Source organism: Pleurodeles waltl, chromosome 2_2, assembly GCF_031143425.1.
Source record: "Pleurodeles waltl isolate 20211129_DDA chromosome 2_2, aPleWal1.hap1.20221129, whole genome shotgun sequence".
Classification (NCBI taxonomy): domain Eukaryota; kingdom Metazoa; phylum Chordata; class Amphibia; order Caudata; family Salamandridae; genus Pleurodeles; species Pleurodeles waltl.
The window spans coordinates 1,115,582,445-1,115,704,445 of NC_090439.1; the positions used below are offsets into that span (position 1 = coordinate 1,115,582,445).

At 46.1% G+C, this 122,001-nt stretch overlaps 1 protein-coding gene across 1 annotated transcript; it reads right to left on the minus strand.

Annotated features, from left to right (window-relative positions):
- Positions 1 to 42,712: 42,712 nt before the first annotated feature.
- On the minus strand, positions 42,713 to 113,348 carry LOC138282899 (GDP-L-fucose synthase-like). The gene is made up of 11 exons (XM_069220910.1): positions 113,259 to 113,348; positions 104,098 to 104,251; positions 92,244 to 92,358; positions 81,051 to 81,179; positions 79,436 to 79,509; positions 77,250 to 77,383; positions 76,555 to 76,619; positions 67,461 to 67,527; positions 57,937 to 58,016; positions 56,714 to 56,813; positions 42,713 to 44,593 (listed from the first exon to the last, which is right to left on the minus strand). The coding sequence occupies exons 2-11, from the start codon at positions 104,247 to 104,249 to the stop codon at positions 44,538 to 44,540; spliced, it is 972 nt and encodes a 323-aa protein (XP_069077011.1). The 5' UTR covers positions 104,250 to 104,251; positions 113,259 to 113,348; the 3' UTR covers positions 42,713 to 44,537.
- Positions 113,349 to 122,001: the final 8,653 nt, after the last annotated feature.

Below are 122,001 nucleotides of genomic sequence, written 5' to 3' on the forward strand. Positions count from 1 at the left end.
TGCAGTGTGATCGCTGTGAGTGCTGTAAGTACAGTGTGATCACTGTGACTGCAGGGTGAGTGGTGTAAGTACAGTGTGATCGCTGTGAGTGCATGGTGAGTGGTGTCAGTACAGTGTGATCGCTGTGAGTGCATGGTGAGTGGTGTTAGTACAGTGTGGTCGCTGTGAGTGCAGGGTGAGTGGTGTCAGTACAGTGTGATCGCTGTGAGTGCATGGTGAGTGGTGTTAGTACAGTGTGGTCTCTGTGAGTGCAGGGTGAGTGGTGTAAGTACAGTGTGATCGCTGAGAGTGCATGGTGAGAGATGTTAGTACAGTGTGATCGCTGTGAGTGCAGGGTGAGTGGTGTTAGTACAGTGTGGTCGCTGTGAGTGCATGGTGAGTGGTGTCAGTACAGTGTGATCGCTGTGAGTGCATGGTGAGTGGTGTCAGTACAGTGTGATCGCTGTGAGTGCATGGTGAGTGGTGTTAGTACAGTGTGGTCGCTGTGAGTGCAGGGTGAGTGGTGTCAGTACACTGTGATCGCTGTGAGTGCATGGTGAGTGGTGTAGTACAGTGTGATCGCTGTGAGTGCAGGGTGAGTGGTGTAGTACAGTGTGATCGCTGCGAGTGCATGGTGAGTGGTGTAGTACAGTGTGATCACTGAGTGCAGGGTGAGTGGTGTAAGTGCAGTGTGATCGCTGTGAGTGCTGTAAGTACAGTGTGATCGCTGTGACTGCAGGTTGAGTGGTGTAAGTACAGTGTGATCGCTGTGAGTGCATGGTGAGTGGTGTCAGTACAGTGTGATCGCTGTGAGTGCATGGTGAGTGGTGTTAGTACAGTGTGGTCGCTGTGAGTGCAGGGTGAGTGGTGTCAGTACAGTGTGATCGCTGTGAGTGCATGGTGAGTGGTGTTAGTACAGTGTGGTCTCTGTGAGTGCAGGGTGAGTGGTGTAAGTACAGTGTGATCGCTGTGAGTGCATGGTGAGAGATGTTAGTACAGTGTGATCGCTGCGAGTGCATGGTGAGTGGTGTTAGTACAGTGTGATCACAGTGCATGGTGAGTGGTGTTAGTACAGTGTGGTCACTGTGAGTGCATGGTGATGGTGTAGTACAGTGTGGTCGCTGAGAGTGCATGGTGAGTGGTGCAGTACAGTGTGATCGCTGTGAGTGCATGGTGATGGTGTAGTACAGTGTGGTCGCTGTGAGTGCATGGTGAGAGATGTTAGTACAGTGGGATCGCTGTGAGTGCATGCTGAGTGGTGTTAGTACAGTATGATCGCTGTGAGTGCATGTGAGTGGTGTAAGTACAGTGTGATCGCTGTGAGTGCAGGGTGAGTGGTGTTAGTACAGTGTGTTCACTGTGAGTGCAGGGTGAGTGGTGTTAGTAGTGTGATCGCTGTGAGTGCATGGTGAGTGGTGTAGTACAGTGTGATCGCTGTGAGTGCATGGTGAGTGGTGTTAGTAGTGTGATCGCTGTGAGTGCATGGTGATGGTGTAGTACAGTGTGATCGCTGTGAGTGCAAGGTTAGTGGTGTAAGTATAGTGTGATCGCTGTGAGTGCATGGTGAGTGGTGTTAGTAGTGTGATCGCTGTGAGTGCATGGCGATGGTGTAGTACAGTGTGGTCGCTGTGAGTGCATGGTGAGTGATGTAAGTACAGTGTGATCGCTGTGAGTGCAGGGTGAGTGGTGTAAGTACAGTGTGATCGCTGTGAGTGCATGGTGATGGTCTAGTACAGTGTGATTGCTGTGAGTGCAGGGTGAGTGGTGTAGTACAGTGTGATCACTGTGAGTGCAGGGTGAGTGGTGTAAGAACAGTGTGATCGCTGTGAGTGCAGGGTGAGTGGTGTAAGTACAGTGTGGTCGCTGTGAGTGCAGGGTGAGTGGTGTTAGTACAGTGTGGTCGCTGTGAGTGCATGGTGAGTGGTGTAAGTACAGTGTGATCGCTATGAGTGCATGGTGATGGTGTAGTACAGTGTGGTCGCTGTGAGTGCAGGGTGAGTGGTGTTAGTAGTGTGATCACTGTGAGTGCATGGTGATGGTGTAGTACAGTGTGATCGCTGTGAATGCATGGTGATGCTGTAGTACAGTGTGATCGCTGTGAGTGCAGGGTGAGTGGTGTAAGTACAGTGTGATCGCTGTGAGTGCATGGTGATGGTGTAGTACAGTGTGATCGCTGTGAGTGTAGGGTGAGTGGTGTAAGTACAGTGTGATCGCTGTGAGTGCATGGTGAGTGGTGTAAGTACATTGTGATCGCTGTGAGTGCAGGGTGAGTGGTGTAAGTACAGTGTGATCAGTGACTGCATGGTGAGTGGTGTAGTACAGTGTGGTCGCTGTGAGTGCATGGTGAGTGGTGTTAGTACAGTGTGGTCACTGTGAGTGCATGGTGATGGTGTAGTACAGTGTGGTCACTGTGAGTGCATGGTGAGTGGTGTAGTACAGTGTGATCGCTGTGAGTGCATGGTGAGAGATGTTAGTACAGTGTGATCGCTGTGAGTGCAGGGTGAGTGGTGTAAGTACAGTGTGATCGCTGTGAGTGCATGGTGAGTGGTGTAGTACAGTGTGATCGCTGTGAGTGCAGGGTGAGTGGTGTTAGTACAGTGTGATCACTGAGTGCATGGTGAGAGATGTAAGTACAGTGTGATCGCTGTGAGTGCATGGTGAGTGGTGTAGTACAGTGTGATCGCTGTGAGAGTAGGGTGAGTGGTGTAAGTACAGTGTGATCACTGTGAGTGCATGGTGAGAGATGTTAGTACAGTGTGATCGCTGTGAGTGCATGGTGAGTGGTGTAAGTACAGTGTGATCACTGAGTGCATGGTGAGTGGTGTAAGTACAGTGTGATCACTGTGAGTGCATGTGAGTGGTGTAAGTACAGTGTGATCGCTGTGAGTGCATGGTGAGAGATGTTAGTACAGTGTGATCGCTGTGAGTGCATGGTGAGTGGTGTTAGTACAGTGTGATCGCTGTGAGTGCATGGTGAGTGGTGTAGTACAGTGTGATCACTGTGAGTGCATGGTGAGAGATGTTAGTACAGTGTGATCGCTGTGAGTGCATGGTGATGGTGTAGTACAGTGTGATCGCTGTGAGTGGTGTAGTACAGTGATCGCTGTGAGTGGTGTAGTACAGTGTGATCGCTGTGAGTGCATGGTGAGTGGTGTTAGTACAGTGTGGTCGCTGTGAGTGCATGGTGAGTGGTGTAGTACAGTGTGATCGCTGTGAGTGCATGGTGAGTGGTGTAGTACAGTGTGATCGCTGTGAGTGCATGGTGAGTGGTGTCAGTACAGTGTGATCGCTGTGAGTGCATGGTGAGTGGTGTTAGTACAGTGTGGTCGCTGTGAGTGGTGTAAATACAGTGTGATCGCTGTGAGTGCATGGTGAGAGATTAGTACAGTGTGATCGCTGTGAGTGCATGGTGAGTGGTGTTAGTACAGTGTGGTCGCTGTGAGTGCATGGTGAGTGGTGTAGTACAGTGTGATCGCTGTGAGTGCAGGGTGAGTGGTGTAAGAACAGTGTGATCGCTGTGAGTGCAGGGTGAGTGGTGTAAGTACAGTGTGGTCGCTGTGAGTGCAGGGTGAGTGGTGTTAGTACAGTGTGGTCGCTGTGAGTGCATGGTGAGTGGTGTAAGTACAGTGTGATCGCTATGAGTGCATGGTGATGGTGTAGTACAGTGTGGTCGCTGTGAGTGCAGGGTGAGTGGTGTTAGTAGTGTGATCACTGTGAGTGCATGGTGATGGTGTAGTACAGTGTGATCGCTGTGAATGCATGGTGATGGTGTAGTACAGTGTGATCGCTGTGAGTGCAGGGTGAGTGGTGTAAGTACAGTGTGATCGCTGTGAGTGCATGGTGATGGTGTAGTACAGTGTGATCGCTGTGAGTGCAGGGTGAGTGGTGTAAGTACAGTGTGATCGCTGTGAGTGCATGGTGAGTGGTGTAAGTACATTGTGATCGCTGTGAGTGCAGGGTGAGTGGTGTAAGTACAGTGTGATCGCTGTGAGTGCAGGGTGAGTGGTGTTAGTACAGTGTGGTCGCTGTGAGTGCAGGGTGAGTGGTGTAAGTACAGTGAGATCGCTGTGAGTGCATGGTGAGAGATGTTGGTACAGTGTGATCGCTGTGAGTGCAGGGTGAGTGGTGTAAGTACAGTGTGATCGCTGTGAGTGCAGGGTGAGTGGTGTAAGTACAGTGTGATTGCTGTGAGTGCATGGTGAGTGGTGTTAGTACAGTGTGGTCGCTGTGAGTGCATGGTGAGTGGTGTTAGTACAGTGTGATTGCTGTGAGTGGTGTAGTACAGTGTGGTCGCTGTGAGTGCAGGGTGAGTGGTGTAAGTACAGTGTGATCGCTGTGAGTGCATGGTGAATGGTGTTAGTAGTGTGATCGCTGTAAGTGCATGGCGATGGTGTAGTACAGTGTGGTCGTTGTGAGTGCATGGCGATGGTGTAGTACAGTGTGGTCGCTGTGAGTGCAGGGTGAGTGATGTAAGTACAGTGTGATCGCTGTGAGTGCAGGGTGAGTGGTGTAGTACAATGTGATCGCTGTGAGTGCAGGGTGAGTGGTGCAGTACAGTGTGATCGCTATGAGTGCAGGCTGAGTGGTGTAGTACAGTGTGATTGCTGCTGTGAGTGCAGGGTGAGTGGTGTAGTACAGTGTGATCGCTGTGAGTGCAGGGTGAGTGGTGTAAGTACAGTGTGATCGCTGTGAGAGCATGGTGAGTGGTGTAGTACAGTGTGATCGCTGTGAGTGCATGGTGATGGTGTAGTACAGTGTGATCGCTGTGAGTGCATGGTGAGTGGTGTAGTACAGTGTGATCGCTGTGAGTGCATGGTGAGTGGTGTCAGTACAGTGTGATCGCTGTGATTGCATGGTGAGTGGTGTCAGTACAGTGTGATCGCTGTGAGTGCATGGTGAGTGGTGTTAGTACAGTGTGGTCGCTGTGAGTGGTGTAAGTACAGTGTGATCGCTGTGAGTGCATGGTGAGAGATTAGTACAGTGTTGTCGCTGTGAGTGCAAGGTGAGTGGTGTAGTACAGTATGATCGCTGTGAGTGCAGGGTGAGTGGTGTAGTACAGTGTGATCGCTGCGAGTGCATGGTGAGTGGTGTAGTACAATGTGATCACTGAGTGCAGGGTGAGTGGTGTAAGTGCAGTGTGATCGCTGTGAGTGCTGTAAGTACAGTGTGATCGCTGTGACTGCAGGGTGAGTGGTGTAAGTACAGTGTGATCGCTGTGAGTGCATGGTGAGTGGTGTCAGTACAGTGTGATCGCTGTGAGTGCATGGTGAGTGGTGTTAGTACAGTGTGGTCGCTGTGAGTGCAGGGTGAGTGGTGTCAGTACAGTGTGATCGCTGTGAGTGCATGGTGAGTGGTGTTAGTACAGTGTGGTCTCTGTGAGTGCAGGGTGAGTGGTGTAAGTACAGTGTGATCGCTGTGAGTGCATGGTGAGAGATGTTAGTACAGTGTGATCGCTGTGAGTGCAGGGTGAGTGGTGTTAGTACAGTGTGGTCGCTGTGAGTGCATGGTGAGTGGTGTAGTACAGTGTGATCGCTGTGAGTGGTGTAAGTACAGTGTGATCGCTGTGAGTGCAGGGTGAGTGGTGTAAGTACAGTGTGATCGCTGTGAGTGCATGGTGAGTGGTGTAAGTACAGTGATCGCTGTGAGTGCAGGGTGAGTGGTGTAAGTACAGTGATCGCTGTGAGTGCATGGTTAGTGGTGTTAGTACAGTGTGATCGCTGTGAGTGCAGGGTGAGTGGTGTTAGTGGTGTGATCGCTGTGAGTGGATGGTGAGTGGTGTAAGTACGGTGTGATCGCTGTGAGTGCAGGGTGAGTGGTGTAGTACAGTGTGATCACTGCGAGTGCATGGTGAGTGGTGTAGTACAGTGTGATCACTGAGTGCAGGGTGAGTGGTGTAAGTACAGTGTGATCGCTGTGAGTGCTGTAAGTACAGTGTGGTCGCTGTGAGTGCATGGTGAGTGGTGTAAGTACAGTGTGATCGCTGTGAGTGCATGGTGAGTGGTGTCAGTACAGTGTGATCGCTGTGAGTGCATGGTGAGTGGAGTTAGTACAGTGTTGTCGCTGTGAGTGCAGGGTGAGTGGTGTCAGTACAGTGTGATCGCTGTGAGTGCATGGTGAGTGGTGTTAGTACAGTGTGGTCGCTGTGAGTGCATGGTGAGTGGTGTAGTACAGTGTGATCGCTGTGAGTGGTGTAAGTACAGTGTGATCGCTGTGAGTGCAGGGTGAGTGGTGTAAGTACAGTGTGATCGCTGTGAGTGCATGGTGAGTGGTGTAAGTACAGTGATCGCTGTGAGTGCAGGGTGAGTGGTGTAAGTACAGTGATCGCTGTGAGTGCATGGTTAGTGGTGTTAGTACAGTGTGATCGCTGTGAGTGCAGGGTGAGTGGTGTTAGTGGTGTGATCGCTGTGAGTGGATGGTGAGTGGTGTAAGTACAGTGTGATCGCTGTGAGTGCAGGGTGAGTGGTGTAGTACAGTGTGATCGCTGCGAGTGCATGGTGAGTGGTGTAGTACAGTGTGATCACTGAGTGCAGGGTGAGTGGTGTAAGTGCAGTGTGATCGCTGTGAGTGCTGTAAGTACAGTGTGGTCGCTGTGAGTGCATGGTGAGTGGTGTAAGTACAGTGTGATCGCTGTGAGTGCATGGTGAGTGGTGTTAGTACAGTGTGGTCGCTGTGAGTGCAGGGTGAGTGGTGTCAGTACAGTGTGATCGCTGTGAGTGCATGGTGAGTGGTGTAGTACAGTGTGATCGCTGTGAGTGCATGGTGAGTGGTGTCAGTACAGTGTGATCGCTGTGATTGCATGGTGAGTGGTGTCAGTACAGTGTGATCGCTGTGAGTGCATGGTGAGTGGTGTTACTACAGTGTGGTCGCTGTGAGTGGTGTAAGTACAGTGTGATCGCTGTGAGTGCATGGTGAGAGATTAGTAGAGTGTGGTCGCTGTGAGTGCAAGGTGAGTGGTGTAGTACAGTGTGATCGCTGTGAGTGCAGGGTGAGTGGTGTAGTACAGTGTGATCGCTGCGAGTGCATGGTGAGTGGTGTAGTACAATGTGATCACTGAGTGCAGGGTGAGTGGTGTAAGTGCAGTGTGATCGCTGTGAGTGCTGTAAGTACAGTGTGATCGCTGTGACTGCAGGGTGAGTGGTGTAAGTACAGTGTGATCGCTGTGAGTGCATGGTGAGTGGTGTCAGTACAGTGTGATCGCTGTGAGTGCATGGTGAGTGGTGTTAGTACAGTGTGGTCGCTGTGAGTGCAGGGTGAGTGGTGTCAGTACAGTGTGATCGCTGTGAGTGCATGGTGAGTGGTGTTAGTACAGTGTGGTCTCTGTGAGTGCAGGGTGAGTGGTGTAAGTACAGTGTGATCGCTGAGAGTGCATGGTGAGAGATGTTAGTACAGTGTGATCGCTGTGAGTGCAGGGTGAGTGGTGTTAGTACAGTGTGGTCGCTGTGAGTGCATGGTGAGTGGTGTCAGTACAGTGTGATCGCTGTGAGTGCATGGTGAGTGGTGTCAGTACAGTGTGATCGCTGTGAGTGCATGGTGAGTGGTGTTAGTACAGTGTGGTCGCTGTGAGTGCAGGGTGAGTGGTGTCAGTACACTGTGATCGCTGTGAGTGCATGGTGAGTGGTGTAGTACAGTGTGATCGCTGTGAGTGCAGGGTGAGTGGTGTAGTACAGTGTGATCGCTGCGAGTGCATGGTGAGTGGTGTAGTACAGTGTGATCACTGAGTGCAGGGTGAGTGGTGTAAGTGCAGTGTGATCGCTGTGAGTGCTGTAAGTACAGTGTGATCGCTGTGACTGCAGGTTGAGTGGTGTAAGTACAGTGTGATCGCTGTGAGTGCATGGTGAGTGGTGTCAGTACAGTGTGATCGCTGTGAGTGCATGGTGAGTGGTGTTAGTACAGTGTGGTCGCTGTGAGTGCAGGGTGAGTGGTGTCAGTACAGTGTGATCGCTGTGAGTGCATGGTGAGTGGTGTTAGTACAGTGTGGTCTCTGTGAGTGCAGGGTGAGTGGTGTAAGTACAGTGTGATCGCTGTGAGTGCATGGTGAGAGATGTTAGTACAGTGTGATCGCTGCGAGTGCATGGTGAGTGGTGTTAGTACCGTGTGATCACAGTGCATGGTGAGTGGTGTTAGTACAGTGTGGTCACTGTGAGTGCATGGTGATGGTGTAGTACAGTGTGGTCGCTGAGAGTGCATGGTGAGTGGTGCAGTACAGTGTGATCGCTGTGAGTGCATGGTGATGGTGTAGTACAGTGTGGTCGCTGTGAGTGCATGGTGAGAGATGTTAGTACAGTGGGATCGCTGTGAGTGCATGCTGAGTGGTGTTAGTACAGTGTGATCGCTGTGAGTGCATGTGAGTGGTGTAAGTACAGTGTGATCGCTGTGAGTGCAGGGTGAGTGGTGTTAGTACAGTGTGTTCACTGTGAGTGCAGGGTGAGTGGTGTTAGTAGTGTGATCGCTGTGAGTGCATGGTGATGGTGTAGTACAGTGTGATCGCTGTGAGTGCAAGGTTAGTGGTGTAAGTATAGTGTGATCGCTGTGAGTGCATGGTGAGTGGTGTTAGTAGTGTGATCGCTGTGAGTGCATGGCAATGGTGTAGTACAGTGTGGTCGCTGTGAGTGCATGGTGAGTGATGTAAGTACAGTGTGATCGCTGTGAGTGCAGGGTGAGTGGTGTAAGTACAGTGTGATCGCTGTGAGTGCATGGTGATGGTCTAGTACAGTGTGATTGCTGTGAGTGCAGGGTGAGTGGTGTAGTACAGTGTGATCACTGTGAGTGCAGGGTGAGTGGTGTAAGAACAGTGTGATCGCTGTGAGTGCAGGGTGAGTGGTGTAAGTACAGTGTGGTCGCTGTGAGTGCAGGGTGAGTGGTGTTAGTACAGTGTGGTCGCTGTGAGTGCATGGTGAGTGGTGTAAGTACAGTGTGATCGCTATGAGTGCATGGTGATGGTGTAGTACAGTGTGGTCGCTGTGAGTGCAGGGTGAGTGGTGTTAGTAGTGTGATCACTGTGAGTGCATGGTGATGGTGTAGTACAGTGTGATCGCTGTGAATGCATGGTGATGCTGTAGTACAGTGTGATCGCTGTGAGTGCAGGGTGATGGTGTAGTACAGTGTGATCGCTGTGAGTGTAGGGTGAGTGGTGTAAGTACAGTGTGATCGCTGTGAGTGCATGGTGAGTGGTGTAAGTACATTGTGATCGCTGTGAGTGCAGGGTGAGTGGTGTAAGTACAGTGTGATCAGTGACTGCATGGTGAGTGGTGTAGTACAGTGTGGTCGCTGTGAGTGCATGGTGAGTGGTGTTAGTACAGTGTGGTCACTGTGAGTGCATGGTGATGGTGTAGTACAGTGTGGTCACTGTGAGTGCATGGTGAGTGGTGTAGTACAGTGTGATCGCTGTGAGTGCATGGTGAGAGATGTTAGTACAGTGTGATCGCTGTGAGTGCAGGGTGAGTGGTGTAAGTACAGTGTGATCGCTGTGAGTGCATGGTGAGTGGTGTAGTACAGTGTGATCGCTGTGAGTGCAGGGTGAGTGGTGTTAGTACAGTGTGATCACTGAGTGCATGGTGAGAGATGTTAGTACAGTGTGATCGCTGTGAGTGCATGGTGAGTGGTGTAGTACAGTGTGATCGCTGTGAGAGTAGGGTGAGTGGTGTAAGTACAGTGTGATCACTGTGAGTGCATGGTGAGAGATGTTAGTACAGTGTGATCGCTGTGAGTGCATGGTGAGTGGTGTAAGTACAGTGTGATCACTGAGTGCATGGTGAGTGGTGTAAGTACAGTGTGATCACTGTGAGTGCATGTGAGTGGTGTAAGTACAGTGTGATCGCTGTGAGTGCATGGTGAGAGATGTTAGTACAGTGTGATCGCTGTGAGTGCATGGTGAGTGGTGTTAGTACAGTGTGATCGCTGTGAGTGCATGGTGAGTTGTGTAGTACAGTGTGATCACTGTGAGTGCATGGTGAGAGATGTTAGTACAGTGTGATCGCTGTGAGTGCATGGTGATGGTGTAGTACAGTGTGATCGCTGTGAGTGGTGTAGTACAGTGATCGCTGTGAGTGGTGTAGTACAGTGTGATCGCTGTGAGTGCATGGTGAGTGGTGTTAGTACAGTGTGGTCGCTGTGAGTGCATGGTGAGTGGTGTAGTACAGTGTGATAGCTGTGAGTGCATGGTGAGTGGTGTAGTACAGTGTGATTGCTGTGAGTGCATGGTGAGTGGTGTCAGTACAGTGTGATCGCTGTGAGTGCATGGTGAGTGGTGTTAGTACAGTGTGGTCGCTGTGAGTGGTGTAAATACAGTGTGATCGCTGTGAGTGCATGGTGAGAGATTAGTACAGTGTGATCGCTGTGAGTGCATGGTGAGTGGTGTTAGTACAGTGTGGTCGCTGTGAGTGCATGGTGAGTGGTGTAGTACAGTGTGATCGCTGTGAGTGCAGGGTGAGTGGTGTAAGAACAGTGTGATCGCTGTGAGTGCAGGGTGAGTGGTGTAAGTACAGTGTGGTCGCTGTGAGTGCAGGGTGAGTGGTGTTAGTACAGTGTGGTCGCTGTGAGTGCATGGTGAGTGGTGTAAGTACAGTGTGATCGCTATGAGTGCATGGTGATGGTGTAGTACAGTGTGGTCGCTGTGAGTGCAGGGTGAGTGGTGTTAGTAGTGTGATCACTGTGAGTGCATGGTGATGGTGTAGTACAGTGTAATCGCTGTGAATGCATGGTGATGTTGTAGTACAGTGTGATCGCTGTGAGTGCAGGGTGAGTGGTGTAAGTACAGTGTGATCGCTGTGAGTGCATGGTGATGGTGTAGTACAGTGTGATCGCTGTGAGTGCAGGGTGAGTGGTGTAAGTACAGTGTGATCGCTGTGAGTGCATGGTGAGTGGTGTAAGTACATTGTGATCGCTGTGAGTGCAGGGTGAGTGGTGTAAGTACAGTGTGATCGCTGTGAGTGCAGGGTGAGTGGTGTTAGTACAGTGTGGTCGCTGTGAGTGCAGGGTGAGTGGTGTAAGTACAGTGAGATCGCTGTGAGTGCATGGTGAGAGATGTTAGTACAGTGTGATCGCTGTGAGTGCAGGGTGAGTGGTGTAAGTACAGTGTGATCGCTGTGAGTGCAGGGTGAGTGGTGTAAGTACAGTGTGATTGCTGTGAGTGCATGGTGAGTGGTGTTAGTACAGTGTGGTCGCTGTGAGTGCATGGTGAGTGGTGTTAGTACAGTGTGATTGCTGTGAGTGGTGTAGTACAGTGTGGTCGCTGTGAGTGCAGGGTGAGTGGTGTAAGTACAGTGTGATCGCTGTGAGTGCATGGTGAATGGTGTTAGTAGTGTGATCGCTGTAAGTGCATGGCGATGGTGTAGTACAGTGTGGTCGTTGTGAGTGCATGGCGATGGTGTAGTACAGTGTGGTCGCTGTGAGTGCAGGGTGAGTGATGTAAGTACAGTGTGATCGCTGTGAGTGCAGGGTGAGTGGTGTAGTACAATGTGATCGCTGTGAGTGCAGGGTGAGTGGTGCAGTACAGTGTGATCGCTATGAGTGCAGGCTGAGTGGTGTAGTACAGTGTGATTGCTGCTGTGAGTGCAGGGTGAGTGGTGTAGTACAGTGTGATCGCTGTGAGTGCAGGGTGAGTGGTGTAAGTACAGTGTGATCGCTGTGAGAGCATGGTGAGTGGTGTAGTACAGTGTGATCGCTGTGAGTGCATGGTGATGGTGTAGTACAGTGTGATCGCTGTGAGTGCATGGTGAGTGGTGTAGTACAGTGTGATCGCTGTGAGTGCATGGTGAGTGGTGTCAGTACAGTGTGATCGCTGTGATTGCATGGTGAGTGGTGTCAGTACAGTGTGATCGCTGTGAGTGCATGGTGAGTGGTGTTAGTACAGTGTGGTCGCTGTGAGTGGTGTAAGTACAGTGTGATCGCTGTGAGTGCATGGTGAGAGATTAGTACAGTGTTGTCGCTGTGAGTGCAAGGTGAGTGGTGTAGTACAGTATGATCGCTGTGAGTGCAGGGTGAGTGGTGTAGTACAGTGTGATCGCTGCGAGTGCATGGTGAGTGGTGTAGTACAATGTGATCACTGAGTGCAGGGTGAGTGGTGTAAGTGCAGTGTGATCGCTGTGAGTGCTGTAAGTACAGTGTGATCGCTGTGACTGCAGGGTGAGTGGTGTAAGTACAGTGTGATCGCTGTGAGTGCATGGTGAGTGGTGTCAGTACAGTGTGATCGCTGTGAGTGCATGGTGAGTGGTGTTAGTACAGTGTGGTCGCTGTGAGTGCAGGGTGAGTGGTGTCAGTACAGTGTGATCGCTGTGAGTGCATGGTGAGTGGTGTTAGTACAGTGTGGTCTCTGTGAGTGCAGGGTGAGTGGTGTAAGTACAGTGTGATCGCTGTGAGTGCATGGTGAGAGATGTTAGTACAGTGTGATCGCTGTGAGTGCAGGGTGAGTGGTGTTAGTACAGTGTGGTCGCTGTGAGTGCATGGTGAGTGGTGTAGTACAGTGTGATCGCTGTGAGTGGTGTAAGTACAGTGTGATCGCTGTGAGTGCAGGGTGAGTGGTGTAAGTACAGTGTGATCGCTGTGAGTGCATGGTGAGTGGTGTAAGTACAGTGATCGCTGTGAGTGCAGGGTGAGTGGTGTAAGTACAGTGATCGCTGTGAGTGCATGGTTAGTGGTGTTAGTACAGTGTGATCGCTGTGAGTGCAGGGTGAGTGGTGTTAGTGGTGTGATCGCTGTGAGTGGATGGTGAGTGGTGTAAGTACAGTGTGATCGCTGTGAGTGCAGGGTGAGTGGTGTAGTACAGTGTGATCAGTGCGAGTGCATGGTGAGTGGTGTAGTACAGTGTGATCACTGAGTGCAGGGTGAGTGGTGTAAGTACAGTGTGATCGCTGTGAGTGCTGTAAGTACAGTGTGGTCGCTGTGAGTGCATGGTGAGTGGTGTAAGTACAGTGTGATCGCTGTGAGTGCATGGTGAGTGGTGTCAGTACAGTGTGATCGCTGTGAGTGCATGGTGAGTGGTGTTAGTACAGTGTTGTCGCTGTGAGTGCAGGGTGAGTGGTGTCAGTACAGTGTGATCGCTGTGAGTGCATGGTGAGTGGTGTTAGTACAGTGTGGTCGCTGTGAGTGCATGGTGAGTGGTGTAGTACAGTGTGATCGCTGTGAGTGGTGTAAGTACAGTGTGATCGCTGTGAGTGCAGGGTGAGTGGTGTAAGTACAGTGTGATCGCTGTGAGTGCATGGTGAGTGGTGTAAGTACAGTGATCGCTGTGAGTGCAGGGTGAGTGGTGTAAGTACAGTGATCGCTGTGAGTGCATGGTTAGTGGTGTTAGTACAGTGTGATCGCTGTGAGTGCAGGGTGAGTGGTGTTAGTGGTGTGATCGCTGTGAGTGCATGGTGAGTGGTGTAGTACAGTGTGATTGCTGTGAGTGCATGGTGATGGTGTAGTACAGTGTGGTCGCTGTGAGTGCATGGTGAGAGATGTTAGTACAGTGTGATCGCTGTGAGCGCATGCTGAGTGGTGTAAGTACAGTGTGATCGCTGTGAGTGCAGGGTGAGTGGTGTTAGTACAGTGTGTTCACTGTGAGTGCAGGGTGAGTGGTGTAGTACAGTGTTATCGCTGTGAGTGCATGGCGAGTGGTGTTAGTAGTGTGATCGCTGTGAGTGCATGGTGATGGTGTAGTACAGTGTGATCGCTGTGAGTGCAGGGTTAGTGGTGTAAGTACAGTGTGATCGCTGTGAGTGCATGGTGAGTGGTGTTAGTAGTGTGATCGCTGTGAGTGCATGGCGATGGTGTAGTACAGTCTGGTCGCTGTGAGTGCATGGCGATGGTGTAGTACAGTGTGGTCGCTGTGAGTGCAGGGTGAGTGATGTAAGTACAGTGTGATCACTGTGAGTGCATGTGAGTGGTGTAAGTACAGTGTGATCGCTGTGAGTGCATGGTGAGAGATGTTAGTACAGTGTGATCGCTGTGAGTGCATGGTGAGTGGTGTAGTACAGTGTGATCGCTGTGAGTGCATGGTGAGTGGTGTTAGTACAGTGTGGTCGCTGTGAGTGCATGGTGAGTGGTGTTAGTACAGTGTGATTGCTGTGAGTGGTGTAGTACAGTGTGGTCGCTGTGAGTGCAGGGTGAGTGGTGTAAGTACAGTGTGATCGCTGTGAGTGCATGGTGAGTGGTGTTAGTAGTGTGATCACTGTGAGTGCATGGCGATGGTGTAGTACAGTGTGGTCGTTGTGAGTGCATGGCGATGGTGTAGTACAGTGTGGTCGCTGTGAGTGCAGGGTGGGTGATGTAAGTACAGTGTGATCGCTGTGAGTGCAGGGTGAGTGGTGTAAGTACAGTGTGATCGCTGCTGTGAGTGCAGGGTGAGTGGTGTAGTACAGTGTGATCGCTGTGAGTGCAGGGTGAGTGGTGTAAGTACAGTGTGATCGCTGTGAGTGCATGGTGAGTGGTGTAGTACAGTGTGATCGCTGTGAGTGCATGGTGATGGTGTAGTACAGTGTGATCGCTGTGAGTGCATGGTGAGTGGTGTAGTACAGTGTGATCGCTGTGAGTGCATGGTGAGTGGTGTCAGTACAGTGTGATCGCTGTGAGTGCATGGTGAGTGGTGTCAGTACAGTGTGATCGCTGTGAGTGCATGGTGAGTGGTGTTAGTACAGTGTGGTCGCTGTGAGTGCAGGGTGAGTGGTGTCAGTACACTGTGATCGCTGTGAGTGCATGGTGAGAGGTGTTAGTACAGTGTGGTCGCTGTGAGTGCATGGTGAGTGGTGTAGTACAGTGTGATCGCTGTGAGTGCAGGGTGAGTGGTGTAGTACAGTGTGATCGCTGCAAGTGCATGGTGAGTGGTGTAGTACAGTGTGATCACTGAGTGCAGGGTGAGTGGTGTAAGTGCAGTGTGATCGCTGTGAGTGCTGTAAGTACAGTGTGATCGCTGTGACTGCAGGGTGAGTGGTGTAAGTACAGTGTGATCGCTGTGAGTGCATGGTGAGTGGTGTCATTACAGTGTGATCGCTGTGAGTGCATGGTGAGTGGTGTTAGTACAGTGTGGTCGCAGTGAGTGCAGGGTGAGTCGTGTCAGTACAGTGTGATCGCTGTGAGTGCATGGTGAGTGGTGTTAGTACAGTGTGGTCTCTGTGAGTGCAGGGTGAGTGGTGTAAGTACAGTGTGATCGCTGTGAGTGCATGGTGAGAGATGTTAGTACAGTGTGATCGCTGTGAGTGCATGGTGAGTGGTGTTAGTACAGTGTGGTCGCTGTGAGTGCATGGTGAGTGGTGTAGTACAGTGTGATCGCTGTGAGTGGTGTAAGTACAGTGTGATCGCTGTGAGGGCAGGGTGAGTGGTGTAAGTACAGTGTGATCGCTGTGAGTGCATGGTGAATGGTGTAAGTACAGTGATCGCTGTGAGTGCAGGGTGAGTGGTGTAAGTACAGTGATCGCTGTGAGTGCATGGTGAGTGGTGTAAGTACAATGTGATCGCTGCGAGTGCATGGTGAGTGGTGTTAGTACAGTGTGATCACAGTGCATGGTGAGTGGTGTTAGTACAGTGTGGTCACTGTGAGTGCATGGTGATGGTGTAGTACAGTGTGGTCGCTGTGAGTGCATGGTGAGTGGTGTAGTACAGTGTGATCGCTGTGAGTGCATGGTGATGGTGTAGTACAGTGTGGTCGCTGTGAGTGCATGGTGAGAGATGTTAGTACAGTGGGATCGCTGTGAGTGCATGCTGAGTGGTGTTAGTACAGTGTGATCGCTGTGAGTGCATGTGAGTGGTGTAAGTACAGTGTGATCGCTGTGAGTGCAGGGTGAGTGGTGTTAGTACAGTGTGTTCACTGTGAGTGCAGGGTGAGTGGTGTTAGTAGTGTGATCGCTGTGAGTGCATGGTGAGTGGTGTAGTACAGTGTGATCGCTGTGAGTGCATGGCGAGTGGTGTTAGTAGTGTGATCGCTGTGAGTGCATGGCGATGGTGTAGTACAGTGTGGTCGCTGTGAGTGCATGGCGATGGTGTAGTACAGTGTGGTCGCTGTGAGTGCATGGTGAGTGATGTAAGTAGTGTGATCGCTGTGAGTGCAGGGTGAGTGGTGTAAGTACAGTGTGATCGCTGTGAGTGCATGGTGATGGTGTAGTACAGTGTGATCGCTGTGAGTGTAGGGTGAGTGGTGTAGTACAGTGTGATCGCTGTGAGTGCAGGGTGAGTGGTGTAAGAACAGTGTGATCGCTGTGAGTGCAGGGTGAGTGGTGTAAGTACAGTGGTCGCTGTGAGTGCAGGGTGAGTGGTGTTAGTACAGTGTGGTCGCTGTGAGTGCATGGTGAGTGGTGTAAGTACAGTGTGATCGCTATGAGTGCATGGTGATGGTGTAGTACAGTGTGGTCGCTGTGAGTGCAGGGTGAGTGGTGTTAGTAGTGTGATCACTGTGAGTGCATGGTGATGGTGTAGTACAGTGTGATCGCTGTGAATGCATGGTGATGGTGTAGTACAGTGTGATCGCTGTGAGTGCAGGGTGAGTGGTGTAAGTACAGTGTGATCGCTGTGAGTGCATGGTGATGGTGTAGTACAGTGTGATCGCTGTGAGTGTAGGGTGAGTGGTGTAAGTACAGTGTGATCGCTGTGAGTGCATGGTGAGTGGTGTAAGTACATTGTGATCGCTGTGAGTGCAGGGTGAGTGGTGTAAGTACAGTGTGATCAGTGACTGCATGGTGAGTGGTGTAGTACAGTGTGGTCGCTGTGAGTGCATGGTGAGTGGTGTTAGTACAGTGTGGTCACTGTGAGTGCATGGTGATGGTGTAGTATAGTGTGGTCACTGTGAGTGCATGGTGAGTGGTGTAGTACAGTGTGATCGCTGTGAGTGCATGGTGAGAGATGTTAGTACAGTGTGATCGCTGTGAGTGCAGGGTGAGTGGTGTAAGTACAGTGTGATCGCTGTGAGTGCATGGTGAGTGGTGTAGTACAGTGTGATCGCTGTGAGTGCAGGGTGAGTGGTGTTAGTACAGTGTGATCACTGAGTGCATGGTGAGAGATGTTAGTACAGTGTGATCGCTGTGAGTGCATGGTGAGTGGTGTAGTACAGTGTGATCGCTGTGAGTGTAGGGTGAGTGGTGTAAGTACAGTGTGATCGCTGTGAGTGCATGGTGAGAGATGTTAGTACAGTGTGATCGCTGTGAGTGCATGGTGAGTGGTGTAAGTACAGTGTGATCACTGAGTGCATGGTGAGTGGTGTAAGTACAGTGTGATCACTGTGAGTGCATGTGAGTGGTGTAAGTACAGTGTGATCGCTGTGAGTGCATGGTGAGAGATGTTAGTACAGTGTGATCGCTGTGAGTGCATGGTGAGTGGTGTTAGTACAGTGTGATCGCTGTGAGTGCATGGTGAGTGGTGTAGTACAGTGTGATCACTGTGAGTGCATGGTGAGAGATGTTAGTACAGTGTGATCGCTGTGAGTGCATGGTGATGGTGTAGTACAGTGTGATCGCTGTGAGTGGTGTAGTACAGTGATCGCTGTGAGTGGTGTAGTACAGTGTGATCGCTGTGAGTGCATGGTGAGTGGTGTTAGTACAGTGTGGTTGCTGTGAGTGCATGGTGAGTGGTGTAGTACAGTGTGATCGCTGTGAGTGCATGGTGAGTGGTGTAGTACAGTGTGATCGCTGTGAGTGCATGGTGAGTGGTGTCAGTACAGTGTGATCGCTGTGAGTGCATGGTGAGTGGTGTCAGTACAGTGTGATCGCTGTGAGTGCATGGTGAGTGGTGTTAGTACAGTGTGGTCGCTGTGAGTGGTGTAAATACAGTGTGATCGCTGTGAGTGCATGGTGAGAGATTAGTACAGTGTGATCGCTGTGAGTGCATGGTGAGTGGTGTTAGTACAGTGTGGTCGCTGTGAGTGCATGGTGAGTGGTGTAGTACAGTGTGATCGCTGTGAGTGCAGGGTGAGTGGTGTAAGAACAGTGTGATCGCTGTGAGTGCAGGGTGAGTGGTGTAAGTACAGTGTGGTCGCTGTGAGTGCAGGGTGAGTGGTGTTAGTACAGTGTGGTCGCTGTGAGTGCATGGTGAGTGGTGTAAGTACAGTGTGATCGCTATGAGTGCATGGTGATGGTGTAGTACAGTGTGGTCGCTGTGAGTGCAGGGTGAGTGGTGTAAGTACAGTGTGATCGCTGTGAGTGCATGGTGAATGGTGTTAGTAGTGTGATCGCTGTGAGTGCATGGCGATGGTGTAGTACAGTGTGGTCGTTGTGAGTGCATGGCGATGGTGTAGTACAGTGTGGTCGCTGTGAGTGCAGGGTGAGTGATGTAAGTACAGTGTGATCGCTGTGAGTGCAGGGTGAGTGGTGTAAGTACAGTGTGATCGCTGTGAGTGCATGGTGATGGTGTAGTACAGTGTGATCGCTGTGAGTGCAGGGTGAGTGGTGCAGTACAGTGTGATCGCTATGAGTGCAGGGTGAGTGGTGTAGTACAGTGTGATCGCTGCTGTGAGTGCAGGGTGAGTGGTGTAGTACAGTGTGATCGCTGTGAGTGCAGGGTGAGTGGTGTAAGTACAGTGTGATCGCTGTGAGTGCATGGTGAGTGGTGTAGTACAGTGTGATCGCTGTGAGTGCATGGTGATGGTGTAGTACAGTGTGATCGCTGTGAGTGCATGGTGAGTGGTGTAGTACAGTGTGATCGCTGTGAGTGCATGGTGAGTGGTGTCAGTACAGTGTGATCGCTGTGATTGCATGGTGAGTGGTGTCAGTACAGTGTGATCGCTGTGAGTGCATGGTGAGTGGTGTTAGTACAGTGTGGTCGCTGTGAGTGGTGTAAGTACAGTGTGATCGCTGTGAGTGCATGGTGAGAGATTAGTACAGTGTGGTCGCTGTGAGTGCAAGGTGAGTGGTGTAGTACAGTGTGATCGCTGTGAGTGCAGGGTGAGTGGTGTAGTACAGTGTGATCGCTGCGAGTGCATGGTGAGTGGTGTAGTACAATGTGATCACTGAGTGCAGGGTGAGTGGTGTAAGTGCAGTGTGATCGCTGTGAGTGCTGTAAGTACAGTGTGATCGCTGTGACTGCAGGGTGAGTGGTGTAAGTACAGTGTGATCGCTGTGAGTGCATGGTGAGTGGTGTCAGTACAGTGTGATCGCTGTGAGTGCATGGTGAGTGGTGTTAGTACAGTGTGGTCGCTGTGAGTGCAGGGTGAGTGGTGTCAGTACAGTGTGATCGCTGTGAGTGCATGGTGAGTGGTGTTAGTACAGTGTGGTCTCTGTGAGTGCAGGGTGAGTGGTGTAAGTACAGTGTGATCGCTGTGAGTGCACAGTGAGAGATGTTAGTACAGTGTGATCGCTGTGAGTGCAGGGTGAGTGGTGTTAGTACAGTGTGGTCGCTGTGAGTGCATGGTGAGTGGTGTAGTACAGTGTGATCGCTGTGAGTGGTGTAAGTACAGTGTGATCGCTGTGAGTGCAGGGTGAGTGGTGTAAGTACAGTGTGATCGCTGTGAGTGCATGGTGAGTGGTGTAAGTACAGTGATCGCTGTGAGTGCAGGGTGAGTGGTGTAAGTACAGTGATCGCTGTGAGTGCATGGTTAGTGGTGTTAGTACAGTGTGATCGCTGTGAGTGCAGGGTGAGTGGTGTTAGTGGTGTGATCGCTGTGAGTGGATGGTGAGTGGTGTAAGTACAGTGTGATCGCTGTGAGTGCAGGGTGAGTGGAGTAGTACAGTGTGATCGCTGCGAGTGCATGGTGAGTGGTGTAGTACAGTGTGATCACTGAGTGCAGGGTGAGTGGTGTAAGTGCAGTGTGATCGCTGTGAGTGCTGTAAGTACATTGTGGTCGCTGTGAGTGCATGGTGAGTGGTGTAAGTACAGTGTGATCGCTGTGAGTGCATGGTGAGTGGTGTCAGTACAGTGTGATCGCTGTGAGTGCATGGTGAGTGGTGTAGTACAGTGTGATCGCTGTGAGTGGTGTAAGTACAGTGTGATCGCTGTGAGTGCAGGGTGAGTGGTGTTAGTACAGTGTGGTCGCTGTGAGTGCAGGGTGAGTGGTGTCAGTACAGTGTGATCGCTGTGAGTGCATGGTGAGTGGTGTTAGTACAGTGTGGTCGCTGTGAGTGCATGGTGAGTGGTGTAGTACAGTGTGATCGCTGTGAGTGGTGTAAGTACAGTGTGATCGCTGTGAGTGCAGGGTGAGTGGTGTAAGTACAGTGTGATCGCTGTGAGTGCATGGTGAGTGGTGTAAGTACAGTGATCGTTGTGAGTGCAGGGTGAGTGGTGTAAGTACAGTGATCGCTGTGAGTGCATGGTTAGTGGTGTTAGTACAGTGTGATCGCTGTGAGTGCAGGGTGAGTGGTGTTAGTGGTGTGATCGCTGTGAGTGCATGGTGAGTGGTGTAGTACAGTGTGATTGCTGTGAGTGCATGGTGATGGTGTAGTACAGTGTGGTCGCTGTGAGTGCATGGTGAGAGATGTTAGTACAGTGTGATCGCTGTGAGTGCATGCTGAGTGGTGTAAGTACAGTGTGATCGCTGTGAGTGCAGGGTGAGTGGTGTTAGTACAGTGTGTTCACTGTGAGTGCAGGGTGAGTGGTGTAGTACAGTGTGATCGCTGTGAGTGCATGGAGAGTGGTGTTAGTAGTGTGATCGCTGTGAGTGCATGGCGATGGTGTAGTACAGTCTGGTCGCTGTGAGTGCATGGCGATGGTGTAGTACAGTGTGGTCGCTGTGAGTGCAGGGTGAGTGATGTAAGTACAGTGTGATCGCTGTGAGTGCAGGGTGAGTGGTGTAAGTACAGTGTGATCGCTGTGAGTGCATGGTGATGGTGTAGTACAGTGTGATTGCTGTGAGTGCAGGGTGAGTGGTGTAGTACAGTGTGATCGCTGTGAGTGCAGGGTGAGTGGCGTAGTACAGTGTGATCGCTGCTGTGAGTGCAGGGTGAGTGGTGTAGTACAGTGTGATCGCTGTGAATGCAGGGTGAGTGGTGTAAGTACAGTGTGATCGCTGTGAGTGCATGGTGAGTGGTGTAGTACAGTGTGATCGCTGTGAGTGCATGGTGATGGTGTAGTACAGTGTGATCGCTGTGAGTGCATGGTGAGTGGTGTAGTACAGTGTGATCGCTGTGAGTGCATGGTGAGTGGTGTCAGTACAGTGTGATCGCTGTGAGTGCATGATGAGTGGTGTCAGTACAGTGTGGTCGCTGTGAGTGCAGGGTGAGTGGTGTAAGTACAGTGTGATCGCTGTGAGTGCATGGTGAGAGATGTTAGTATAGTGTGATCGCTGTGAGTGCATGGTGAGTGGTGTTAGTACAGTGTGGTCGCTGTGAGTGCATGGTGAGTGGTGTAGTACAGTGTGATCGCTGTGAGTTGTGTAAGTACAGTGTGATCGCTGTGAGTGCATGGTGATGGTGTAGTACAGTGTAATCGCTGTGAGTGCATGGTGAGTGGTGTTAGTACAGTCTGATCGCTGTGAGTGCATGGTGAGTGGTGTAGTACAGTGTGATCACTGTGAGTTGTGTAAGTACAGTGTGATCGCTGTGACTGCAGGGTGAGTGGTGTAAGTACAGTGATCGCTGTGAGTGCATGGTGAGTGGTGTCAGTACAGTGTAATCGCTGTGAGTGCATGGTGAGTGGTGTTAGTACAGTGTGGTCGCTGTGAGTGCAGGGTGAGTGGTGTCAGTACAGTGTGATCGCTGTGAGTGCATGGTGAGTGGTGTTAGTACAGTGTGGTCGCTGTGAGTGCAGGGTGAGTGGTGTAAGTACAGTGTGATCGCTGTGAGTGCATGGTGAGAGATGTTAGTACAGTGTGGTCGCTGTGAGTGCATGGTGATGGTGTAGTACAGTGTGGTCGCTGTGAGTGCATGGTGAGTGGTGTAGTACAGTGTGATCGCTGTGAGTGGTGTAAGTACAGTGTGATCGCTGTGAGTGCAGGGTGAGTGGTGTAAGTACAGTGATCGCTGAGAGTGCAGGGTGAGTGGTGTAAGTACAGTGATCGCTGTGAGTGCATGGTTAGTGGTGTTAGTACAGTGTGATCGCTGTGAGTGCAGGGTGAGTGGTGTTAGTGGTGTGATCGCTGTGAGTGCATGGTGAGTGGTGTAAGTACAGTGTGATCGCTGTGAGTGCATGGTGAGTGGTGTAAGTACAGTGTGATCGCTGCGAGTACATGGTGAGTGGTGTTAGTACAGTGTGATCGCTGTGAGTGCATGGTGAGTGGTGTAAGTACAGTGTGATCGCTGTGAGTGCATGGTGAGTGGTGTAAGTACAGTGTGATCGCTGCGAGTGCATGGTGAGTGGTGTTAGTACAGTGTGGTCACTGTGAGTGCATGGTGATGGTGTAGTACAGTGTGGTCGCTGTGAGTGCATGGTGAGTGGTGTAGTACAGTGTGATCGCTGTGAGTGCATGGTGATGGTGTAGTACAGTGTGGTCGCTGTGAGTGCATGGTGAGTGGTGTAGTACAGTGTGATCGCTGTGAGTGCATGGTGATGGTGTAGTACAGTGTGATCGCTGTGAGTGCATGCTGAGTGGTGTTAGTACAGTGTGATTGCTGTGAGTGCATGGTGAGATGTTAGTACAGTGTGATCGCTGCTGTGAGTGCAGGGTGAGTGGTGTAAGTACAGTGTGATCGCTGTGAGTGCAGGGTGAGTGGTGTTAGTACAGTGTGTTCACTGTGAGTGCAGGGTGAGTGGTGCTAGTAGTGTGATCGCTGTGAGTGCATGGTTAGTGGTGTTAGTACAGTGTGATCGCTGTGAGTGCATGGTGAGTGGTGTTAGTAGTGTGATCGCTGTGAGTGCATGGTGATGGTGTAGTACAGTGTGATCGCTGTGAGTGCAGGGTTAGTGGTGTAAGTACAGTGTGATCGCTGTGAGTGCATGGTGAGAGATGTTAGTACAGTGTGATCGCTGTGAGTGCAGGGTGAGTGGTGTAAGTACAGTGTGATCAGTGACTGCATGGTGAGTGGTGTAGTACAGTGTGGTCGCTGTGAGTGCATGGTGAGTGGTGTTAGTACAGTGTGGTCACTGTGAGTGCATGGTGATGGTGTAGTACAGTGTGGTCACTGTGAGTGCATGGTGAGTGGTGTAGTACAGTGTGATCGCTGTGAGTGCATGGTGAGTGGTGTAGTACAGTGTGATCGCTGTGAGTGCAGGGTGAGTGGTGTTAGTACAGTGTGATCACTGAGTGGATGGTGAGAGATGTTAGTACAGTGTGATCGCTGTGAGTGCAGGGTGAGAGATGTTAGTAAAGTGTGATCGCTGTGAGTGCATGGTGAGTGGTGTAGTACAGTGTGATCGGTGTGAGTGCAGGGTGAGTGGTGTTAGTACAGTGTGATCACTGAGTGCATGGTAAGAGATGTTAGTACAGTGTGATCGCTGTGAGTGCATGGTGAGTGGTGTAGTACAGTGTGATCGCTGTGAGTGTAGGGTGAGTGGTGTAAGTACAGTGTGATCGCCGTGAGTGCATGGTGAGAGATGTTAGTACAGTGTGATCACTGTGAGTGCATGTGAGTGGTGTAAGTACAGTGTGATCGCTGTGAGTGCATGGTGAGAGATGTTAGTACAGTGTGATCGCTGTGAGAGCATGGTGAGTGGTGTTAGTACAGTGTGATCGCTGTGAGTGCATGGTGAGTGGTGTAGTACAGTGTGATCACTGTGAGTGCATGGTGAGAGATGTTAGTACAGTGTGATCGCTGTGAGTGCATGGTGATGGTGTAGTACAGTGTGATCGCTGTGAGTGGTGTAGTACAGTGATCGCTGTGAGTGGTGTAGTACAGTGTGATCGCTGTGAGTGCATGGTGAGTGGTGTTAGTAAGTGTGGTCGCTGTGAGTGCATGGTGAGTGGTGTAGTACAGTGTGATCGCTGTGAGTGCATGGTGAGTGGTGTAGTACAGTGTGGTCGCTGTGAGTGGATGGTGAGTGGTGTAGTACAGTGTGATCGCTGTGAGTGCAGGGTGAGTGGTGTTAGTACAGTGTGATCACTGAGTGCATGGTGAGAGATGTTAGTACAGTGTGATCGCTGTGAGTGCATGGTGAGTGGTGTAGTAGAGTGTGATCGCTGTGAGTGTAGGGTGAGTGGTATAAGTACAGTGTGATCGCTGTGAGTGCATGGTGAGAGATGTTAGTACAGTGTGATCGCTGTGAGTGCATGGTGAGTGGTGTAAGTACAGTGTGATCACTGAGTGCATGGTGAGTGGTGTAAGTACAGTGTGATCACTGTGAGTGCATGTGAGTGGTGTAAGTACAGTGTGATCGCTGAGAGTGCATGGTGAGAGATGTTAGTACAGTGTGATCGCTGTGAGTGCATGGTGAGTGGTGTTAGTACAGTGTGATCGCTGTGAGTGCATGGTGAGTGGTGTAGTACAGTGTGATCACTGTGAGTGCATGGTGAGAGATGTTAGTACAGTGTGATCGCTGTGAGTGCATGGTGAGTGGTGTAAGTACAGTGTGATCGCTGTGAGTGCATGGTGAGTGGTGTAGTACAGTGTGATCAGTGACTGCATGGAGAGAGATGTTAGTAAAGTGTGATCGCTGTGAGTGCACGGGGAGTGGTGTAAGTACAGTGTGATCGCTGTGAGTGCATGGTGAGTGGTGTTAGTACAGTGTGATCACTGAGTGCATGGTGAGAGATGTTAGTACAGTGTGATCGCTGTGAGTGCATGGTGAGTGGTGTAGTACAGTGTGATCGCTGTGAGTGCAGGGTGAGTGGTGTAAGTACAGTGTGATCGCTGTGAGTGCAGGGTGAGTGGTGTTAGTACAGTGTGATCGCTGTGAGTGGTGTAAGTACAGTGTGATCACTGAGTGCATGGTGAGTGGTGTAAGTACAGTGTGATCACTGTGAGTGCATGTGAGTGGTGTAAGTACAGTGTAATCGCTGTGAGTGCATGGTGAGAGATGTTAGTACAGTGTGATCGCTGTGAGTGCATGGTGAGTGGTGTAGTACAGTGTGATCACTGTGAGTGCATGGTGAGAGATGTTAGTACAGTGTGATCGCTGTGAGTGCATGGTGAGTGGTGTTAGTACAGTGTGATCGCTGTGAGTGGTGTAGTACAGTGTGATCGCTGTGAGTGCGTGGTGAGTGGTGTTAGTAGTGTGATCGCTGTGAGTGCAGGGTGAGTGGTGTAAGTACAGTGTGGTCGCTGTGAGTGCATGGCGAGAGATGTTAGTACAGTGTAATCGCTGTGAGTGCATGGTGAGTGGTGTAGTACAGTGTGATCGCTGTGAGTGGTGTAGTACAGTGATCGCTGTGAGTGGTGTAGTACAGTGTGATCGCTGTGAGTGCATGGTGAGAGATGTTAGTACAGTGATCGCTGTGAGTGCAGGGTGAGTGGTGTAGTACAGTGTGATATCTGTGAGTGCACGGTGAGTGGTGTTAGTACAGTGTGATCGCTGTGAGTGCACGGTGAGTGGTGTTAGTACAGTGTGATCGCTGTGAGTGCATGGTGAGAGATGTTAGTACAGTGTGATCGCTGTGAGTGCAGGGTGAGTGGTGTAGTACAGTGTGATCGCTGTGAGTGCATGGTGAGTGGTGTTAGTACAGTGTGATCGCTGTGAGTGCAGGGTGAGTGGTGTAGTACAGTGTGATCGCTGTGAGTGCATGGTGAGAGATGTTAGTACAGTGTGATCGCTGTGAGTGCAGGGTGAGTGGTCTAAGTACAGTGATCGCTGTGAGTGGTGTAGTACAGTGATCGCTGTGAGTGGTGTAGTACAGTGTGATCGCTGTGAGTGGTGTTAGTACAGTGTGATCGCTGTGAGTGCATGGTGATGGTGTAGTACAGTGTGATCGCTGTGAGTGGTGTAGTACAGTGATCGCTGTGAGTGGTGTAAGTACAGTGTGATCGCTGTGAGTGCATGGTGAGTGGTGTAGTACAGTGTGGTCGCTGTGAGTGCATGGTGATGGTGTAGTACAGTGTGATCGCTGTGAGTGCAGGGTGAGTGGTCTAAGTACAGTGATCACTGTGAGTGGTGTAGTACAGTGATCGCTGTGAGTGGTGTAGTACAGTGATCGCTGTGAGTGCACGGTGAGTGGTGTTAGTACAGTGTGATCGCTGTGAGTGAGTGGTGTAGTACAGTGTGATCGCTGTGAGTGCAGGGTAGGTGGTGTAGTACAGTGTGATATCTGTGAGTGCAGGGTGAGTGGTGTAGTACAGTGTGATCGCTGTGAGTGCATGTGAGTGGTGTAAGTACAGTGTGATAGCTGTGAGTGCAGGGTGAGTGGTGTAGTACAGTGTGATCGCTGTGAGTGCAGGGTGAGTGGTGTAGTACAGTGTGATCGCTGTGAGTGCATGTGAGTGGTGTAAGTACAGTGTGATAGCTGTGAGTGCAGGGTGAGTGGTGTAGTACAGTGTGATATCTGTGAGTGCACGGTGAGTGGTGTTAGTACAGTGTGATCGCTGTGAGTGAGTGGTGTAGTACAGTGTGATATCTGTGAGTGCATGGTGAGTGGGGTAAGTACTGTGTGATCGCTGTGAGTGCACGGTGAGTGGTGTTAGTACAGTGTGATCGCTGTGAGTGAGTGGTGTAGTACAGTGATCGCTGTGAGTGGTGTAAGTACAGTGTGATCGCTGTGAGTGCATGGTGAGTGGTGTAGTACAGTGTGGTCGCTGTGAGTGCATGGTGATGGTGTAGTACAGTGTGATCGCTGTGAGTGCAGGGTGAGTGGTCTAAGTACAGTGATCGCTGTGAGTGGTGTAGTACAGTGATCGCTGTGAGTGGTGTAGTACAGTGATCGCTGTGAGTGCACGGTGAGTGGTGTTAGTACAGTGTGATCGCTGTGAGTGAGTGGTGTAGTACAGTGTGATCGCTGTGAGTGCAGGGTAGGTGGTGTAGTACAGTGTGATATCTGTGAGTGCAGGGTGAGTGGTGTAGTACAGTGTGATCGCTGTGAGTGCATGTGAGTGGTGTAAGTACAGTGTGATAGCTGTGAGTGCAGGGTGAGTGGTGTAGTACAGTGTGATCGCTGTGAGTGCAGGGTGAGTGGTGTAGTACAGTGTGATCGCTGTGAGTGCATGTGAGTGGTGTAAGTACAGTGTGATAGCTGTGAGTGCAGGGTGAGTGGTGTAGTACAGTGTGATATCTGTGAGTGCACGGTGAGTGGTGTTAGTACAGTGTGATCGCTGTGAGTGCATGTGAGTGGTGTAAGTACAGTGTAATCGCTGTGAGTGCATGGTGAGAGATGTTAGTACAGTGTGATCGCTGTGAGTGCATGGTGAGTGGTGTAGTACAGTGTGATCACTGTGAGTGCATGGTGAGAGATGTTAGTACAGTGTGATCGCTGTGAGTGCATGGTGAGTGGTGTTAGTACAGTGTGATCACTGTGAGTGGTGTAGTACAGTGTGGTCGCTGTGACTGCATGGTGATGGCGTAGTACAGTGTGATCGCTGTGAGTGCAGTGTGAGTGGTCTAAGTATAGTGATCGCTGTGAGTGGTGTAGTACAGTGATCGCTGTGAGTGGTGTAGTACAGTGTGATCGCTGTGAGTGCGTGGTGAGTGGTGTTAGTAGTGTGATCGCTGTGAGTGCATGGTGATGGTGTAGTACAGTGTGATCGCTGTGAGTGCAGGGTGAGTGGTGTAAGTACAGTGTGGTCGCTGTGAGTGCATGGCGAGAGATGTTAGTACAGTGTAATCGCTGTGAGTGCATGGTGAGTGGTGTAGTACAGTGTGATTGCTGTGAGTGGTGTAGTACAGTGATCGCTGTGAGTGGTGTAGTACAGTGTGATCGCTGTGAGTGCATGGTGAGAGATGTTAGTACAGTGATCGCTGTGAGTGCAGGGTGAGTGGTGTAGTACAGTGTGATATCTGTGAGTGCACGGTGAGTGGTGTTAGTACAGTGTGATCGCTGTGAGTGCACGGTGAGTGGTGTTAGTACAGTGTGATCGCTGTGAGTGCATGGTGAGAGATGTTAGTACAGTGTGATCGCTGTGAGTGCAGGGTGAGTGGTGTAGTACAGTGTGATCGCTGTGAGTGCATGGTGAGTGGTGTTAGTACAGTGTGATCGCTGTGAGTGCAGGGTGAGTGGTGTAGTACAGTGTGATCGCTGTGAGTGCATGGTGAGAGATGTTAGTACAGTGTGATCGCTGTGAGTGCAGGGTGAGTGGTCTAAGTACAGTGATCGCTGTGAGTGGTGTAGTACAGTGATCGCTGTGAGTGGTGTAGTACAGTGTGATCGCTGTGAGTGGTGTTAGTACAGTGTGATCGCTGTGAGTGCATGGTGATGGTGTAGTACAGTGTGATCGCTGTGAGTGGTGTAGTACAGTGATCGCTGTGAGTGGTGTAAGTACAGTGTGATCGCTGTGAGTGCATGGTGAGTGGTGTAGTACAGTGTGGTCGCTGTGAGTGCATGGTGATGGTGTAGTACAGTGTGATCGCTGTGAGTGCAGGGTGAGTGGTCTAAGTACAGTGATCACTGTGAGTGGTGTAGTACAGTGATCGCTGTGAGTGGTGTAGTACAGTGATCGCTGTGAGTGCACGGTGAGTGGTGTTAGTACAGTGTGATCGCTGTGAGTGAGTGGTGTAGTACAGTGTGATCGCTGTGAGTGCAGGGTAGGTGGTGTAGTACAGTGTGATATCTGTGAGTGCAGGGTGAGTGGTGTAGTACAGTGTGATCGCTGTGAGTGCATGTGAGTGGTGTAAGTACAGTGTGATAGCTGTGAGTGCAGGGTGAGTGGTGTAGTACAGTGTGATCGCTGTGAGTGCAGGGTGAGTGGTGTAGTACAGTGTGATCGCTGTGAGTGCATGTGAGTGGTGTAAGTACAGTGTGATAGCTGTGAGTGCAGGGTGAGTGGTGTAGTACAGTGTGATATCTGTGAGTGCACGGTGAGTGGTGTTAGTACAGTGTGATCGCTGTGAGTGAGTGGTGTAGTACAGTGTGATATCTGTGAGTGCATGGTGAGTGGGGTAAGTACTGTGTGATCGCTGTGAGTGCACGGTGAGTGGTGTTAGTACAGTGTGATCGCTGTGAGTGAGTGGTGTAGTACAGTGATCGCTGTGAGTGGTGTAAGTACAGTGTGATCGCTGTGAGTGCATGGTGAGTGGTGTAGTACAGTGTGGTCGCTGTGAGTGCATGGTGATGGTGTAGTACAGTGTGATCGCTGTGAGTGCAGGGTGAGTGGTCTAAGTACAGTGATCGCTGTGAGTGGTGTAGTACAGTGATCGCTGTGAGTGGGGTAGTACAGTGATCGCTGTGAGTGCACGGTGAGTGGTGTTAGTACAGTGTGATCGCTGTGAGTGAGTGGTGTAGTACAGTGTGATCGCTGTGAGTGCAGGGTAGGTGGTGTAGTACAGTGTGATATCTGTGAGTGCAGGGTGAGTGGTGTAGTACAGTGTGATCGCTGTGAGTGCATGTGAGTGGTGTAAGTACAGTGTGATAGCTGTGAGTGCAGGGTGAGTGGTGTAGTACAGTGTGATCGCTGTGAGTGCAGGGTGAGTGGTGTAGTACAGTGTGATCGCTGTGAGTGCATGTGAGTGGTGTAAGTACAGTGTGATAGCTGTGAGTGCAGGGTGAGTGGTGTAGTACAGTGTGATATCTGTGAGTGCACGGTGAGTGGTGTTAGTACAGTGTGATCGCTGTGAGTGAGTGGTGTAGTACAGTGTGATATCTGTGAGTGCATGGTGAGTGGGGTAAGTACTGTGTGATCGCTGTGAGTGCACGGTGAGTGGTGTTAGTACAGTGTGATCGCTGCGACTACATGGTGAGTGGTGTTAGTACAGTGTGATCGCTGTGAGTGCATGGTGAGTGGTGTAAGTACAGTGTGATCGCTGTGAGTGCATGGTGAGTGGTGTAAGTACAGTGTGATCGCTGCGAGTGCATGGTGAGTGGTGTTAGTACAGTGTGGTCACTGTGAGTGCATGGTGATGGTGTAGTACAGTGTGGTCGCTGTGAGTGCATGGTGAGTGGTGTAGTACAGTGTGATCGCTGTGAGTGCATGGTGATGGTGTAGTACAGTGTGGTCGCTGTGAGTGCATGGTGAGTGGTGTAGTACAGTGTGATCGCTGTGAGTGCATGGTGATGGTGTAGTACAGTGTGATCGCTGTGAGTGCATGCTGAGTGGTGTTAGTACAGTGTGATTGCTGTGAGTGCATGGTGAGATGTTAGTACAGTGTGATCGCTGCTGTGAGTGCAGGGTGAGTGGTGTAAGTACAGTGTGATCGCTGTGAGTGCAGGGTGAGTGGTGTTAGTACAGTGTGTTCACTGTGAGTGCAGGGTGAGTGGTGCTAGTAGTGTGATCGCTGTGAGTGCATGGTTAGTGGTGTTAGTACAGTGTGATCGCTGTGAGTGCATGGTGAGTGGTGTTAGTAGTGTGATCGCTGTGAGTGCATGGTGATGGTGTAGTACAGTGTGATCGCTGTGAGTGCAGGGTTAGTGGTGTAAGTACAGTGTGATCGCTGTGAGTGCATGGTGAGAGATGTTAGTACAGTGTGATCGCTGTGAGTGCAGGGTGAGTGGTGTAAGTACAGTGTGATCAGTGACTGCATGGTGAGTGGTGTAGTACAGTGTGGTCGCTGTGAGTGCATGGTGAGTGGTGTTAGTACAGTGTGGTCACTGTGAGTGCATGGTGATGGTGTAGTACAGTGTGGTCACTGTGAGTGCATGGTGAGTGGTGTAGTACAGTGTGATCGCTGTGAGTGCATGGTGAGTGGTGTAGTACAGTGTGATCGCTGTGAGTGCAGGGTGAGTGGTGTTAGTACAGTGTGATCACTGAGTGGATGGTGAGAGATGTTAGTACAGTGTGATCGCTGTGAGTGCAGGGTGAGAGATGTTAGTAAAGTGTGATCGCTGTGAGTGCATGGTGAGTGGTGTAGTACAGTGTGATCGGTGTGAGTGCAGGGTGAGTGGTGTTAGTACAGTGTGATCACTGAGTGCATGGTGAGAGATGTTAGTACAGTGTGATCGCTGTGAGTGCATGGTGAGAGATGTTAGTACAGTGTGATCGCTGTGAGTGCATGGTGAGTGGTGTAGTACAGTGTGATCACTGTGAGTGCATGGTGAGAGATGTTAGTACAGTGTGATCGCTGTGAGTGCATGGTGAGTGGTGTTAGTACAGTGTGATCGCTGTGAGTGGTGTAGTACAGTGTGGTCGCTGTGACTGCATGGTGATGGCGTAGTACAGTGTGATCGCTGTGAGTGCAGTGTGAGTGGTCTAAGTATAGTGATCGCTGTGAGTGGTGTAGTACAGTGATCGCTGTGAGTGGTGTAGTACAGTGTGATCGCTGTGAGTGCGTGGTGAGTGGTGTTAGTAGTGTGATCGCTGTGAGTGCATGGTGATGGTGTAGTACAGTGTGATCGCTGTGAGTGCAGGGTGAGTGGTGTAAGTACAGTGTGGTCGCTGTGAGTGCATGGCGAGAGATGTTAGTACAGTGTAATCGCTGTGAGTGCATGGTGAGTGGTGTAGTACAGTGTGATCGCTGTGAGTGGTGTAGTACAGTGATCGCTGTGAGTGGTGTAGTACAGTGTGATCGCTGTGAGTGCATGGTGAGAGATGTTAGTACAGTGATCGCTGTGAGTGCAGGGTGAGTGGTGTAGTACAGTGTGATATCTGTGAGTGCACGGTGAGTGGTGTTAGTACAGTGTGATCGCTGTGAGTGCACGGTGAGTGGTGTTAGTACAGTGTGATCGCTGTGAGTGAATGGTGAGAGATGTTAGTACAGTGTGATCGCTGTGAGTGCAGGGTGAGTGGTGTAGTACAGTGTGATCGCTGTGAGTGCATGGTGAGTGGTGTTAGTACAGTGTGATCGCTGTGAGTGCAGGGGGAGTGGTGTAGTACAGTGTGATCGCTGTGAGTGCATGGTGAGAGATGTTAGTACAGTGTGATCGCTGTGAGTGCAGGGTGAGTGGTCTAAGTACAGTGATCGCTGTGAGTGGTGTAGTACAGTGATCGCTGTGAGTGGTGTAGTACAGTGTGATCGCTGTGAGTGGTGTTAGTACAGTGTGATCGCTGTGAGTGCATGGTGATGGTGTAGTACAGTGTGATCGCTGTGAGTGGTGTAGTACAGTGATCGCTGTGAGTGGTGTAAGTACAGTGTGATCGCTGTGAGTGCATGGTGAGTGGTGTAGTACAGTGTGGTCGCTGTGAGTGCATGGTGATGGTGTAGTACAGTGTGATCGCTGTGAGTGCAGGGTGAGTGGTCTAAGTACAGTGATCGCTGTGAGTGGTGTAGTACAGTGATCGCTGTGAGTGGTGTAGTACAGTGATCGCTGTGAGTGCACGGTGAGTGGTGTTAGTACAGTGTGATCGCTGTGAGTGAGTGGTGTAGTACAGTGTGATCGCTGTGAGTGCAGGGTAGGTGGTGTAGTACAGTGTGATATCTGTGAGTGCAGGGTGAGTGGTGTAGTACAGTGTGATCGCTGTGAGTGCATGTGAGTGGTGTAAGTACAGTGTGATAGCTGTGAGTGCAGGGTGAGTGGTGTAGTACAGTGTGATCGCTGTGAGTGCAGGGTGAGTGGTGTAGTACAGTGTGATCGCTGTGAGTGCATGTGAGTGGTGTAAGTACAGTGTGATAGCTGTGAGTGCAGGGTGAGTGGTGTAGTACAGTGTGATATCTGTGAGTGCACGGTGAGTGGTGTTAGTACAGTGTGATCGCTGTGAGTGAGTGGTGTAGTACAGTGTGATATCTGTGAGTGCATGGTGAGTGGGGTAAGTACTGTGTGATCGCTGTGAGTGCACGGTGAGTGGTGTTAGTACAGTGTGATCGCTGTGAGTGCAGGGTGAGTGGTGTAGTACAGTGTGATCGCTGTGAGTGGTGTAAGTACAGTGTGATCACTGTGAGTGAACGGTGAGTGGTGTTAGTACAGTGTGATCGCTGTGAGTGGTGTAGTACAGTGATCGCTGTGAGTGGTGTAAGTACTGTGTGATCGCTGTGAGTGCACGGTGAGTGGTGTAAGTACAGTGTGATCGCTGTGAGTGAGTGGTGTAGTACAGTGTGATCACCGCGAGCGTAGGGTGAGCTTGAAGGCGAAGGATGAGCAGTGAGAATGATGGGTGAGATTCCTGAAAGCAGGAAGCATCCTCAGACACTGAATATCTCAGCATGTTATCCACGTTTGGCGAGTGGGGCTTCAGATATCATTTAAACTATTGCTAATATGGCATCAAGCGGGCATGAGGGAGGACGAAACAAATGATTTGCGGATCCTGCAACAAACTTTCAGCCTCTTGAAATGCCTTATAGGCAGGGCCACGTGAATTATGCAAGTGCGTTGCCGAGGCAATTTCCACATAATTATAGATTTGGTGCATTTGCCACATAATACATCATCTGCTGCATAATCTGCAGATTGAAACAAAAAAATTGTTTACAGCTCAAACGGTTCAAAAGTTACTAAAAATGCAGCAACACCTGTTGCTGCACAGTGGATGGCCCTTCGCAAAGGTTGTCCGGTCAACTTTCTGTAGGTTATTGCTATATTTGGGTGTTAAACCGCTACCAAAAAGGTGCAACTAATGCCAAGACAGTGTTAAGTTTAAAACTTGCAAAATATTGAAGTAATATTATATTATTATTATTATAGTTATTATAGTTATTATTATTATTATTTTATTATAAATATTGAAGTAATTTTATGACAACATGTGCATGATTTGTCTTTTCTCGACTCCTATTTTACTCAACTCCTGCCGCATAATTCTACTGGTCCTGTAGTCCAATAGGGCTGCCACCTTTACAAAAGAAAAATGTTGGCGATTTGTTGTTTTAAGAGTCTTTAAGTCCTGCACGATATTGTATTAGTTCATTTGTAAGATGAGTTTTTAGCCTTTGTCCAATTGTTAGTTGGGGCTCGTTAAAACGGCTCTAGAGCACATTTAAAGGTGATGTCCGTTTATATTTGCTGGTTAAAGTAGGTACAAATAGGATCTAAAAGTAACCAGCGTTAGATAGTTTTGCATATACCGTACCGTTTCCCCCTTAGAAACCCGGCCAGATTGCCCCCCGCCCCTCAAATGTCCTCTGTGGCAGCGGTTGTAATTTACAAATGTAATGAATAGGCAGAGGGGGGACGCAGGGGTCTGGCAAGCAGTGTAAAAACACAAGAAAGCCTTGTTAATAAGTAAATGGTCTTTTAAAGACCTGTGAGATTCTTCGATGAGGCTGAGCTAAGGCACCAGCACCAGCCCAGCCAGCCCACGTCAGCTCAGTCTGGGCTAAGAAACACGACGTGGGAGGGAGGGACGAACGATATCAGTATTGTTCACTGAAATGTACAAATTCATGCATTGCTTCAAAAATAAGCAGTAAAACATCACTATCTACGTTTCTGTGGTTGCTGTTTATGGGTGTATATATATATATATTCTTTCAGTGTTGGTCTGTGGTGTCAAAATGTTCCCTGACCTTTTGACGACTTCCAGGTAGTCATCTGTTAGAAATTGGGTCTCTAGTGGGCATAGATATGCTCCCTGCCCAAGCAGGGAGAACAATCCTAGTCAGGGTAAATCACAAGACAACCTAAATTATCCTGTGCTCACCCTCCGGTAGCTTGGCACAGAGCAGGCAGGCTTAACTTAGAAAGCAATGTGGAAAGTATTTGTGCAATTACTCATACAGTAACAGTGAAAACAACACAAAAAGTACTCCACACCAGTTTAGGAAGATAGATAATAGTTATTTGACTAAAATAAGACCATAATGACAAGAATCCAATATGCACAAGTCAATATATCACTTTTTAGAAGTTTAGTTAAGTCTTAAACCATAGGAATCAATCGATGTATTTTTTTTGCACAAAGTATCTGGGATGTGTCAAGTCAAAGTAAAGCAATTCGTTGATTTTTCAGGAACGGCAGAGGTGATGTGTTGATTCTTTCCTCACGGGCAAGGTAATGTGTCTATTTCCGAGTGCACATGTCTGTCTCCTTACTGCGGTGCGGGGATAATTTGACGCCCAGGGATGATGCATTGAAAATCCAAAACACGCTGCGAGGATAAAACAGGTGCTGTGTAGATTCGGTAGGTGTTGTGTCAATTTTCCAGTGGCCAGACAGGTGCTGTGTCAATTCTGCAGGAATTGCGTCAATGCTTACAGGTGTTGCGTTGATTTTACGGTGCAGTGGATTTTTTTCTCTCTCTGGTGAAGTCTTTGATGGCTTTGAGACTTCTTAACAGAAGGCAAGCTCAGTTCAAGCCCTTGAAGATCACTTTGTGGGGGAAGGCAAAGCCCTTCCAACAGAGTCTGGGAGCAGCAGGGAAACAAGCAGTCCAGATGAGTTCTTTGGGCAGCGCAGGAGTCCTTCAGACAGAGTGCAGTTGTAGGTCCAGAAGAGTCCGATTTGACCATATACATATATATATGGAAAATGTCACTTACCCTGTGTACATCTGTTCGTGGCATTAGTCGCTGCAGATTCACATGCTGTGCACATCCCGCCATCTAGTGTTGGGCTCGGAGTGTTACACGTTGTTTTTCTTCGAAGAAGTCTTTTCGAGTCACGAGATCGAGGGACTCCTCCCATTTCGGCTCCATTGTGCATGGGCGTCAACTCAATCTTAGATTGTTTTCCCCGCAGAGGGTGAGGTAGGAGTTGTGTATTATAATAATAGTGCCCATGCAATGGAGTGAATACGTATGTACATAATGTAGTTTAAAGTAATATATTTACAAATTTACAAATGTTCAAGATCAACTTCTAAACAGCTACAGGCTCCCGGGGAGGCGGGTGGGCGCATGTGAATCTGCAGCGACTAATGCCACGAACAGATGTACACTGGGTAAGTGACATTTTCCGTTCAATGGCATGTGTACCTGCAGATACACATGCTGTGCATAGACTAGTAAGCAGTTATCTCCCCAAAAGCGGTGGTTCAGCCTGTAGGAGTTGAAGTTGTTTGAAACAATGTTCGTAGTACTGCTTGACCTACTGTGGCTTGTTGTGCCGTTAACACATCCACACAGTAGTGTTTGGTAAATGTATGAGGCATAGACCATGTAGCTGCCTTACATATTTCGGTCACTGGAATATTTCCTAGAAAGGCCATGGTAGCACCTTTCTTTCTAGTCGAGTGTGCCTTTGGTGTAATAGGCAGTTCTCTTTTTGCTTTAAGATAACAAGTTTGAATGCACTCAACTATCCATCTAGCAATGCCTTGTTTAGAAATTGGATTTCCTGTATGAGGTTTTTGGAAAGCAATAAATAATTGTTTTGTTTTCCGAATTAGTTTTGTTCTGTCAATGTAGTACATTAACGCTCTTTTGATGTCTAATGTATGTAGTGCTCTTTTAGCTACAGAATCTGGCTGTGGAAAGAACACTGGTAGTTCTACTGTTTGGTTCAAGTGGAACGGTGATATGACTTTTGGTAAGAATTTAGGATTTGTTCGTAAGACTACTTTATGCTTGTGTATCTGAATAAATGGTTCTTGTATGGTAAATGCTTGTATCTCACTTACTCTTCTTAGAGATGTGATAGCAATTAGAAATGCAACTTTCCATGTTAAGTATTGCATTTCACATGAGTGCATAGGTTCGAAGGGTGGACCCATGAGGCGAGTTAAGACAATGTTGAGGTTCCAGGAAGGAACTGGTGGTGTTCTTGGTGGTATAATTCTCTTTAGGCCTTCCATAAATGCTTTAATGACTGGTATCCTAAATAATGAAGTTGAGTGTGTAATTTGCAGATAAGCTGAAATTGCGGTAAGATGTATTTTAATGGATGAAAAAGCTAGCTTTGACTTTTGAAAATGTAGTAAGTAGCTTACAATGTCTTTAGCAGATGCGTGTAATGGCTGGATTTGATTATTGTGGTAATAATAAACAAATATTTTCCACTTATTTGCATAGCAATGTCTAGTAGTTGGTTTCCTAGCTTGTTTAAAGACCTCCATACATTCCTGTATAAGGTCTATGTATCCGAATTCTAAGATTTCAGGAGCCAAATTGCTAGATTCAGCGATGCTGGATTTGGGTGTCTGATCTGTTGTTTGTGTTGAGTTAACAGATCTGGTTTGTTTGGTAGTTTGACATGAGGCACTACTGTGAGGTCTAGTAGTGTTGTGTACCAAGGTTGTCTTGCCCAAGTTGGTGCTATAAGTATGAGTTTGAGTTTGTTTTGACTCAATTTGTTTACTAGATATGGAAGGAGTGGGAGAGGGGGAAAAGCGTATGCAAATATCCCTGACCAACTCATCCATAACGCATTGCCCCGAGACTGATCTTGTGGGTATCTGGATGCGAAGTTTTGGCATTTTGCGTTTTCTTTTGTTGCAAATAGGTCTATTTGTGGTGTTCCCCATCTTTGGAAGTAAGTGTTTAGTATTTCAGGGTGAATCTCCCATTCGTGGATCTGTTGATGATCCCGAGAAAGATTGTCTGCTAACTGATTCTGAATCCCTGGAATAAACTGTGCTATTAGGCGAATGTGGTTGCGAATCGCCCAATACCATATTTTTTGTGCTAGGAGACACAACTGATGTTTGGCGGTCTATCAACACTAGATCTAGAAGTTGACCCTGTGCCTGTGACCATTGTGATGCTAGGCACTGTTGTAAGGGCCGCATGTACAATCTTGCGTTTGGGACAATGGCTATGCATGAGGACATCATGCCTAGTAGTTTCGTTACCATCTTGACCTGTATTCTTTGTTCTGGATACATGACCTGTATTACCTTGTGAAAAGCTTGTACCCTTTGTGGACTTGGAGTGGCAACCCCTTTTGTTGTGTCGATTGTCGCCCCTAAGTATTGCTGTGTTTGGCACGGCTGAATGTGCGACTTTGTGTAGTTGATTGAGAAACCTAGTTTGTGGAGTGTCTCGATAACATACTTTGTGTGTTGTGAACACCGTTTTTGCGTGTTGGTTTTGATTAGCCAATCGCCTAGGTATGGAAACACGTGTATTTGCTGTCTTCTGATATGCGCAGCTACCACTGCCAGGCATTTTGTAAAAACTCTTGGCGCAGTTGTTATCCCAAATGGCAACACCTTGAATTGGTAATGTACCCCTTGGAATACAAACCTTAGTTACTTTCTGTGTGAAGGATGTATGGGTATATGGAAGTATGCATCCTTTAGGTCTAGTGAAGTCATGTAGTCTTTCTGTTTGAGCAATGGGATTACGTCCTGTAATTTCACCATGTGAAAGTGATCTGATTTGATGTAGGTATTTAAAGTTCTGAGATCTAATACAGGTCTTAGAGTTTTGTCTTTTTTGGGTATGAGAAAGTACAGAGAGTAAACTCCTGTTCATTTCTGATGAATCAGTACTAATTCTATTGCTTGTTTTTGTAACAACGCTTGGACCTCTAGTTGTAGAAGATCTATGTGTTGCTTCGACATATTGTGTGTTTTCGGTGGGACATTCGGAGGTAAATTGAGAAATTCTATGCAATAACCATGTTGGATAATTGCTAAGACCCAAGTATCTGTTGTTATCTCTTCCCATTGTTTGTAGAACTTGGTTAGTCTCCCCCCCACAGGTGTTATGTGTTGGGGATTTGTGACGTGTAAGTCCTTGCTTGCTTTGTGGAGTTTTGGGACTTTGGAACTTCCCTCTACTTTTTTGGAACTGTCCCCCTCTATATTGTCCCCGAAAACTTCCCCGCTGATATTGGCTCTGATAAGTGGGTCTTGTTTGTGAGGTTGTGGGTTCTGTGCTTTGTCCTCGAAACCCCCTCGAAACTGTGTCTTTCGAAATGTGCCTCTGCTTTGTGGGGAGTAGAGTGCGCCCATGGCTTTGGCCTTATCTGTGTCTTTTTTAAGTTTTTCGATGGCAGTGTCCACCTCCGGCCCAAACAACTGTTGTCCGTTAAATGGTATATTCAGGACGGCTTGTTGTATTTCCGGCTTGAATCCTGATGTACGCAGCCATGCATGTCTCCTTATTGTCACTGCTGTGTTTACAGTTTTAGCAGCTGTGTCTGCTGCGTCTATTGCTGACCGTATCTGATTGTTTGAGATACTCTGTCCTTCTTCCACTACTTGCTGTGCTCTCTTTTGGAACTCCTTGGGCAAATGTTCTATAAAGTGTTGCATTTCGTCCCAATGAGCCCTATCATATCTGGCCAACAAAGCCTGTGAGTTTGCAATACGCCACTGGTTTGCTGCCTGTGCCGCCACTCTTTTTTCTGCCGCGTCGAATTTACGACTCTCTTTATCTGGAGGTGGTGCATCTCCTGAAGTGTGTGAGTTCGCCCTCTTGCAAGCTGCCCCTACTACCACTGAGTCAGGTGTTAGTTGTTGTGTGATGTACACGGGGTCTGTTGGTGGCGGTTTATATTTTTTCTCCACTCTTGGAGTAATGGCCCTTCCTTTTACAGGCTCCTCAAACACTTGTTTGGAGTGCTTCAGCATTCCAGGTAGCATGGGGAGACTCTGGTACTGGCTGTGTGTGGACGACAGTGTATTAAATAGAAAGTCGTCTTCAATTGGCTCTGAATGCAGGTTGACATTATGAGACGCCGCTTCCCTTGACACCACCTGTGCGTAGGCTGTACTATCTTCTGGTGGTGACGGTCTAGCTGGATAACAGTCAGGACTATTATCTGACACTGGTGCATCATAAAGATCCCATGCGTCTGGATCGTCTTGACTCATCCCTGTATGAGTCGGGATTGCATCATTGGTGGTGTGGCTACCGGTGATGGTTGCGGAGAGCGTTGTTGAGACGGTGGCGGGCTTACTTGTTTAGCCACCTTAGCCTGTGGCTGCTTGTCCTTCTCCTGGAAGGCAAGTTTGCGTTTCATTCTAATAGGAGGGAGAGTGCTGATCTTCCCCGTTTCTTTTTGGATGTGGAGCCTTCTTTGGGTGTAGTCTGGCTCCATTGTCTCCAGTTCCTGTCCAAATCTATATGTTTTAATTTGTGAGGACAGTCCTTGTTCCTCTGTGTAGGAACTTGATTTCGGTTCCGAGGCCGGATGTTTCGGTATCGAAACCTTTTCGGCTGCTTTTTTCGGTTCCGACAAAACCTTTTTTATTTTCGGTGTCGTGGTATCTCGGTGCCGACCCATTTCGGTGCCGCTGTCTCGGTGCCGAACTTGTTCGGAGCCGCTGTCTCGGGCCCGAGATTGCTGTGTGGCGGTATCTCGACCGGAGTCGGATGACTTAGACACCAGTGTGCCCTTTTTCGGTGCCGATGATCGGTCACCTATTTTTCAGGTTAAGCCATGGCCTGTTGGCAGTGGCGTCCCCTGGGCTTTTGTGGTCTTCTCGTGAGCTTTATGTTTCGACGTCTTACTCACGGTTTTCGGCGTTTCTTCTGGATCGAGCTCGTCCGAGTCCGACTCCTGGATGGAGGTTTCTTCTTCCTCCTCGAAACGCCCTTGTCCTGTCGGCGCCGACGCCATCTGCAGTCTTCTTGCTCTTCGGTCTCTTAATGTCTTTCTGGACCTAAACGCTCGACAGGCTTCACAAGTATCTTCCTTGTGCTCTGGAGACAAACACAAGTTACAGACCAGATGCTGATCTGTATACGGATACTTGTTGTGACATTTTGGGCAGCAGCGGAATGGGGTCCGTTCCATCAGCCTTGAAGAGACACGTGGCCGGGCCGACCAGGCCCTGACGGGGGATCGAAAAAACCCCGAAGGGCCACCGGAGCTCTTCAAAAGTCGGTGTCGATCTGTTATAACTAACCCGATACCGAACGCAAAAAATACCGATGATTTTTCCGAGATTCTAACTAACTTTCCGACCCGAAACCCGGAGCGAAAAGGAACACGTCCGAACCCGATGGCGGAAAAAAAAACAATCTAAAATGGAGTCGACGCCCATGCGCAATGGAGCCGAAATGGGAGGAGTCCCTCGATCTCGTGACTCGAAAAGACTTCTTCGGAAAAAAACAACTTGTAACACTCCGAGCCCAACACTAGATGGCGGGATGTGCACAGCATGTGTATCTGCAGCTACACATGCCATCGAACATATATATATATATATATATATATATATATATATATATATATATATATATATATATATGGAAAATGTCACTTACCCAGTGTACATCTGTTTGTGGCATGTTGCGCTGCAGATTCACATGCTGTGCACTGTTCCTGCCATCTAGTGTTGGGCTCGGAGTGTTACAAGTTGTTTTTCTTCTAAGAAGTCTTTTCAAGTCACGGGACCGAGTGACTCCTCCCTTTCGGCTCCATTGCCCAGGGAATTCTTTTGTGTGTGTCAATCCGAGCCGAATGTTAATCTGAATGTACTGCACGCCTCCAGGGAAGACTTTCCACCGACCTGGTCTCTTACCACAGAGAAACATCACAGTAGTAGAATGAGGTTTGGGATGAGTCAGAGAGCGGAGGCAGAGGACGTATGGAGAGAGGTATTGGGTGAGACAGAGTAGTGCATTGGAGAGTGTCAGTTTTTTTCATGTTGTTTTTCTTCTATCCCTCCATTATCTTATTCAACCTGACACCGCTCAAAATAACTCACATCTCCCTATACTAATCCATCACTATTCTTCTTTGGGTTCTGAGTAGTGTGCTACTTTTCGAAAAGTGCTTTGACGCCTCATCAGGGGTAGTAAATGCTACATAAATACAATTACAATCAGGATGTACCCAGGGACCAAGACAGCTGCTTTCAGTTCCCGCATACCATGTGAAGCAGTGCATCCTGAGGGACACAGAGAGGCAGATTTATGAAAAGTGGCGCTGCACCTAGGTCAGCGCCGCTTTATTTTGCGCCCTTAGTGTCCCCCTGACACCACCATATGTGCATTGTATTTAAAAGGGGCGCACCATGGGGTAGTCAGGGGTACTAGCGGCATAATTTTTTACGCTAGTCCAGCACTTTGCAGGATTAGCGTCAAAAATGGATGCTAACCCTGCAAAGCACCCAAAGGCCCATTGAAAACAATGGGAGCCTCCCTTTAACACCTGCTCTTTGCGTCATTTTTATCTGCATTTTTAACGCCTGCTAAGAAATCTCTTAGATTTCTTTGCACCATTTTTACACCCCCCCCCCCCCAGCGCCGGAACGCCCCTCTTGCATACATTATGCCTGGCGCAGGCATAATGTGGCACAAGGGGTTACAAAGTGGCGCAATGCAAGCATTGCACCACTTTGTAAATATGGCGCACCGTTTTTGGCCTTCTAACGCCACATTAGTGTCAAATGACGCTAATGTGGCGCTGGAATGGCCCTAGGCCATCTTAAATCTGGGCCAGAATTTCTAGGAGTATAAAGGGTCTGGATGTCATCGCAGCAGATTGGTGGGGACCCTGAGCTCACCCAGCCTAGTCAGCCACTGTACTAGACTCACTTGGAGAGGACCTGGTCTGTGGCTGGGTACAGAGAAGATGGTTTTGGACCTTCAATTTTTGGAGCACTCAGTATATCTCCAAGTATAATCCATCAGCAAAGAGTCAGTGACTGACCAATAGATGTAAGTGTTCATGTCAAGCTTCAGCTGGAAGTTGAAGGTTATAAATTAGTCAGGGAAAGAGGAAGGCTGGATGATGTGGAGAATTCTTTTCTATGTGAACTGGAGAGACAATCATATTTCCATTTAAGGTGTATGAGGTCTGCAGGGGAGTACAGTGAATCCTGCCACCAATTTTGCCTCACATGGTCCAAGCATCCCTTGGAGACAGTGTTAACTACAATGTGGATGATAGAGATCAAGTTTTACTAATAAATTAGTGGCATAGAAGTTAGCATACTGTGACTTCAAATCCTACATTTAAAGGCCTAACAGAGAAAGTAACTAGAAATGTAAATTGCACATGTTTAAATACTGGTGTACATTTGTGGCTGCCACTCGTATTTTGATATCACGTTTAACATGAAGGCATTGTGCATACATAACTGAGTGAATTATTAATAAATATTAACCTGAAAGTATTATTTTCAAGTAATACAGTAGAAATAAAATAGGAGTATCAAATGAATATGAATTAAATACACTTATATTGAATTAAATTGATTTATTAGTGCAAATTGCATGTGTGCAGAAAATAAATGTAAGTTTACATTTGCTTTAACATGACAAATAACATTTTAAATTAAATAATGTTTGCATATGTGATTTGAATTGTAAGGTGCACAATAGGTTTATTAATGTATAATTGTATTAATGTGCATTTAGACTTTCTTAGCTTGACTAGGCCTGAAGTTTCATTATGCAAGCAGCAATGGACGATCACTTGTTTATTCTGTCTCCTCTGACCTGAATTCTTTCCCTAGGTTACTACTGTAATGTTGAATGTCATTTTGTATTGTAGGCAAAGAGCATGTTTTAGGTTTAACAATGTTGCAGTATTTGTTGTAGCTGTTGAATAAGACAGGAAACTTGCAGTTCGCATGTGAAAGAATATTAGTATATTGTATGTCCTCAAGTAAAAAATTATTAGAAAATGTAATATTTTGGCGGAATTAAAGGAAGAAGTTCAGCTAACAACGCACTTTTGTTGAGAAGATTCAGAAAAATTGCAAACTTGGTGGTATCACAGCTTGCCATTGGATGCCGAAATCAACGCCCAGAGTGTGCCCACCTGAAGGGCCAATGAATGAATTGTGCATATTTTAATTAGTGAATAACTTTGAAACTGGAGTTAGTTCTCTCTGGTCTTGAAGTTATCCAGAACCTTGTCCACGTCTGTCTAGTCTGATGTCACCCTCTCATCTTCAAGTCCCCTAATGAGTTTTCGCATCACAGGCATAATTGCCCAATGCAGTTTCAATACTAATATGCCCTACTAATTCTGAATGGCTGATTTGTCCTATGTGCAGTTGTGTTCTGCACCATCCTGGTGCTGCTCTCAATTGACGCCAGAAGGTGACCGCTCTGCCTGGTGAACTACTACTGTCTGCTGTCCCATGAGGACAGGTATAACTAAATGTGGTTTCTCGTTTCCTTTTTAGCTCAGGCACTTACACCAGCATTACTTTTAGAGTTAGAAGCCCAAGTTAGATGTTTTTTTCCAAATTATTTTTGTCTTTCTTTTATTTTCGCTTTTGCCCACGTGTTAGTTTGTCACACATGTGCAAGCCCAATTTTGGTTAATAAGGATGGCCCAGCTTTTAAATTGATTGATCAAACTGTACTTTGACGATTTACTGATGACAGTGGTCACCTGCTTTGAAATCTGATAATAATGTTCATATTGTGTTGTTAATCTATATCATTCTTTTGGGATGTTTAATAGTATTAATGTTTAGTTGGTTGAATCTTTTCAGATGTTTTCGTCAGCCAATGGTTTTCATGTATGTTGATAATTTAGTTTGCACACCCATTTACCGGACATTGGTTTTGGGATTGTATTCAAGCTTTGTAACTTATTCAGATTGGAGTTTTCATTGGAGTTTAAATTGCTCATGGTGTTAAAATTGTTTATGGTTCATGTCATTGATTTGTGATTGTATAAATCTGAGTACTACATCTGTCACCAAGCCCAAAGATTTAGTCAACCTCTGAGGGTGAGAATGGTGATGTGGTCTCACCCTAGAGCTTGTGGTTTCTGAACCCGAGGCCAGAAGAAGACCTCCATAGGCAGAAGGAACACCTAGCCACAAAAAGCAGACTAGCAACAAAGTCCTGATCAGTTTCCCATCACCAAAGTACTTGCAGCATTTGAGTTTTCCAATTGCTAGAATTCACTCTACAGGGAGCAACAGATGTATCCCTTCACCGACACAGCACCAACATGGCCAGCACTGACCACTCCAGTCCTCTGGGACTGGAGCCCTGGTAAGAATCCATCGGCCAAGGAAACCAGCATCTTACTGGTGGCTTTCCTTCATTTTCTGGCCAAATCGTAGTTGGCGTTGAACCAATCGCAAGACTCTTGAACCGCTGAAACAGAGAGAGTGCACAGGCATAGATTAGAGTTACACATCTGTCTTCCAGTTTAATATATTTTAATGAAAACATTACACAAAGTTGTTCATGAGTGCCACTCGCCTCATCTTAAAGAAAAGAGCAACATTAAAAGGGAGGAGGAATGTACACTGCCGAGTCACATTTCCAACAAGCACAGTTAAATAGGACACTATCACGGAGGTTAAAGACCATTGAGAAAGGGTCAACGTGGAAGGCAACAACAACAAAATATTTGGAGACCACTTACTGACCCAATGAGCTATTTCCTTTTTAAAGACACTGCTGAATATTCTGGGAATAAATCTGCACTGTTTAAGGCCAAAATATTCATCCCTAACCCAGAAGGACCTTTTTGCCCTATCATGACGATAACTAACTTTAAGCCTCAACTCTCGAATATTAAAGGCACAATCTCTCTCCTGAAAACAGTCGCTGGACTGTGCTGACCACCCAGTATAACACTTTCATTTCTTGAAATGCGCCTACTCCATGTGGGACAGGGATGGTGGGAAGCCTATGCAATGCTTCTTTTAAGCATTTACATTTAGATTTTTGCCAGTGAGAACGTATTAAGTACTACAATTTAACTGAAATATTTTTTGCAATGTGGGGAACTACAAGGTACACTATTAGTGTTTATTCTGTGAGGCAGTCTTGGGGTGCATTGCAGAATAAACAAAACGTGTTGTCAGAAGGAAAACAACTACATTCTCTGTAAAAATGCTAGACTTTGTATTGGAAAAAGTGTTTAATGGACACTTTTTGAACTTTACACTTGAGTTAGTGTTTGTGGTGCTCAAGCATTCTTAGGTGAGAGGAGAACTGCTGTGTTTCTTATTTAGACCCTATGGACAACGGGTTACCCCACTGCTTAGCTCCCGATTAATGTGAAAATTCTCCTATTCGCACACAGCGTGAGGCACTGAATATTTAGAATTCAAACGAGAAGGACAGGCCACCATTCACCATAAAAACTAGAAGGCGAGGCTGCACCTTGCCAGCACTTTATTTTGCTTAATTTATCTTTCTTGACTTTAACACTAACTAAGCTACAAAGCATTGCACATCAGCTACAAAGAAAGTCCAGCTACAAGGGCTGTGTAACATATAGTAACTTGATTAAAGTACTGACATCCATCCCCTGTCCCCTCCTGAAGAACAGACTCGGGTCCAGTGCGGCGTGAAGAGACGAGACAATGGGAGACCCTGATTGTGTTGAATCCCCCTACACAGGTTTCAATACAGTAGGTAAAATGGTACTGTTCCCCAGATGGTCTAAGACAGTTGTCAGAGCAGTTGGAGAGCACTAGGAGGAGAAAAAACAGATGCTGCAATTTGGCAAAATGTTGTATTAATGGAGCCCCCCTCGTTGTCAATTTGTGACTGGTTTATATTAAGTGTTGGCTATTCCAATGCTAGCATTTGCCACAGTCCAATGAACCAGAGGGCAATGAGTTGAGCATCCTTTCTCCAGAATAAAGCGATGGGCTGCCTCGCCTCTACCGCCAGGATATGAGAGTGTAAAAGGCAAACGTGAGAGCGGACCCCTTCAAGGATTGCTGCCCACTGGCCCAAGATGGCAACCACCAGCAGTGCTGGAAAGGGGAATCTCAAGACACCCATGATATGGCTTAAGGTCTCCTTGGAAACATCTGGGCTAGGAGCAGGAGGACCAAATACAGAGGAAGATTCCTCTGTCATCCAGACCTCACCAGCAAACTTCCAGCGCGGTTGAATACAGGAATACCAATGTCATCTACAGTTGTAGATCACCTTATATGTGGCTTTCCTGGGGGGGCTGCATGAAAATCCGATGGCTCTCGTTGTACTAAGTTGAAGCCATATTTATTGGGCCATATGGGCTGTTAAAAGGCAAACAAATGACAGAACCCTTAACAAATGTAACACAACGACATATACTGAGGGTAAGGCACGAGTGAAAGCTCCAGACAAGAATGAGACGAGGCTAAAGCAGGATTCATGAGGAAATTCATCAGAGTGCAATGATGGAGAGAAAACATGGGAAACACAATGAAACAACAAGAAACACAAATGAGCACTTGGTAAATTTAATGCCCTTTAAGCTTTAGGGATGCTGGACCAAAGAAATGTCCATGCTTTGTCAGTGACTGCTCTATTTATCTCTCCGGCCTGTGTTCAGAGAACCACTTCTTTACATGACCACTTGCTTGCTGTCTCCTTTATGCAAGGAGACAAGACTCTTGTATCAAAGTAGGACTACCTTAGTTCTTCTAAGTGGGTTAGTGTGCTGCGGCTGCTTCTGCGTTGATGTGGAGGGGCCAGTATCTGAGCAGGGAGCACTGCAGCCTTTCTGTGCTAACAATCTACTTACATTACCTTAGCCGTTCTTTGAGAAACCTGACGTTTCTGTAAAGTGATCTCCTATAGTTTATGTGCTTTAATTGCCACAATGGATTTTCATCTTCATCTGATATGCCTTGAGATCAGATCCTTATCTTAAAAAAGGGCACCTTTGTTAAGAAATATTGCTATATCTCTCCTGTGACCCTGCAGCTTCATTCTATGTGTGCAGTCAAGGCTGACTGATGGGTGGAGCATCTGAGAGGATGTTGATGAAACTTCTATATTTCCTCCTTCGGAACGCCACTGACCCCTATAATACTCCGTCTGGAGTATTTGACACCCTCCTGCCTGTTTTGGAACACAATGTTTTGTTCTTGCAGCATCTCAGTACTGGCCCACACCTGTGCTTGCACCTCCAACTGGTTATCAACCATCAACTCCAGGTTATCAGTTACACCTCTGCACCCTCAATTCCACTATCTCTCCTCACAGCTTCTGAAGACATAAAATCCATTCATACTGATCCAATCTTCAATTCTACATCCCATAAGAAACCATCCACATATTCCTGCATGATGCTGGATAGCACTGGGCTCTGTCTCGCTTCTGCAGGGAAGTGGTCACCAGTGTGTCATCGAACAACCTCAAGTCCTTTCCACAGAGACTGGTGCTGCATCCTTTGTTCTCATTCCTGCCCAAAGTCCGGACAGACTCTAGCCTGAACTAGGAAATAGCTTCCTTTGCTGGCCCGACACATTTCACCTCGCCATTCTGATTCACCCTAAGCAGGTGAGTGTGGTACCATCACCACAGCCAACACAGAGGTTGAGTACTGCTTCCACCAATAGTGCAGGAGTGATATATATATAATATATATTTATATATGTTATTTTTAAGGTTTAAGGTGGGTATAAGTTTTTGCGTGGAAAGGGTCATTTTAGGTTTTATGGTAGGTATGAGGTTTTGGGTGTTTTTTTGTGGGTGTTTTTATTTTTAGATTTTAGGGTGGATATGAGTTTTTGGTTGGTAAGTGTTTTTTTAGAGTTTAGTGCGAGTATGGGCTTTTGTGTGGGAAGTGTTTTTTTAGGGTTTAATGGTGGGTATGGGTTTTTGGGTGTTAAGTGTTTTTAACCTTTTTAGTGCGGGTGTCGGCCACTGGCAGACGCCCACACTCCCTCCCTGATGCAGGTCACAACCAGTGGGCGACACCAGGGAGGGTATTAATAAATCCTCGGGTGCGTTGCACCCAAGTATTTTTTTATTTTTTTTCTCCTTTCCCCGGGAGACACGGAAGCTTCCGTGTCTTCCCCCCACCCGCCACTTGCTGACGTTACAAAGTTGTTTTCCCCATCGAAGCAGGAAGCAGCCTTGCGGCCGCTTCCTGCTTCAATGGGGAAAACGGCCTTCCCCACGTTCGGGAAGGCCTCGTAAGAAAGGGGAGAGTCTCCTCTTTCTTACGAGGCCTTCCTGAAAGTGTTTCCTGGCCCCCGATCGCAGCACAGCTGCGATCGGGGGCCAGGAAACACTTTCAGGTTTCCTGGTCCCCGACGCCAGGGATTTCACTTGGGGGGGTCGGCCCCCTCAGAAAACGGGCCGCACCACCCCCCCTGGGGGCATTTTTAAAAAAAAGGTAGGTGCCCCTCCCGGGGGGAATTTTTTTTTTTTTTTTTTTTTAAATGAATAAAATAAAATAAAAAGACAGGGGGTCGCCCGTGGGCAGGGTGATCCCCTGTGGGGGCAATATTTTTTTTAGATGTTGTAGGTTTTCCCTGGGGGCCATTTTGGCCTCCAAGGAACCGTACAACAACTAAAAAAAAATTGAACTATATATAGATCTATATATATATATATAGATATATCTATGTAGATATATCTATGTACATGGATATATCTATAGATATATCTATGTAGATATATATATATATATATATATATAGATCTATATATATCAATCAATCAAAGAGATTTATAAAGCGCGCTACTCACCCGTGAGGGTCTCAAGGCGCTGGGGGACGGGGGGGGGGAGACGGGGTGAGGGAATGGGGCTGGGAGGTTCACTGTTCGAAAAGCCAGGTTTTGAGGCCCTTCCTGAAAAGAAGTAGGTTTTGGGTCTTGCGAAGGTGGGTTGGGAAGGCGTTCCAGGTTTTGGGTGCAAAGTAGGAGAAGGATCTGCCCCCGGTGGTGTTGTGTTTGATGCGGGGGACAGAGGCGAGAGAGAGGACAGCTGAGCGGAGGTTTCGTGTGGGGGTGTGGAAGGTGACTCTCGTTGAGGTAGGCAGGGCCTGTGTTGTGGAGTGATTTGTGTGCGAGGATGAGGATCTTGAAGGTGATCCTTTTGTCAATGGGGAGCCAGTGGAGGGATTTGAGGTGTGGATAGATGTGTTTGTGTCGGGGGGAGGTCGAGGATGAGTCGTGCTGCTGAGTTCTGGATGCGTGTAGTTTGCGCTTGAGTTTTAGAGTGGTGCCGGCGTAGAGGGCGTTTCCGTAATCAAGTCTGCTGCTGATGAGTGCGTGAGTGACAGTTTTTCTGGTCTCTGTGGGGATCCATTTGAATGTTTTTTTCAGTATACGGAGTGTGTTGAAGCATGAGGAGGTGAGAGCGTTGATTTGTTGGGTCATCGAGAGGGAGGAGTCTAGGATGATGCTGAGGTTGCGTGCGTGGTTGGCGGGGGTGGGTGCAGGGCCTAGCATGGTGGGCCACCATGAGGGGTCCCAGGTGTTTTTTTGTGGGCCAAAGAGGATTATTTCGGTTTTGCTTGAGTTGAGTTTCAGGTGGTTGGCTGTCATATATATATCACTTTTGTCAATATGTGTGTGGTTTCCCTGGGGGGGAAAAGGGTCAGACTTGTCTAGTGGCAGTTTTAGTGCCATAAAGAAGCGCAGAAGGTTTATATGCTTGCTGCAAAGAGCAAATCTGTATTTTATGTAAATAGCTGAGTAAATTAGTAAAGTCAGCCATTACCTGCGCTATAATACCAATGAAATGTATGTGCGGGGTGGAGGGCGGCTATGGAGAGATGAAGGGCACTTTTGCTGGGTGGTAATGAGGGAATCCTAGGAGGAGGGAGTGGGAGCACCAATAATGATTGTTGGACTGGGCGCAGGAGGTGCTAAAGACTGTGACGAATGGTATTTGACAAGGTGATTTGGGTGGAAGTAAATTTGTGGCTCCTCTCAGATTCCAGAACTTTCTGTCACTGAAATGTGAGGAAAACGTGTTATTTTAGCCACATTTTGAGGTTTGCAAAGGATTCTGGGTAACAGAACCTGGTCAGAGCCCCACAAGTCACCTCATCTTGGATTCCCCTGGGTTTCTAGTTTTCAAAAATGCGCTGGTTTGCTAGGTTTCCCCAGGTGCCGGCTGAGCTAGAGGCCAAAATCCACAGGTAGGCATTGTTTTCTATGAAAAAATTTGATGTGTCCACGTTGTGTTTTGGGGCATTTCCTGTTGCGGACGCTAGGCCTACCCACACAAGTGAGGTATCATTTTTATCGGGAGACTTGGGGGAACTCTGGGTGGAAGGAAATTTGTGGCTCCTCTCAGATTCCAGAACTTTATGTCACCATAATGTGAGGAAAACGTGTTTCTTTAGCCAAATTTTGAGGTTTGCAAAGGATTCTGGGTAACAGAACCTGGTCAGAGCCCCACAAGTCACCCCATCGTGGATTCCCCTAAGTCTCTAGTTTTCAAAAATGCACGGGTTTGGTAGGTTTCCCTATGTGCCGGCTGAGCTAGAGGCCAAAATCTACAGGTAGGCACTTTGCAAAAAACAGCTCCGTATTCTGTCAAAAAATGTGATGTGTCCACGTTGTGTTTTGGGGCATTTCCCGTCGCGGGCGCTAGGCCTACCCACACAAGCGAGGTATCATTTTTATCGGGAGACTTGGGGGAACGCTGGGTGGAAGGAAATTTGTGTCTCCTCTCAGATTCCAGAACTTTCTGTCACCGAAATGTGAGGAAAACTTGTTTTTTTAGCCACTTTTTGAGGTTTGCAAAGGATTCTGGGTAACAGAACCTGGTCAGAGCCCCACAAGTCACCCCATCTTGGATTCCCCTAGGCCTCTAGTTCTCAAAAATGCACAGGTTTGGTAGGTTTCCCTATGTGCCGGCTGAGCTAGAGGCCAAAATCTACAGGTAGGCACTTTGCAAAAAACACCTCTGTATTCTGTCAAAAAATGTGATGTGTCCACGTTGTGTTTTGTGGCATTTCATGTTGTGGGCGCTAAGCCTACCCACACAAGTGAGGTATCATTTTTATCAGGAGACTTGGGGGAATTCTGGGTGGAAGGAAATTTGTGGCTCCTCTCAGATTCCAGAACTTTCTGTCACCGAAATGGGAGGAAAACTTGTTTTTTTAGCCACTTTTTGAGGTTTGCAAAGGATTCTGGGTAACAGAACCTGGTCAGAGCCCCACAAGTCACCCCATCTTAGATTCCCCTAGGTCTCTAGTTTTCAAAAATGCACAGGTTTGGTAGGTTTCCCTATGTGTCGGCTGAGCTAGAGGCCAAACTCTACAGGTAGGCACTTAGGAAAAAACAGCTGTGTTTTCTGTCAAAAAAATGGGATGTGTCCACGTTGTGTTTTGGGGCATTTCCTGTCGCGGGCACTAGGCCTACCCACACAAGTGAGGTATCATTTTTATCGGGAGACTTGGGGGAACGCTGGGTGGAAGGAAATTTGTGGCTCCTCTCAGATTTCAGAACTTTCTGTCACCGAAATGTGAGGAAAATTTGTTTTTTTAGCCACTTTTTGAGGTTTGCAAAAGATTCTGGGTAACAGAACCTAGTCAGAGCCCCACAAGTCACCCCATCTTGGATTCCCCTAGGTCTCTAGTTTTCAAAAATGCACAGGTTTGGTAGGTTTCCCTAAGTGCCGGCTGAGCTAGAGGCCAAAATCTACAGGTAGGCACTTTGCAAAAAACAGCTCTGTATTCTGTCAAAAAATGTAATGTGTTCACGTTGTGTTTTGGGGCATTTCCTGTCGCGGGCGCTAGGCCTACCCACACAAGTGAGGTATCATTTTTATCGGGAGACTTGGGGGAACATAGAATAGCAAAACAAGTGTTATTGCCCCTTATCTTTCTCTACATTTTTTTCTTCCAAATATAAGAGAGTGTGTAAAAAAGACGTCTATTTGAGAAATGCCCTGCAATTCACATGCTAGTATGGGCACCCCGGAATTCAGAGATGTGCAAATAACCATTGCTCCTCAAAACCTTATCTTGAGCCCATTTTGGAAATGCAAAGGTTTTCTTGATACCTATTTTTCACTCTTCATATTTCAGCAAATGAATTGCTGTATACCCAGTATAGAATGAAAACCAACTGCAGGGTGCAGCTCATTTATTGGCTCTGGGTACCTAGGGTTCTTGATGAACCTACAAGCCCTTTATATCCCCGCAACCAGAAGAGTCCAGCAGACAAAACGGTATATTGCTTTTGGAAATCTGACATCACAGGAAAAAGTTACAGAGTAAAACATAAAGAGAAATGGCTGCTGTTTTCAGCTCAATTTCAATATTTTTTATTTCAGGCGTTATTTTCTGTAGGAAAGCCTTGTAGGATCTACACAAATGACCCCTTGCTGAATTCAGAATTTTGTCTAGTTTTCAGAAATGTTTAGCATTCCGGGATCCAGCATTGGTTTTACACCCATTCCTGTCACTAACTGGAAGGAGGCTGAAAGCACCAAAAATAGTAAAAATGGGGTATGTCCCAGTAGAATGCCAAATTTGTGTTGAAAAATGTGGTTTTCTGATTCAAGTCTGCCCGTTCCTGAAAGGTGGGAAGATAGTGATTTCAGCACCAGAAACCCTTTGTTGATGGCATTTTCAGGGAAAAAAACACAAGCCTTCTTCCGCAGCCCTTTTTTTCCATTTTTTTGGAAAAAACGAAATTTTCACTGTATTTTGGCTATTTTCTTGGTCTCCTCCAGGGGAAACCACAAACTCTGGGTACCATTAGAATCCCTAGGATGTTGGAAAAAAAGGACGCAAATTTGGCGTGGTTAGCTTATGTGGACAAAAAGTTATGAAGGCATAAGCGCGAACTACCCCAAATAGCCAAAAAAGGGCTCAGCACTGGGGGGGGAAACGGCCCAGCAGCTAAGGGGTTAAGGGCTTAGGATGGGTCTGGGTTTGTACACACACACACACACAATATACTTACACAAAGTTTTACTACGCATATGCCTTTACCAAACATGATCTACAACTACATTTTTGTTGTAAACACATCCGTGGTAGTGTTGTGGTCAACGTAATGACCGCGGAGTAAAGGCATGCGTGGTTCAGTCAACCTCCACCACGGAGAGGGTATGTGTTACTGTTTGAGGACTGAGGTGAAGAGGAGGAAGACCTAAGAATAATGAAGATTATTTGTAAATAACCGAAGCACCGTTTAGCCTTAAACAATTAAGGCCATTTAAAATCAGCCACTATTAGCACTGGGGTGAAGCTATCTGCCCTAGTAAAAACCAGAAAGACAGGGTTTTGTTTATGACTCTTTAATTTGCATTTCCGCTGTGGTATGAAGCATGCTAAACCGTCTCAGTCACTGTGTTAAAATGTTATATTATTTACTTTCAATGCATGTGCTGCGGACTCGCTCCGAGAGGAGATCAGAATATTAAGCGGCCATCGAAAGGTGAGCAAAGCGAATATCCAACAAATACTCTATTAGAATTCAAAAATGCAGAAAACCAGCCCAGTTACAAACAGGCTTCGTTATTAACTAGATAGCAGAATGTTGTTGTCATAGTAACTAATGTAAACTCAAGGCTTACTTTTCTGATATATTAAAATAATTAACTAAAATTGCCTAGTTCTAATTTTGAACCTTGGCAGCTAGTAACCTTGCTTCCATATCCCTCGATGCAGTCTGCCCAGAACACACCTTTTTTGTTTTGCATTATTGCTAATCAGACTGAAATCAAAAAAATGATTACTTTGCTGTGCTATTATCCGGTAGCACACTCCTAGTGTGCTAGAGACTAGGGCGGTATAAACCCTGCCGACAGTGGCAACACAAAGGCTTCTCTTAACAAGCGAATTAACCTGTAAAGGAAAGATTAAGGGAGTAATAGCATCTTTGGTGGCTTCTTATTGGGACCTCCAGTTCTCGATATCATCACAGAAAAGTTAGCTAGAGAGTTCTGCAAAGACAAATGGAACATATTTCCAGTTCCAGGAAGGAAAGATATGATCTCTGAGGAAAGCTCTAACTTCTGCATGGCATTTTTGTAGTAGGAGGCGTTTCATCATATTGTTTACGCACAAATGGCAGGATTTATTTTTTACCATAGGCTGTACTTTCCAATTTTTTTTAAAATCAAGATGTAAACAAGTAAAAAAATAAGAAAATTATTTCCTCAAACCTTTGAGGAACTATTTCAGATGAGTGAGGAAACAACTTGAATTTGCTTTCTGGAAAGGCCATGCAGCAAAGTTGGAACCACTCCAACTTTCTGGGCTGGTTTTCATTCCGATGGAACAGGCTGGAAATGTGTTTGCCTGCTCGCAGAGCTTTGATTTGCTTCTGAAAGCTCTGGTTTGAATAAGGTCATCTGAGCCCTAAAGAACCTGCTGACATGAGCCAGATGACAAATGGTCTGGGAGTGATGAAACCTCACAGTAGACTAAAACCGGCTGGGATGCAAGTGAATTCCTGTGTTGAGACATGCGTATAGCATCTTCAATATGGCATGCTTGCTACCAGTCATAGAGGTAAACTGAAATAAAGGTACTTGGGATGCCAGGGAGGGTCATAGGGTCATCGCAGTTGCTGCCAAGGCAGTAATTTAACACACAATCTCAGACAGGCTAACCCAGACAACCATCAAAAGGAAACTGGAAGCATTTACCTAAGCAGGTTCGAGGTACCTCACTCGCCCAGAAGAAAGAGCAAATCTGAGTCAAATTTCCTGGAAGAAGCTCCCCGCAATCGCATACGGGTAGTCTGGGCGGAAGTAAAGCAATGTGGGGGAGATGCTGCGACTAAGTTCGGATTACCAATTGGGTGACTTCAGCACCTGTTCATAATTTTAATGTGGAGAGCAGGTAAATCGCCAAATCTGCCGATTAACTTAATCCCCTTTGACCCAGACTGCTCTGGTTGGCTCTGATCCAACATATCTTCTGCGAACAGCGAACTGTGGTCTTCACGCAAGGAGACCAATCAAAGTCCAGCACCTGATCATCAGCTGTAATCCCTCTAGCCAATGGGTCTGAGGCTACCGCAAAGAGCGAGGATAAAAGAGGACCTTCCAGCCGTGTGCCGCTACCAACTGGGAATGATGGGATAAAACTTCCCCCTCCCTCACACTGGCCATGGTTTGTTCCCACAAGAGTCAGACAGGGCCCGAGATCATCTTTAAGGAGCAAAGAGATGACTCCGTTCTAGCACGCGAAAGGGTGTTTCAATGTTAAGAAAGAGCAGTCACTGGACCGTCTTTGCCAGTGGTTCTTAACCTGAGGTCCGGGGACCCCGGGGTCTGCAACACCCACTTAGGCGGTCCGCAAAAGCTTAGAAAACAAAAAATATATAATATTAGAACATTGGAATGTTGGCATGTCCATTGAAGACAATGGACTGCTGCGGGCTTTTACAGGCCGGTAAAAGCCCGCAGCGCCAACATTCCAATGTTCGCTTTGTTCACAGACGGAGCCCGAGGGGATTTAAATCCCCTCGGGCTCCGTTAAATTTTTTTTTTTTTTTAATAGAACATTCTGCCCTGTGTGGCAGAATATTCTAATAGCCTTAGAACCCGCCGTAGCGGGCTCTACCGGCTATTAAAGTCCCTCTCCCTTATTAAATGCCCTCGCCTTCGGCTCGGGCATTTAACGCGGGGAGCGGGCCTTTAATAGCCGGTAGAGCCCGCAACGGCGGGTTCTAAGGCTATTTAACAGGTTAATGAAGTGTATCCATAAAGAATTAGCATGTGTATTAGTTTGATGAATCCTTGTTTACTTAATTGTCTGCATTCTTTTGCAGTTGAAATCATCAACATCTCTTAGACCGGGGTCCCCGGATTTCAATGACTCTGTGGGGATTCCCAGATTTCAATAATGACTCTGTGGGGATTCCCGGATTTCAATAATGACTCTGTGGGGGTCCTTGGATTCCAATAATGACTCCGTGGGGGGGGGGGGGGGGTCCCCAGATTCCAATAATGAGTCCGTGGGGATTCCCTGGATTCCAATAATGACCATTGGGGGGGAATGGGGGTCTCCGGATTTCAGTAATGACTCAGTGGGGGAATCCCTAGATTCCAATAATGACAGGGGGATCCCAAATTCCCATAATGACTCAGTGGGGGAATCCCTAGGTTCTAATAATGACTTGGGGGGTGGGAGGGGGGTGCAAATTACAATAATGACTCAGTGAGGATCCCCCAATTCCAGTAATGGTTAAGTGGGGGTTGGGGGTCCCCGTATTCCAGTAATGGCTAAGTGGGGGCCCACAGAAGTCAAAAGGTTAAGAGGCACTGATCTATATAAGGCGCTAGGAGTCCAGTGTTGTATAAATGCCTAATCTTATGCTGGTTCGTACAGCCAGGCATAAATCACCTACGACCAGGGTGGATGGAGAAGCCAATATTCCCCTGCAGGGAGTTTCAGGGCTTTGTCACGCACCCCAGCAATCTCAATGCCACATTCTTTACTACTACTGACTGTTATTTCATAGGTCAGCGATTTTTTTTTTATTTTTTTTTAAATACACTTCTGTTGTTCAATTTCATTTCGCACCACCGAGTCCTACTAAACATACCTTGCACAAAGGGGGTAAATTTAAAGTCTGGCAGGTACTTCCGCAGCTTGCTGTTGCTGGCCGTCTTCTTGAACTGACCGTCCGACTTGGTCGTGTCGAACTGAAGGCGACAACAGTTAAGGAAGAAATGCAGCACCCAGCCCTGCCCAGCCAACAAATAATGAAGCCCCATCTCAACATAGCAGCACCAAGGAGCCCGTAAGAGAGCGCCCCTAAATACTGCCCGCTACATCTCCCAGCACAAAGTGTGTTGCACTTCTACCCATACAACCCTGTTTCACAGTAGCGGCCCCTGGGTGACGTGATAATGGGCCCCACTCATCACACCATTTGCTGCTCGCACACCAGTTTTGTGGGTTTCACTCTGAAAGCAATTTACTTACACTTGCTTTCGTCAAAGCAAACAGTAATTTTAAGAGGCATCACCAGTTCCAATTACCTAAAAAAGGCAAGAACCAGTGCTTCTCTGCAACCAGACCCAAACATGCACTTATCTACAGCCAAGGAGAATACTTTCAGAAACGAGCTGATGGAATGTGAGCGGCTGCAAGTGCCATAGGGCTATGCATGAAACAGGCTGGAAGGGCTACACCCGCCTCGGCTTACTGGGGGCACACTTCAGAAATGAGAAGCAAGAAGATTTGTTATTTTGGGGGGGAGGGGGGGGCTGTAACTCTGGCATGTGCCACTGGAGATTGTTTAAATGCATAGACTGCACGATATTTAAATGCGGTTCATTGCATTCCTCTCAAGAGCTGGTGAAATGTGACACACAGAAGCCTAGAATACCAATTATAAAATGGATAAACTGAGAAGTGGATTTCTACATAATAATTGCCAAGCTGGTAGCGAGCACTTGCCCAGCTACACATGGGGCAAACAGAAAAATATCTGAATGTAATGCGGAGAGGCCCAAATTACAAAATGTGCAAAACTGATGTGAATGTGACCACGCCACCGTTTCCAATTGTATATATATATATATATTTTTTCCAGAATGGTCATACAAGGGCGCAGGCCGTCGGTTTTATAGTGGTCGCATTTTTTAGGCCTCGTGACACCCGTCTGATTTCAGGTCCTGCGTTTAAATTCTATCCGAGTGGAATCCGTGCTTCTCAGGTCACTGGTCACACTGCCTGTGCGCTGAATTTCCATCCCCCTCCCACTCCCGCTTTGGGTCATGGGCCCAAGTCCACAACCAGTGGATTTTAATGAAAGGATACAATGACCTCGCCTTTGAAGTCCATGGCTTTCACTATGCTCTCGGCGGCCTCCTTGATGGAAACTTCGTCCTCCTCGCCGACTGGAATTGAAGAAAATACAAGAACAATGAAAATGGATGGCCTCGATTTATCCCACATACTTGTAACAACCTTTCAGCAGTTTATAGGGCTGTGCATTCCCATGATGTGTACTCGCCTGCCACCTAGTGGTTGGTCATGAATATTACAATTTCAGGTGTAAATCGAAAAAAGTCATATCCTGGAAATCCAGTGAATAAACCTTATATTAGCTTTCTCGCCATTGAAATGTATGTTTTGTACGTGTACGAACGATAGATATGTAAAGAGTTTGATGCAATTAGCCCAAATTCCAACATCCAGGGAGGCTAGCTACCCGCATGTCAATGTATACAACTACGTGCTGCAAACCCATAGTTAAAGACAAGTAATGTTCATGTTTCTATGATGTGTTGTTTTAGAACCCCATCCTGTGTCCATACTGCAGTGCATTACCCTCTAAACCGAGGCCTTGTGAAAGCACTGGTGGTTATAACTAACACTTTGGAGACTGTTTGGCCAACTAGTGCTTCTTACCTGGTCTGCATTATGCACACACTAGTGTTTCGTGAAAGTGTGAGCAGGTGTCCAAGTAGCTGCAGCGCAGCTGTTAGCTCATTGTATGATCCGTAAAACGGTCACTGTGTACCCCTTCCCGTGTGTGGAGTGAGCTTGTGCGGCGCCCGAAGTGTTTGCTTACTCTTCATACATAGTGTAATATATTTAACAACACACCTAGTTATCACTGCTTACAAATTGTATTTCCAGAGGTAGAAGGGAAATGTCAATAAAAAGCTACTTTACTTTGCAAACTGTGTGTTTGGTTAATGTAAATACAGAAGTGGTCATTTGACATCAAGTGTAAGTTATGGGTTCTCAAACACTTTGTGGACTGATCAACAAATGTTGGTATTAGACTGGATTATTAACTGAGGCGAGGGCAATGATGTGTTCACACATGTAAGCCAGTGCTTTGTTAGAATATTACAGTTTGAATGACAAACCCTTGGTTTATCCCTCATAGTAATTAGACAAAGTAACAAGGTTTTAAACACAGAAATGGGAATGAAGTATTCAAGTAGCACTGAAAACACAGTGACCAAGAATTCAGTCAGTAAACCTAAAGCAACTGAGTAAAATGAAAAATAAATAGAATCTCAAAATGGGAGTCCCAGGATATTTTCATTTTTGAAGAAAACGTCGAACACATAGGAAACAATCAAGGATTACAGCCCATGTTAGTTTACGTGCATTACTAAAAGTGGCCACCAGAGACCACTCCTGCACCACAAAAGCTGCAAGAACAGGCGCAGAATGCTTCCAAGAGACGCAATCAAATGTTTCACGAACTTCACAGAATTCATGCCGAGGACGGGACTACTAATTCTTCATCGGGGCACATCCAGCCAAAGGCGGGTTCTCGCTTTGTCCAAGCATTGAATAACATTTGGCCAGATAACGCTTGCCTGGCTACTTTTAGAGCTCTCAAAGGTGGCGAGGAGCTCCACCGCTCTCTCCATCCAGGGCTTCCAGAACGGTTCCCAGTCCCAACTAGTCTGTTGTCTCCTCTTCCAAGATGCTCTTCCTTTGCCTAAGGACACAAGAGTCTGGCACCTGAGAAGCTGGGGTACAAACAAGGGTAAGCATGCCCAGACCTCAGTCTTTCTCCAGGTAGATACCGCAACAGATCCCTCCTCTTCTGTTCTTCCTCCTGAGTTGACAGGAAATGCTCAAAAAAGGTTGGTTTGGCTGTAAGAATTGTCTTAGGGTTGGATTATGGTTCCAACTCAACTGCAACCATTCCCAGGAAACCTTGTTCTGGGGGTCTTTTTAAGATGCCGGGATCGCACGGTCTGTGTGAAGCTCTGAATTCCCACCCGGAGCCTGTCCTATTTAAAAAAAAAAAAAAAAAAAAAAAAAAAAGGGCACAAGGCAAGTTCTTCCCTATTTTGTGATTGAAGAAAGCTTGGTTGGGTCCATGCCATCAAAGGTCTTCCTCCCTAAGGCCCCTTTTGTTATATACAGTACTGGACCCTACATGCTGTCATTGGGATACTATCAGTAGTTCCCACCCTCTCCCCTACATTCCAAGAGAACTTGGGTGGAGACCCTGCCAGGGGTGAATTACTGTCTAGGCTTTAAGGAACAGAAAATACATTTTTAAAAATATCACCCCGGGAGTATATGTAACAAAATCTACGCTCACCACTGAATTTGAATTTTGATAAATATTACAATGGTACACAGATTCATTCTGTGGCCATTTCCTAAATCGACTTGTGAAAATTATGATTTTTAGGTCAGACGTTAGCCAAGAGTTCTTGATTTTACTAAAATTATATGTATAACGTACTTACTTAAAAGGGGCTTTCAGCCACTTTTTATTCATTGGTTTGCTGTTGTGTTCTTCATATTTTGCATTCGCCCACTACAGCACACTGCGAAGAGTCAGCCTATTTCAGCCGCTGCTTAACCTTACTTTGAGTGACTGCATTTTGCTCTTTCACAGCCAGCACATCCACACACAAGGTAACTCCCTTCGGTGCCAGTGTTTTTGTTGTTTTTAATTTACAATTACTTTTCTGTTGCCTTTGTGTTAAGAGCCAGAAGTGAAGGTGGGACCTTTCTACTGGATGTCAGCACAGGCCACGTTCCACATTTTATAATTTCCTGTCTCCTGCCAATGCTGCTGTAAATTCCTTTAGAAGTGTCCTTTGTTTATCAGACTACTAGTATTTCACAGCACAACAGATTGCATACATTTTTAACTGTTTAGTACAGAGTTATCCTCTTTTTACTATGCACGCAGTGCACAAATATTAAGCTTCAATGTTATATGTGAATTCATAAGTGGACTATTCTTCAGAAAACATTTATTCTGGACTAAATTTCACTAACTGTTCTTTAATTAACTTTGACCAGAAAGAAAATCAGCCTTTATTTTATTTTTAAAAATATTTATTTATTTGTTCCTTTCTATCGATCTTTCTTTCTCTGTTGCCTTCTTTTCATTTTCCTTTTTTTTATGTTTCTTTTCTTTCCTTTTTTCTTTTCCCTTTCCTTGCTTTCTTTCTAGCCTTTTTCGTCCAACCCTCTCTTTTTTTGCCATCTTTCCTTCCTTTTTTCCTTCTTTTTACCTCCCGATTTTTTTCCATGTTTCCTTCCTTAGTTCCTTTCTTTGTCCTTCCTTATTTCATGGTCTTTTTTTTCTTGCTTCCTTCCATTTTTTTATTCTTTACTGCCTTTCTTTTTGTTCCTCGCTTTCCTTCTCTTTTCCTATTTTTCTTTCATTGCCTCCTTTACTTTTTTCCTTCTTTCTTGCTTCCTTTAATTTCTAGCTTTCTTTCCTTCCCTTCTTTGTGTCCATCCTTCTTCCTTCCTTTTCTTTCTTGCTTTCTTTACTTCCTTCTTCTTTTCTCCTTCCTTTTGTCTTTCCTTCCTTCAATTCCTTCCTTCTTTCTTGGTTTTTCCTTCCTTAGATTCAAGAAGCTGTCAGCCAATGGAAAAAAACAATTGGTTTCTTTTTTAGGTCAATGTTAGCGAAAACCTTTCAGATTTTCTAAAATGAAGTCTATGACAGTCACTTAAAGGAGTTTTTGGCCACACCTCATCAGTTTACAGGGCTTGTGCCACTAACACTTTTCTCCAACTCACTCAAGCATGCATCAAGGGGCAACACGTTAGCTTATTAGCCACTGGCTGACTTCACAATGAGTTACAGCATGCTGCCCTTTCACATGGAGGAGTACTATGGTAATGTGGGTGCTTTTTGTGGCCAAAAACATTTTTGCCTTTAGTCACATTTTTTTTAGATTGGCAAACACTTGGCAGTTTCCTGAACAATACAGGGACCAGGCTGGACCCGCTGACAATTGTACCTCATGTCATGGATGCTGGGAGTTGTGCAGCAGCAGTTCGGCAGAGCAACGTGAGGTCAGTGTTGAGTTTCGTCATGCTGCACTGGTTGTGTTGGGGCCAGAGCTGGGCTGGCAGAGCACCTTTATTCCCAGTTCCAAGGGTCCAGGACTGGGGAGGCACCACGGAGGAGGAGGAGGAGGGGGGGGGGGGGGGGGGGGGGGGGGGGGGGGGGGGAAGGTAACAGTAAGTGGCGTCCAGGTGCATGGTTCAAGAGTGTTGGAGCTCTTTGAGTCAACTCTGGTGGGTTCAAGTGACTGCACCTTCAAATGTGAGTTCAGCATTTCTGCTGTACAAATAAAACTGTTTGCTCCATGTAGAGTAAAAATCTAGCCCACATATAGCGTACATATGTTCCATGACTTGCCTCTTTCTTAGCACTGCCATCAGGGCAGGAGTGTTTCTCAGTTTATGTTTAAACACTCACTTTTAATAAATATATTACCCAGCGTAATGTGGTAGCGCAGTGCCATTTACAGACAGTAAATTTCCAAGAAATGTCCAAAATCCTTCCCACTAATTTGCAGCTTTACTGATAAAACTATGCAGTGCTTTAACAGTAATCTGTGAAAATTGGGATTTGGAAAACATATTTATCATTAGCACATCACCAAGTAAAGTGTTCCGATTTGTTTTCATCCTATTAAATAATTTTATCACACAGAAGTAGAAAAAAATGGGCTTTCACAACTACTGAAATATATTCTGAAATGTTTGTACATTTGACTTACTTATTTAAATGCAGAGTGTTAGGAAACATCTGACACCCTGCAGCCTTTCATTTCACACTCTTTGTGCAGCAGGTTAGACAGTTCACATTACAAAATCCTGGAACTGTGCAGTCAGAAGGGAAAGTAGTTGTAAGAAGACAAACTTACTTTTGACCTCTGTCTCTGAATACACAGCAAATGTGACAAGATAACAAGATTTTAAAGCGTCTGTATTGCTCCTTCACTTTCTGACTGAACAGCACATCTGTTCTTTGTCAACTTGCTAGAAGGGATGATTAGGACCCAAAAATAGCTCAAACTGATAAAAAACAAAGTCTTGCCATAGCGAGTGGGTGAGTAGATTTTGAGGCCTGAGATGCCTAGAATTTCCTGCTTCCCTGCCCTGGTCCCAGTCTGTCTGGGTACACAATAGGCTAGTGGGAGATCCTTTGTGAGTGTGCCCATCCTGCCAACATCCAGACCCTCTATTGTGAAACTGTAAGGAATACACAAAGGCCATCTGCACATAATCTAATGTTTTTTTTTTTTTTTTTAAACTAGAATAGCTTTATTTTATGATTAATTAAAATCTGTACAATATAAAATGTTGCAATAATCCAAGTAGTAAAACACAGGCATAAAATCAGTAGGATCCAAAGTGCATTAGAAGATAAAAATACAATGGTTAACTGCCTCATTAAAACAAGTATTAAAGTGCGGAATTTAAAATCTGATGGACCTGGGGAAAACAAGAAATGCAGCAGAGGTAAGTAAATACAAGCAGTACCTTAAAGTGCTTTGTCAGAGTTAAAGTGCTTACAGTCATCTTCCGGTCATTCGTCTCTCACAACAGAGTTAAGGAGATTGGCTGCTATAACGCCTACCCAGGGCATCAAAGTAATGTGTGTAGCAGCTTAGAGTCGTTTTCCAGCAAGGCTATAAGGTGCTTGAAGATACTTAGGGGGTTATTCTAACTTTGGAGGAGTGTTAATCCGTCCCAAAAGTGACGGTAAAGTGACGGATATACCACCAGCCCTATTACGAGTTCCATAGGATATAATGGACTCGTAATACGGCTGGTGGTAAATCCGTCACTTTTCCGTCACTTTTGGGACGGATTAACACCTCCTCCAAAGTTAGAATAACCCCCTTAGTTTCCTAATAGAAAGTGTCTCAGCCGAGCAGGTTGGGCTAGGTTGTTTGTCGCTAGCCAGCCAGTTCCATTGCCTACTGTCACTAGACTACACAGCCATGTTACCCAGGAACAGGCTTGCAGGCACCAAATGGTTAGGACAACAAAATACTAAACTTTTTTAAAGTGGCATCTTCAGAAATGTGACCTTAAATCTGATTTTGCAATTAAAAAGGGTCTTAAATTACAACTCCTCAAAACACCAGACATGCCTTTCCCACCCTCTCCCAATCAAGAGTTATCAATTATTAACTGTAATAGGGTAACCCAAAAATAGGTTATGGGAGAGTAGTGTAAAATACATTTGAAAGTTTTTCTGTAGTAGGACATGGAAAACGTTAAAAAACCATGATCATCTTTTCAAATACAACGCACCCTGCCCTACAGGCTGTTTAGTGCCCCTACCCTACAAGTGTCATATGTATAAAAAAAAAAAAGGAAGGATTATACCTGGCAAAAGGTAAATTTTGCCAGGTTGAAAAATCGTTTAAAACTGCACACAGGCTGCAATGGCAGGGCTGAGACATGTATACAAAGCTACTTATGTAGGTGTCACATTTAGTGCTGCAGGCCCACTAGTAGCATTTAATTTACAGGCCCTGGGTCCATGCAGTACCACTTTACTAGGGACTTTCAAGTAAATTAAATGTGTCAATTCTGTGTAAGCCAATTTCACCATGTTCAAAAGAGAGAACACAAGCACTGGTTAGCAGTGGTAAAGTGAAGAGCGTCCTAAACACTAACAAAAACAGGTTCAGAAAACAGGAGGGTAAAGGCAAAAAGTCTGAGGATGACTCTGCAGAGAAGGCCAAGTTCAAGAAAAGTTACGACTGCTAAGAATACCACATGAACTGTTGCAATGAGCACAACTGTGTTCAAGCTGTAATCCTATTCCTTCTGTAAGGACTATGTTTAGCTTACATAATGTTGCAAAAGTAATTCACAAAGAAATAATCCACTGTAACAGTTTGATGAAAGCTTTTGCAACACATTTTAGATAGCTGCCTATACTGTCTCTAATAAGTAGAGAAGTGCAATAGTGCTAAAAGTGCTTCCACTTTGCTGCGCAACATGCAGTAGCAGCTGGGTGGAGCGTAACTTCAAAAACAGACATACATTCCTTAGGAGATGGAGATACTCCAATTACAGTTTTAGCCAAATTGCTAAATTGAGGGCCTTGGGATTCTGATGTTGAACAAGACTGTTGCTGAGTAAGTCCGCCTTGATTAGGCAGTCTGCAAAAAGGTGGGATGGACAGCACCAACAGGCACTTCAAGTACACAGCTGCCCTTGGGTGAGCGTCTCTAACAGGTCAGCTCTTGTAGTAGCTTTCACCAGCAAGCAAGGTAGCCCCAGTGTCCCAATGTGCAGCTTAATACCCTCAGAGCACATCCCAAGGAAGTGCTCCCAATGAGTGACATCCATGAGTCACACAAAGCAAACGGGTCCCCACTAATTCACCAAAGTTTAAAGCTCCCCTTCCGAAACAAAGGGAGAAAAGAGAGGGAACAAGGAGTCAACTTCCACTGGGCTTCCTCCAAAGGTTCTGAGATTTTTTCCTAGACCTGAAGAATTTCACTGCACCTGGATAAAAAGCTGTTGCACCACTGACTCACAAGCCTTGTGAGTGGACTAACCACCATTCGCCCTTGCCGTTCCACCATCTCACTGTTGCACAAAATCATTCTACCAAGGTTTCACCAATGTTAAAGGGGGAAGGCGTCCTCTAGCTCTTCTCACTCTGCTGACCTACCTTGGGTACTATACAGCGTGTCTAACCTTCATTGCCTGGGACCATGTTCAGTCCAGTCCAGGGAACATTATCTGAATGAACAACAGTTAGGCACAGATATGAACAAGTGAGGCAACTTCTGTCCTTTTCTGATCACATGATGAAACTATTTCACACAGAGTGATTTGCGCTACAGAGAAAATGACCATAAAGCCACCATTGTTGATGTTTTCCTTCACACCTTGAAGCTAACACAAGCGTGCATACCTGGAACCATATCTGAAGACTTACGTAACAGCCCAAGAGGGCTGCCTACCTTTGATGATTAACATACTCAGAGCATCCGGTGAATGCCTGCAGCAACTAAAGTAACCCTATTTTGAAACTATGCATTCCTATCTGGATCAAGATCCTGGCTGATATTCTAATTGTATCAACTTCAAACTCTGCATTAATGAACTTATTCTTGCCACTACCCTGGCCAAGGTCCTATAGAAAATCTTCAACAGACACCTCAATGAATACATCAATGGCTACCAACTGCTTGACTCCACGTAGTCTGGTTTCAGACCCAACCACAGCAAGGAAATTGCCTTCATCGCAGCCACGGATGACATCCACATTGCTCTGGACAGAGGCGACACAGAGGCCCTCATCCTCAAGGACCTCTTCACAGCATTTGACATATTTTTCTCCTCATCCAATGCCTACACAACATTGGAATCCAAGGACACGCAGTCAGATGGATCAGCTCCTCCAAAACTGGAAGGACTCAGTCAGCATGGCACTGTACACCTTGGACACCCACGACCTCATCTGTGGAATTCCGCAAGGCTCTTCCCAGAGTCCAACCCTGTTCAACACATACATGATCCCTACAGCCAGCATCATCTGCCCCCACAACATCAACATCCTTTCCTAGGCCGACAACACTCAACACCATCTCCCTCGTGAACAAGACACTCAGTACCCGGGTCATGCTCAATGCGTGGACGACTGGCATTGCCCACTGAATGAAGACCAGCTGTCTGAAGCTGAACACCAACAAGACCAAAATCGTGATCTTCAGGAACAGCACTTCACCATGGGACCCCACCTGGTGGTTAACAGAGCTAGGACTGAGACTTACCCCTATGTCACATGCCAAGAACCTTGGGATAGTCATTATCACAAAAACTCCACACAAGCAGTAGTATTCTCGTATAATATCACCTTGGCGGATGGAGCTAATGAACAACCAGAACTGGAGAAATTACTATAAACTGTATCAATATCACATCATAGTCAAAGTACAAGGTGGTGAAAATAGGCCAACAAACAACTTAAATTGTCAGGGAATTTCCGTCTCAGCAACAAAGATTCACAGGCAATACGGCAGGTGGGTCTGAATAACCTCAACCCACAAGTTTCTGTAGATAATGTTAGTTGCACAGCTGAAATAGAGTCTCGTACTGAGCACACGTCTTTGAATTGAGAGAGAAAGAGAGACAGGCACTCTCAAATACAGAGAGAACTGAAACAACATAAACGAACATGTGAGCCAGCACAGCTTGATCTTTAATAGACATCAGCAGTCCATACATCGATATTAGACAGTGAGAAGTGTGGAACATATACACTATAATGAGATAGCTACCCTGTTGGACAGTTGAACAAAGGAGTTAAGTTAACCAAGTTTTCAGCTGTTCTGATCATTCAGTAAGACTCCTACTCTTAATTTGCCCACAAACAGATGACTGCTTTTTCATCTGTTCATCCACTTTTCTTCTTGATGGTGATGTGTCAATGCCTATTTCAACCCACTTTAACAATTAATTGCTTTGATGCTGCCCTCTGAAAAGTTGTCCGAAACATTTAAAAAAAAAACTGGATTTCTTGTTACAACTTTTAGTGATTGTGTACACTTGTTATTTCTCACCTGAAAGGATAATGGGGTCTATTTCATCGTACTCCCGAAGCACCCAGATAAAGAGCTTTGCAAGATCCTACAGAGATATGAAAAAAAATATAACACTTTATTGACATTTATTTTCTATAGGTCTTCGGCACCATAAGGAAAATGTTACTTACCCAGTAAGAGTCTGTTTGTGGCATGCAGTGCTGTAGATTCACATTCTCTGCATACGTCTGCTATCTACTGTTGGGTCCAGAAGGTTGCAAGTTGTTTGTCTACGAAAAGTCTTTCGAGTCACGAAGTGTAGGGACTCCTCCTTTTGCTGGTAATGCGTATAGGCATCGACTCCACTGTTAGATTGTTTTCTCGCCGGTGGGTGAGAATGGAGTGTAGTGCAAGAGAAAAGATAAAGAAGTCCATGCAAATGAATGTACTAATAATGCAACAGCCACATGCGAATCTACAGCACTACATGCCACAAACAAATGCAGAGATAGCTTATGTGGGAGCTACCAGAATCAATGTGAGAGATGTTTGCCTTAGCTTTCGAACCAGAAACGGAAGGAGAGGGAGAGGTGGAAAAATGTAGGCAAATATCCCTGACCTGTTCATCCATAGGGTCTTTGGATTGAGGTTGTAGAAACCTAGAAGCGAAGTTTGGGCATTTTGTGTTTTCGTTTGTTACAAATAGGTCTATGTCCCGGAACCCCTACTTTTAAAAGTAGGGGAACAGGACTTGTGGGTGGAGTTCCCACTCGTGGACTTGCTGCTGCATCCTGCTGAAGAGCTCGGCAAAATTGTTGTGTGCCCCTGTAAGATGTTCCGTTTGTAGATGGACAATGTGGCAAATGGCCCAACGCCTGATCTTCTGTGATAGGAGAGAGAGCTGCAGAGAATGTGTCCCACTCCCATTTTCTGCACATAATACATGGTTGTCATGTTCCCTGTACGGATGAGGACAACTTTGTTGATCAGGTGAGATGTAAACGCTTTCAGCGCTAAACAGCAAGAAGTTTTAGATAAGTGATGTGTATACTATGGTACTTGGAATCCGAGAGAACTTTTACTGTGAGATCCTTAAGGTGAGCACCTCATCCTGTCTGTGAAGCACCTGTTGTCAGTATGGCCCGAGGTACAGGGTCTAGGAAAGGCCTCCCCTTCAACAGGTTGTTCTTGTTCCACCACTGCAGAGAGCGAAGGGTGCAGCTGTTTACCAACACTAGATCCTCCAGATGACCCTGGGACTGAGACAATTGACATGCTGGACATTCCTGCAATGGATGCATGTGGAGACGGGACCCTGGCACTATGGTGATATAGGACCCCCATCATACCTAGTAGTCTCATGAAAGATCTGACTGTGACTTGCTGATCGGGACAAAAACACATTATTTGTGTTTGAGAGTTCTGTATTCCTGTTGCACTGGGATAAACGAAACCCAGCTGTGTGTTTAGAACAGCTCCGAGGTAGGGCCGGATCTAAAGAGGCTGAAGATTAGATTTTTGGAAATTGATAGTGAAGTCTAGTTGATGCAGCACGTCTATGGTAGTTATGACGTGATCTAGACAAAGTGCGAGAGTGCTGGGTTTGATGAGCCAGTTGTCTAGATACGGAAGACGTGAGTGTTTTGTCTGCATAAATGTGCTGCTACCACCGCAAGACATTTTGTGACCACCCGTTGTGCAGTAAATGCCCTGAATGGGAGAAGTTTGAACTGGCAGTGGTTGCCTGCTATCACAAATCTGAGGTATTTGATGTGCTGGGGTCTTTTAGCCGCTGAGGTGGTCAGTGCCCATTGTGAGCCTGAGGCTGTCAGTGCCGAAGCTGGAGATGGTCAGCTTGGCGCTGATACAGTCAGCTTAGGCTTGTGTTTCAGTGCCAAGCCCAAGGGTAGGTCATCCAAATCTGTCTTTTGAAGCCGACCATGGCCTGACATCAGTGGTGGCCTGGTAGCCTTTGTTTTGGAGGGAGGTGGTGGTAGATCGGGGGAATCTAATCACAGCACGTTGCTCCAGAGGGAGAGCTCTCAATCTCTCATCTCGAGGACTGTGTCTACATCGGACTCAGAGTCCTCGATCGAAAAAGCTTCCTCCTCAGATGCAGAGTCCTCTAGCAGTTCTTTTTCCTCCTCGCCGACTTGACATCCAGTTGTTCGTAGATGTCGGGTGTTTCCTCGATCTCTTGACGCTGCATTTTTCTTCTGCATGCTCTTCGGTCCCATAGAGTTTTCTTGGAGTGAAAGGACTGGTAAGCCTCAAAGTCCTCCTTTCTCTGGTCGGAAGACAGATTGCAGACTTGGGGCTGGCTGGTCCGCAGGAACTTTGTGTAGGACATAGGACAGAAACGGAAGGGAGTCCGACGAATTTTAAAAAATGGCAGCTCGAAGGGCATGGCGCAGTGGGCCTCTGTTGGAGCATGTTGATCCAACGGGTGATGTTTTCCTGGTTTCGAAGCGCAAAGGACAGAGGTGCGCGTTCAATAACAAGACCTATGACAAGGGGTGGACAGCGAATGGAAAAAGCCCAACAAGATGGTCCCGACCCTGAGCTCAGCGAAACGCAACTGGACCTACAGCAGAAGAAAACAATCTAACAATGGAATTGTTGCCCATGCGCATTACCAGCAAAAGGAGGTATCACTACACTACACCTCATGACTCGAAAGACTTTTTGAAGACAAACAAGTTGCAACTTTCCAAACCAAATACTAGTTCTCAGAAGTATGCAGGGCATGTGTATCTACAGCCACACATGCCATCAAACACTGATATTATATGAACAATGCATGTGTGAACCAGACAAAATAGGGCAAGTCCTCTCTTACAAATAACAGCAATCTCATGATAGTTTGACAATTCAGAGACAACTGACAGATGTCAATCTCAGATGACTGAAGGAGAGTGATGTATTTATCAGTGAAGAGAAGGTGTCAAGAACTGAAGATGAAGCTTATGAACTATAAAACAATCCAGTTTTCAAAATACCACCTCATCTCTGCGTCCATTGTCTGCAGTGGTAGCCACTTGTCAACGGGGGTGACAGAGTATTTAAAAAAAATATGTTACTTTATGTTGGAAGAGACTGTTCCTTCTCTCCTTCCTCCTCAAACTCCCAGAAGGAAGCACACAGGCTTCAAGACTCCCCTCCAATCACGCTGCTGCTGGCAACAGCATGACAGCAGTGTCCTCATTGGTCTGAGCATCCTGCTTCGGCACTCAGACAGGAAGTAAGGCCCTGTGCACTTTACCCTCCCAGCTGTTCAATACAGCCGGGTGGAGAAATGAAAAGTGCGGTTTGGCAAGCCCAACATGGCCGGCCAAAGCATCATGCCCACTTATGTGCTCACAGCCCTCTTCCAGCCCAACCCCACCCTGCCCTAACAGTGCTCCAGAGGAAAAATAAAATGATAATAACGTTATGTTGTTATAATTTTATTTTTCCCTTTCTTCCACTGCATATAGCAGGGGGGCAAGGCTCCTCCGCCTTAGCTGAGAAGCCGCCGCAGATTGTCTGTGATATTATGAATTTAGCATGAAAATGGGTGAAAGTCAACACTGTCAGTTATCTACAATATCAATCTCAGCATTTCTTCAAAGCCTTGCATTTCTCCTTAGTAGGAATATATCGCTGAAGAAAACAAAGCTGGAGCATGGTTTGCAAGGAAATGGAAAACAACTTTGTTGAAACTAATTTCTTGCCCTAAGATGTCGTCATGGTATTGAAAAAACAGGTTTAATGGTCCAAATGACTGATGGGGGTGGAGATGTGACATTCAGGTGCACATTCAAATATGAAGTTGCCTGGTAAGCGCATTTTGTCTAGAAATGAACAAGAACTACTCCTATTTAATATCTGCTTGATAGACTAACACTGGCAGAGTCCTAGTGACAATCTATAAAATCTTAAGGACTTTTTGGAGGACTTTTATGGACAGCTTTTTTTGGACACCACACATTTTTAGGCAACTCTCCAGTTCAGTGCTGCACCATGTACTTCTGGCTACAGATTGTGCTGGTCACCAGTTCCCTACCCCGTTAATCCAACAAAAAGCTGCTGCTTCAACAGTCCGTCTTACACAAAAGCCTCTGTCTGGTCAAGTGCTCTTCTGTTTTGCAGCTATTTGTGAAGGGAAACTCTTGCTGCATAATTTCTTTGATGGGAAAGTGTAAAGAAATGGCTCCCTGTTGCAGTTACCCCCCACTTTTTGCCTGATACTGGTGCTGACTTGACTGAGAAGTATGCTGGGACCCTGCTAACCAGGCCCCAGCACCAGTGTTCCTTCACCTAAAATGTGCTTTTGATTCCACAATTGGCACACCCTGGCATCCAGATAAGTCCCTTGTAAGTGGTACCCCTGGTACCAAGGGCCCTGATGCCAAGGAAGGTCTCGAAGGGCTGCAGCATATCTTATGCCACCCTGGAGACCCCTCACTCAGCACAGACACCCTGCTTGCCAGCTTGTGTGTACTGGTGAGAACAAAACGAGTAAGTCGACATGGCACTCCCCTCAGGGTGCCATGCCAGCCCCTCACTGCCTATGCAGGTATAGATAAGTCACCCCTCTAGCAGGCCTTACAGCCCTAAGGCAGGGTGCACTATACCATAGGTGAGGGCACCAGTGCATGAGCACTGTGCCCCTACAGTGTCTAAGCAATACCTTAGACATTGTAAGTGCAGGGTAGCCATAAGAGTATATGGTCTGGGAGTCTGTTTTACACGAACTCCACAGCACCATAATGGCTACACTGAAAACTGGGAAGTTTGGTATCAAACTTCTCAGCACAATAAATGCACACTGATACCAGTGTACATTTTATTGTAAAATACACCCCAGAGGGCACCTTAGAGGTGCCCCCTGAAACCTTAACCAACTATCTGTGTAGGCTGACTGGTTCCAGCAGCCTGCCACACTAGAGACATGTTGCTGGCCCCATGGGGAGAGTGCCTTTGTCACTCTGAGGCCAGTAACAAAGCCTGCACTGGGTGGAGATGCTAACACCTCCCCCAGGCAGGAGCTGTCACACCTGGCGGTGAGCCTCAAAGGCTCACCCCTTTGTGCCAGCACCGCAGGACACTCCAGCTAGTGGAGTTGCCCGCCCCCTCCGGACCCGGCCCCCACTTTTGGCGGCAAGGCCGGAGAAAATAATGAGAAAAACAAGGAGGAGTCACTGGCCAGTCAGGACAGCCCCTAAGGTGTCCTGAGCTGAGGTGACTCTGACTTTTAGAAATCCTCCATCTTGCAGATGGAGGATTCCCCAATAGGATTAGGGATGTGACCCCCTCCCCTTGGGAGGAGGCACAAAGAGGGTGTACTCACCCTCAGGGCTAGTAGCCATTGGCTACTAACCCCCCAGACCTAAACACGCCCTTAAATTTAGTATTTAAGGGCTCCCCTGAACCGAAGAATTTAGATTCCTGCAACTTACCGAAGAAGAAGACTGCTGAGCTGAAAACCCCTGCAGAAGAAGAAAGAAGACACCAACTGCTTTGGCCCCAGTCCTACCGGCTTGTCTCCTGCTTTCTAAAGAACCCTGCTCCAGCAACACTTTCTCCAGGACCAGCGACCTCTGAATCTTCAGAGGACTGCCCTGCTTCCAAGAGACCAAGAAACTCCCGAGGACAGCGGTACTGCTCCAAAAAGACTGCAACTTTGTTTCGAAGGAGCAGATTTAAAGACCCCTGCAACTCCCCGCAAGAAGCGTGAGACTTGCAACACTGCACCCGGCGACCCCGACTCGACTGGTGGAGAACCAACACCTCAGGGAGGACCCTCCGGCGACTCCGAGTCCGTGAGTAACCAAAGTTGTCCCCCTTGAGCCCCCACAGGGACGCCTGCAGAGGGAATCCCGAGGTTCCCCCGGACTGCGACTGCCTGAACTCCATTTCCCGACAGCTGGAAAAGACCCTGCACCCGCAGCCCCCAGCACCTAAAGGAACGGAACTCCTGTGCAGGAGTGACCCCCAGGAAGCCCTCTCCCTTGCCCAGGAGGTGGCTACCCGAGGAGCCCCCCCCTTGCCTGCCTGCAACGCTGAAGAGATCCCTTGATCTCTCATTGATTTCCATTGAAAACCCGACGCTTGTTTCTACACTGCACCCGGCCGCCCCAGTGCCGCTGAGGGTGTACTTTTTGTGTGGACTTGTGCCCCTCCCGGTGCCCTACAAAACCCCCCTGGTCTGCCCTCCGAAGACACGGGTACTTACCTGCTGGTAGACCGGAACCGGGGCACCCCCTTCTCTCCATTGCAGCCTATGCGTTTTGGGCACCTCTTTGACCTCTGCACCTGACCGGCCCTGAGCTGCTGGTGTGGTAACTTTGGGGTTGCTCTGAACCCCCAACGGTGGGCTACCTTGGACCCAAACCTGAGACTGGTAAGTGATTTACTTACCTGACAAAACTAACAAAAACTTACCTCCCCCAGGAACTGTGAAAATTGCACTGTGTCCACTTTTAAAACAGCTTATTGTGTTTTATGTGAAAAGTATACATGCTAATGTAATGATTCAAAGTTCCTAAAGTACTTACCTGCAATACCTTTCAAATGAGATATTACATGTAGAATTTGAACCTGTGGTTCTTAAAATAAACTAAGAAAAGATATTTTTCTATAACAAAACCTATTGGCTGGATTTGTCTCTGAGTGTGTGTTCCTCATTTATTGCCTGTCTGTATGTACAACAAATGCTTAACACTACTCCTTTGATAAGCCTACTGCTCGACCACACTACCACAAAATAGAGCATTAGTATTATCTCTTTTTGCCACTATCTTACCTCTAAGGGGAACCCTTGGACTCTGTGCATACTATTCCTTACTTTGAAATAGTGCATACAGAGCCAACTTCCTACAGAAAGGATACGGAAGATACTCTCCAACTGTAAAAGCGGAGGTTCAGCCTTGATCCCAAAGTAGTTGAGTTGGAACAGGTTGGCTACAACACAATATGGTAGGCAGAAAATATTTACTTTTGCTATAAGGTGCACTAGTAGGACAGAAACGGATCATGATGCGGACTGACGTGCAAAAATTCTAACTTTATTCACAACCACATTTAGGTCTCTATTATAACACCTGATGTAACTATTCCGCATCTGCTTTGGACTGAGAAGAAAGATGACCAGTTTGAAAGAATTTGTTTGGTGAAGGACTGAGAAGTGGTGACTTCTGCTTCATCTTGAACCTCTGGAACTACAAGGCTCTTGAGCATTCAATATTCTAGGTACAAGTACAAAATGCTGCAGTTTGCCTCATCTGTGGGATGGAACATCATCCTGCACTCTAGAAATATATTCTGGCCCCACTGAAAGATAAACCGCTTTCAAAATACTCTGCCTCACGTTTAAATCTGGAAGGCCCACACCAGCATAGGTACGGAACAAAGTCCAAGAAATACAGCACCCTCAGAACTCTCCACTGTAACAACTCAATCTCCTCTCAACCCCTAGAACAAAATGCAAGAGCAGACATTTTAAGCGACTGGAGACAGTTATGGGTTAGCCTTCACAGCTCTTCTGCAGCTCCAACAACCTTTTGACCTTCATAAAAAAATTAAACTAAAACCTATTTTAAATCAGAGAAGCTCCACTTCTTTCTTCTCCTCGTCTGGTAATAACCGTTTGAGAACATTTACAATCCATTAAAGAAATAAGACTTTTTGCAAAATGGGATATGGCAGAATATGTCCACTAAAGGCCTCAGCATTGAGGCAATTCATGTTTCCGTAATCACCTTGGACGGTGCGTTATCCCCAAGGCAGCACATGGGCAGGATCAGACCCAAGTAGCATGATCTGCAGAAGAAGCACCCCAACCCTGAGCATCGAATGACTCTATTGTGTACAAGTTACTTGGAGCTGGTGGAGCAGTGCAACATCCATTCTGCAGCATGAATGCAATGTGTGCTGTTGTTCTGCTGCTACATATCGGACTGGAGTAATGCTGAACAAAGGTGTGTTCTCTAGAGGGCTTTAAGCACCCCAACAATGCTCTTCATCGATATACTTGGGGCAGTACCTGCAGTCAGTTCAGATCTGAATGGCAGTGTATGAAGATGAAGAGGTCTCTCTCTCCCCCATCACCTACTCCCCATCCCCCCCACACACATGCCCGATCGGTCAGCTCAGTATACAAGTGAGTTGGGGAGATGTGACAGATGAGCAAAGTACAACGGAGTTGCACCGTCTGTCCTGCCCATTGGGGCCAGTGTCACTGCCAGCTGGATTCAATGTACCGCAAGAGAAGTCTGTTAGATTTATCCCTGGATTGTACCCACTCAACTGCAACCTGAGGCAAACAAAAGCTAGCATCAAGTTGTCCAAAGGCAAGAGGGGTGCTGTTCCCCCACTTCTTCACAAAGGCTTACTAAATTTGCTTTAAGCCAGGTGTTTGCATGTGCACTAGTGATATCAGAATGCCAAGTAGCCATGTTGCATTATTATATTTCATCGGTCATCATAAAATAAAAAAACACAATGACCTCTCTCAGAACAGGTGGATACTGTGGTATACTCTAGGCCTTCCAATTCACCCTATCTGACAGGATTCCAGCTGAACCTCCACAATCAGCCTACCGACTGCTAAACACATTTAGGCTGACCACGGAGTTCAAGGTCATTACAGATGCTTTCTCCAGTCCTGAACGTTTCACGTATAACTCATTGTTCAATGGTGTGTAAGTCTGATTAGCTGAAAGGAAGAACAAGACTACAAGAGCCAGAATGCATTTAGTTATCACAGAATAGTCCACGCCTGGAAGCAGCATCTGTAACGACCTGGAACGAGGCACTCTAGAAGCATTTGATTGTAGTACATGCATAGTAGCAGTGGTAACTACAAAAGTAAAACAAGAGTTGCAGCCAGTAAATGACTCTTACACTTTGCCTTAAGGGTCCTTGGCATCACAGAGGTCTTTTCCTGTGGGTTCATTCTCTGTGTTTTCAGGGGTCATATTGGTTGGTTGCGCACTCAGATATGGCGCGGAGAGCAGATACAGACTGGATCGCAGATAAGAGACTGCAGATTTGCTGCTCTGGTAGTATGTGGGAAGTGCAATGGAAGATGGAGGATCTGCTTCAACGATATAAAACGGCGATGGCAACTCACACACAGACACCTACTTACCAAGGAGTAGATGAACTGTCTTCGGGGTTTCCCTGTACCCCAAATGGAAAGTGCGGTGCCATTTTCTGCAGACATTTAAAACAACATCTGTTAGTTATCTGTATGTTAACATGTTTCCAGAAAAAGTTTAAACTGAAAACCACTTCTTAAGACTATCCTAAAATAATAATGGTTTTCTTTTTACTTGTACATGCTTGTGGTTTTGCAACTTTCTAATGCAACGAACATGTCGTCTTCTAGAGGTTTAAATTGCCCAACATCCACAAATAGCAATGCATTATCCAAGAAAATTTCTCCCGAACAAATTGCACGGGATCACTCAAGCCCTCACGTGTGTCTGAAATTCATTCTGCAGTATTAGGACCGGTCCGATGTTCCCGCTCCCGGATTGCACGTGTGCAGAAGCAAGTAATTACATTTTACTGGCTGGAAACTCCAGCTGGCAAAAATCAATGAGGTTTTCACTGCAATAGCAGCTCAGTCACTGCACTTGTCCTCGTCCAACCTCTTTCTAGTGGAAGTGGGATAATGCAATGCTGATCCACCCCGCCCAGGGCACTTTACACCTTCTCTCCCTGACCATCCCCAAACCTGCATCATGATTTCCCCCCCCCCTCCCCCCCCCCCCACCTCACAGAGAAGCACCTGCTCTCATTTACCACCTGCTCAGTGCATCCATTAACTTAAATACTTACTCTTCGCCTGGTACACTTTGTGGATGAGCCCTGGAAGGACATGTCCGTCCTCAATGTTGAAGTTATCGTACGGCCCGAAGACATTGGTGGGAATCCCAGAGGTGAACTTGCAGCCATGCTGTTGAAAGTACGCCCTGAGTCAGGGAGCGGGGAAACAAGAGAAAGTCCGCTATATTAGACAAAGGAGGAGGTGCAAACAGACTGAGCCAAAGGAAGAGAAAGAAAACAGGGTAAAAAACTGCGGGCGTGAGTGGTTGGTGAGTGTCAGAAAGGCACTAACTGCACTTTCAGTTCTGTTGCTTCCACCCATCAACCTGATCTATGGAAACTGAAGAGAAAATGGGAGACTTCAAGGAATTGATTATATTGAGGACAGGTGGTTATTCACAGAAGACAACATAGTAATGTATCCCATTCACTACAGATGCAGTGCTACTTAACCTGTGCTTTTCACAAGATAGACGGTCCCTAGCGTCAAATATGGGATTCTAACCTGCTCATGAGAGCTAGACCCCTTAAGGAAGACGTAATTAGAAGACGTAAACTAAAAAAAAAAATAAAAAAAAAACAATAAAAAAAAAAAAACACATTAAATTGGAAGAATAGTTAATTATGTATGAAAAACAAAATGGAAGTAGGAAAATGCAGTTTGTTAGATTCCTGTTTGTGTTACGCTGATTGGTATTTTTGGTTCAAACAACTCTGTTGTATTATGTCATTGGATTTGTAAAGCACGGCTTATCACCCAGTAGGGTATCCAGACACTATGAATCTAAGGCCGTCACATACATGATAGGTTGAGATTATGAAATTTCTCAAAATGAAGCAAATGAAACAGAATAAATGTGTTTATGTGAAGTTACATCAACGCCTAAAGCAGCTGCACAGCATTTCTCCTTACACAAAACATTTTACTGCCTAAAAATATTTTTAGCAGGAATTTAACATTCTTTATGAGCTCAGTGCTCATCACCTGTTAGAAAGCCAATCACATTAAGTCTTTTTCCCTGGGGTGCATGTTATACACAGAGATGCAGAGTCTGGAAACAGAATGACCACAGGGCTCGGGTGGTGCCACTGTAAACTGCTGAGATAGTAGTGAAGGATGTCAAATGAACATGAATAGGCCAACATCTGAAAGGTGGGAGGGCTAAGCTCTTCGCCCTTGTCCTAGGTTAGTGAAAAAATCTGTGGAAGATGGAGGTGCCACATAAAAATACTTAACCGTTTGGATTTTGGATGAATAAAATGCAACTTTTAAAGCGCACAGCTACTCAAAGGAGTGTCCCAGCACTGTGCTTATTGCCCACCTCAAGGAATGTAGTCGGACAGTTTATTCTTGCTTAAAAAGCCCATTTTGTTTTGCATTTTCTTGAACAGATATCCGCAGGGTGTAACTCCAGAGGGAGTTAATTCCAGACAGATGGCCCAAGATAGGAGAAGGGCTGTCTTCAAATTCTAGTGCAGGGATTCTTAGGAATCCTAGCCAGAAGGATATAAGCCGACTGCATGGTTTCTAGAGGGGGCGTAAAAGCTGATTCTTGCCCTAAGGCTGCGTGCACCTGTATGATGAAGTGCCTTGTGGACTAAAACTAGTGCTTTAAAGGGGATTCTCTTCCTTACAGGGATCCAGTGAAGAGCATGGTGGTCTGGGGGTCATGCGAGTTCTGGGAGGCAGACTAAGAAGAATGCAGAACTTTCAGCCTGTTACACTGAGAAGTTGCACACTAGTAAGGAGTCCCAGGAAGCAGGCAGGAACAGGTACAGGTATTTACTCAGGAACTATTTCAAGGTAGGAATATCACAAAGTGCTACGGGTTAACCAGCTCAACTTTAAGCACCAAACTGAAAGGGACAGGGACACAGCACTCACGCTAATTAAGTCACACACTCCACACCAGGCTAGGCAAGAAGACAGGATATTACACAGCCTTTGATGGTCAAGCAGCTTAGTAAGTGCGATGCAGGCCTTTTGGGTAGCCTGCAAGTATGTAGCATAAGGCGTTGGCTCTCCTTGCTTCCTAATAGTAAGTTAATATCTCACCAGTATTAAGTATGTTCGATTATAACATGTACACAAAGAACCCTACATTGTTAACAAGCCAATGTGAACCACACCTCCCCACTTGGATTGATATGGAGTGTCCTGTAGCACCCAGTCCACGTCCGCGGTGTTAGGTCAGTACCTGTTCTGCACATCTATCATTCTCTTGGCGTAAGAATATCCGAAGTTAGACTCATGTGGTGGACCACTGTGAATCTGTTAAAAAAAAAAAAAAAAAAGAGAGAAGAGAAGCATTACTCAGTAAGTTTAGAAGCCACATGGCAAGTAGCGTTCAACATGGAGCGTAAGTGATTAAAGTGCAGATAATCAGTCAAATATATAAAACAACACAGTAGGTGGAGCCTAGCAAGACCAGTCACTGGAAGAGAAGCAGCAGACGTGCATTACAATGATCTTTTATGGGAGAAGAGGAAGTGCCATTGGATTGCAAGGATCTTCTCTGGGACATTTGATTACAAAGTATCCTATGGGAGAAGAGGCGCCAACATTATATACAAGGACGCTCAACAGAAGGACAGGCAACAATATTGGATTGCAAGGGTATTCTCTATGCAGAAAAGACAGCAAAGGCAAAGTCAAGGACGACCGCCCACAATTCTGGATTTATAATGAGCACAGATTTGTTGTAACTTATTGCAGATTTGTTCTCGCTCTGCCCTCACTGCTGGGCCCCTGACTGAGTGGCCATTTCACTATAACTGCATCTCAGCGGAGTTGTTGCGGGTGATGCAGTGGGCACCTGCATGGCGAGGCTCTACAGGGAAGCCTCACTAATTTCTTCATATATTAAGGCAGTCAGATCTGTGCTCTAAAGAGGTACAATAAGGCGTGAGTTTAAGGAGATTATTGGGGTTGGGTATGAGGACAAAGGGAAGATGAGAAGGTGTGTACCTGTGTGAATGTGAGTGACAATCTGACATCAGTAAACACAAAAGTGTTTGAAGAGGGGTGCCTGGAAGGTGGGCTGAAGACCATGGAATAGGGAGGTACAAGAAGGCGGAGGTATGCGACAGGCATGGGGAGGCTAAATATTGCAGACTCATTTTAATCACATTCAACAATGTAGACAACTGAGATGGCAGCTTCTGTGAGAATCATTGATGTACATTTCCACTTTTGCTTTTAGTTTCCCCAGCAGATGGCGCAGTGATCTTCTTTAGGAGGCAGTGCCAGGAGCGAGATTACAAGGATCTTCTTCAGGAGGCAGTGCCAGGACGGGATTACAAGGATCTTCTTCAGGAGGCAGTGCCAGGATGGGATTACAAGGATCTGCTGGCAGAGGCAGTGCCAGGACGGGGATTACATGGATGTCTTGGCGGACGCAGGGCCAGAACACAGACTGCAAGTAACTTCTCCTGGCAGATGCAGTACAGATGCTGCTACCCCCATTGGACTTCCTTGGCAGGAGCACATCAATGCAGATGCTGAGGGCTAATAGGGGGGCAGCGAGAGGAGAGGAGGGGTAGTGTGAAATACTAAAATTCAAAAAGAAATGCAGCAAGGGAATGACACAAGGATCCTCCTTCAAAAGATGGAGATACACGGTGGAGGCTTGGGGAGGGGGAGGGAGGGGACAATGATGTGCATTACAACTGGGCTAGAGTACATTAAGTAATCGCAACGAGAAGGAAGTGAAGGCAAGAAGCCTGGCGAGTACCACTTCATCACGGGGCAAGTGGACAGGTATCTATTACAGGAAAAAGGTGAAAGCCAAAGAGAAGAAGTAACCCGCTCACCATGGTCTCATCAATGGGGTAGCTGGTTTTATCTGGGAAGATGCAGGTGGACAGGCAGGAGACCACCTTCTGCACTTTCAGCTCGTACGCCGAGTGGAGGACGTTATCATTGATATGAACGTTGTTCCTCTACCAAAGAAAGAGAACATTAGACACAATGCATCTTCATTTTAAAACTACACTTGCAGATTTCTGCACACAGGCAAATCACAAAAATATTTACATCTTAGAATGTGAGGGAAAGAAACAACCCTTCCAAGATGTCTACATGTCCCTAACAGACAGTTCTAGGAACTGGTTTAGGCTGCAGAAATCTTTCACAGCCACACTGTAATTAAATTGTTTAATCCAGACTTTTACATTCATTTATAAGCAAATCTTTTTGTTTTGACCTCGACTTCTTGACTTTATAGCCTAGATTACACATGGCTGTGCTGGATCCTTGCTTTTGCTGTACTCGAAGACCCTGTACTGCTTACCACCGTCTCCAGCACCTCCTTGTCAAAACCACGATAACACAGTTAATTCCACTGCATCTCTTACTCTCTCCTGAGAGGCCTATCACAAACCAAACAATGATGGATTAACTTAAGCAATTCTCTTTAGGACACTGGTTTGTGAGCATGACCCATAATATGCACTACTAATTCCTTCCCCTAGTGCTAAAAACTTCCACAGGATGGATTCCCCAAATGTATTCCTCACTTTAGGAACATGACAGATAAACTAAAGCTACTCCAGGCAGAAGGACCAGTTTGAGGCTCTACTGTTACAGTGGCCAGGGCTGCTGGCTTCTGCAGGGTGACTTGGTAGGGAAGAAATATATGGTTAACTTCTAAGCTGTGGGTTTTAAAGTACTGAAGGTTAAGATATCCTCTAAAGCCAGACTCATAACAGTATACATATTTATAGAATTAAAATGATCAATTTAGAGTATTTTTTAGTTTTTTTACAGATGAAAATACCGTTCCTCATCAGACATTCTGGATGCACCCTCCTCTCTGCTGGACCCTAGCTTGCAATGCACTTAAGATGCACTTGAATACCTGGTTCTTCAAACAGGTTACACGCTGTAAACCAGAGGTGTGTTATCCTCGGAGCGTACATATCAAGCGGAAGAGCTGTGCTGAAAGCACAGGCTGGATTGGGAACAAGCTTGAAATCGGTTTGAGTGGTCAATAAATGTGTCACGCCACAGCTGCCACTTAGCCCCACGTCACTTGGGCCACCTACAAGCAGGCAAAGCATTTTAGTTAACAGCTCTATGCATGCTGGAACTAAAAAAGTGTACTTGGAGCGCGTTTAACCAAAGTCACAGTGTGAAACGTGCAGGCGGATAAACAGTGGGGACTGGCTGATGTCACACACGAGCCACGACACTGGACCACTTAGCAAATACGCAAAGCTACAAACACAAAACTCCAAATTCCAAGCAGAAGAATGTGGCTTTGTGAAGCTGTAACTAAATCCCAGTGGTCATGCGTTGAATGAAGCATAGGTTCTATGCCCAGGGGAGATCCTAAGGGACATCTCCTACCAAGATGACGGTGTGCAGCACAGTCATATGAGATTTATTCCACTGACCTCCAACCAGGGCCGGCTTTAGCGCTGGCGGCGCCCAATGCGACAATCTTTTGACTCACCTCGCCCCCCCACACCCCTCCAAAACCCCGACCTCCTCCTCGGATACCCTCACTACCACGTGGCAAAGTACACCTCATCTCTCCATAGCCCCTCTCACATACATTCATTTTTTTGTTTGTTTCAAATAGCTGGTAAAGGCTGGCTTCACTAATCCACTCGGCTATTCGCAAAGTACAGATCTGTTCCTTGCAGCTGGCACATTAACCCTCTACTCTACTTTATGGTGAGTGAAAACTGCCAGTAGACAAAACTCCGTCTCTCTCTTTAGCAAAAACATTAATCCCAAGAGTTAGCTTGACATTTTTATTGCTGCCTGAAAGCTGCTGGACGCACAAGAACCTGGGCAGCATGTGCTTTTAAAAATGGTATCTTATTGGTTATCACAGGGCCCCTCCTGAGGGCAGTGTCCAGTGCGGCCACACCTGTCGCATCGCCCTAAAGCCGCCCTGCCTCCAACCAGTGACCGTCGTCGACAACGCCCATGATGTATACAGGCAACTTATACATTTTATTACAACACTTTGCAGGCCAAATACCAATTAGCAGTTTGTAAGGCTGCGCCCACTCTAAACTACAACTTTCTGGGGAAAACAGGGGGCTTAATCTGGAAGCCAAGTCCAAAGAACTGCACCTCACAACCGGTCAAACATCACAGTGAGCTTCGCAGCACCGGATGAAATCCAAGTAGGGCACACTCAGCTCTACATCCTTCCAGATTCAATCAAACGAATGCCACTGACCTCAGGAACGATTCAGCTGCCGATGTGCAAAACATAATTATTAATCACGGCTATAATAAAAGATCGATGAGCAAACAGAGCAAAAACATGAGGAATCAATTCATTGACGAACACGTCTCCGAAGATGGCCACTTCTAATGCTGTTCCAAGGGTTGGCTTTCGCTGTCAACTCTTAGACTCTCCTGCCATCTTGTGCGCAGGATGTGAACTGCAGCGACATATTTTCACAGAGAAGAGAGCCCAACAGAAAATGCGGACCTCCCGCCACCCTTGGCCCCCAACAACTGCAACTTTCCTTACGCATCTATGTCTGAAAGATAAACATCTGCCAAACAGTAAAATCGGTTAGAAGTAACAACCGTTATATAGCACTTAAGTTGTGGTTTTAGATGGACATGTGGCTTTGGAGATCTCTTTCCTGCTCGAGCCCGACTTCCACTAGTAGAGGCGCCGTGTGTTGTGGTGACATCCTGCCTGACATGGTTACTATCTAGCATCCGCGTTACCCAGCACACTGTATGAATACGCGGTAACTCGAGGCAGTGCGTGTTTGAGAACCACAATTCACATCTACTGAGATGTCTGCTGGATGGATGCCAAGGGAACCATTTAATGTTGGCTATTCGTGTGCTGCTGTAAGGCTCGGACGCACGGGTTCTACGGAGATCCCCACGCACAGGTCCACCTGTCGTGTTGCGTGTGTGATAACAACCCTCAACTGGAGCGCTGAAGCATCAACCATGCTGGCTTCGTTGCAGGCCACCAGGGGTACAGACACAGGCAGCCAGGAAGGACTGCAACCACCTCATGCCTGCTCTGGAAGCTCTGCACTGGCTATCGGGGGTTTCTGCACCAGCCACTAAGCCTTTGGACCAGGGTCGTCTGTAGCGCTGGTGACGCCCGGTAAGACATTCTTTTTTGGAGGCCCCTGCTCTGTAAACACCAACTCATGACTTACGCCTCGGATTCCCTCACTACCACCCAGCAAAAGTGCCTCTCATCTCTCCATAGCCCCTCTCTCACATACATGTCATTGGTTTTAAAGTGCTGGTAAAGGGTGACATTACTAATCCACTCAGCTATCCACACAAAATACAGATCTGTAGTTTGCAGCAGGCAGATTAACTCTATGTACTTTATGCCCAGTCAAAACTGCCTCTAGACAAAACTCCGATCTCTCGCTCCAGCAGGAACATTAATCCCAAGAGTTATCTTGACATTTTTATTACTGCCTGAAAGCTGGACACACAAGGAACTGTGCAGCAGGTGCTTTATATTGTAAGTTATTGCTACACACGGCGCCACCCCCGGAGGTCAGAGCTCCCCCTCCATGTACGCGCCCAGTGCGGTCGCACCTGTTGCACCGCCCTAAAGCTGGCCCTGCTTCTGAGGAAAAGACCACAAACACCTGCAGAATTTAGGTACACACTGTACCCCTGCCAGAAACCGCTGCTCTTCGTATGACAATTTGACTCAATTAACGTTGGTGAGAGCATGAAACACGGACACTTAACCAGAGGGGTACAAGGCCCCGGACTGGGACGCCCAAAAACGCTCCTTGAGATATAAAGCATTGCCTTTTTTCGTTCTAGAGAACCCCACCAAAAGCTGATCGTCCGCTCAGTGTTCTTCGCTACGATCAAAGTAAAAGCTGAGAGTTGTTTTGGGATCAAAGCAATGGGGCATCTCCTCATCGTTAGAGGAGTGAGGTGGAGCACAGAATGCCGCAAGGGTGCAGTTTTGACTGACATGGAAAAGTGTCACAACACTGGGTTGAAATGATCCTCGTGTCTGCTGAACCAGTTTGTCTGGGAAGAAGGTAGTGTATGGTGGATTGACACAGAGCCTGGAGATTGGTCACTCGCTGTGCTGAAGTGATGACGACGAGGAACACAGTCTTGATCGTGAAGAGCCATAAGGGATAGCTGTGAAGTGGCTCAAAGGGCGTGCACATCAAATACGCATGGACCAGATTAAGGTCCCAATAGGGCCTTACAAAGGAAAAGGGGAAACATGTGTTGTATCTCTTTCAAAAACTGCATCACAACCAGTGACTTAAACAATGAAGGCTGATCTGGCAATCGCACAGAGGCTTAACTGTACCCAAAGTAAAGCCTTTCTGGTCAAGAGACAGAAAAATAACAGAACGGCTGATAACTTGGCCTGGAATGGGGTAACTGACTTGTTCTGCACCTGCTAAACAAAGGAGGGGGAGAAGGAGGGTTAAAGGGGAGGGTCTATCCTCCTTGAAGCTTCAGTAAACGTATTTAGAGACCCAACCCAGAGGAGAAAAAAAACTTTCACAGAAAAAAAAGTTTTTTTGTTAGAAAAATCCTCACCCACCAGGGTTACCCCTTGGTGGCATGCTTCATCATTGGGTTTCTTCCCGTTCTGCTGCAGAATGAGGTGTGCTGCGAACGACGGGCCACGGCAAGGTCTGCTACACCTAGTCACGAATTTGCACAGTCAGGCATATACTGTTTTCACCGTTGGATGCCTGGCTGCCAAAATGACCTCAACCACTTCCGAAGGAAGGTTGAAGGTGTTCAGCTGCTGCCCCTCAATGTCCAGGCATGAAGATGGAGATTACAAAGGCACATGTGCAGAACCCTGTCCTGTTGCTGTGACTGCAGCACGAAAAGTGAACACATGCTCAAGTCCAGGAGTTCTGGATACCATACCCTACATGCCCAATCTGGTGTCACTAGGATGACTTGGGGCCCAGTCAGTCAGTCCTGATCTATTTGAGAACTCAAGCAGGAGTGGAATCGGCAGAAAGGCATACAGGAGTCTCGAGCTCCACTTGAGGTGGAAAACGTCTCCAAGCAAGAGATGCCCTAGAAACTCCAATGCACACAAGTGCTGGCATTGCGAGTTCTCAGTGGTGGCAAATAGATCACGCCAAGGTTCTCCCCATTCGTGGAAGAGGCCCTACGCCACCTGCGGGTGTAATTGCCACTTACGATCTGCTAGGTGAGACAGCGAGTTTGCCCACCATGGCGTTAAAAGACCCGACCAGATGGTTTGCCTTTATGGTCCAACCATTTCCAGAGATGCAGCACGTCCTGGTACAGGATCCAGGACTGTAACCCAACCTGTTTGTTGCAATGCCACATAATGGTGGTGTTGTCTGTGAGCACCTGAACCAGCCTCTTCTTGATCGATGGAAGGAAGGCTTTCAGCACCCAGTGGATAACCCTCAGCTCCAGAAGGATGATGTGGAGCTGGGACTCAGCCAGAGAAGAAATGCCTCTGATCTCCACCTTTCCCAGATGGCCACCCTAACACAAAAGTGATGCATCGGTCACCACTGTCAGTTCTGGGTAGAGGGGTCTCCCGACAACCCAATCGCAGTCAAGCAACCACTACTGTAGGTCTTTCACAGTATCTACTGGAACATCAGATCTCATTGCAAAGCCTGCATATGTCACCCAGCGTGCTCTACTAGCAGGACACAGAAGGCCATCAGTCCCAGCAGCCTCAGAGTCGACCTCACTAAAAACAAAGACAGAGATTGAAAGATTGAGATCATGGCTAGAGTTCCCTTGACTCTCTTTCCCGTGGGAAAGGCACCCGTTCCATTTCCAGAATGGCTCAGAGGAAGGGGAGCATCTGAGGAGGAGTCGGGTGTGACTTTGGGATCATGATTGTGAACCGCAAAGATGATAGAAGGTTTGCAGTAGTCTGCAGGTGTTTGACGACTGCCTGGAGTGAGCCTGCCTTCAACAGCCAGCTGTTCAGGTAGGGGAAGACTGTCACCCGTGGCCTCCAAGGGTGTGCTGCTACAACTTCCATCACTTTTGTGAACACCCAAGTGGCGCAGGTGAGACCTAAGGAGAGAACAGCAAACTGAAAATGCTCCTTTCCCACTAGAAACCGCAGGTAGAGTCAATAGGACGGCAGGACAGGAAGTGAAAAGAGGCATCCAGTAGTATAACGCAACCATCCAGTCTTCAGGGTCGAGAGCAGACAAGACCTGGGCCAGGGTGAGCATTTTGAATTTCTCCTTTAGGAAGAAGGCGTTGAGAGAGCACAGGTTTAAAATTGGAAGAAGGCCTTCGTCCTTCTTGGGCACCAGAAAGTTGTGGGAAGAAGAACCACGTCCTCCTTCTGGTGCTAGCACTCTCTCAACAGTCCCTTTGGCCAAAAGGGCTTGCAGTTCATATTGCAAAATAGTGATGGTCCTCAGTCAGCCGCTTGAGGGGGGAAATAGTGGAAGGTATGGAGGAGGTGAGAGGAAGGGTAAGGCATAACCTCTGAGAAAGTTTGCACAACCCACCTGACCAGCGTTCTAGCCTGCAAACCTGGGAAGAATTGGTGGATTCTGCCTCCCACCATATGGGCACGCTCAACAGGTACAGACGTCCCATCAAGGAACCGACTACCTTTCAATCCCATAGGTCGTACTGCATTATTTAAAATCATGTGCCTCCTCCTATTTATACATTATGTCCAAAAATCCTCATCTAATCCCGCGGTGTGGTTCCGTTTCCTAATTTATAAACGTACCTCCTTTATGTGGGCCAGAAAGCCCCATCGCATGGCATTTACTACAGCGTGTGAATCTGCCTTTGATATTGGACTGGGTGTGTCAGATGTCTATGCCTATTAATGGTGGCACTTTTAGTGGCCATAAATGAATGGTGTATGGGGGGTGGGGGTGAGGTTATGATGACCCAGCCTATCGCCTTGAAGGCTTTGATGGGCTCCGTGATCTATTCTACGGCAGGCGCATGGCCATATTCATCCCGTCATGTACCTGTATGGATGTGATGTGCTGGAGATCCTCTGGGATCATCGCGTGACAGGCCTGACTCCCCCCCCCCAACAAGTGTCCAGCCTCGAGGGCTTTGTCCACTGGGACCGCATCGAGATTACATAAAGCATATTGCTTCAGCATGACACTATTATGACATGCGTTGCAATGTCCACAAGGAAAGAAACCTTGTAGATTATGTTATCTAAGTTGAGGGATAGTAGTAATATCATTAGATCTTAAAATATCATGTAAAAAGCAATATGCTTTATGAAAACCTGGGAAAGTTAGGCAAATCAATCAATTTATAACATGTAGTACTCCATTTGTGATCTATATACTTGAATGCCCATGTTTAAGATGGTATGTTGGCAGTACCAAACGCACTGTTAAGAAACAGGTTTTGGAACATATGCGAGCTATCACATCTACAGACGAACACTACCCGGTAACGAGGCACTTCAAAGATAAACACAATTCTGACTGCACTCTGTTATCCTATTTTGGTATTGAACATGTTCCTTCATATCACAGAGGAGGTAATAGAGAATTGACATTGAGGAAAAAAAAAAAAAGTGTCAAAATACATCTTAGATTTAGAGACTAAGATACCAAAAGGATTGAATACGGGTGAAGAACTGAACTCCCATTTATATGATAATTAATGAGATAATGAAAGTCCAGATAGGTTCTTGTGAATTGATCATTAATGGATTTTGGGTTGTTGTGAATCATCTGAGTGTACAAATAGTGGATTCTAGTGTGTTTAATTAAGCTTATGAATTAATTTTTTGCGTTTAGAAGATGACTTGATTTGTATATATGTGGTGGTTATTTATTTATATATTTTTTCAGATATAATGGGTCGGATGGAAAACTACTGCGCCCTGCTTGCCAACGCTTTCTCTATATTGCACGTTATTATTGGGTGATATTTCTTTGCAGATTCACGGATAAGAAAATTAATTTTATTCATATTGTTATGGTTAGTCTGTCCTATTATTATTGACCCTTAGTATAAATTTGCGAGTACATATGTTAGGATCAGTACTGGGTCCTTTTGGGTTAGGAATTCTGGCTTAGAGGGTGTGTTTTTCATTGCTTGTCTTTATTTCCATTTGGGCTTGAATTGACGATATTTCATTATTTATATTATGGTCCAGTGGAGTATAAACTTTGTAATGTTACACTTCCCCCCCTTTTTGGACAATATATTTTAACATTCATATATAAAGTACCAGGATATGATAATTGCAGTAGGTTTAATATTATGGGTCAGACAAGCTATTATTTTTGAATATGCAATGTGGTAGTGGTCTGTTTGTTTCTTTTAGTTATATGTTTTTGTCTCATCTCTGTCTATGAAATGATAGTATTTAGCAAATGCTTATTGGTGGTAATTATCACGTGACCAAGGCTGCTGTGTCAGTCGAAACGCATTGTGTTTGTGATTAAATGATTTTTCTTTTCCTTGAGCCCAGAGTGTGCGAACAGCATTCTTTTCTTTCGATAATATGTGTGTGTTATTACCTGAGCTAAAGAGCTTGATTAATGGAGATGACAGGGGGTGTGGAGGAACAAAACTGCACCAATGGGTAATTAATTGAACAGAGGGCGAGGGAGCTGGGGAAGGGCCCCAGACTGGAACACACAGTTCATGAACAGTGGATTAAAGGCTACATGGGTGAAATAGGCTTGCCATTAACAGAAGCAAGCAAGTCTAATCTGTGTGGCAAGAAAACAGGATGCCACTGGAGTTTGTAGGGTTGGTACAGGAAAATTTAGTGGTGGGTGGGATGGGTGAGGGGGGTGGGGAGCAGGCTGACCATGACATGAATACAGCAGTCTATCCCCATTTGGCCTGGAAGATTAAAGAGGCGGTGAATGTAATCCTGCACTATTAAATTATGGAAGGGGAAGGAATTGGGCCACGTGAACTTTAACTTCATTATTCTAAAAAGAAGCTCAAGTACTAATAAAAGAAGCTAAAGTACTATTTATGAACACATTTCTGCTCTAGTTCACACAATATGACAGTGTCTACACCCATGACTTATTCGCAAGTTTAATTGTGTCCGATGACTAATCGGCTTGGTCCTGTGGCATTATCTTTCCTCAATTTGTGAGCTATTATATTCTGCACCTCTGTTGATTAGGTTGTTGCTTACTAGTCTTGTTCATTCCCTCCGAGCATTTGTAAAGCGCTCTGGTACCATCACGGGTCATGTTTGAGCTATAGAAACGTTTAGAACTACATTTTAAAAAAAGATAAAAAATGAAGTAAATAGAGGTGTTCACTTAGCATATGGAGGGGGGAGTGTATCGCAGACGTCACCTGGCAGGCCCAATCTCACCTATGTAGGGGCAGGTGAGGGGACTATGTGCTCAAAGGACAAGGAGCATGTAAAGACCTCCAACACTCATGTATACGAAGGAGATGCGAGCAATGCCCGGGTTACTGAGTAGTGCACACAAGGGGCAAAAAGCTCATAATCCCTACTACTCCTCCATGTGCGTAGAAGTCCCTAATATGCACATGGAGGAGTAGCAATGAGGGAAGAGAAAAGTGGAGGGAAGGTGGGGGTGGAGAAACTTGGTTGGAAGGGAGAGAAATTGGGCAGGAAGGGTGACTAACAAACAGGTCCACATGGGGAAGAAAAATCAGAAAAATGGCCCACGCCATGCATACGGAGGGAGTTGTGGGATAGGTGTGCCCGTCTGGCCACATAGCTGACATGGGCTCACATGACAGGGAGCGCATAAAGAGGAGCTGCAATCACGGATACAGAGTAAGGTGAAGGGGTACTGGGCAGGAGTATGCACCAGATCAGACCTGCAGGAGGGGGCTAATACACAGCAGCCCCAGTCATGCTGATACAGGTCACCAGGCAGATCATATAGCAGAGCGCCTGTAAGAGCTACATTCACTACTCATCAGGAGGGTGGTGGGTGAGGAATGAGAAAACGGTGGAAAAGGTTGGGGCACTCATAAAACAGCATACACAGCCACAAGCTGTCAGTCAAAGTCTGAAATAACCCACAATATTTGAGAGAGGAGGCGGCATATGTTCTCCCCAAAGAGTAGGGTGAAATCAGAAGTCTTCAGTCTCCTTGCCGCTCTTTCTGCAGCGCCTATGGAGAAGGGTGCAAACATGAGGCGTGGCAGCCGGTCCTCACTGGGTCTCGCGCATGCATTTGTGGACAGATTGTCATTGCATGAATCACCTCCGCCATGGAAGGAGTCAGGAATATCGCTTGTGCTTATCCCTCTTAACTTTGTCTTATTTTCCTTAGTTATTTTTTGTTGGAAGATGGAGATAAAATTTCCCCTTAACTGCTGTAAGGACAATGATGTGTTGAGCATCAATTCACAGTTTTTTCTTGATGGAACTCAATAAGGAGAATGGATTATTTTGCTCTAGTTAGTTTGTTACACTGCAATGTGACTGGGCTCAATAGGAGAAACTGGATGGCACAAGGCTGAAGTTGCTCCATTCCCATTAAATCGAAATTCAGATTCACCCATAAAATTAGCTGAACCACATCCTGAGCTACTTCCCTCAAACTAAACCCCACAAAGTGGCCAATCACCTCTGCTCAGAAAGAAGCATTTATCCCCAGTGCCATCTGCCTTCAGAAGTGGGCAACAATGTTCCTAACACCACAGATCTAAATCTACCCACTGTAGGAAGAAGACTGTGGTGCGCTCACAAAGTTGTATGCCTAGCACAACTCAATAGAGACAGCATTGCAAAAAAAAAAAAAGTTAAACAAGGTTTTAAATAAAAATGAAGCTAATTAACAGTGCAAAAGTAGAGAGAGGAAAAACACATGGGTTGGAAAACCTAGTTAAAAAAAAAAAAAAAAAATAACAAAAAAAAAGTAACAGCACTGCCCTATATCAAAGAATACTGAAACATGCTGCCATGACACCAGGGGTATTTTTGGAATGCACGCATGATGTCACACTGTCATCTGCTTGTGTTCCTACTTTCTCCGAGTGTGAGGATCTTTCCCGTCATCATCCCAGCCTTGCAAAAGGTAAGCACTTACCCAGAAGTCCAGGTTGTACTTCATGTTCCTGAAGAGGCCGCCCACCATCGCAGCCAAGTGGATGACATGGGTAGGTTTGTGCTTGTCAAACAGTGCCTTGGTATCTGCTGCATTACTGGTGATGGACAAAACAAATACCATAGTCAGACTAGTAGCTATCAGGTACACTCATTTCCCAATTACATCCCCATAGGTGGTGCCCCCAACATCAAACAGAAGTCCCAAGGAAGAAATCATGGCCTCTCTTAGGCCCACCCTTACAGTAGTTATACAATATTAAGCAATGACCAGAGGCCTGTGAGGTTTCTCAGATAATGACAAGAGGCTGTGAGGTTTCTCAGGTAATGACAAGAGTCTGAGGTTTCCAAGGTTTCGGTAGCTCATCCAGTGAGGAAGGTTATCTTCGGAGGGATGCCCCATAGCCGGAGTATGCCAACTTAGAGCTTAAGAACTTTGGAAGCCATGCTAACACTCAAAAAGCAAAGGGGACCTAGTTTCCCAAATAGCAATTGTTAATTCACTGCTTTCGTACCCTTTGCATGCGAGGCACACTGGCTTGTGCAAGGGGCCCTGCAGAAATGACTGATCCTTGTTAAGGATGATACAGAAGACAAATGAATGCACAAACAGGTGTACAGGTGGTGAAGTAAAAAAGCCCAGGGCACATGGACCCAAGTATCACACCCCCAAATAGGACTTCATGCTTAAGTCCAGGGGTTAAAATTAAATGGTGCAATCAGACAATGGGTTTGTTTTCTTATTGAGCAGCATTGACAATTCGCTAAGAAGTGGTTTAAATAGTAGCCAGGACTGTACATAGGTGAGGGACATGGAGTGGTTACCATAGTTTAGAATAATGGATGTTCTATAGATTTTCTTTTTATTAGTTGCTTGATTGTAATAGTGTGAAGACACACAAATAACACATTTAGTTAAGTAGTGCTTTTACATCTCTCACTACCAGAATATTACAGGCTAAATATATACATATTTATAACAGAGAGGGGACAGTAGTCAGTATTGTTTGGAGTTGAAAAGGTGACTTTTCGGACCTATTTTCAGCTCTCTTAATGAGGGAATAGCACATGTGCAGTGTAAGGAAGTTCCATTGCAAAGGGCCTAGAAGGTGGAACTACTGGATCTTTGAGATGGCACTAGGTGGTCTGGGTTTAGGTAGAAGGTTGAGGTTGAAGGACCATAGGTAAGATAAACCCATGTGTTCCACTCATACTGATGTATATGCTCTATGTACAGATTAAAAAGAGTGATGTTGAGTACAGAGCATTGTGGGAAACTCAATGAGAGGGCAACCACACTATAAAACAATTTGTCCAATTTTCACCTGGTTAGACATATAAGTGGTGAGCACCCTCAATGCCAATGTTATACTTTGAGACTCCTCCTTAGAAAGGAATGATTTATAGTATTAAATGCTGTTGAGAGTTTAAGGACCACAGAGTAGGGAGCTGCCAGAGACGAGGATATGAAGTGTTTCAGCTACTACTTGAAACAGGAGAATTTCAGAGCAGCATCTCTCTCCAAACCCTAACTGGATATGGTTGAAAAGATCATTTTGAGCAATAAGCTGTGTATGTTGCATAGTAATGCAAATCACTAGCACTTTCGCCAAAACTGCAGCACTAAGACCGGATCAAAATTGTTGAAATCTGCTTTACCTGCTGTTTCTTCAGTAGAGTGAAGTCTTGCCCAATTAATACTCTTTGGTAAAGAAAGAGGTTCACTAACTGTTTAAAGTAAGGCACAAGTTGGTATAATGTGTATCTGGTAATGTACTTCAGAATCAAGTCGATTAAATGATTAGAAGGCTTAACTTTTCGAATAATTTTCAAAAGGCCATTCTTTGAAAGCATCAAATGTAAGTAATTTTGATTTGGTTTTGCATGTGAGATTTGAGATATTCCAGGAGTCTTCGAGGTGGGGAAGTGAAAGTTTGATGGTGTTGACTGGCGAATTCTTCAGCTTTGCGAGCAGCATTCTCAAACTTATTTGGGGTGTGAATGGACTTGTTTTATGCCTCTATGTCGAAGAACTGTTTTGGGTGCTTCTTGGTGGTGATGGTCAGAGATTTAAGGTAGCTGTGCTAAGTCTTTAAGATATTTTCCAAGTAATACCTTCTTCTCAAAGCCATATGGTTTTATAAGTTGATGAGAAAGGCATCTGTTCCCACTTGTTTTCCAGTGTTGATAATCACTTTCTTTCATTAAAGAGGTCACTTGAGGAGGGGTGTGGCCAAGATGGCGACCGCGTCGGACGCTAATTAGAGAGCTCTGCACTGGGCCCAGTAAAATATCGTGTTTACCGTAGCAGAAGGGCCCCGCTGTTGCAGTGCGGAGACCCAAAGCGCCCAGGGAGGTTACCTATGCAATTTGCTTGAATCAGCAGCACAAAGGGCTGCACAGCCGGACTCGTCAGACCCTGGGCCGACGACACACTGTGCAAGGCAGTACCGACCCCACAGTCCGCAGGTGGTGCCCGGCTCGGTTGAGCCCTGAGTGTGTCAGTGGGGAACTGATGGATGATTGGTAAAGCCAGACCGGACCATTGCAAGACAGAGGTGGCTGTGCAGGCGGCGTGGGATCAACGCCCGACCATCCATGGTTCGGAAGCAGACCACGTGAGGAACCACAGGATACGCTTGCCGCAGCAGACGGATCGTGATCCAAACAAGACCGTATGGATCCATCTGTGCTCGTTTGAGGACGAAAGACACAAGGTGAGACGAGCTCTGCAACCGCTTTCAGCCACAACGGCTCACTGGGGGCATATAGAAAGCGCGAGGAATAGGAGGAGGCCATTGACCACGTAGCAAAGACTCGCGGGTGGTAGTGGTGAGACCCCGGAGCAATGGCAAACGAACAGGGAGTGTCTGGTGTGCTGGTAAAGACTGCATGGACAACCAGGAAGATTTGGTGGCGCACAGAGAGGACGCCGTGGTCTAGCCCGGAGATCCTTCACAACGTGGGGCATTGTGGAGCTATGGTGGAGGCGAGCACCTTAGTCCCTTTAGACATTTGACTAACACCCTGCCTGATGGGAAATACTTGATAAGCAGTAACTAACACTGCTGTTTGGGTTTTACAGTCAGCGCACCCAGAGGTGGCTAAGGGGCTCAATAGACTATTACGGTGTGACTGTGTAGGGTAGGTCTCCCTTCGCTACACCCTCCCCCACCTGTAACGCCATGGGAAAGACATGTCCTACCAAAACAGCGGGAGACGCAGTGGTGCCAGATGATGTCTCCACATCAGAACTACCCCCACACTTGGATAACTTTCGGCATCTTGAATCCACACTCAGCCACTCCGAGAAGATCCTACATGCTATACTAGACACCAAAACCTCACTAGAGGCCAAATTTACTCATACTAGACACCAAAACCTCACTAGAGGCCAAATTTACTCAATGTCCTTGGATGTGTTTTGCCGTCCACATTCCCCGAGTACCCTCGATCTGGATACTCTCCCTTCGCTACCAATCGCAGACAATTCTTCCTGCCACAACACACAGTCCCACAAATTTTATGTTTTTCACATGATGGTTATGTTTACTGTTTGTGAAAGATGATTATAAGCTTGTGTCACGAGACAGCCTTTGAAAGAACACTGGCTATACACTGTCTAGTTATATGCGGCTCGGTGCCGTTAGCGTTAATGAAGGATTGTTCATTGAAGTGTTCTAATGTAAAGACTCGAATATCATTGATAAACTAATAAACATAAAAAAGGAGGAGGTCACTTGAGAACCAGTGAGAAGAATATTTAAGCCTTTTTTTCCCCTTTATGTTTGAGAGGCCCAAAATTGTTGGAAACTTCAAACACATAATTAAGGTTGCAGGTGTTTTTTTGTTTGTTTGACCATTGCTTTCATGTGATTGTGGACTATTGAGAATGGGATGAGGAAGTATTAGGATTATTATGGGTTTTTTTCTATGCTAGGTATTCCTCGTTTAGCTTACACAGGTTACCTGCATTTCATTTGTCATTTTTCTTTGAAACAGTAAACAAGAATGCTTGAATATATTCATAATATTTAATATGAGCTAACTTTTCAGTTCTAAGTAATTGTTATTAAGCTGTGAACAATGTTTCATGTAAAAATGATAATTGTATGTTGTTTATTGTTATTGCTCACAGGCTTGCAAAATGAAAACAAGAGGGTATCAGGCCACTTTTTGCTAATTGTTTATCTTGAAAGATTCAATAACAACTAAATGTAAAATAAACTAAGCACATTGTGTGAAGGGCTAGAGAGGAACTTTGTGCCGGGCAACAAATCATGCAGAATCTTATCACCTAGTTTGGCTGAAGGCTAACGAAAAGGCACTCAGCCTTCACTTTCTGAGCTTATCAGCCCAGCTGCCAGCACAAGATGAGAATAGTAGGCTCTATTATCATATTGAATATGAAGCCTTATTGCCCAATAAGGTATGTGGGCGTGAACCGCCTCCAAAACTCAAATTAGCTGTTCTTTTTGGTGTTAAGAAAAGCTTAGTAAACAGAAGAATGGGGTGGATTGTTAAAAGGTTATACAGTAAATATGTTGGAGTGTTTGTTGCTGTTTGTAATTTTAGTAAACGTTGTAGCTACCATTCTGTTTATCATTGTTGTAGGGTCAATTTAACATAAGATTTTGACTTTTAAATAACATCTTTAAACTGTATATGTTAATTCCTAGTGCTCTGAGGTGTGTTATTCCTTAATGAAAGAAGGTTTAGAATCCACTTACTATCACAGTAATATCTTATGAAATTGATCATTATCTGGAACATCGCACTCAAATTTTGCTCAGTGGATTGATGGGTGGCATTAACAAAGGTCGGCAGAGAAAGGGGTTCTGAGGGTGAAGGAGAAGGGCAAGGTAAAGTCATACTTGCAGCCACGTTACAATAGTGTCCTGGGGTGAGATAGAGTTTAAGACGATGGATGACAGTAAAAGTGCTGTCAGGAAATGTTTTGTGATGCATGAAAAAGTGGTCAAACGAGGCGAGGAAGCATAATTCAGAAGGAGAGTTTTGATTATCGTTTGGAAATGTACGTGCCTGCTGAGGTATGCGCATGTGCAGTCTACCTAAGAGCAGTATGATTAACAATGGTGGACGCTTACCACCAGGAAAAGTAATAAGTCCGAAAGCAGCCATGAAGAGTAATGAAATAGACAGGATTGGCAGTGAGGTGGAATGTCACATTAGCAAAAGTGGCCTACAGTACTGAAAGGAGGATAAGTGAGAGCAAGCGAACAAAGTAAAACCAAGAGAGTTGAAGATAAAGCGAGTGGCATGTTAGAAAAAACAGTAACACTTCTATCTTGTAATGATTCAAGGCAATGGAACAACTGGCGTATCTAAACACTCCCTTGAATAGCTCAGAACCCACGAATTGAGCCACATACATAGTGCCATTCAATGACAATCCAGAACTAACCCAGAGCATCGTCTAACAACTATTTGCCATGGAACCCGTCTTGATCCTGGATATCTATCCTCTTCTACACAAGGGCAGGAAAGGTCCATGGTATGCCTATGTGGTTTAAAAATATGAGCAAAAAAGCAAAGTTATAAACCTACCCCGAGATCCTGCCCTGTATCAGGCACTGCTATGCCACATACCTGCCGCCCCACTGATAATGAACTGTCTAGTCAGGCTCTTGAGCTTCCAGCTGGATGTGCGTCTCATGTTCAGGGATTTAGGGTTCAGTGGGTATCTCCGTTTTAACACTACTTGCTGTAGAAAGTAACTGGAAATCCATAAATGGATCTGTCTGAGCTAAATCTGTCGTAATCTGTCCAAAATTGCTGTCTCTGTTCCACGTTTAGCATAAAATCTTGATTGACCGTTGGCAAGTATACCAATATGAAGTTCATCTTCCTCTGTGGATGTCCAGGTTTTTTTTGGATTAAGCTCACTGTAGGCTTGTGAATATCAAGCATTCTTAGATGAACTCAAAAAATGTGTCACCTGTTATGGATGACTGTAATGTAAAGCTTGGGCTTTCTCCCTGAAATTAAGGGCGCAGATATGTTTATGCAATGCCATAGCATCTTACCAGAAAAATTAAACGACTGAACACTCACAATATAGAAGTCAAGCCTACACTCTGTTGTCGGTCCATTAAAAGACAAGCAGTAGAGGACTGCTTGACCTCATAGCGCCTTGAGACCCCCGGGTGATAAGCTGTGCTATATAAATGCCGATTGATACACTACTTTGGATGTTTTATCCAAAACATTATTTAGTGTACAGAGCTGAACATGGCGTGGGGTGGGGTGCAAACTTACTGAGTAATTTTATAATAGTGTACATTCCTCCCCGTGATACAGGCTTTGTGCCGTAGAACAGTGGTTCCCAACCTTTTGACTTCTGTGGATCCCCACTTTATCATTACTGGTGCCCAGGGACACCCACTGAAATTTTATTGGATCCTGGGGACCCCCCCACCGAGTCATTATTGAAAGCTGGGGACCTAATCTATTAATATTATTTAATTTTCTAAGCAGTCGCAAGCTCCCTGAGGAGGCTTCACGGACCCACAGGGGTCCCCCAACCCCAGGTTGGGAACCGCTGCGTAGAATGCCTTCAACAACAATGGATGGTGTTTCTCCCTGATTAACATTTGCCTTTCTTACCTGAAGATAGTTTAAATGACTGATCAAACTTAACTCCTGCCTTGAAAGTGTACTTGATCAGGTATCTCTCTAGCTTTCCACGGTCTCATCTAAGAAGACAGACCAACAGATAGTAAAATGTTTCTTGGTTTGGTGAAGATGATCATAAACTAGCGAAAATAAGGGACACGTCCAAGTAGACTATGGCCAGTACAGCATACGTGTAGTTGTTGAGATTAGGATAGAAGGCTGTGCAATGCACTTTAAGCAGAACTATTGAAACAAGTATGAGAAGGATGACACATAGTAATAGACAGGAAACAGCACAGGGAAAGGGGAAGAGAGCCTTCTTATGGGAAGTTGGATTACACTGCATAATGCCAGAGGCTTGATGAAGTCCTTAACTCAAGGTCTATGCTAATACATTTTCACTTAGACAAGTTGGATCAGCTAATTCAACATCATTTCCACACTTTCAATTAGGACTCTTCAGAAAACTAGCACTAGTTAAGTAACAGATACCAGTACAGGGGATAGGAGTGCTCCAATTCAATAATGTTCTGTGATACCGAGCCTTTAAATCAACTGATTGAATAACTGGTTGCATTAGGATTTGACCTACATTGGATATGCTGGAGCCAGCAGAATGAACCATTGCTGAAGTAGCCATCCCTTCTCACACCTTCAAAACCTCTGCATTTACCTTCCAAACTTTGAGCCTCTTCTATAAGAAATCCTAGCGAACACTTGTACAACGTAACTACAGAAGTTCCTTCACTGTATCTGAATTCACGCTAAATAAGGGTGCAGAATCTGTGTTCCAAGATGTGCAAAAAAACTTTCCCTACATCATTGATTTTTGCCCAATCATAACGCAGCTATGGACGTAGGACCCATCAACCATCTTTGATGGCCCCAGGTGCACCATTCTCCTTGTTTGTTGGACTAAAGCGGTGTGGAAATAGTACAGAACCGGTGTAAGCCTTTTCTTTAAAAAAAGGATGTCACACCACTTATGTTCTGTGAGGGTTCACGTTTGCCACCCCTGCCTTTTACAATCCATTTTCAGCCTTGATACTTTCCCCTTTTAGGTCTGAGTATCTATTTTCATGATCGTGTAGATGAGATTTGGGCCCTTTTAAGGGGAGGGGTTCTAATAATCCATACAAAATAATGGCAGAAATTCCACTTCAAATGGCCCAGTCTTTTTTTCCCTTCAATAGAGACAGAAACACAAAAATAGTCCCTCTCGTTTGCAAAAAAAAACAAAAAACACAGCTTTCTGTTTGTGCAGAGTGAAATTTTACCTCTCCTCATTTTGTCTCATCTCTTCCTTTTTAATGTCATTTTTTGGCAATGAAATTAAGAGAAAAACACCTGTAGGTGTATTGCAAAAGTGAGACATAGGTCGGGAAGTATAAAAACAAACACTCACATTTTATATTTGATAAAAAGACATCTATTTAAATATATCATACCACACTGCATTTTGGTTCAACCAAAATGAACTGATCCTTTCTGATGCAGGCCAGTCTTTCAACATCCATGCAAGATGAAAAACGATTTGCTTCTGCAACAGGAGTTGAGGCAGTTCTCCAATTCTACTATTCTGTTACCAGCAGAGGCTGTACCAAAAGAAGCTGGCTAGGATAAAATGAATGAATGATTATAGCTGTTGGGATAGGCTTCCTGCTCTTTAGTCACATTTTGTTGTGTTCATGTTCTGTGCACCACATTAGCTAAAGAGAATATAAATGTCATTTAGCAGAAGGAAGTAACACATCAAACCTTCAAATAGGCTAATACAATCATTTATTTACAAGCTTTTATGAAACGTTTCACTTCTTCAGGGAGTGGCTAACTGAACATTTGAAAGAAAAACCTATACATTTTGGTGCAACAAGTCTAATGTCTGCTTTACCACTCCTTATACGTTAGGCTGAGGAATTCCAAACACAAAAAGTTTACAGAAGTAATGAGGGCAACTTGACTGCATCAGCAGCTTTTGCAGCAAATGTGAGAGAACATAGAATTCCAAGAGGACCCATAATCAAACTCCAGGCTGGGTGGAATTCCTCAACCTAAATTCTAAGAGGGAGTGGAGGAAGGGGGTGGCAAACAGAAGTTGTACGTGTTTCTAGCAAAGTCTCATTTGGATTTGCAAATCAATGGCCTAACTAATGTCAATTTTTTACTTTCTTCTGTTGAATGACAAATATGTTATGCTAACAGATCTATTTAGCTCTATGGTTAACTAAGATGGCCCCACAGATCATATGAACAATTATGCCTTATCCTCATAGGTAATGAAAATGTCCAAGTTGGGTCTTGACACCAGAACACTATCAGAAAGACTGGAGTCTTTTCGAACACGCTCTGTGGGCTCCAGAAGGTTCAACCATGCTCCATGTATCGAGGATGTAGCAACGTGCAGTGGGAAGCACTGGTAAAAGTTGTTTCTCAAAGCATTTTCTCTGTCCTCCATGCTTCAGGGGGAGCAGTAGTGTTAGATATAAATGAAATCTTATGGGATCTAGTGTAGAGACAAGTAATCAGAGTAGCCCTCCCTTAACTAGTAACTAAAACAGTGTGACGTAATAAAGAGGTAAACAAGTCAGAGTAACCTTCTGCAGTCTAATGCACAGTACAACAGTCACAGTAACCCCATCTCTAATCCAGGTAAGGGCACATTTCTGCAAAATGCTTGTTTGGGAATGGACAGTGGTTCCCTGGACCACTGTCGACTCAACCTTTATAAAGTATTTTATTTAATTATGATTATTATTGTGTTAATGTAGCCTTGTTTCCTTTAGTTAAAGCATACTGCGTTTAGAAAATACTTTATTTAAATGGAATTGCAGGTATGGTGATCTGCTGACATCATCCTATCAGAGCGAGTAGCAATTTGCAACCTACCTCACGAATGGTAGTAAGAAAGTTTGAACTGCGAACCCCTCCAAGTTGTGATTTGGCAAACTGACCTAGTAGTACATAGGTTGGTTTACAAAATCAAAATCTATTCACAAAAAAAAAAATCAGTGCACAATTTGCAACACTTTCTGCAAATCGATTTTTAGTACATCGGGCTCAGAATATACACAGTCATTAATAGGATTCTTAGTGCAAATTCTGATGCTATTATTGACACTAAAGGGTGGTCACTTGAGGTACTTCTTATCTTTGGGTAAATGACAATTTCTACAGAAAAGGCCACAAAACCTAGGCACCCTTTTCAATGTAGACTCTTTTTGTAGCATCTACATCAATTACACCTAGTGACCAAAACTGGCTTCTTCAACATGTTTCGGTTTAACACTCTGTTGCACTTTCCATCATTAAAGAACTGTGCATTTGTAATTGGCACCATAGCTAATGCTTTACTAGATTACAGTAATGCACAGTCTGCATGTCTTTACAACTATCTTCTACTTAGAGTCGACATGGCTAATTTGAAGTTGCTAAGGCAATCAACCTGAAAAAGAAAGTCTGCATTTCTTCAGAACAACAAGCTCTGAACTGGCTCCCAAAAATAGACTGGACTGTATTTAAAGAGTATGGGTGCTCTATAAATGCTTGCATCAGCTAGCTCCTAGCCATTTGACCTACAAAAGTTATCACCAAATAACAGCTTAAGACTTGTGCAGTAAAAACCAGGAAAAGCTACTGGTTTCAAAGTAACCTCACGTTACAAGGGAATTCCTCGTTTTCAGAGCAAGGGCCACTACAATGAAACCAACTTCCGCTTCACATCTGATTTTCACCCACACTTATAGGTTTCAGAAAAAAGATGAAGTGGTGGGCGCATTACAAACGCTGTCATCCTTTCACTCACTCATGATAGATGGTTCTTCAGTAGTTGCAGCATCAGAGTAGCAGCTGAAACTAGCGCTGAAGTTATGAGGTCTACTCCATTACACTATTTTCCATTACTCCACTCTAAGCCATGCTGAACAGCAACCATGCTTGTGTACAACATGGCTAATACACATTGGCAAAACCAATAGTAGGGAGAGCTATTGGCTTTGACAAGGCTTTGCCAACACTTATTTTACATCTAAAGGAACCAATGATGGAAGACAGTGGTCGAATACGGTTATTAAAAAGCTTTGCTGATATTAAAGGTTTGTGAAACTCCCCAGTAGACAGTGTTGCTTTTCAATTTGCACTTAGCCTTCAAGAAAAGATGAAAGCTGTGGGTGCACCATACCATCAATGCCAACTTACGGAAGGATCACTTCCACCACATCATCATCTAAGACTGCTCATAAGTTTTTCCCTAGCCAGGACCAAAGCCCGTTATTGTCTCTCTTCTTACATACCAATGGGACAGTAAACATCCGATTGGAATAGACGGGACAGAGAAGCTACAATAGACTGGATCGGTTGTGGAAAATAAGTGAATCACATAGATAAAACGCTGAGAAGACACTTGTTGTCTGAGAAAGAGAACTAAGCCCCCACTCCCAGATCACAAGAGATCTTTTGGCCTCAAGTCCAGCCATCTAACAATTCCATAAACGGGAGGCACCCCCACAGAGGCACGCCAGTAAGTTAAGGAAGATGGAGATACAATAGGGAACAGCTTTGACACTTCGAATAAGTCTTCAAATGCTGAGTGTAGGTATACGAGTACACGGTTAGGATGAACGTTCTTAAAAGGAGCGCAGAATTTGGACATAGGTGTACAATTACTTACAGTAGCATGACTGATCTGAATGCAAAACAGGAGATTCAGTGCAACTTTTCCAATCAGTTTGAGTTTTCGAAGTAGAGACAGGAGCAATCAGAGAATGGGATCCACAAAAGAGTGAGTGCTTATACAGTAACATGATTCAGTAAAGCATTCAAACCCCCAAAGGGCATGGCCTACCTTGCACCTCTAACCCAAACTAGACAAAGCGCAGGAGAGTTGTATTGCACTAGTGTGACAAAACAGTTTCACTATACAAAAAGGCAAGACTATTAGCTTTTCAAATGCCAATATAAAATGGCCGGTTTCCACTTCTGAAAACATGAATGTTTCAGCTGGAATACAGAAAACAGGAGTATTTATTGCTTTATAGTATATCTATGCTACTTGCTTTAAGTCAATAAGCTATGTAATGTTAGCACATTATGAACAAAATATATGTAGATTTTGTCAGTCGAACACAGACATATGCTTTTTTTGGGAAGTAGGTACAGTTAATGCATAGTAACAACGAAAATAACAGAACAAAAAAGTTACTCACGTTAGGTCAGCATCTTTGGAAGAGAGAAAGATCCATTCCTCATCCGGCCGGCCTTCCCCTTCTGCCACCACTCTCTCTATGGCTTTCCCCACCAGTCCAGATCCACCAGTCACAAGAATGCGCTTGGATTTCACTTCTGTGGCGGGAGCCATGACTATCAAATTGATTTAAAAAAAATAAAAAAAAGTACAGTTCAATGACTTTTCCACGAACTGATATTTTACAGCGGGTGCAATGCAATTTATTAATTTGTAGGTCGAAGCCTACTAGACAGCGTAGTAATCTGGCTTGCTAACAACATGTTGGTGCCATTGTGAAAGCTTCCTTGGGAATGCATTCCGACCATTGGATTTATGGTTTTTACTTACATTTTCTTGCTTTCCATTTGCTGGCTTTATTTGTTTTAGGCTGGCCAGCTGGAGTTCATCCCTCCAATAGAGCATAGCCTATTTACTGTATTCTTCCACGGCCTAAACAGACCTTTAAATATTGTTATCATTGTGTCACATTTACTATGTATTCGAAGACTGAGGTCAAATGTCAGGTTCTACTGGCAGAGGGAGCTAGGTGTTTACTGTTCTTTCTTGGACTTCAAAGTATGAGGATTTGTGTAACAATCCTGCTGGGTACTCATATGAGAGGAGAGGCTGTAAGATGGCACAAACAGGCTGGCGGAGACCATGTTTCCCGCGGACCCATTACGAGATAGCAAACCACCAATGTGACTGCTGCAGTGCCCCGGAGGCAAAAGACATTGGGGGGTGTCTTCTGCAGCAGAGGACTGGAGCAGTGGTCAGCTGGATGCTCTAAAGTACACATGTCACTTTGGCCGGCAGTTTTTTGCTGGCCAAAGTGACATGCACTCTTTGAAGCTCTCCACTCAGCTCTCTCAAGACAGCTGGGTGGACACCAAACACAGGATTCCAGGGCCTGAAGGAGCGTCCAGCCAGCCAGCTCCATCCAATACAGGTAATTCTCTCATACTGGTTAACAGCATGAGAGCAGTGTCTTGACTGGTCACAGGAGCTCCACTGCAGAACACCGAAGAGGACATGCTGCGGTCGGTAAGTACATTTTAATTTAACTTAACATGGGGTTTTGGAAAGAGGGTTTTTTATTTTTTATTATGGGCTTTTAAAGGGAGGGGGTATTTTATCTTGGGCTTTTGGAGGGAGGGGGCGTTTTATTTTTTGGGAAGTGGTGGGGCACTTTGCTCTCCCCACCACTTTTTAAGGATTCCAGCCACCCCAGTGTGTTTATTCCATGGCCAGTGGTGTGCTTGTACAATATCTACTGAAAGTATGACATGCTGTGTTAAGTAACCAATATAATATTAAAACATAAAAACATTTGACTAATTCAAAGTGGCCAGATGGCCTGTGCAAAAGGAATTCAGGTCATTCCAGTCACCAGTTTGTTCAAAATATGATCATCTACAGTAACAAACAAAGCACCACGTTTATTTACATTCTAAAAAATAGGTAATTAAAAAGTTTAATAAGACCCAACTTTGGCTGACTGCTATAGAGGGAAGCGTATATCAGTCTCTTCCCACAAAGGCTGTTTTAAATGAGGAACCATGGGGGCAGCTGCAGTATTTTAGGGCAGCTGTCAGCCTGCATGCTTTGCCTTTAAAAATAGCACCTTACATCACAGCAGCTGCAAGCCCAGTTCCTTGCAGTGTGTGACCTTTCAGAGGGGAATGAGAGGTGGCATGCAAGAGAAATTAGCCTTTCACATTCTATGTAATGCCATGTATCCTGTATGTATGATAAAAAAGTGAATCATTCTAGCATTTCCAATTAAACAATACATGCATCTTGGTAAAAATCTGGGTTGCTCAATAAAACACATCACCCCATATTCTCTGTTAATCTTCAAAACAAAATTAATTGTTTATATCAGGGATCACACTACCTTTACAAATCATCCGTGTTGCCCTTATATACAGTGACCGGTGCAGGTGCCAGGAAATTTAATTTGTGAGACCACATAACTAACAGTCACCTTGGGAACAAGCATGGCAAAGACAATAGGCCACAAGTTTAAAAACCAAACACAAACAACCTATAAAACAAAGGCTCAGCAACGAGCCAACAGCAGTCATGCCATTTTGATGGCATACCCACTCATTATGCATGCGTGCCAACAAAGGCTTGTGTTTTTTTATTTACTGAACAGAGTTAAATTGGTACATTAAAAAATACGATTTAAGAGTTAAGGCAGTGGGGCAGGCAGCAATTTGCAGCCTGGTCTTCACACCCCCTCAAAAAAACAGAAGGTGGTGTGCGTGGAGGGCAAAGGAGGCGCAGGAAGTGGGGGGAGCAACATCAAGTGGGCAGGGAAGGGAAAAAGCAGCACAAGAGGGGCAGCACCTAGGGGAGAAGCACACGAGAGAGATAGCAACATGAGAGACCGCAACAGGAAGCGTGGGTTGTTTGGCAGGGGGTATCCAAAGTACACAATGGAGAGAGCTGGAACACACATACACTCTCATGGAGTGCTTACGCAAAAAGGAAGAAGCAGTTCCCCAAAAATGAACAGTGAAAGGAGAGACGTCAGCCAAACAGTGAGATGGTAAAGAGGCTATGCTACAGGGGAGGGACAAACAGGATGGACAAAAAAAAAAACAACAAAAAAAAACCATAAGAAGCAAGCAAATGAGAGTGACAATAAATCCAGCCATTGGTAAGCAATGGGTAGGCTGTTAGCCCCCGTAGCTTCTTAATCATTAGATCTTATACAACCAGACAGCTTGTGCTGTCTGGTAGGCTAACCTAAACAAGCATTGGCAAGGCAATAGATCTCACCTACGATGGGTATTCACTTTGTCAATTCTTTTAGTCATGTTGTATGGCTGCTGCAAAGCATAACTAAAAGTTTAAAAGTTCTTTAGAGTAAAGCAATTATTTTTTTTTGGAGCTTGCGGGAGGGAGGGTTGGGGCAGGAGAAAGAGAGCATGGGGCACAATATGGACAATGGTGGGTGTGGGGAAAAAGCAATATGACACCACCAGCACTAGCAGTGTCATAGCACAATCTTTTGGCATGTCGGGTGGTGGGGGCAACACGAGCAACAGAGGAAGGGCAGGAGTAATGTGGAAAATGGTAGGAGGATGGGTGACAAGGCAAACACAGGCAACGGAGAAAAGAGAGGTGGAGAGACACAGCAGGTGCAAGAGGCAACAGACAACAGAGGGAGGGAGGTTGCTGGGGGCACGACGGACAACAGATACAGCACAGCAAAAACAGAGGGATGGAGGCTGCCACACAGGCACTAGAGGGAAGGCACATGGCAATGGCAACACGAGCAATAGATGGGCGGCAGATGGTGGGGCAACACACGCAACAGAGGGACGTAGGGTAGTGGGGGCAATGCAGACAGCAGAGAAACAGCTGGTGAGAGAATACAATGGACAGTAGAGGGCTTACAGGGGGCAGGAACACAGAGGGAGAAGGAAACTCCTCAAGGGAGACAGCCGAAAAAAAGTATTCTGGTAGTGTACTTAAACACAAAGAAAACATGCGTACCTAAAACAAATGAGCAGGGGAAGGACACAAGCAACATGTCCGGGCTCCAGGGAAGGGACGAACAAACAGAGGAAGAAAGCCTATAGCAGCTGATCAATACGAAGTAAGCAAATGAGAGTGACAATGAAGCAAACTAATGGTAAGCAATTGCAGCCCCTATTAGGAAATAATATATCTTGCAAGAGACCGTGCATTCGCTGCCTTAGGCAAAACCTAAAAACGAACGATTGAAGAATTAAACAAGGTTACAGAGGACTTTCTTCTATTTCTCTTACAAGCAGATGATCCCAGGAAATGGGGAACACAAGCAAAGCATGGTAGGAAGGGAAGGAGGTTCTAATAAGGAAGGGGTATGGGGAAAGGCAAGAGATGCAAAGTGAATCCACATTAATGATGGGCTAAACAATATAAATTACAGGGCAGAAGCGGATTAGTGAACTGAGTGGAAGAGCGAGAGGAGTTGAGGGTTTCATCAAGTGTGAGAATGTCATTGTCAGAAGGGGTTTATTAGTCTGCATTTGCTAGCTAGATGAAACCAAGCTTGTGTAGCACATCTAGAACCCTCCCGTTGGGCAAGGGATTTCGGGATATACCAGATGGCTGTGTGGAGGACCAATGCTAAGGGGATTGGGGGATAACCAAGGTTTCAATTGATGCAGGTCATATCTATGAAAAAGACAGTAAAATATGAATAAAAGCTGTCTAGGTTCCCAGATACATAAGGTTCACAGAAGAGATTTCGAGCCAGCAGGAATACTGAGGAGTGAAATTGAAACTCTTTGTTCTCAAAATAGGAGACGCATTATGATATTGAAAGGCGAACTCCAGCCACATCATTCCTGAACTAGAACACTGTACCAGCCTGGATTCTTTGTTGTTTTTTTAACCCCAGAAACAGATATGAACAGTTAAGAAACGTTTATCTTTGAAGGGACTAACCGCCACTTCATTTAAAGTTGGATTTGGGAAGTTGGTAATGACAATATCAGACACATAAGCACTGGCAAATAGTCTGCCCTTTGGGATATACTGGCTTTGCCAATGGTTTTAAGTGATTCTGTAGAACAGTGGTTCCCAACCTTTTGACTTCTGTGGACCCCCATTTTATCAATACAGGAGCCCGGGGACCCCCACTGAATCATTATTGGAACACGGGGACCCCCAAGGAGTCATTACTGATAGCTGGGACCTAATATTATTAAATGTTTTAAGCAGCCGTGGACCCCCTGAGGAGGCTTCGCGGACCCCCAGGGGTCCCCGGCCCACAGGTTGGGAACCACTGCTGTAGAACATTACCAATGCCATGCAGCATGGCTAAAGAGAAAAAATATACTCTCATGGAGAATGTATTATTTTGTAGATGAGCACAAACATCACCACACGTGCTCGGCTACAGAATGACGCAGGTACTTTTTTTTTTCCCCTTCAATTTAGCGAACTGAGTTGGATTGGTAATTTTTTATTAAAAAAAAAAACAAACAAAAAAAAAAGGAACGGAAGAATTATTATTATTAGTTTTTTTTTTTACTAAACACAGTGGGAAAAAGCAACACAGAGGGCAGAGGGGTGGCAACACAGAGGACGGCGGGGAAGCAACACACAGGGTGGCAGACAAACTTAGGGGGCAGCGTGGGAGAAGCAACACAGGGGGTGCATAGCAGCCAAGTTTCAAAGGTCCATCTGTGATGTCCTTCTCCAGTCCAGGTTTTGCCCTTTGAATTCTGGGTCTTATCCAGTTTTACAATGGACTATACAATATTACTAGTCCCAGAGCACAAAGAAAAAACCTGGACTGGAGCAGCACATCACACTTGGACCTGGGAAACTTGGCAGGGCAGAGGGAGGCAACACGGAGGGAGGGGTGTAAACAACACAGAGGGCGACAGGGAAACAACACAGAAGACAGCGGGGAAGCAACACAGACCGTTGATTAAGCAATACAGAGTGTGCATGGATGCTAAGTTTCAAAGGTCAATTTTTTATGTCCTTTTCCAGTCCGGGTTTTGTCCTTTGAATTCTGGGAATTATCCTGCTTTACAATGAAATATATATGATTACAACTCCCAAAGTTCAAATAAAATATATTGATCGGAGCAGCACATCACGCATGGAGATTGGAAACTTGGCAGGACAGAGGGAAGCAACAAGGAGGGCAGCGGTGGAAGCAACACCGAAGGCAGGGTGGAAGCAGCAAGGGTGAAGGGGACGCAACACGGAGAGGGAAGCAACACGGAGAGCGAGGGGGAAACAACACAAGCATGAGTGTGGGAAGAAAAGCACACATTCAGAAAAAACATGAACTCTCTCAGATCGTTTAAGCGATAAGAAAAAAGTAGTTCCCAAAAAGTGAGCGGTGATAGGATATGAATAAAGAGAGTAGGCTCTAGGGGAGGGACAGACAGAAGATGGACAAGGTAAGCCACTGAAAATTAATTAAACAAATAAGAGTGCCATGAAAGCAAGTGCTGTCTAGTAAGCAGTCATAAAAGCAAATCCCCATCCGCCATAAATTCAGTCGTAATTAATCAATCACATTATGAAATTAAATCATGCGCATACCAAAATGATTTATAAAAGTGATCTGACCAACAGACTGGTCAGATCACTATCAAATTCCCTTCCAAATATCCGCACAAACTAAAATCAAGGGTCAAACGAGAAGGGGAAAAATTAGGGATTACAAATGCAATCAACAGAACAGAATTGATGGGGCAATGCCAAACCCGCCTTGGAGCCTAGGATGGACCAAACATTGGATTAAGAAATGGCGCACCTCTACAACAGAAATATGGCCAACATAGTTTAGAAGGCTGCTCCAGTACGTGTAAAAAGGCGGAAGAAAAAAACTCAAGTACTGCGGTTCGACTAATACATAAACAATGAAAGAAGAAAACTAAGATACCTGGAACGAATTCGAAGAAAGGGCCCACCTCTAGCAGTTAAGAATGCAAATAATTTGATACAAAACGGCTATCTTGAATGCCACAGCTATTAGATCTCAACAACACAAAGCGAAGACCAGGCCCAGAAAACTCTGAGATAATAACACAACAATTTAGACGCCTCGTCAGGGGTAGTAAGCGCTATATAAATACGATTACAATCAGGAAAACTTGCAAACCCACAATTGCAAACAGCTCAATGGACACCTATAATGCTTTCTTCACGTTCTATAAAGATAAAATTACAACCACATGCAAACCTATTCTCAGCCAAGATAGTACACAACATAGAGAATCCATCAACCCCACTCTTAAAGCACGCAGCAAGAATACTGACCAATATGCCCCAACAGTCCCACATAAAAAAACAGAGCCTTTTGAAACAATTTTAGATATTTATCTGAGGGCGAAACAGAGAACAGCATTCAGACAATGAAACCTACCACACATTTAGATGATTCTATTCCCTCACACTGACTGAAAGAGATCCTCCAATCCATCACTCACTTATTGACGAAAGTTGTAAACACGTCTTTATCCAATCTGCCTTTCCTGGCTAAATTGGTAGAACAATGCACCCACGATCAGCTAAACAAACACATCAAGAATGTCGACCTGCTAGATAAACACTAATCAGGTTTCAGGACTGGACACAACACAGAGGTCCCCAAGCTAATCATCCTAGAACATACAAACATCATTAGACCAAAACGGATCTGGTCTCCTAATTCTCCTAGGCCAATCTGCGGTGTTTGACACGGTCAGCCATAAATGCCTCAGATAAACTGTTGAATTCAGAATGGGCCTAGCAGGATCCGTCCTTAACTGGTTCACTTCTATCTTGCAAAACCGACAACAAAAAAGTCAAAATAGGCACCACCCTAGCTGATGTAGCAGACATCAACAGGGGCGTTCCACAAGGATCTACAATCTCACCAACACTCTTCAATCCATACATGGAACCACTCACGGAAATTCTTCAACAATCAAAAAATTCAGACAACATGTATGACGATGATACCCAGCTCTACATCAAACTCTTCTCTCAAGAGGTCATCCGGAGACTGGGTGATTCCCCGAGGATACACAAGACTGGCTGGCACACAACCAGCTAAAACTAAACCCGCTGAAAACCGAAATCAATTCTTTCTCCCCACTCCTTAAATTCCAACAATTGCTGTTAACATCAAATCGCTCAACTTACACATCAAATCGCTCAACTTACACCAACCATATGCGATTCTGTAAAATCACTAGACATCACAAACGACTCAAATCGAAACATGCAAGCTTGCATACAAGATGCTACTAGAGGTGCTAAACGACATCTGCACCGTCTAAGAAAATTAAACCCCTTCATAATGCCAATAATAGCGGTTCAATCTCTAGTGCTCCCAAAACTGGACTATGGGAATGTCACTCACAGGTGTACCTACAACCAGCCTAGCCCCAACGAAAGCGACAATAAATGCAGCATCAAGACTTAACAGGCACACGTCGCTACAATAACATCTTTCCATCTCTCAGAGCCCTCAACTCGCTTCCACTTGCAGTCAGGAGACAACTGAAGGTTGCATGCATAACACACAAAGCACTTCGCAATTCTGCTCCCAAATACATAGCGAATAGGATCAAGCTAGCAGGAGCTAAATAGGATTCCAGAAGTGCTGAACCCCTCATACTTGAACCACCCAGATTTAAAAAAAAAACAAAAAAAGCCTCAAGGTTACACACTCGCTCACCCGAGATGCCCCAAAAGTTCGGAACTCCCTTAACGAAAGCAATTACCTCAAACTTTTAAAGAAGGAAGTTAAAGCCATACTACTAGAAAGACATGCTGCATAAAAGGACTATTTCTAAACTTTTATGTCACCCTATTTAAGACTGTATCCTATTGTGTTATATCTTGATCTTCGAATTCTATGTGTAGCGTATCTTAAATAACAGATATTCTTTCTACACAGCAACCCTTATCAGCTCTCTCTGTACAGCGCTCTGATATAGTCATGCTTTATAAAACACAGTAAATAAAATAAAATAAAAAATTTTGTTGTTTTAAAGCACGGGGGAAGACTTTAAAAAAGGGCAAACAGTTATGTCAATTTTACAGTCAAATACAATGGTACACAAAAATCACAATTTTTACAAATCCTAAAGCTTTTAAAACTGACACACAAAGGCAGACAGTTTCATTGCTAATCAAAATGTGTCCTGCTGTCAGGTAGGCTCGACGTAAAAGGTGCTTATTATGACCATGGCTGCTCTGTTGGTTTCTAAACATCTCTCACGCAACTCCGGAGGGGGGAGAACAGGATCCCATTTCTATGAAAATCAGTTTCTCAATAAGCCGGAAATACATCCATTAGTTTAAAAATGAGCACTCCCAAAACAGTTATATTTCCATGGAAATCAATGAGATCTTCCTGTTAAATACCCGAATCTCTTTTTCAGTCAAAAAGTGAGCACTTGGGGTACCTTTTTATGAGGGGCGGTGGCTGGCCTGGAGTTATCTGGGAATGAACAGGTGCCAGTCATACCTCACCCCCTCTTTGGGTATTTTTGTAAAACAACATTCGCGCTTCAGGGGCGTTTCCTTCCGGGAAGTAGCAAAATCAGTTTAAATTCAATGAATCCGCGTATAAAATTAGAAACTTTAATCCTAAAATTCCCCCCACCCCCCCAAACCTACCTTGCAAAGCACAACACCGTCTCCACCCCGGTTTGCAACGTGTTCGTAAAGACGCCCCACTCCTCCGCCAGGGACTAAAGCGCTCCCATTCCGCGACCCGCTGGGAAATGTAGTCCTTAAATCTACGGAAGCCGCTAGCGTCCGGCAAAGGAGGAGAGAAAAAAACTACGCTGCGGCCGGCAGGCAGAGGGTTTGGTAATGGGTGCGCCATCTTGGAAGGGAGCATAGGCCTTCTCTCGAAGGCACCAAATGGGTCTTTACCAGTAAAAAGCGGATTTCGTTCACATTCTTCGTTGTTTTGATATTTGGTGTATTTTTAACACGTGTATTTAACTGTATTATTCCCAGCATGTCTTTGCTTGTACTTGACAACTCCGCACATTTTTTTTGCGAATTCAGGAGAAGTTTGCCTATGGTTGGAATCCTCAGGAGTCCGCACTGATGATAATCAGAGCCACCTACTCTTATGCTGTGTGACGAAACAACACTTCGCGGATGCGGTGGTGCTATCAGGAGTAAAAGTAAACCATAATGCAGCCCTGCCAAGTGTCACGCATCTTGCGTTAGAATAACAAGTTTCTGGTCATTTTCCCGCATTACTGCAATGCCTGAGATTGTCACGCAAAAGAACTGTGTCCTGAAGTGCGATAAAACCTCTTGTTCCAGTTTCTCAAGCTCCAAGTAGTGTTTATCAACGGTCACAAGGTGGTGTTGGTGTACAGTGGGAGGCATAGGAATTCTCGATATAGTACGATATTTATATGGTTCCCTCCTCTTCACCGCTTAATTTTGCTTGTGAGAAAGTGTAACTCATGGTCGTTGAAATGACACTCATATTACATTGAAAGTATGAAAATGTCACACATAGCAATTTGAAACCTTGACAGCTCTGCAGGGGTGGCTCCTCTACTATGGTGAAGGAGCGTTGCGCCCCTCTGCCAGCAGCAGCTGTAAAACTTTTACGTTTTTACTGCAAAAAGGGCTGGGCCACTGGCGTGACAGGACTCAGTGCACATGTATGTTTGACCGTCCGTTTCTGGCCGGCCAAACATACATGCGCAGTAGGCTCTGTCCAACCGCAGTGCCGGATTGGAGAGAGCAGACAGAGGCTCCCACTCTGCCTTGGAGCACCGAGCCAGGGCGGTCCGTCCAATCCTAGCGCTACTTTCATGCTGCTGGCAGCATGAAAGCAGCAATAGGATTGGACATAGCGCTGCTACCCCTAGCTCTTTCAGGTAAGTACCATTAATGTTTATCACAATACCATGCATGCACGTAATAATGCCAGGACAAAGTTTGTGGGTATAATATGTCGCAATTTATTGGTTTCACAGGTAGGGTTAGCTTACGGGCGATCCCGGTGTCGGAGATGAGTTTATTAATATTGGCCGACACCCATCCTGAGAAAGCTAGAGCTGTTACGTCTGGTGTTCTCTGCACCAACATGTTTAGCATCTTACAGCTCGTTCCTTTATCGTGGTTTTTACCACTTTATTAGTTTGTCATGCTCCTGACAAGTCAGAGCGAGACCCAAGCCAGTCTCCACAGTTGCTCAGGATTCCAACTGTCCCTTGCGGGATTAAGGAGCGCCGTCGCGTCATCCCAGGACCCCGCCGTCAAGGCTCCCAGGGCCCTGAGGAATACCTTTGGCTCCAGGAATCACCATCTGGAGGCCTTTTAACCAATTTTTAAGCTTTAGGATCGCCCTGTAACTCCGCATTGCGACGGTTTGTAATTTCCTGTAAAGAAAGGCATGTTATCCTCCTGTTCCACTATCCCAACCTTTCTTTCCACTATGCACGCCTCCCTGCCTTCTATTCTCCTTCTGTAGGGTGGGTGGGTAGGACTTCGCCGCCGTGACCCCAAAGAGGCCCAGCCTTGCCAGGTCTCCCCTTAAGAGACCTCCCGGCCTTACTCCTCCCTTCTAACACCTAGGCGGCCATAAACCAGCTGGGGACCACCCTCTCCACTACGGAGGCCTCTCCGGACCACCTTTTGGGCAGGCAGGGGAGCGACGCTAGAAAGCTGTCCCCCTTATCGTCACACTGCGTGCGACGGGGCCAGCCACATAGCGCTGCTACCCCTAGCTCTTTCAGGTAAGTACCATTAGTGTTTATCACAATACCATGCATGCACGTAATAATGCCAGGACAAAGTTTGTGGGTATAATATGTCGCAATTTATTGGTTTCACAGGTAGGGTTAGCTTACGGGCGATCCCGGTGTCGGAGATGAGTTTATTAATATTGGCCGACACCCATCCTGAGAAAGCTAGAGCTGTTACGTCTGGTGTTCTCTGCACCAACATGTTTAGCATCTTACAGCTCGTTCCTTTATCGTGGTTTTTACCACTTTATTAGTTTGTCATGCTCCTGACAAGTCAGAGCGAGACCCAGGCCAGTCTCCACAGTTGCTCAGGATTCCAACTGTCCCTTGCGGGATTAAGGAGCGCCGTCGCGTCATCCCAGGACCCCGCCGTCAAGGCTCCCAGGGCCCTGAGGAATACCTTTGGCTCCAGGAATCACCATCTGGAGGCCTTTTAACCAATTTTTAAGCTTTAGGATCGCCCTGTAACTCCGCCAAGCCCCGGGGATGGCATCTCGCGATACCCGGGGCCCCCCCACCTGTGCTCCTCCCTTACTTACTATCTGTGCCCGCCGCAGACCGGTGTACCCATCTGCTGAATACAATCCGTGCTGATTCGCACTTGCGCGGGTTGATTTTCTGCCTGGATGTCCCACTTGTGGCCGTATACCCGGCTCCCTGATTCACCTCCCTTGGGATCATCTTGGCCCAATTATTTCCCCAGTCTTCCCTCGGGGCGACAGTTCTGGCAAGACCCTGTGTTAAGCAGGCCTGCCACTGTGGACCTCTCCCCCCAGTTGTTTAGCTAGTTTCCCCCGGGTGGATTACCGGAAAGCCTGGCTTAACCCTCTCTTGGCCCACCAGCTGGCCAACTCTAGCTCACACATGGCACATCAAGTTCTAGGGGGTTCCCATCCAGGCGAGTCTGCTGTCGCTGAAACCAGAGCTCCAGCCACCCCCTCTGGGCCGGTGCTCTGCTCTGGCCACCAGGAGTGTGGCCATCACCATACTGTCGCAGTCCCTAGATGGACGAGAAGGAAAGCATTACCTCACAATTTCTTGTGATGTGTTACAGCACATGTTATGGCTCGACAATGCTACAACATATACACGCATTTGTTAGCACCTTAGCCAGGCCCTTAACTTCTTCGGATGTGTCCGCCGCTACCGCCGTCAGTACCCTGCTTTTGCTATAACCCACCACAAGCCCCCCCTGTAATGGGCATGCTTTAAGGTTGGCCGTCTAGGTGAAGCCTATGTACCTTGTCCCGTCCAATGTTGAGCTCACCCGATCTTTGGGCCTAACTGAAGTGCTTCTCCTCACCTGTGCCACAACCTCTTGTTTGAAATCTTGCACCACCTATTGGCCTGGAATTGTCTCTGAGTGTGTGTTCCTAATTTCTTGCCTGTGTGTGTACAACAAATGCTTAGCACTACCCTCCGACCCTACTGCTCGACCAAACTACCACACAATAGACCATTAGATTTTTCTCTGTTTGCCCTTATCTTCCCTCTAAAGGGGAACCCTTGGACTCTGTGCATGCTCTTTCTTTTTTTTTTTTTTTTTTTTTTTTGGAAATAATACCTACAGAGCCAACTTCCTACCGCCGGGTTACCGTTCGGCCTGGCTGAAATTCATATAAAGTTCCTACACATGTGGCGCTACTTTCGTTTATCTGTTTATTCATTATTATTTATTTATTTATTTGTTTTTAAACACACTTATGAGCGGCCTCCAAGCCCCCCAACGCTGCTGCCCACAGATTGGTCACCACCCTTCTCTCCGGGGCAGCTGGGGCCCAGCATTATTACCCGCATAAACTCTTGCCACACGGCCCTGCCTCAGCAGATGATAACAACACGTCTCATCACGGTAGCTGGGCCGCAGTTTCCTTACCTGCATACGACTCCTGCGACAGGCCTTTTTGCTTCATAACTCACTTTGTCCCCTCGGACCTCAAATGAGCAGTCCATAGATTATTACAACATCATAATAAGTTTGAGTGCCAAGCATTGCTCTCTTATGACTGTAAGACAGAATATTGAGGCCGGTTATAAATCACAGTTGGCATTGCTAGTTCCCTCCTGTAAAATTCACCGGAGTCCTGCTATTTTGGCCGCCAAGCTTCTGCTTCGCCTATTTAATGCTATAATTAGTTATGTATGTTAATTTCATACCATTATTATATATATAGATACATGAATACATATATATATATATATATATATATATAATATATATATATTTTTTTATTTTATTTTTTATTTTATTTTTTGTATTGTTCCCGCTACGTCGTCCGGAAATGCCCCTGCGCCTGGAATCGTTCGCCTGACTCGATCCTCCGACAAGTCCCTATCTTATGTATGCTGCCAACAATGTTCTTGCCTGTCCGATCTGGTGGTGCTGTCCTACTCTCCACCGCTGCCCTCCTACGCTAAGTCCTGTGATGCCGCAGTGAGCCAGGTGTGGTGTGGCAGCCGGGTTACCAATGACACAATTAACCTACTGTTGATAATGGGGCAGCCGTGTTCCCCATGTTGCCAATAACAAAATTGTTGATAATACCCTAGGGTAAACATGTCCTTCGAGCAGGATCCGAACCCGCGACCTAAGGACCCCTGACCTCGCATTACCGTCCTCCGCACATGTTTTCCAACCCCCTCAGGCGGCATTTCTAGTTGTTACGCATCATCCCCCGTGCATTTTTCCATATTTATTTATTTATTTTAAAACCTTCGCATGAACCTCGTATGTCATAATGCATCAAGACTGTTGTGTGTCCCTGTGTTATAACTGAACGTGGGGACTTTCTGCTCCCTAGGTGTGCCCCCCCAAGGAACTCTTAGTAATGCTACAATGAACAACGCCGTCCTGCGGGTTGCCTCATGGGTACACATATCTTGCCTATATAACTTAACCTCATGCTGTGGGTACACACTGCGATACTTTTAGCATATTGTCATAAAATAAAGTACCTATATGTCTTGTACTTCTGTGTGTTGTGTTTCTTATAGTATTGTGCATATGACACCATTGGTATAGTAGGAGCTTTACCTCTTGTAATTCTGTGTATTGTGCTTCTTATAGTGTTGTGCCTATGACACCAGTGGTAATTAGGAGCTTTGCCCGTCTCCTATTTTCGCCTAAGCCGCTTTGCCATGGCTACCTTCTATCAGCCTAAGCTGCTAGCAGCCCTCTTCTATACTAATAAGGGATAACTGGACATGGCACCATGCGTAAGCACCTCTGATACCCACTATAGACCAGGCCAGCCTTCATGTTAAGCAGCCATTCCCTCTATAGCCTGGGACAACTAAAAGATGTACTAGTGACAGGTTCAAGCACTGCAGTCAAAAGATTCCCCTTTTGCGTGGTAAACGGTACTTATAGTCGCCACATGCGATGCTCTTTTTCGGCATGCTGTTGTCCCTCGGCTCGGCTTAGGCTGCTTTGTAGCAGCACCACTGAAAAGGCTCTAGGGATTATTAGGATTTTTTTTTGTTTTTTTTTTGCTATAGATCTGCATTTTATTTGACAATGCTGTCGCTGAATTTTCTCTGCAGGCTGATAGCAAGAGTTATATCCATTATAGTACTGGGATATTGTGATTTCTATTCCAGATAGAAAGAGTCTTATCGGTTTGCAGCAAAACCTTAAATACAGTACTCAGTGTGTGCAACTTGAGGTATTGTGAAATTACAAATATTAAACCTGTAAAGTGTTTATGATATACACCGAAATATGAAAAACCCAGTGAAGACTGTTATTTCGAGTCATTATGGGTCACGCACAGGCAGTGCTTAGCACACCACCGCCACTTGTTACTTATTCCTTAGTTTGCCCTTTAAATCCTTGCTTTTCCGGTGGCGGTTGCTAACTGTCGTCCCTTCTTTTGGTGTGCTGTTCGCTCCCATGGGTCTGTCCCTGTTACTTGCAGGCTTCCCCTTCTGGGCTAATTGTCTTACATTCATGCCCTATTCTCGCTTTTAGAGCTCGGCTCAGCCTCGGGGAGCAGCCGCCTTAAGTGGTGTACAACCATGAGGCGGGGGCTGCTTCGTGCGTCCACATCTCTTGTGAATATGTACTTATCCTCATACTGTGGGTACTCACTGAGCTACTTTTGGCATATGTCATAAAATAACGTACCTTTTTTTTTTTTTTTTACTTCTATGTATTGAGTGTTCTTTCAATACTGTGTATATGACACCAGTGGTATCGTAGGAGCTTACGTGTCTCCTGTTTCAGCCTAAGCCGTGTAACCATTGCTACCTTCTATCCGCCTAAGCTGCTTGAAACCATTCTTCAACACTAATCAGGGTTAACTGGACCTGGCACGCGGTGTAAGTACCCCTGGTATCCACTACAAGCCAGGCCCACCTTCAAGTTAAGCTGCTGTCCCCTTATCTAGGCTTGAGACACTAAAAGATGTAGCGGTGATAGGTTAAAGCCCCGCAGTCCAAAAAGATTCCCCCTACGCGTGGTCGCGGTACCTATAGTCGCCTACCTGCGAAGCTCACTTTGCGGCATGCTGTTGCCCTTGAGCTTGGCTTAATCAGCGTGACCGTATTCATACATGCTTTTTGAGGACAACAGCCATCCCCGCGGTTATCCTTCCTATGGCATCAGATAGTGCTCTCCCAGCGCTGACTGATAAAGTGCATGCTGGCATCCATGGCTACAAGTTCAAATAATTGTATGTGGCGTTTGTAGGCAGCTAGCATCTGGCGCTCTTGACTGGGCAGGTATGTATAGCTCGAACCCAGCGACAAACGAACCCTAAATGTCTCTATGCAGCTTACTTTGTATGCTGTAATGAATGTCCCCTGACCCCAGGCACGCTTCCTGATTTGCTGGGTGGACCATTACCGAAGCAACACGAATGCACAAATCTGAAGGGATGAAGCCGAGGCTGATTTAATTATCGTGGGAAAAGCTGGCCACCCAAGGAAAGTGCCGTGGGGGATGAGGTTAATAACTGAGTGTCTGCTGCGGGACGTGCGCGCCACGCACAAGTGTAGCGCGCGCCCCCAGCCACTGTGCCCTTGCGTCGCCGAACCCTACTTAGCCCGATAAAGGCGTGGCCTGCCCTCCATGCGCCCCTACTAAACGCCCCAAGCGCCTCTATATATATATATATATATTTTTTTTTTTTTTTGGGGGGGGATATACAAAATTATGCAAGAATTTTTTATTTTTATTTTATTTTTTTACATTTGTCTCTATTGATTTCCTTGCAGTGTATTTTTGTCGTTATATGGCTTGACTACACGCTGCTCCCTCGGTGCCTGTCTGTCTGTGGTCCGCCCAACCAGCAGCAAACCACCAATAGCTGGCTACGGTTCAATTCTGATGTCTGTTGGCATTCCAGCCATTACCTTGCCCTAGCTCCTCTGACGGCTCTAGTGGTGTTTAAGAATGCCGTCCAGTGACACCGATATCCAGGACGTGTGCAGTAAATGGAAAGGCTGGCTGCCCTTTTTCGCCGAGCACCACTCGGCCCTGTGCAGGAACCGGCCCGCCCCTAGCAACCGCTCCCATTGCCTCGTGTGACCACGAGTTCGCAGCGATTGCCTAGCAGCCTGCCGGCGAGGGCGCCCATGCCACCAGCCCCAACATACTCTTCCCTAGCCCCTCTGCGCCCCCCTGGATCCACGAGGATGGCAGCGCCGCCCTCGCGAAAGATCGCCACCTGCAACAACGTCCTCCCTTCCGAGACGAGGTGAGGAACGCCGCGGGCGGGGGCGGGTGGGGCTCCGGGGCAGACTCCTGTGGGCCCCCGAGAACGTTCTATATTTTTCTATATAATAAATATCCCCTTTTCTCTTTTCTTTTGAGGAACTGCCCCGGGGAACAGAAACGCCGCTGGACCCAATCGCGATTCTCTGCCGCTGTGCGAACGACGCCGCGGGCGGGGTGGGGGTGCACGATGGGGGGGCAGCAATGGGCCTCATGGCTTCGGAGACAAACGGAATCGTTTGCAAAGAGCGCCCAAGTGCTCTGCAACCTGGGCGGACGGAAAGCAGTTCAACTGCCTATCCAGTTTTGGAGGCGGGTGGGTGCTAGTTTAGGTTAGTCTGTATTGTGAAATAACTCGTGTGCACCTTTATAAGTGCAAACCTGTAACATTAAACCTACGTTTAGGATAATATAAGGAGTTGGTTGTGCTTGTGCACCATGAAGCAAAGGTTGAGCACTCTTTGCCCATGCTGCTGTTCCTTTCGTCTCGGGGCCACCATCTTTCTATCTCTAGTTCCCGGCAGCCAGTCTGCAGCATGCGGATACAGCTGTATGCCTGCCTCTCCGGACCACCTTTTGGGCAGGCAGGGGAGCGACGCTAGAAAGCTGTCCCCCTTATCGTCACACTGCGTGCGACGGGGCCAGCCACAGAGGGCAGGCTGGGAGCTTCAGCCTGTCCCAACAGATGAGGAGCAGGGAGTGGTTCGGAGGTGGCGCGGCACAGCGGGCGAAACAAGTAAGTTATTTTTTTTTCATTCATTTTTTTTTTGCGCTCCTCAAATAAATGTGAGCACCCCTGTGCCGCACCGCCCCTTCTCCCTCCCACGAGCCATGACTGCAGCTATGATCCAGAACACAAGCAGTGAATTAACCTGCATAGGTTCTTGAGCAGTTGTCCCCTCACATGCCCTCTCATGACAAG

Excerpts from the sequence above, each read along its gene's own strand:
- LOC138282899 (XM_069220910.1), bottom strand. The coding sequence starts at position 104,249 with ATGGCTCCCGCCACAGAAGTGAAATCCAAGCGCATTCTTGTGACTGGT. Across the intron at positions 76,620-77,249 it reads CAAAGTGTACCAGGCGAAGA|AAAATGGCACCGCACTTTCC; the intron begins GTAAGTATTTAA and ends AAATGTCTGCAG. Across the intron at positions 56,814-57,936 it reads ACTTCAAAGGCGAGGTCATT|TTCGACACGACCAAGTCGGA; the intron begins GTATCCTTTCAT and ends TGTCGCCTTCAG.